This window comes from Colius striatus, chromosome 4, assembly GCF_028858725.1.
Source record: "Colius striatus isolate bColStr4 chromosome 4, bColStr4.1.hap1, whole genome shotgun sequence".
Lineage (NCBI taxonomy): Eukaryota > Metazoa > Chordata > Aves > Coliiformes > Coliidae > Colius > Colius striatus.
In genome coordinates this window covers 27,812,064-27,956,242 of record NC_084762.1, presented here as the reverse complement: position 1 = coordinate 27,956,242, position 144,179 = coordinate 27,812,064, and the positions used below count along the sequence as shown (strand labels likewise).

Sequence of the window (144,179 nt, the reverse complement as noted above, 5' to 3'; positions counted from 1 at the left end):
TGACTTAAATACCTACCTTGATATCGCTTAAAGTTAAGTGAGATGAATCCTGGTCTCTGTCCCTCTGGTTAGGTCTACATTGCAAAACCTTGCCAACTCAGCTACATCATCCAGGGGTGCTTTGCGGTATGATTTGTGATTGACGTAGCTCTGCCAGCAAAAACCTTGCACGTTAGGTGTAAATACACTCCCAGAAACACCTTGTTGTCAGCACAGCTTTTATCCACGATGGGGAGAACAGAGAGCTGGGATAACTTGCAGTGGCATAGGCACAAAGGTTTCGTTACAGTTGTGCCCATGGTTGGTGAATCCTCTTGCTATAGCCAGGCTGGCAAAGCCTCCCAGGTGTGACCCTGGCTTTTAACAGTGCCTCGAGTGATGCTCTGACCTGGTCAGCAGATCCCAGCTTTCCAGCATGAAGTCTCTAAGCTGTAGGATGCAATGTTTGTCATATTTGGGCGATTCCAGCAAAATTTATTGGCCATTTGAATAGCTATGCAAGGAGTTCAATATTTTCTCTTATTGCAGCATTTTATGGAAGCCAACAAATTGTGCTTTGTTTTTTTGTGGTTCAGCTGTTTTCACTGTTTTAAAAGGAATAACCGGGTTTTCTTTAGAAATGTTGTTTGAGATCACACACCTCTATCAGGTCCCATAGTGTGTGCAGACTTTTCACATTTCAAACATACTCAGACCCTGAAAGTGCAATGTTTGAATATTAACTCCTCTGAAGTTTCAGTTCATGGCTTCAAAACTCTCTTGCAACAGAATGCCTACGTGCCCATTTGAAACAGAGCTGACAACGCAGTGAAATGTTTCATTGGAGGCAGCATCATGTTTTGTTTGAACTGTTTACAAATATCCTTTGTTTTTCTTCCTTTTAATTTTTTTTCTGAATACATTTCTGATTCCTTGGCTACAAAAATCTACTCGTAATTATGCAATGGAATATTGTTTCTATCTTTTTTTTCGTTCTTTTTTAATGTCCCAATGTTCAAGGAGTTTGCAATAAATATACTGAGGCTGATCCATAATTGCATGTAAGATCAACCTCACAACTGTGTTTTGTAAAGTTAAGTGCCGTAAAAGAACCTGAAGATGACATGGGGAAAGAGGGAAGGGAGAGAGTGGAGGAGAAGGCTTCTTTGGCAGCTGCAGCTTAGACTGGTGGGTAGCAGCTTTAAAGTAAGATTGCTCGCACCTTTTTGTTTCATCTGAGTAGCAGCATGTATCATCAGACAGTGTGCGATGGCATTTTTGTTGAAAACATGCCTAGAGAGAAACTTTTACGGCTCAGCTGTTTACCTGTTCCTGTATTCATGCCTGCAATAAATGAGATGAAAAATAAATCACAGAGTCTGAGCAGTTTGTAGTCAAATCAGTCATTTAAGAGGCATGGGACAATATACCAATTAAAGGAAACATTTGGTTGCTAATAAAGTGGATCCACCTTCATAAAAAAAACAAAAGCATCCTAAGAAAAACCAGAGAGTTTATTCAAAAAGTCCAGAAGGTTTTCTCCAGCTTAAAGTTACAGACCATCATCGTAGGGTGCCAGTCATCATTAGTTGAAGCAGATTTTGCTGAACACCAAAGCTGGAAATAACACTGGCAGGTTCAAGGTGAAGAAACATGAAGCATAGCACATTGCTCGTCTTTCAGCTGGGGCTCAAAAAGTGGTGACAAGCATTACTGGAGAGAAGGGGTAGGGAGAAATCTTCCATTTCACAGAATCACAGAAGAGCAGACTTCTCTCCATGTTCCCTCTTCCTCACCCAAGTTTAATGCCCAAGCCTTGAGCTTGATTGTCTATTTCATGTTCAAAAAAAGTGCACAGAATCATAGGGGTTGGAAAGGCCCTCTAGAGATCATCTAGGCCAAACCCTTGCTAAAGCAGGTCCACCTAGCTCAGGTCACACAGAAATGTGTCCTGTGCAGGTGGGTTTGGAAGCCTTCAGAGAAGGAGACTCCACAACCTCCCCGGGCTCCCATACTCACAGTAAAGAGGTTTTCCCTTGTGTTTAAGTGGAACTTTTTGTATTCCAGCTTATATCCCTTATCCCTAGTCCTGTCACTGGATGCTACAGAAAAAAACAGTGTCACCTCATCCTCCTGACATCTACCATTTAGGTACTTACAAGTGTTGATGAAGTCTCTCCTCAGTCACCTCTGTTCTAGGCTAAACAGTCCCAGGTCTTGCAGCCTTTCCTCATAAGGGCTGATACCCCAAGTTAGTTTTTAAAAAAAACAGCCACAAACAACAAACAAAGCCTGTTCATTGTAAGTATTTTGTTTGTTTAACACAAATCACTTCATTGAGATTTTTCCCATTCTTTAAATGCCTAAATGAAAAATTGCTTCAGAGTGAAACTTTTCCATTTTCATTTGTTAAGATCTCTTTAAATTAGAACAATTTTGACATTAACTTTCCCACTGCAGTTACAAAATGAAATCCCAGTAACGTTCACCCCATTTTCTGAGGTTGCCAAAAACTCTATTTGGAAGAAATATGGTCCCATCCCAAATTCAACCGAGTATTCATCTATTTTTAATCTCTATGCAAGAAAAGCAGGAGGAGCAACAGATCAACGTTCTTCCATCAGTATTCAATTTATCCTTAGAAAATTTATTAGCTCATCAGCAAACCTAGTTAATTAATTCCCTTTAATACACATCTCTGCTAAAGAAAGAGTATTCTGGGGTATTAAGGGAATGAGAAGCCATGTGCTAAAAAGAAGTTGACAAAGACTCTCATGTAACTTGGCTGCAACTGAGAAGCATGAGGATTTTAAAGATGTAAATGTCAACATGTGTTTATTTATTCTGAGATGTCTGATCTGTGGGACTGAGTGCAAGGGTATTGGGATAAATTTTGTTTCTCGGAGGGCAGAACAGATGGACTTCGTGCAGGCAGTATGCACTTGACGGGGTGGGAGAGGTATGAGGGCTGGGGAAGATGGGGCAACAGATACAGGCTTATCCATGTTGCACAACTGCTGCTGCAGCAGTGGGGCAGGAGCAGGCTGTCAGAACAAACCCCAGCTCTCCCAAGAGGCAATAGCTACAGTGAAGACATCGGGGCTGGCTGGCACTAGCATCCCCATGCCCAAGTGCAGCTTGCCCTAAAGGGCAACTCTACAGCAAACTCTGTGCCAGGCTGGCTGTCACTAGACAGGGCTGAGGAGATTCCAGGGAATGAGAGAAATGAAAGATCAACCATTGCCCTCCCTGAGCCACGCCATGGCAGGTTCACGGGAGCATCCCCAGCTCCTGGTGTCAGCTGAGGAGAGTGGGCTTGCCCTTTTTGTGAGAAATTGTGCATGAGATCATCTTAGCAGTGGCAGCAGATGAGTTTGATGACCCTGATCGTTGCAGTTATGTCTGACATGCTGCCAGTAGCCCACGTGGTATGTGAGGTGTCTTCTCGCCAGACTTGAGGGTCTACAATGGTCAGGGGAGAAAGCAGAGAAAGAGAGCAGCAAACAGCGCACACCATCACCTGCAGGGCAACCCAATGGCAAAGTACTGCCTACAATAATGTTTCTCTTGTCAGTTTATTTTAAACCTACATACACAAAATGGCATCATTACATAGGTAATATACAATTGATACTAGTTACATGGTGTTTTAATGAATGTTTCTACCATATGTGTGTTATACAATGCTAGTGACCACACGGCCTTGCCATCAGAGTATCTGGCACAGCAGTGAGGCGTAAAAGCCACATGGATCTTTACTGTTTCATGCACTGATTATTCAGCTCTTCAAGCAAAGAGACACTTACCCTTCTGCATCATCTTCTTCTGCCTTTGGTTAGCAAATTATTTTGGAAATCCACAGAAAACACTGCACAGATTGTTTTCTTTAAAGCTACTTCGTGATGCTTAGCCTCACAAGGCTGCAATAATGTGAAGAACTCAAGTATTTTTTTTCTAACAATTATTTGCCTTACTGCTTTTCAAAACAACAATGATAGAAAATATGATTCCTGTGCTAACTGCCTCCTGCTCTGCTCTGGCTGCTTGCCCCCTTCAGCAGTGCCAGGCTTGGCAAGGGCACAGGGTGGCTTGGCAGGAAGGGGTGAGGGTTGTTTTTTCTGGGTGAGTGGTGGACTACCAACACCCCCAGCACTTCCTTTACCCCCTGCCGTGCGCTTCTTGATGCAGACAATACAACTGCAGTGCCCTCTGAGGTGGGACCCGTTCTTCCCTGCTGCGGGGTGAGGTGGGGAGATGTTTGCAGATCCAGGGTCACTCAGGGAGGGTTTAAGGCTAGTGGGGCTAGTAAGAGGCACATGTTCTGGACTCTGGAGATTTTGAATGCTACATCACTTCCAGATTGTGCATTTATGAGGTAAAGTATGAGGCTCTGGGGAAGAGAGGTCAATGTGAGATGCCCTCTACCTGAGTGTGTGAAATTAGGGACTTGATGGCAGAGGCAGCACTGTGAAACTGGTCCCTCCTCCCTCTTGCAAAGGACTTTAACACCTGTGCTCTCATCTGACTGGAACAGTGAAGGCTGCAGCAGGGCCTGCGATGGTACTCAACAATGCCTGCAACACCCCAGGCACACTGCCTCACAGCTCATCCCTCGTTAACACATGGATGACAGCCTCCAGGAAGAAACTCTGCCATGTATGAACACAGGAATGAGGAATGCTGGAGCCAACTTAGCTTTGCAGCCCAAGACTGCATTCCTGTTTTGTGTTTACAGCCTAACAAGCCAAAGCTCACAGCCTAACAAGCCAAGGCTCAGTGTGTATTTTGGCCAGCACAACAATATGCTCTGGTTATTGCAAGCCACCAGGAGCAGAAGGTATCTCCTCAAACCACCCACTCCTTAGCCCCTTCAGGTCTCTCCATGCCATCCTGTTAATCTTCCTCTTCTGCTCAGCACTCCCCTGCTGACTACTTCACAGACGATCACTTCCACAAGCATCCCTCCCCTTCCACACTAACAGCCTTGGCTTTGTTCACTTTCCAGATTAAAATTCTTTTGTATTTCTGAAGCCCCTTGCCAGCCCTTAGTTTCCCTGACCCTTTGCAGGTGCTCCTGCATCCACACTTCTGTGCTCCCCCTGCATCTCATCTCTTCATCCTCCATCTGCACCACCTCTGGCCAGCTCTGCCCACAGCACAGTTGCATCCCTCTCCCTGCATGGCTTGGCTCACTGCCTGCTCATGGCTGTCAGTCCTCCAGCCTTCCCTAAGGGCAGTGTCTGACACACCTTGCAGCACAACAGGGTCTCTGACTGACCAGAAAACCCCCATGAGATGACTTCTCATGAGGGAGCAGCTGCCTGAGGAGGGTCTGCGTCTGCCACCAGCCATGGCAGCCAGGCTGCCTAAATACCTGTGGATGCAGCCCCCGGCCTTGGTCGTGCTCTTACCTATTCTGAGAAGGGAGCAAGAAGGCAAGAAGGGAACAGAGGAGCATTTTTAAAGAGGGAGGATTGGCATTTGCTCTAACCTTAAAATGAGTGATTTTACTCTCACATTTTGGAGGTTTAGGCTCCATTTTAATAACAAGGCATTAGTGAATGGAGGCACCCTGAAGAAATATAACTAAAGATGCCCTTCCCTTCCTTCATTCCTTTCTTCTTCTTGCTTCAAGTAGCACATTCCAGAAACCTCCGCCTCCCCCAATACTCCTGTAAGGTAGCCATTGGCACCCCTTTTCCTTCCTATGGATAGATGTCATCTTCAGCTTGCTGCTCCATATTGTTTGTGCCAAACTTTGAACCACTGGAAAAAGGTGGAGGACAGGGTGGAGTCATAGAATCATTACAGTTGGAAAAGACCTTTAAGATCATCGAGTCCAACCATTAACCTCACACTGCCAAGCCCACCACTAAAACATATCCCTCAGCACCTCATGCATCTTTTGAATACCTCTGGGGATGGTGACTCCACCATCTCCCTGGGCAGCCCGTTACAATGCTTAATAATGTTCTTGGAGAAAAAGTTCTTCCCAATCTCCAAATCAAACCTCTCCTGGTGCAACTTGAACCCATTTCCTCTTGTCCTATCACTTGTTACTTGGGAGACCAGACCAACTCCCACCTCAGTACAATCCCCTTTCAAGTAGCTGTAGAGAGTGATCATTTCCTAAACAGGTGAAAGTCTATCCTCTGAAAATCTAAGGTAGCACTTCTGCTGATCCCCCTCCTTGCTTCTCTGAGGATCATTCAAAACCCACCTAGATGAGCTCCTATGTGACCTACTCTAAGTGGTCCTGGCAAGGGGGGTTTAACTGGATGATCTTTTGAGGTCCCTTCCAACCCTTAAGATTCTGTGACTCTGTGACCAAGAACTCAATCATTTCATGATCACTATGCCCAAAATGCCTTCCAACCATCACATCTCCCATAAGACCTTCTCTGTTCACAAACACCAGGTACAACAAGGTGCCTTCCCTTGCTGATTCTTTTACCACCTGCCTGAGAAAGTTTTCTTGCACACATTCCAGGAACCTCCTGGACTGTCTCCTCTATGCTGTGTTGTATTCCCAGCAGACATCTGGTAAGTTGAAGTCCCCCATGAGAACAAGAGCCAGCGATCTCAAAACCTTTCCTTGCTGCCTAAAGAACACTTCATCTACATCCTCATTTTGGTTGGGTGGTCTATAGCTGACTCCTACCATGACATCCCCCTTGTTCTCCTTCCCTCTGATCCTTACCCATAAACACTCGACCCCAACACTCTACATCCCTCCACCTCTCATGCCCTGCCTGTCTGTTCTGAGGAGTCTGTAGCCATCCAGTGCAGCACTACAGTTGTGTGACTCATCCCAACACATCTCCATAAGAGTGACAATGTCACACTTCCCTTGGTGCACAAAGGCTTCCAGCTCCTCTTGTTTGTTGCCCATTTTGAGGTCAGTGGTGTAGGTGCACTTCAGACGAGTTACCGATCCAGTCACCTCTCACAGGGGAAGAAGTGCTGAGCCCCTCACATGGAAGAGGTCTCATCTCTTAATAAAGCCAAACTGACAACTCATTAATCCCCTTCAGGTCCTCAAATATAAGTGCTTTCTTCCTGGAGCAACACAGCTGGAATTAATCTTTCTGCATATTATGTGGTAATAAATCATAAGAGCATACCGGCTTGAGAGTTAGGCAGAGAGGAACCTCATGAGGTTCAACAAGGACAAGTGCAGAGTCCTGCATCTGGGAAGGAACAACCCCACACACCAGTACAGGCTGGGGGTCAAACTGCTGGAGAGTAGCTCTGCAGAGAGAGACCTGGGAGTTCTGGTTGATAATGAACTGAACATGAGTCAGCAATGTGCCCTCGTGGCCAAGAAGGCCAATGACATCCTGGGATGCATCAAGAAGAGTGTGGCCAGCAGGTCAAGGGAGGTTCTTCTCCCCCTCTGCTCTGCCCTGGTGAGGCCTCATCTAGAGTCCTGTGTCCAGTTCTGGGCTCCTCAGCTCAAGAGGGACAGAGAATTTCTGGAGAGAGTCCAGCACAGGGCCACCAAGATGATCAGGGGGCTGGAACATCTTTCATATAAGGAAAGGCTGCGGGAACTGGGGCTGTTTAGTTTAGAAAAGAGGAGACTGAGGGGAGATCTTATGAACATTTGTAAATATCTAAAGGGTGAGTGTCAGGAGGTTGGGACATCCCTCTTTTCTGTTGTATCTAGCAACAGGACAAGGGGTAATGGGATGAAGCTGGAACACAAAAAGTTCCACTTAAATATAAGAAAAAACTATTTTACTGTGAGGGTGAGGGAGCCCTGACACATGCTGCCCAGAGGGGTTGTGAAGTCTTCTTCCTTGGAGGTATTCAAGACCCATCTAGACATGTTCCTGATCTAGGTTGACCTGGTTCTGCAGGGGGGTTGGACTAGATGATCTCTAAAGGTCCCTTCCAACCCCTATCATTATTCTGTGATACCACGCTGAGCACTTTTCTTCTTTCTTGTTTTTCCCACTTTCTTTTTTTAGGTCCACAACCTCTCACTTGTCAAATCCAAACTACTGCTCTGGCAAGGAAAACAATAACAAACTTCTGGGCTTGCCTACCTGGTCTCACAGGAGAAACATAACATTAAGTCTTACTGAAACTGTTGTAATTGAGGTGTTGGGTTTTTTTTTTTTCCTTTGTGTGTGTGTGCATGTTACGAAAAGCAAAACAAAAACCAGGCCTTGATAGAGCAGCATCTAACAAGCTAGAATTGTTCAATGCTTTCCTGAAGGGGGAAAACACCCTCCTGACAGTCAAAGGATGTTTTCAAGCAATTTGTACTCTCTCAACCTACAGGATTTCTGTCACTCATCCTTCTCCAGCAACATGGCCTTGGTAAAAGCTGCATTAGAGCAGTGACTTGAACCTCTGCACTGTCACTCCTGTGTCCCACCCATGGTGGCTTGAAACATCTCCCCATACAAGAGGTGTCCCCAAAGCTGCTGCTTCCTCACTTGCCCAGCTCAGCACACTCAGAAGCTGGAAGTGCTGATAAACTGCTGCCTTCACTGCATCTGATGGGTCCGAGAGCAACGCCCTGGGGAGCCTGGCAGAGTGTGTGCGCCTTGGTAGGTCTCAGCGGCCTCCTAGCTGTGTGCACTACTTATGAAGTGACTGGCAAAAGCTCCACACTCTACTTTCTAGGGACACCCTGCTCCTGAAAGAAATCTTTCTGCAACAATAAGATGGCTCATTTTATCTGCAAGGGGAACATCTGTGAGCCCCAAGCTACTGTCCCCTCCAGCCTGTTTACCCCTATTTGCAGAGTCCCGGGCTGCATGGCAGTCTCTGCTCAAACAAAGCTCTTGCAGGATACTTTTCTTGGTTGAAAACCCTTAACCCATGGGGGACACTGCACCCAAGCCCTAGAGAGTTGCTTTTGGACATGTGGACCAGCTCAGGATAATTGCCATCTCCCTGAGCGTCTCTCAGGCATCTCGTTCTGGTGCTGCTCTCTCTGGTGGGGAGCGTCTGGCACAGTTCTGAGTCTCCTTTGGTAGGTCTAGTCCTAAAGTCCAATTAGTGTTGTTTATGCTCATATTGTAACAGAAAAAAAAAAGTGATGCTTCAGTAGGTCAGAGAAGAGATAAATGTAATTAATATAAATGCAATATATTGAAAGATACTAGCATTTAATTAAAAGTGTATGAATTATGCATGTACCTCTTCCACAGCCTGTAATTGTGTGGGCTCGAGCACTAACTGAGTGCATTCAGCTCTAGCTACCCTGTGAAACACATGGCTGTTTGTTTTCTCTCACTTGCACACCTAATACCACCAGATGAATTTTTGCCAGGAGTAGACAAGAACATACATGGGACTTCTCTGGAGTTACCTTTGATTTTCCATGCTCTCAGGTACCTGACAAGGGGCATGAATCTCATCCTGCCAGTGTCCACCCCTAGGAGGCTGGAGATTGCCTTTCGGGCAAGTTGGACAATATCAGACTTCAAAATCACGCTGTGTAAGGGCACAGAGGTGCTGGGAAAGAAAGCGGTGGGGTGGGCTATCAACACCTGCCTGCCATGTGGCCACACAGGTGGTACTATCCTGTGTTTTTATGGCATAAAGCCTGATGTGGGGCCCATGTTCTCAGTTCTCTGTCTGAGAACTGCAGCAGCCCAGCAGCGATGGGACAGGAGGGCAGGGCTTTTGGTGCTGAAAAGGTCCCAGCACCTGCAGCTCCACAGATCATCCCAGGGCCTGCACAGCTGCCCACACCCCAAGGAGCCTAATGTCACTATCTGATGCCTGAGGCTCAGCTCAGCTGTTGGCAAAGTTACTGCAAGCTATTTCATTAACATGGGAGAGTGTCTTTTTATAGCCGTCCTTCAGAGTAAACAGAAAATCATCCCCTTGAGGCAGAGAGTTGCTCTTTGCCATGCTGCCGAGCCCATCCTCTGCTAAAGGCTGCTTCCTCCTCCTGTCTTAGTTTGCCAAATGCAGTGGAGCAAAAATCCCACGAGACAAAGCATATGCCATCAGGGTTTGTAGAAATCTCAAATTGTCCATTATGAAATTAAATCAGGAAACAAAGTGACTGGGAGGGAGAGAGATTCCTCTCTCTAATCACTTAATAGAGGCCCATACATCTCATTAGAGCTTGGAATAAATCATGCCTTGTTACCAGCCAGATGTGTAAGCTTATGAAATCTGTATCCAAGTGTTCATCTCTAGCTAATTTACTGTTGATTTGTTCTCCATTTCCACGCATTACAAAAAAGAGAATTGATAAGGACCCCTTTTTTTTCTTCTCCCCATGCCTTTTTCTTCTGAGGAAACTTTGGTCTGGGTTCAGCAAGGCATTTACCCATGCCCAGCTTTAGGGTGGGACTGCCCTCCCCAGCCTCCCTCCAAAATAGGTGGTATAATTCCAACAGCTGCAGTAAGAGTACTCACTTGTGCCAAGGCTTTCAACCATAAGATATTCTTACCAGGCACATTTGTTAAGTTATTTGCTAAGTTAGGTTGCTTTACTGCAATAGGGGAGTTATTTTCCTCTCTGTCCTCAGTGTGGTCAGCTTTGGATAAATCCTCAAGGCTGACACTCGCTTTTCAGCTTGCACTGACTCAGGATATGCATGGATCTTGTCCACTGCACAAGGGTGGATGTGAGGCAGAAGCCATGGGGAGGAGGGTTAGTCAGTCACCACAAGAAATGAAAGGAAAGGAGTCTGGTGCTTTGGACAGGCATACTCTCTGCATGTGAGTAAACACTCATGACAACACCTGAAAGAAACCTATAAAATACCAATGAGGAATAAATAACTGAGTGTATTTGCTTTAGTGGCTGGTCGAACTGCTGGAAAAGCCTTTATCTTAAAGGTAAATCTTTATTCTCTAATCTACGGACTTCCATTCTGCCCAGAAGTTTTACCGTCAGCCTGCTCTGCTGATGGTAAAAGGAAGCAGGGAATGGTTCACTGGAATTTATAAGAGTTTTCTGCACAATGTCTGTGTCTCACGTAGGGTAAATGTGCAAGAGAATAAAGCCCTTCTACAGGCAGAACTGTCTTCTCCATGGGAAAGCTGGCAAGGTGCAGCTGCTCACCAGTCCTGCTGAAGAGGGTTTACAGTTCGCTTTTCTCCAGAGATACCTTGGTAAAATGCAAAAGCCAAGGAAGGAACATAACAGAAGAAAAGGCAGCCAAGAGGCCGCAGGCACAAACAGTGATAACTTCTCCCCTGAGATCAGAAACAGGGAAAGAATTTGAGCCTTTGGGGACGGAAAAGGATTTAGATGAAACTGTCTTCTGTTTCACTTGTACTGTGACCATGGAGACCAGACTTTGCCTAGTGGGAGGGAGGGAGAGAGAAAAATCCTTGAGAATGTCTGCTACTGCTTAGCTTAGAGAAAAACCACAAAACCGTGATCTGTAACTATACCATGCTCCTGGAGTGGGTTGGACTTCAAGCTTTTCAAAAGATAGGTGTCATGGTTTGACATGACAGCCTTTTCTGGTATGGGGGAAGGGGCTGTAAAGATGGCTTCTGCAAGAAGTTGCTCACAACTCTCCCCAGCTCAGAAAAGGCTCACTTCTGGGGCTGAGCCAATTAGACGCCTCCACGATCACTTTTTTAAGAAGAAGCCGGAAGGGGAGGTGTCTTCCTCCATTTTCTTTTCCTTCTTCTGCCCCTTTTTCTCTTCTTCTGGCTGGTGGTGGTGCAAGGAGTAGGAACAGTGAGAGAAACAACCATGCGGACTCCAAGGTCAGTGATGAAAGGGAGGAGGTGTACTGTAGCAGAGACTCCCCTGCATTCTATGGAGAGAACTGGTGAAGCTGAGATTTATTTTCATTTCTTTAAAGACCCTGCATCAGCGGTACAGACTCATTTTGATAATGAGCCCGCATCAGGGGCAGAGACTCATTTTGCTAAAGCTGACCCCGGACCAGGGGCAGCGATTCACTTCATTAAAGGCCCCAAGCCAGGGACAGTGATTTTGGCCGGAGGAGGCCTTGTTCCGAAGGAGGGGCCCTTTATCACTATGGCCGGAGCAGGCCCTGTCCCGAGGAAGGGACCCAATATCCACAGCTGTAACTGTGGGGAGGAACCCACGACAAAGCAGCTCATTAAACTTAGGCCCAGAAGAGGCCTTGTCCCGAGAGAGGGACCTTGCAACTGCAGAAACTGCAACCGCGGTGAAGAATCCACGTCAGAGATATTCACCAAGGACTGTGTCCCGTGTGAGGGACCCTGTATCGGCAGAAGCCGCAGCTGCTGGGAACAACCCACACCAGAGAAGTTTGTTAAGGACTGTGTTCCGGGGGAGGAACCCCGTGTTGGAGCAGGGGAAGAATGCCAGGAGTCATCCTCATCTGAGAAGACAGAAGCGGCAGAGCCCATCTGTGAGAGACTGACCACATCCCCCACTCCCTACCCCCGAGTTGTTGCGGGGGGAGGAGGTAGAGATATCGGGAGCAGTGAGCTGGGCCCGGGAAGAAAGGAGGGATGGGGGAGGGAGATCTTAAAGTGCTGGTTGTAATTTTCTCATCATCCTACTCCCTTTTTGCTTTTATTCTGTTCTGTTTCTTGTAGAATAAACTTTCCTACTTTCCTCTCTAAGTCGAGTACTAGAGTCTGTTTTGCCCAGAACCATAATTGGCAGTGAGCCCTCCCTGCCCTTGTCTCAATCCACAACAATCTTGCTTATCTTTTTACTCCCATTTCGCTGGGTCCTCCGCCATCTTAACGAGGGTGGGGGTGAATGGGGGCATCGAGCAAGAAACTGTCGTGGTGCTGTTGTGCTAGCTGGGCCAAACCACGACAAGGTAAGACTCAAATATTCAGGCAAGTAAAAGTGCATTTTTTGGACTTAACTGTTGCACAAAAATATGGTGTAAGCACCAAGGCCAAGAACAGAGTTGATGAGAAGGCAGGAAGGTCTTGCTGTAGCTTGAGCAGGGTCCCCTCACTCTGTGAAGACTGCAGTGATGAGATTTTTTATCCTAAAATCCATTCCAATTTAAAAATGGGGATTTGAGCAAAGGTGTTTCCTAACGTTATTCGGGCTAGGTTACTAGGTTAGGGGAGAAGGACTGACTGAGAGCGAATCTCATTGCTCTATTGCTACAGCACATCTCACCACCTGCTTTAACAAAGAAATGGAGAAAAGTAAATCTGCTCTTTTTCAAATTGTAAAAAAAGCTACTTGTCCTGTTTTCTTATGTGAAAAAGAGTATGTTGTCCTGAAGTATCCAGTGTCTTTAAACCACATAGAGAAAAGCAAGAAATGTGCTAGTCAAATAGTAGTCCCACTACTAACCTGCGACAGTTTCAGGCAGCCTAGAGAATTGGTGAATTAAGCCAAAGGCATTCCACAGGCTGTCCTGACAAGCAGATGGAGAAACTGAGGCTGCTTCTTCATGATGGATGACCATTGTCTGCCTTTGCACGATCTAATTCAAGTAAGATTGAAAATATGGGCAATGGTAAGTTTAATGGCACTAGCATGAGACTGAAGGACAGAGCTACAGCTGGATGATAACCAGAGCCCACAGTAGGTGACTAAGAAGGATGAGGATCTTGGACACACAGACAGATGAGTTCTTACCACCAAGCAAGGTTTTTCTCATCTTCTCAATGCTCTTGGAAAGGACTGTAATAAAATGAAGATGGCACTAGGAAAGGAAAAAGGGAGGGTGGGAGGGCAGAAGGAAGGAAGGAAAGAAGGAAGGAAGGAAGGAAGGAAGGAAGGAAGGAAGGAAGGAAGGAAGGAAGGGAGAGTCACTTAGAAGAAATAATATTTTCTTAGGGCATTTAGACAGTGCCAAGCTATGCAAACCACCTGCACTCAAAGGATTTAATACTGCTTTTCTCGGCATCTGATGATCAGGTCACATGCTGTATTTCATTTCACACTAGTAAAAGAAATATAAATTCTAGCAAGCTCTTATTTAATTATCAAAACCAACAGCATAAGCAGCTCTGGGTTTCTGATGCTGGTCCTTTTGAGTCCATTATAAGCACAACAGCTGGGGGAATGCCATTCGTGTGCGGCTTGACAGGGGAGGGAGTGAGTCATGGCAATTATATGCCACAATACCATATCACAGCAACAAAATCTGATGAGCAATCTTGGAGCTTGCCTTCAGGCAGCTGTCTGGCTGATCTCACAGATCCCACTGCAACAAAATGTCAGTGTTCTAATACCTTTGACATTTCGTTAACTTCAAGAGGCAATAATGAAATCTTTCTTGGCTATGTACTAAGAGGTGATTATATCAGAAAAAGCAGCTAATTTGTCTTATCTGAAGAGACAATACTGGAAAGAATCTTTTTTTTTTTTTCATTGAATATAGGAGTAACCAGCATCAAATAAAAGTCTGGTTAATTAACTAAAGACATCGAACAATCCTCAAATGGATTTAGTTTCAAGTAGCAACTAAATAAATTTAATGCCTAGGAACCGTCCAACACCTCAGGAAGATCCTGCCTTTTCTGTTCCTCTAGAAACGTATGCTCAAGGAAAGGTTGTCTGGAACACACAAGGCAGAAAAAGGCAATGTTCAGGGCTTAGTAAGCAAGTCTTATTACGGCTCATAAGGGGATATGGGCCAGATTCCTGCTGCTGTAAGCTGGCACAGCTCTATTTCTCCTGTGGCCTGCACAAACATCTTCTAAGAAACAGGAACAGATAGAGCCTGTGGGAAATTAGCAGATTTCATCAAGTTTCTGAAGGGCTGAGACAGAGGTCTAAGCTGCCAAGTAAAGGAAGACGATGCCTGTGATTTAGAGTGGCTTGGAAAAGATCACATTAAGTTTGTAGATAGCTGTGATGATGCAGGTGCTCCTTGCCTGTCAAAAGGTAGATACTGCTCTGTACCCACACAGATCTATAGGACAAGATGTACACATATAATACTTACAGTGAGCTCCAGGGAGTAACCTTGGTCTTTGAAGAGCCCTGACAGGTAGCAACTACAGAATGTAGTTGCCATCCAGTGTATGTTCTCCTGCTCAAACAGGGAAGCTCCGCTGGGACAGTTAACTTGATTACTGCAAAGCTGAAATGTTTGCCATTTGAAGCTAGACTTGCATAGTGCGGTAGGGCTGAGGAGGGTGCAGAAGAACTGAGCTGTGTGGATGGGAGGTGGCATGGGGAGTTTGCACCTTACCAAGCAGGTGGTTATGCTGCTGCTCCAGTACTGCTCAGCTCAAGAAGGGGATGTTGGATCCTTTTGGGCACCACGAGAGGGCAAAATGCACTTTGCCATTGCACTGCTTAAGACATCATGGAGAACGTGGGGCATTTCCAAAGCTTTTTTAGGTTTCTTGTGATCTGAGAAAAGACTTTTTGCAGAAGGTGACCAACAAAGACTCAGGGTCAAAGAAACACAGCTGAGTTAGCACAGGGCTGTGCTATAAACCAGATGTAGCACTGTACCTATGTATCTGATAAATTGCCGTACATGCTGCTTCTTCTGGATCTGCCAGTTTAATTGGTATCAACATGAGAAGGAAGATGGATTCACAGTAAAAGTATTATCTAAAAGTCTGAGGAGTGCAAAGCACCAGGAGCTTGATGAGCAAATGACCCTGCAATCTCTTCAAGTCTAGTAAGATCAACAGGGTATGTCCTCAGCTTCTCCACACCTGTCCCACTTAACTGCCTCTCAGCTCATGGGAAATGCTTACACTGACAAAGCTCCATCAGATGGTGATAATTTCCCTGCCCAGGGTTAGGTTTTGTAGCTGGCAGACTCAGCACTGTGTGGGAGGTTCAGTGAGGTTTCACACGTCCCATATGCTACTTTTCCTCTGTAATCACACAGGTCTGCCAATCTGGCTGGAAATAAAGTGAACATCAACCCTTGTCCTGCTAAGGGCTGCCTATTTCCATTCAAATGCCATATTTGCATGTGCAGCATCCCTACTGCAACCGTTCTGGAAAGGCTTCTCTAGTCTATTAATGTTTCTCTTGTCTTTGTGGTTATGAGCTAAATAGTCGACAGCTGTTTTGGAGGGAAGAGGGAAGCCTGGTGGCAAGCAGGACTTTGAGGCCCTAATTGAGGAGAAAGGTACATTGGTAGTCCTCTAGCTCCTGAAGTATCTTCCCTTTTTGGTGCTCGAAGGCTTTGCTGAGTACAAATACATGGTAACATACATGCTGCTTTGCTTTTGCAGCATGGTTAGACTCCTTTTAATGTGGTTTACTTCCAAAAGCACAAAGAAAGAAAGTGTGCTTTATACTTGAGCTAGCATTGTTTTCCACAAGACCTTTTGAGATCCCAGGGAATTTGTAAGAAGAAAAAATTTCCTCTCAATTGGTCTCCCTTTTAGTTGCTTATGGACAGCATATTAAACATTTGGGAAGCCAAAAAGTAGGCTTTCTATCTTTTTCATTGAAATATGAGCACAATAGTTCACTCCAAGTTAAAATGTAAACAGTGGAATAGATTAAACTTATCTTCTCTCAAATGTAAGTTTCAATGATAATGAGATTCCCTGCAAGGAAAATAGTTCTTTCAAAAAGCCTTTTTGTTTTTTTCCCACTAATATCTACTGTAAATATTATCTCAACTCCACTTTCTACTTTCTTCTACCACATGCTGAAAGCAAAGTGGTGTGCAACTGGAGTCACTGTATAGAATCATAGAATCGTTATGGTTGGAAAAGATCTTTAAGATCATCAAGTCCAACCACTAACCTCACACTGCCAAGACCATCACAAAACCGTGTCCCTCAGCACTTCATCTATGTGTCTTTGAAATATTTCTAGGGATGGTGATTCCACTACCTCCCTGGGCAGCTCCTTCCAATGCTTAATGACCCTCTCACTGAAAAAGTTCTTTCTAATCTCCAATCTAAACCTTCCCTGGCACAACTTCAGCCCATTTCCTCTTGCTCTAACATTCATCACTGGAGAGAAGAGACCAACTCCCACCTCACTACAACTCCCTCCCAGGTAGCTGTAGAGGGTCATAAGGCCTCTCCTGAGCCTTCTCTCCTCCAGGTTAAACAGCCCCAGCTCTCTCAATCACTCCTTGTAAGACTTGTTCTGTTGTATACAATTGCATCTAAAAGCATCTTCCTTTTTGCTCACCTGCAGTACAGTTCAGGCATCTCATAATGTCAAGTTAGGTGAGCAGCTCACCTGAAGGATACACAGCTGTATAAACATGGGCCACAGGTACTTTAAAGTGTTAGCTGACCTGCTCACCCATGACAACAGAGAAAGCAATGAATATGGTCAGGACAAATGAACCGCACAGTGCTCTGTGACTGAACTGCTCCTTTACTGCCCAGTTGCAGAGGTTTGCGGGACTAATCCATAAACAGGGATTGATGTGACCAGATAGGAATTGTTATTCCAGAATGCATAAAGCCAAAGTTTCCCTTTCCTTGTGCCAGCCCCAAAGGGTCATCATGTTTGCTCCGCCTGGAATGTGGAGAAGTAAAAGCACTTGACAAATGGATCAAAACCTTAACTTCAGTATGGACTGGTCTTCCAAGCAGAGCTGGTCAGAAGCAGGAGTTTCTTGTGTTTTGAGAACTTCCTACAAACTGGCAATGAAAAGCAAAAATTTCCATGGATAAAACTAAACAAGGCATCCAAAGTCATTTTTTTGATGCTGCTGAATTCTTTGGATAATGACAAACAAAATAAATTTGAATATAAGAACAGTATGACATCACGAGTTTGTACAAAATGGTAGAATCAAGACCTCTGATTTCCTAAAGGAAATAAGAAAAAAATGCAACCTTGTTCTTCAGTTTCACTTTGAAAATATTACCAATATTGATACTTGGCTACAAATGAGAATTCTGATGAGTCTGAGGGGTTTTGCTTTGTGTTGTTTTAGTGAATGCTTCTAAAAATACTACAACTAAATGCTGAAACATTTCATGAGAAGAAGCATAGTTTACTATGGATGGAAAAAGTTATGCTGCTTCACAAGCATTGGTGACACACTTGCATTAACTCCCTCCTTGAGGAGCTACCTGAAGCTAGAACTATAGGTGAGACACAGATTCACAGAATCATAGAATGGTAGGGATTGAAAGACGCCTCTAGAGATCTTCTGGTCCAACTTCCTGCTAAAGCAGGTTCACCTTGATCAGGTTGCACAGGAACATGTGCAGGCAGGTTTGGAAAACCTCCAGTCACCGCTGTACAGTAACCATCTTTCCTGAGATCCCTTTCTACAGCACATGGCCAGGGTACAAAAGGGCTGAGGAACTGGGCAAACTAATCTCTCTTGGAGGTGTTCAGAAGAAAAGTCAGATGGTAGATTTGAAATGTCTACATCACACAGCAAGCAGCAGCTTAACTACTTGTTCTGTGTTCAGGTTCAGGCTTTGCGCACATCTACTTGTAGAAAAAGGACCTTGGTCCAGCATGGCCTGAGCTTGGTAAAGCTGCCAGGACAGTGACACTGTGGCTACCTGTGAGAAGTGGTGATGGAGCCTCAGCTTACTCAGTTTATTGCTTTTCTTCCTCTTTGCTGCTACATTTTGGGGACATTGACATATGTGAATATTTTACAATGACAGGGAAAGGGCTCTGTGCACACATGGGAGAACAGGCTGTCAGAACTGCAGGGTCTGGATTTCTTTTCAAGTACCAGACTGATATCTGGATTTTTCCCCCATTTTCTTTTCCCCCCATTAATGAGCACTGTTTTCAGTAAATGCTTAAAGACTGTTTTACCATCTCACATTGGCATGGCAACAGCATCACAACAAAACTCAAAAGCATCAACTTAACAACATACTGAAGTGGCTTCAGAATTCATATTATGCGCTTATTTATTTGAAGTGCAAGGGAATGGGTTATTGTACAGCATACACCTTAGGCAGTAGGTAACCTTTCTCCATGTACATGTTGACTGCCAAACAAAGATAAGCCAGTTAAATTATTGTTCTTTAATTAGGTTTCTCCTTGCAAACATCTGTATGAAAAACATTGAAGTAACCTTAGGACATATGACAGCAGCACAGTAGAAACAAGAAAACATAAATTTAGTATTATTTATTGCTCGTGTCACACAAAAGATCTTAACAGGAAAATCACAACAATTTATCAATGCCAGAAAGTTTTTGGTTGGTAGAAAGAAGAGACGTAACTGTGGTCAGAGATCTTATCTTGTGGAGGCAACTTCTCCTCTAACAATCCTCCAATACCACAGTTTTATCCCCATGTGATCCATTACAAGTGTTTTTAAATCTTGACCATTACAAAATGTTTTTTGTTCAATAGCACTGCATTTTATAAAACATTACTGTATTCTAGCATCTCTGAACAAATAAACCATCTTGAACTCCGACTTCATATTGTGAGAAGTAAATTCGACTTTGCTAATTTAAATGTTAGTAACAACTTAAATAAATGAAAACATTTAGAAGTTTTAAACTTAAATTAAATGTTAAAAATCAAACTTAGTTTACAAGCATGTCAAAGCAATATATCCAAGTTGACTGCTGTTATACCATTAGCAGATGTATGGGATCTCTTCTACAACACACTAAATTACTTCATGCAACCCCACATCCAAAGTTTAAAGACTCTTAGGCACCTCATGGATGTTAACAAAGCCTGCAGCGAGGCCTAACTCTTCTCCATTAGTGTACTTCTTTGGTACCCAAAGCCATAACTGACTTTGACTTGTTTTAAATGCAAACAAGATAAGTTTACCCTAAAGTCAATGAAGACACGGGTGCACCTAGCTCTCTCTGCCCTCCAAGTGATTGCAAGTAATGAATATGGACATGCCTTTAGATAATAACATGCAAAGAGGGAAACTTGAGACAAAAGCCAGAATCTGCACTGTAATTTCCCTTCAGTGCTGAGTACTCATCCTACTGCCCAAGGAGCCTTTACCTTGCTACTGAGAAGTCCACTCTTGCAGCCCCATCAATTTTTTCATTGTTTGCCTGTACACCTTGCTCAGCCTATTCCTCTAATGGCTGATAGCTCTCATGAACTAGTTTGTACATATTCTGTGGATGCACAGGGATGGCCCCAACTGCCTCAGGTTACCCTAGTCTGGCTGTAACGGATCACTGTGAGTCCTTAGTCAGCATCCCCTCAATTCCCACTCCTGCTGCCCTAGTACCTGTCCTGTAATGCCTTACTGCATTTTGTGGGACAAAGAGAGCACCTGTCTCAGGACGCAAGCTCAAGGAAGTGTGGAGGAGGATCTCCTGGAGCATGGGGGATGTCCTTTACTTGGGCTTCAATAGCCTCAGGAGAAAGAGAGATGTCCCCTAATCCAAGACTTTTTCCCTGGGCTGTTTGAAGCAAAGTACCCCTTCCCTCCATGCAGTTTTTGCCTGGGAGGGGGACAAGGGCAATGAAGCTGGTGAAGCATCTAAAGAACAAGTCTCATGAGAAACAGCTGAGGATGCTTAGCCTAGAGAAGAGGAGGCTGAGAGGACGTATGATCACACTGTGTACAGCTACCTGAAGGAGATTTGTAGTGAGGTGGAGGTCAATCTCTTCTCTCCAGTAATGGTTTGAGGACATGAGGAAATGGGCTCAAGTTGCACCAGGGGAGGTTTGGACTGGAGATGAAGAATAACTTTTTCACCAAAAGGGTTATTACTTCCCTGGAACAGGCTGCCCAGGGAAGTGGTGTGGAGCCACCACTCCTGAAGATATTTAAAAGATGCATATATGAGGTGCTGAGGGACATGGTTTAGTGATAGGCTTGGCAGTGTTAGGTTAGTGGTGGGACTCTGTGATCTTAAAGGTCTTTTCCAACTGTAATGATTCTATGATTTTATGATCCTATGATTCTAAGACGTCACCTACAGTGCCTCAGTTCCTTGGTAGCAGCTCTCTCAGTTAGGATGGATAAAAAGAAATGGCACTGCAGAGAAGAAAGCCAGAAGGAGCTTCTCTGCTGGTTTTACCTGCCTGCTTACATTCACATGGACAATATGGGCATCATCATCATTACTGTTTTTATTATTGTTGTTATTATTTTATTAAGACTCAGAGGTTAGGGCTAGGGAAAGGCTGGTTTAAACAACTGTTTTCCAACTGGCAAACTTACAGAACTTATATTAGATAGAGTCTCACAAGGGAACAGGGGTCTTTTTTTTTTTTCCTTATTTCCAAGTTCTTGACTAATTAGGATGAAATGACATTGTCACACATGGAATTAATTTGAATTCTGCCAGTACTGTTTAAACTCTAAAACATTCCTACCTAAATGAGCTCTTTGCTAATGTGAGCTGAATTTTTCATCTCCTCAGGCCAATTTTTTCACAGTAAGTAAAATATATTTATGCACAGGGAGGCCTCAATGTAATGCCCTCTATTGCAAGTTCTAATAAAAGATTGCTCTGTTTTGGCTCCTTATTATAATAACACCATAAATAACTTCTTTGTAACAAGGACTTTTAAAAAAATGTGAAAATTTTCACTCCAAAATCTCCTAGTGCACATTGTGCCACCATCTGGGAGATCTGCCTTTCAGGGTAGATTCACTTCTCAGTGCTGCATTCACGCTGGGGTAGCAAAGAGTGCCAGAGAGAAGACATAAGCTGCCTGATAGAAAGCAACAAACAAAAAAAGTTACATGGTGGATACACAGTGCTTAGTGAAGCAAAACTCGTGCTAATTTAGTGCCTGGACTTAGTCCTTAGATTGTTGCACATTATGCTTGTGGAAAAGAGCTTGGAGACTTTGTTTTTTTTCCTACCCAAGATTAATTGTATAGGAAGAGTGTTATGTGAACAGTACTGGCTGCAGAGGCATGATTGCCCTTGGAGCAATACCAGATATGTATCTCAGTGGCAGCAAAAAAATATTTACCAGTGCTAAGCAAAAGCTGATTTAAAGATCTAACAGAGTTTTCACTTGGATAGTAACATATTTAGTGTTTATATTTTCTTGCCTTTCTCCAGAAGACTGGGAACAGTATGATGTCTCCAAAAAGCTCACTCATCTCTTTGTTTAGCAGCTTTCAGAAATAGCATTTTTTTCTCGTTTGTAGTGTTTCGGTTTTTCTAGGAAATCACTTAGTTCTAACTTTTCCCATAGCAGACACTCTTAGGGAATTGGCATTTTTTTTTTCCTTTACCAAAGAGATTCACACATTGTGAAAAAGCTCTGCTTGTAAGAAATTCCTGGCATATTTTCTCCTGCATCTTAGTCTAAGCAACCAACACAGAAAGCACATTTCTGTAGTGTCACGGGTAGTTAACCACAGCACAGGATGAATGACTTACTAATGAAGTCAGAATGATTTCTCAGATTCTTAATTTTGTATTGTTGTTATTTATTATTGTTTAATTACTGGTAGAACAGATACATTCACCATATTGAACAAGATTGTGGTAAGGGTTTGGAAAAACTGCATACGAACTGGTTCAGGTTATTGCAAAATTATTGTAAAAAACCTGCTGTCTCAGGAGCCGTTTTCTTAGCACTGGTGGATACATGCTGATTTTTCAATACACATTGACTTCACAGAAATAATCAGGAGCACTAAACTTTAAGGACCTGTTCTTGAGGCACAGACATGCTGAGGAAGTAACTGGGAAGAGGTAGGGCAGTATGATCTTCACCAGCTTTCGCTTTTAGGGGTGAACCAGGAACAGCAATAACTTACCAAGAGCTGAGTAAGGAAGTTGACCCTCTTGTACGAGGACTATCAAATGGAGGAAACCCAACAGATGCACAGAAGCAGAAAAGCAATTGGATTGGGCACGATCCAGCCCCACTGGCCACAGCAGCAAAAAGGGGAAATTGTTTGATGTGAGAGGTCCCAAAGGAAGAGTGGGCACAAAGGATGCCGCATTAGGGGTTTCTGTACCTTTCCCCACTCCTTTCCTCATTAGCCAGGCCATGCTCTTATATGACCAGTAGGGCTTCAGCCTCTTCCCTCTCAGTATGGGAGCTGCTGCCACTCCTGAATAATGCAATTAGAGACTCTGAGACAGGATTTTTTTTTTCCTGTGTCTGTTACATAAACTATGACTTGTTCCTGAAGCTTTAATTTCTAGTCCAAATGCCCTAAAAAGCCTGAGCCTCCAAGGGAAGGAGGTACTCTGAGAGATAAACAGAGCCAAGAGAAAAAAGCAGAAAGGGCATCAAGAGATGGCTAGGGATAATCCTAGTCTCCAGTTCTGATAAGACATTGCTAGATGAGCGCTAGCACCAGAGAATTTCCCAAGCTAGGGCAATTAATCTTGCAAGGAATTTGACTGCTGGATTCCACTGAGGCAGGAGGTGATGGTGCAAGAAGAGGTGGAAATGACCACATCTCTAATTCACCAAAAGCAAGAGGACTCCAGCTGCCAGAGGACAATGATGCTTTCCAACCCATGCTTCACACACTGCACGCACATACATGTGTGTCCCATTTAAGAAAGGCGTTCCCAGCACATGCAAGCATTCAGGAAGTTTAGGTGTTCCAGGATTAAGGTTGCCCTTTGGACTCCTTCTGTTAATGCATTTTTTTGGATGGCAGCCTTAATTACTTGACCAGATGAGAATCTTCCCTGCAGAACTGCTTTCACAGAATGGGCAGCACTGTTAGTTGTAGCATAGACCTTTCTGTATGCTGAAAATGGACAGTACTCATTAGCGCTCCACCAGTCTCAACATGAGGTTGCTTCCTATAAGCAACCTGTTTTCATGATAGGAACAACCTTCTGGCAACCACAAGGGGTTCTACAACAAAAAAAACAAACCAAAACAAAAAAGTAGTATTTGAATTTTTCAAGATTTACTAGAAAGGAGGCACATGCAATGGGGTCAGTCTCTTAGTCACATCTTCACCTTAGAAAATCGGTGCAGCTCCACTGTCCGTTATCTTGGCTGTCAGATTTAAAACGATAGGTGTACCCGGGTACAAACACTGCGTGACAAACACAGCAAGTGTTTATGCTGTAAGTGCAAAGCATCACCCTCATTGCAGCTCGCTAAAGCCTGTTTCCAGTGAGGAGAAATCAGCATGCAGCTGACAGCTGCTTCCTTGCTGAGCGAATGCTTCTCACAGGCAGCACAACCCTTGGCTAGCTATTTCAAAAAGGAAGCGGGAGGCCTTCATCAGAGTTGATTATTGCCAGAAAGAATAAGCTGCACACTTATTTTCCTGTCAGCCTGATTTATAAAGGATTTTCTATTGCCATTTGTTTGCTTGTTTACCACTGGCCTGGCAAAGTTTGTAAAGCTCAGTGAGGTGGGAAGAAGGGACTCATGATTTTGCACTTGATGTTGCTCTCCCATCACTTTTTCCATATGCTAATATGAAACATGTTGAACTTGTATGCCACTGAAATTGCTTTGTGGATGTCCCTTTATTTGTAGTCAGAGGTAGCGTGCTACTCCACGGGACTAAAGCACAAAGACATGAATGAATGTCCTGCACTCCATGTAACCGAGCACACTCCACTATTACAAGCAGCTGCTCGTCCCAAGTGATCAAACTTATCCCTAACACAGGGATAAGGTCTCAGGCAGTCTCAGTGGCCCGTCAAAAAATAGCACAGTTCTGTCATCAGCACAAGAAAATATTTAAATTGAGGGTTATTTTAATTTTCAGATAATTGCTGCCCACTGTGTTTTCTTCTTTCCCCCTTCCCCTTGCTGTTTTGCTGAACTTTCTCTCAGACGAGGGAGTGTAAACATGCGTAATATTAAAAGCAATTACAGTTACATCCAGAAGACGGCAGTCCAAACCCAAGAGAAGAGCCACTTCGTCGAACACAGGTGATGAAAGGTCATTGTTCCTTCATCAACCCGTAGATACCAGGGCACAGCAAGAACACAAATGCATCCTTAACGCCTACCTGCAAGTACAGTATCAGTTACAAGAGTCCTAGCAAACTTTAGGGGCACAAGCTGAATTTTCTTTCAGTTCTGCCAGTTTTCCAGCATATTCATATCGCCGCAGTTACACTGCATAAAATACATGGTAAGAACATATAACCAGATAGTGGGTGCTCACCAGCGTGGAGTTTTACCTGAAACCAACAACACCTTGCGCTATACCTTCAGTCTCATCTCAGAAATCATTGAAAATAACAACCAAAAAAAAAAAAAAAAAAAAAAAGAGAAAGTATAAGTTCTCCCAGCAATTACCGAGCAGGATTTACAGGATTTATCACGTCCTCTGGAAGCCCGTGCTGAGAGGGTCTGGAGAACTGAGGACACGGGGGGAGGGCCTGGTGCTGCCCTCGAGAGCTGCGCATCCGGCCCCATGCAGAATGAGCCCGGGGGGCTGGGGCCGGGCGCCGCGGGAGGCTGGCGAGCGGGGACGGCCACTCAGCCCGTCTCGGGCGGCGGTGCCGGCGGCAGGGCTCGCGGGCAGAGGCGGTGACGGCGCTGGGGGCGACCCGCGCCGCCCACGGACACGGCGCATCCCCCCCCCCCCGCCCCAACCTCCCCGCGCATACACCGCCCCTTCATCTTTCCCCCGAAACCCCCTCCCTCCTGTACCGCCCCTCACCCACTCCCGCAGTTCCTCCGGCACCGCCCGCCCTCGGGGCCGGTTACCCCCCCGGCGGCGGCAGCGCAGGAGCCCGCGGGCGGCGGCGCAGGAGGCGCGCTCGGCCGCCGCCGCCGCCTCCCCGCCCCGCAGCCGCAGCCGCCGCCATGGCGGTGCGGAGCCGCGGTGCTTGGCGGCGGCTGCTGCTGCTGCTGCTCCTGGCCGGCTCAGCCGCCAGCCCGGCGGAGGAGGGCGGCGGCCGGCGGGAGGCAGGTGGCGGAGAGCACGGCGAGGAGGCAGCGCGGCCTCACCACGATTCTTCGTACGGCACCTTCGCCAGCGAATTCTACGACCTGCGCTACCTCTCCGAGGAGGGTGCGGCGGCCGCGGGCAGGCGGCGGGGCCGGGCGGGGCGCGGCGGCCGGCGGGCCGAGCGCCGCGTGGGAGATGGAGACAGGGAGGGAGGGAGGGAGGGAGGGAGAGAGGGAGGAGGGCCGGGCCGGGCCGGGCAGGCGGCAGCGGCGGCCCGGCGGCGTTCAGCACAAAGGCCAGCGCCCGCCGCCATCTTCCGCCCGGCGCCTCCCGAGCAGCCTCCTGCTCCGCTATCGGGATCCGGGCACGGAGCTGAGCGCCCAGAGCCATGCCCGACGGCCGGGCCCGCCGCGGGGCTGGCACCTCACTGCCCGCCGCGCACCTCTGGCCCCGCGCCTGCCCCGAGCAGGGGCTGAGGCTGCCCACGGCAGACGACAGAGCCGGGGGCTGCGGCAAGCCCCCTGAGCCTGGGCTGCGGGCTCCGTCCCGGGGTCTCGAACTCCGACGTGCAAGCCCCACCTCGTGTGAAGCTTTCTGGGCTGCTAACTGAGAAGGAGCCCTGGGTTTTTTGGGGGTTTTAGAAATGCCGTGCGATGTCCGGAGTGGTGAGAAACGTAGTAGTTGGGGATTTGGGGACTTTTTTTGAATTTACAGAGAACAGAATGTTAAAACTCCAGTTTCGTGGCTAGGCTGCATGGAAAAGCGGTGTTGGATGCATTTGAAAAAAAGAGGAAGAAGTGAGAAGGAAGGATGTACAGTCACCAGCCTTTCAGTGATGCTCTGCTACAGGCTGCTGTGATTTTTTGACAACTTAATGTGTTTATGCTGAGCAATTTACCCAGGCCTCTGATACAGTTAATGGTGACATACTTCCTCTCTCCGTTGGCATTGTTAGAAATCTAGGAAGAATGGCAGGGCACCCAAGTGCCTAAAGTTGTGTAGATTAGACTTTTGTTTGCAGATGGTGTAACTAACTGCAGTGTTTATTTCCTATTCAATGAAGCACTTCCAGGGGACTTTCTAGTTTCACTGCTAGGACTTTATCTTTCAATTGGCTCGATAAAAGAACATCCTATTAAATTATCTATGCTCATGTAACAGACACAAACTTCTACAAACCAAGACTGGAGAGATCTGTTTGCAAGCATTCGCTCTTTCTCTTTGGGATACTCATACAGCAGACAGGAGATTGCTTGGACTCATAACTCTTATTGTCCATCTCTTCTGGGTTTTCCTTCACAAGGGATTGCAAGTCATAACTGTAGGCAATTCCCTGTTTTGATACTCTCTTACTTACTATTTTGTGTTTTGTTTTGCTTCTTAATGGAGGACGCATTATAAGATCCTTTCAATATCCATTCCAATGGCTCCGAGTTTGGCGCCCTGCATTAATACTCTCATTTATGGCTAAGGAGTCAGATGTAGTTCCCTTCAGGATTTCACAAGGGGACTGAGTCTTCAAAGAGATAGCTGAGTGGCGATCCCTAGTTGACTACACTACTCTGTGTTCCTGCTGCCTTTGTTTTTGGTTATCAGTTTTACTTTGGTACCTGGATCCAGCACTGTCTGAGCAAGGGACTGTGTATGTGACAAAGTAAGTCCTTCTTCTGAACAACTCGGTTATCAGCAGACAAAGTAAATGCTATTGGAACCCTTTCTCTTTCATATTTTTGCATTTTATTCCTTGTGTTTCATTTAGTAATAATTTATTCTGACTATACAGGTTACCCTTTCCCTACTGCTCCTCCTGTGGATCCATTTGCAAAAATCAGAGTGGATGACTGTGGAAAAACCAAGGGATGCTTCAGGTCAGTGTGGGATAAGAGTGCAAATACCTTTGCCTTTGCAAATGCTGACTGGTTGCATTGGAAACTTTAGCAAATGTTCCATATTTGTTTAAATAAATGCTTATTATTTAAGAACATACGTTGTAGTTGTGGGCTACATCATTTGAGGAAACTAGATTATTTAAGGAAATTCATTGTAGTTACAGACATGCAGTTATTTGATGTTTCTTGTATTTTCATGAAGCACTTACAAAACCAGGGCTAGGAAAGTTAACAGAGAGATTGTGTGTAATTAGTTGCTTGCCATACATTTTAAATAGTACACATTCTTACACTAAAAGAGCAAAAATTGTAACCACTTGATTCATGTTACTTTGTGTATAGTGTAATATGTTTCACTGCTATTATACCAAAACTCTTCTAGTTTTTTTCTTGCAGAAACATAATTAAGTTCCATAGCAGGAGATTGCAAGGAAAAGCTATGTGTCTTTCCAATTCCACCTAGGTATGGGAAACCTGGATGCAATGCGGAGACTTGTGACTACTTTCTAAGTTACCGTAGAATAGGAGCTGATGTTGAATTTGAGCTGAGTGCCGATACTGATGGCTGGGTGGCCGTGGGGTTTTCCTCGGACAAGAAAATGGTAAGACATGTAGAGTTCTTCATGTTGACAGTCTGCACGTGTGTACATGCTAGGAGAGAAATAATTTATGCCTGATCTGTCAGAAAAAGCATATAAAGAAAAACTGACTTGCTGAAAACAAAGCACCATTCGGTAGCCACCTGGGTGCAGAAGCCAGGCCTGCTGTCTCATCCTTCCTAACATGTCTTTTCCCTTTGTCTCTGAGAATTACAACAGTATTTCATTTCAGCTCTGAATGTCTGAATGTTATTGGCTTTTTGCCTTTTTCTTAGAAAAGCCCACAGAAATAAGCCAATTCACATGGAAGCATCTTGTCATGCTTTCTGTCAGTGTTACTTGTACAAAAGGCACAGCAGAAACTGGATAGCAAATAATTTTATTCTTCAGTAAATCAGTTGACTTTCAGTGATAGAAATATGACTTTTGTCATTAAACTTTGGAATTCTTTTTGTTTCTTTCATAGAGTCATAGAATCGTTTAGGTTGGAAAAGAACTTTAAGATCATCAAATGCAACCACTAACCTTACACTGCCAAGCCCACCACTAAACCATGTTCCTCAACACCTCATCTACATAGGTTTTAAATATCCCTAGGGATGGTGACTCCACCACCTCCCTGTGCAGCCTCTTACATTATCTATCAATCCTTTGGTGAAGAAGCTTTTCCTCATCTCCAATCTAAACCTCCTTTGGCACAACTTGAACCCTTTTCCTCTTGTCCTGTCATTCATTACTGGAGAGAAGAGACTGACCCCCATGTCACTACAACCTCCTGTCAGGTAGTTCCCTCTGTGTTGTTCCAGGGAAGCCACAAATGTGTGAAAAAGTGACTCCTGATAATTTAAACCTACATACCCTAGGAAAGCAATCTACTTAAAATTTCTTCTTCTATCTCTTGTGGATTTGATTTAATTTGGTTTTATACTTATTCCTGTACTTCCTTTTTCATTCAAAAGCTTCACTTTTCATTGTGTTCCAGTGGGCAAAGCAAGAGCAGGTACTGTGGGAACTTTAGGAAACAGGAAGCAATAGAGGGCTGATGCAGAGATGTTTTATCTGTGATTTTTGGTAAAATTTTTAGGATGAAAATGCAATTTATAATGTAGATGTTTGTATACAGAAACACTCCTGAATACACAAACCAGTACTAAGCTAACATCCTAAATCCTGAGTCAGAAGACAGGACTGTTTCTTGTACAGTTTTAAGCAGTAGTCTGAAGAAATGCAGAATTTAGACATCATAGTCTGGGACCCACAAAAATGAGTGGGGACACTCGTACTGACTTAACAACATTTTTACCAGACTCAAAATGAGAAACAAAAAGAAAGTGTGAGGGCAGGTGCTTTTCAGTCATTACTATATATGTTTTAACATGACACTGTCAATAAACGTAATAAAGATAAAAGACTTTTATGTCATAAAGAACAGTTCATGTCACAAGAAAAGGTTTATATTTTTAATGTTGTGAGGAACAGTTTTAAAGCTAAATTATGGAAGAGTTTAGATGCCTGGAATGTAAGTACTCTACAGGGTTTTCAAAGCAGCTCAGCACCTTTAAGTATTTGACTCAAATCTATCAGAGATCTTGTTACCAGTTTGTAACTGATAGACCTGAAGTAGATCCCAGGGTCCCACTGCCTGCATCCCATCTGCACTCGGAAAGTGGAAGTGACCGTTCATCCTAGGCACATCAAGCAGCAGTCTCAGCTTCTGATAAGAGGAATAAAGTAAGAGTAAAGTAAAAGGTTTTGCTTCCACATTTACTGTGTACATGATCTAATGCCCATCAGTCGACTGGACTAAACCAGCTGGTATCTGTCTTCCTCTCTCATTCCCCTGCTAACTTCATCCTTTTTCATAACTTCCAAGATGTTTTGATGTCCTGAGATGGGCAGGCTCTAATAGTAAAATGACTCTGAGTCAAAAGAGCTTACCTGTGAGATGTGCTTTGGAGGCCCTAATCAAAATGGTGTGCCCTGGATAGCTATGGAAGTTCAGGAAAAAAACCCTACTTTGTGTCCTCAATAGATTTTTTTTTTAAGTACTGTGACCTATTTCTTTGTCTCAAATAACATTATATTTTTCCATTTGCAGGCTTTTATGCTTATGCAAGAATTTGTAATGTCATTCTGTAAATCGAGATGCAGAATGCTTTTTCTTTCCTTGTATTTTTTTTCTGTATGAAAAGATCTTTGTTTTTTCCTCTTTGTACTTAAGAATGAGAGAGTTGTGCTCAAATGTGTAAAATTTAAACTTGGAAAATAAGTTATGGAGAGAAAGAATAGTCTCAAGACAGAACTCAGAAAGGTTGTCTGCAGCAGCAACATGCAGAAACTGTTCAAGCATGTATTGTCCCCCAGCTGTCCCCTTTATCCTTCCCTTTTTGGCACATTTTTTACAAATCCACATGGCAATATTCACAGAGAGCCAAAATGGACCTTTTTTCTCTCCTTTCCCTGTAACAAGGAACTGAGAGATGATCACACTAGCAGGCATTGTGTCTGTCATCAGCATGACATACCAGAAAGCTTGGTAGCAGAGAGGTAAGACGTGTGTTCAATATGGCACCAGTACCTGTGCCAGTGGTGTTTGGAAAAATGCTGTACGGCTTGAACAGTATTTTAATGGTTCTTGATACTAAGGCTTCTGTGAGACAGTACTCTAAAATGAATGCTAATCCCTGAGTGATACAGTGCTCTATTCCTTTGACAATGACCTTGAGTAACTGTTCTAGCAACTGGTTCAATATTTCTGTGAATTACTTCCACAATCATCTCATGCTTCCTTCTGTCTGTTTTTTATTTGATTGATTGTAACGCTTAGTGGCTAGTTATGCTTCATGTAAAAGCACATAAAATTTTTCTTGTATCTTACAGTGTTTTGTATTCTGTTACTACATGCTGAACATTTTTATTTTTCTCTTAAGATGTATGAGAAGTGATGTTCCCTTAAGTGAATGTGAGAAGAGATTAGAAAAGACAGGCTGTAATTTATGCTATTATTTTCCCACATTTAGTAGATTAATCTCCTCTACTTTACTAAATTATATTGATTTCTGTCCATGATTTGATGTAGCAGATTTTATATGCATTAGGGATTCAAGATTGACAGTTTTTGTGAAGCAGGATTCCAGAATCTTCAAAAAGTACAAAAGAAAATGGCCTTTCACTGATCCATTAATTATGTGATGTCAGGATAATATAATACCTTACAAATATGTTGTATACGTTAGGTCAAAATAACTCTTAGAAAGATCCAAAGGAGAATTCAGACATAGTAAGGGTGAGTAGGTATTACTGTGTGCTTTGTGCTTTTCAGTTTGATTGATGACGAATGGTTAGGGAAACAAATATTTATGTATTTAGAAAGAAGGAATGAGAGCACCAGTTCTTGAATAGTTTTAAGTAATTATGATTATAAACGTAAATGAGGAAATGCTTTGTGACACTTTTGTTTTCCTTCTGCCAATATGTTTTTACTGTGTAGGGAGGAGATGATGTCATGGCTTGTGTTCATGACGATAACGGAAGAGTCAGAATACAGCACTTCTATAATGTCGGTCAGTGGGCTAAAGAAATCCAGAGAAACCCTGCTAGAGATGAGGAAGGGGTTTTTGAAAACAATCGTGTAACTTGCCGATTCAAGCGTCCTGTATATGTTCCCCGAGAGGAGACCATCGTAGATCTGCACTTGAGTTGGTACTATCTGTTTGCTTGGGGTCCAGCAATTCAGGGTGAGTTGAATTCTGTTACTGACAGAACCGAGGTACCGAATTTGATACATATTTTTCAGTTACGTTTTTCTTATTAGATCTCTATTATTTTATTTTTTTTAACAAGCTAAAATTCTGGCAATGTGATGCTTAAAAACAGATAAAAATGAAGACAAGATAAATAACAGAGTCCTATATGTCATGTGTTCTTGGCTATATGGTTATTACTCCCACTCCTCAAAGCTAAATTTAGAAGAACCTCATAAGTAGTAGTTCTGAGTTCCCTTGAATGCTTGAAATGCTTGAATCTCATTTATTTTATTCAGAAATTTGATTTTGGAGAGCAGAGAAATGACCCAGCTCTCTGATAGTGTAATATTGCATGCTTCTGTAGGTTTGAAAATGACTTGGCTGTCTACCTGTTTCTTTGGCAGTTACCCAAAAAAACCGCATCTGACATTATTTCTTTCTGCCCTTACCTGTTAAAGGTTCTATAACTCGTCATGATATAGACTCACCACCCGTATCAGAGCGCGTTGTCAGTATTTACAAGTATGAAGATATTTTCATGCCATCAGCTGCCTATCAGACCTTCTCTTCTCCATTCTGCTTGCTCCTCATTGTTGCACTGACCTTCTATTTATTGATGGGAACCCCATGACTGATGGCAAATAGCAAGAATCTGTCAATGGAAGTTTCTCAGGATGGACGGCCGTATGGATGGACGATGCATTTTTCTATGGGAATCTATATCACAGCACCATCCTCATCTAGCTGCTTCTGAACATAGTTAGCTTATCAGAAGAATGAAATAACCATCTCCTTTGAGCGGCAGAGTGGTGACAAATCATTTAAAAGTAATCAGTGGACACATAGAATATTTTCAGCATTGTGACTGCTTGCTTAAAGAAAAGGAGACCCTTTGTGAAATCAATGTGTGTGCGTGTGTATGTACATGCTTTTGGGAGGGGTGTCTCTATGTCTGTTCAGACGAATTTAGTAATGGACATCTTATCAAAAAACAAGAAAATGTAGTGATGGACATCTTATCAAACAACAAAATTGCCTTCCCAAAATTGCTCCCAAAAAGCAAATTTGGGAAAACATTATAAAGCTGTTTGGTACTTCTGGAGCAGACAGCACAACTCCAAATGCAGTTTCTGAACTTAAGATCAGGATACCAACACAGCAGTATAAATCCTGCCCTTGAGTAATGGACAATTCTCCCAATTGGTTTTTTTTTCTTGATATTTGTCAAGGTTTACTTTCTCTGGTACTTTCCAAAATTAAATGTGAATAATCAAGCATGAACATGACTTTTTTTTTTAGAATGGAAAGAGGTGACAAATGTCTTTATAATAATACTCTTTCAACAACCTCCTTGAAAGAAATGGCTACCTCTTTTCTGAATGATATATAAGGTTATTTCAGTAAGGGGGAGAATACAAGGTAATGTAAATTCTCCATACATAGGAAAAAACAGAATATAGAAGTTCCCAGCGAGCCATAGGACATTCTCCCAATAGATTACATATTTTTTTTCTCTTTTTATTTAAAAAACAGTGACATTGCAGACTTGTAAGTATGTTTTTAAGCAATTGTGTAGTAGCATAAAGTAATTCGTATTTGTGTATTGTATGCGTGTATATCCCATTCATGTTAAAGATGAATATGGGCAGCTGGTGTTAACTCACAAAGAAATGGAAATATAATTGAGATTATTTGTAAGGAAAGATAGGGATTAATAAGAAAAGCAGTATCTTTAGTTTCATCAAACTGTTGCTGAAATGTAGTTACTGTGGAAAAAGATCAGCTAAAGAGGAAATACATTAGATTTTTTAAATCACCAATAAATATTACAAAGGTGAGCCCTAAATATCACCAAAATGGAAAGTATCAAAATGTGTTTACAGGACACTGAATATTATTAGAAACTTTGATCTCTTGTGGAGAACTTCTGTTCTTCACATCATAGGAAGTGTATGATGTGTACGTGCCAGTCAGATGTGCTTACTTAAGGTTCCAAGTTTCATTCAAATTCTGTTTCAATAGGATTAAAATTTCAGTTGTGCCAAAGTTCTGTCTTAATGTGGTACGCGTGAAGACTCTGTAACATAGGATCTAGTGAAGTATGTGACTACATTTTAAGTTCTGCATTCTTCAAACCTATACTTAAAGTATATGAAATAGATTTGAAACCAAATTTATCTCCATCACAAACACTTTATCCCTATTTCAAAACGAAGATTTCTTAGTAATATACATTTTCATTGATGTCTTTAAGAATTTGTTCACTTAAAATTGCTGGAATGGAGTTCAACAGATGGGAGAGAAATTAAAAATGAAGTGAACTTTGAAAGTGCATATAGTAGCTTTATTTAGTATGGATTACCTCTCCCAAGTTGAATAACCTACTCATCATCTGATGAATATATAGTGGAGACCACCTAATAAGGAAGGTTGACTTTGATCTGTTATGACTGTAAAACTGAGCCTTAAGACTGGATGAAGCAGAGTGCTGAAGCTTTGGACAATGAGTTTTATATTCAGCAACCAGATGAAGTGAAGAAATCTTTAGGGCAAGTTCTTTTCCCCTTGTGCTAATTTGTAGGCAGCTGAGAGACCTGTACTGCAGTTCCTTATCTGGGATCACAGGTATTTAAAGTAGCCTTAAGGCTGCTTTAGTTGATGGCCTTGTATTTACTGTTTTAGTTTCAGGTCCTTACCTCATTATCCACTAAAGGGCTAATCTAATAGTTGAAAGGCACTGAAGTAGGATAGAAACCCATTTTGACTCCTCTTTTCTTATTTAATGCAGTGCAGGATTTAGAATAGCCTGTCTGGACCCCTGTACAGAGGTATGTTAATGATAACAATAATAACGCATAACCCCCATAGAACTGCTTTCCACTTTAATGTAATCAAATACATTTCAAGTTCAGGCTCTAAAGCAACAACAAATCCAGAGCAGAGGCAGAACTGCTTAAGGATATGTCTGCTGCAAAATGTAAACTGCTTCATTCTTCATCGGTACCTGTATTCTCTGGGTAAAATATACTTTTTTTCTTTTTCAGTTTACTTGTCACTGTGCTGTCTGATGTTTTTGTCACAGTATTAACAGAAATTAGCCCTACTTAAGTATTTCCAGTCAAATGGGAGGAAATAAAAGGCCACAACAATCAGCAAAATAATTGGTTCTTCAGCACTTCTACTGATGAGTTTAGCCCTGAGTTTGCCTGAGAGTTGCTCTCCAGAGAAGCAAACACAGGAATCTGAGATTCAAGTTGACAAAAAGATAGGCTTAGAAGTTACTACTTGGGAATAAATAGGAGAAGAAAAAAAAAAAGTAATAAAAGAAAATAAAAGGCTTTAACTCAGTGGGATTTAATTTTGTATGATACTTGGTATGTCTTAACTTTTGAGTGGGCATTGTATGCTTGTCATGGAAGGTATTTTGGTATTAATGCTTTTTTTTTCTTTTTTCTTTTTAATATCAAAAAGCAGGATTGATCCCTGTTAGAAAATGACTGCACAATAACTTTCTTAAAAGCAATTTTGAAGTGACTATGGCTTTTCAAATCGGTTTTTTTTTTATTTTTCTAATTGACGTTTCCTTCTCCAAATCAAACAATTTTTAGTTTATGGTAATTACTAGGAAGGAGCTGTTAAAGAGTGCATTTCCAAAGTGCTGTTATTTTGAGAAATGCTTGCTGCAGGGTGACCTAGCAGAGCTTAGAAAGTGCATGTTTGCATGATGTTCTTTGGAAATTTGATTATTAATTAGAAAGATAGGACTGGCAAAGACCATAAGGCATTAATTATCATCCTTGTATACATTCTTTCCATGCAGAACAAATTTCAATTGTGACCATTGCTTGTTACATTGACCATATTATGATGCTCTGCTCACTCTGTCACATCTACAATGTTTTATATTTATAGACTTTAAATTAGTTGGAAGAGAAATCAGCTGCTTATATTTGCGACAGTGCCTATCACAAAGGGACTTAGTTTTTTGACCATAGTGTCTGCCTGGTACCCTCCTACAAATAATAAGCTAGGCCTGAAAATATATTAAATAAATGGAGAGGACAGACTTTCATAAAGTCATTTTTTTTCCTTGCTGGAGTCAAAGAACTTTGTATATTTGTATAGGTCAGATACTCCTAAATACTAATTAATTCCCCCTCCAAAGCCTAGCAGATTTGATAGAGCCACTGGATCCGGGGTGATGCTCTGTGGTCTTTAAAAAGAACATATTGATGAGAAGTTTGAAATCACTCTGTGGCCTTTTTGTCCTTCTTGATTTGTTTTGCAATACTTGGATAACTAGAAAATAAATGCTTGTGGCCTGAGGACATCCCCAGATTGGGTTAAAAGTTGTTAAAGCTATGTTTGGCCCTGACTTTTCCAATCTTCTACACAGGGATTAGAGAATGACTGGAGTGTGAATCTGTGTCATGGATAAGTAAATGACTGCTATAAGTTTAAGGGAAGACATCTCCTCCTAATAGGTCTTCTTATTTTTAGTTTGTCTCCTCCTTACTTCCTGATCCCTCCAATGCACAAAACATCTACAAAGAATCAAATTCTTCTCCTTTTAGAGAAGGGAACCTGTGGCTAATCTTTCTGATCTCTTCTGTGTCCACTGGAAGTTTGCACCATGCTGTACTCCAGAGGCAGAATTAAAGCTCATATGCAAACTTCATAACTTTTAGCATTTAAATTGCAATTTGTGACTCTGTGGTTTTGTTGGTTTGCCACAGTGATGTGTAGAAGATGTGTTCGCTTCCCCCCCACTTTTTTTTTTTAGATCTTCAAATAGTTTCCACAAAGAAAGGTATTGGGTAATAACTTTAAGAGAAACAAATGTGTACTTCACAGAATTATTAAAGGTCTAATATCACTTATCTTCAGAGTTAACTATTGTGATAGTGCCAATATTTTATACAAAGCATAACTCTGTATAGAGCCTTATATTTATGATAACAAGTGGAAACATTAAATATTACATTTGTTTCAGTGTTTCATGGAGCTGTGTATGTGCATAACTTGCATGAAATGGCATCCTGCATTTTAACCCTGACTCCACATAGTGTAGGCGAAGCAGTCTGCTTACATGCTAAACTGTGAGGCATTAGTGACCTCAAATAGTTAGGGATAGAAGAGTGGAGAGACCGGTAGCAAAGTTGAGTGACAAGGAAAGGCTAATGGTTTTCGCATACTCCTGTTTTTGCATGAGTTTACATGTGGCAGAGTGTGTCTGGCACTCTTAATCACAAGCAAGTATTGTTGGGAATAGAAGGAAGAGTCTGACTTGCAGACCTTAGCAGTGAAAGGGCTGATGTGGGTCATCACAGGGTCAGACTGTGTGCCTCAGGATGTGTACTGCCATCAGACTCCAAACTAAGGGATAGAGGCTTGATCTTGCCCTTGGAGGTACTAAGATCTGTCAAGACCCAGTAGGCAGTAATGATAGTGGACTGCTGTGGGAACTACCTGCTCACTGCCTATTTTACAAACGACTTGTGGCAGTTTGATTATCAAAAGATGGGGGCTCTAAATATTTTCTTAAAGGCTTTCACTGTACATTACCTATTTCCTCTAATTAAAATGTCATTGTCATCATTTCTGTAGCAGAGTGTTAGCTCTCCCTCAACCTGTCCAGCATAGATATAGATTTCACTGGAAGATCTCAATTTCCCAAGTTCAAAAATTAATTAAACAAAAATAATTTCTTTTTTTAAACCATGTTAACTGTTCATGATATCTTTTGGGTTTTTTTTGTCAAATCTAGTAATTTCTAAATAGTTTATATGTTGAGGTATCTGATTTTTCCTGATACAGAGTAAGACTTAGGTAAACTTTCCTTTTCTAAGCCTATTTTATTAGTATGAAATAATCACTTTGTTAACTCCCATTTTATTTATTTTGACACTGAGTTTTGTTAAATTATATATGCTTGAACTTGGTTATTTAACTCGTCTAATTTGGGCTCATATAGTGAGGCAAAGCCAGTGTAATCTTGAAATGTCAAGGAGGATGTATACAGCTGGTGGAGATGATAGGTGTGAAAAAGAAGACTTAAAAGACATTATGTGCTTTGAAAATCTGTGATTTCACTTGGCAATAGCAATGAATCTGCTGTAAGTAAAGGGGAAGATTTATTTTTTTATTGGATTGCTAAGCAGTTTGAATTACACTCGTAGACTCATGGAATATCTCAACTTGGAAGGGACCCATAAGGATCAAGTCCAACTCTCTGCTCCATGCAGGACTACTTAGAACTAAACCATATGACTAAGAGCATCATTCAGATGCTTCTTGAACTCTGACAGGCTTGATGCTAAGACCACTTCCCTGGGGAGCCTGTTCCAGGGACCAACCCACATGCTTACTGATTCTCTTGCAGAATTGGGAATTTGATCATTAAAGGACTTCTTACTAATGTTCAATCTGAACTTCTATTGACACAGCTTTATAGTGGTTGACAACTGTTGCTTTTGTCCTACTTCTGTGTTTCTTATTTAAGTAAGAATGTTATTTCAAACCAGTGTGAGGCTGGAATACCTGCAGGGCTTCACAGCCCATATTTTAGAAGAGCTGCTTCTCAGTATAGGCTGATCTGCAGTTAGAGGCTATTTAGGATGTCATTTCAAGGTGAACTTCTATATGGCGCTCTTAAGAAACCTTCTGTAAAGGTATTATGTTCTTTATAGACTAGAGCATTACAGAATCACTTGGTAGCAGTAGTTTCTGAGATGTTTCTAAATGATACTTACTCAAATTAATGTGTTTACATTTTTAAAGAAGTAATGGGTTTTTTGAAAAGTGCCAAGTAGCTGCAAATCTTTTATGGCTCAAATGTCTACTCAGGGCAGCGAACATTTTATGGCAACTAGTGATTGCAAAGTGATGCCTAATTTAGTTTCACATCTTTCTGTCAAGCTTGACATAATTCTATTCAATTTCTTAAGACGGCATTAGTAGAAGAGTAAATAAAGGAACTTAGGGTTTGTCCCAAGGAATAAAAACATTCCTGCTGATTTTTCACAACAGTGATCTGCAAGTTTAGGTTAATGAAAAATATTTTTCCCAGAATTTAGGCAATGTGAATTTTCTAAAAGCATTTTTTTGTGTGTGTGTAAGTCTGAGAATTATACAAGAGAGATCTAAAACAAAAGGGACAATTCTTCTTGAGAGACAAAAGAAGACAAAACACAGAATCCTACATGTTCCCCGACTCCTAGCTGGGTTTTTTTGGGGTGGGGGAAGAGTGATCCAGAAGAATATATAGAAACATGATATATTACGTGCTAGGGTATTGTTTTTGTAATTTTTATATACTAATCTTTTAATACCTTTGATAAAAAAATTAGCCTATTATTAGTGTTTATACAGTATTATCTTTTTTTTTTTTTTTCTAAACAAGATGAAGTGAGGGCAATTCCAATAAGTCAAGAGAATATTGTTGTATAAGGTGTTAGGATAATAGGAAAGGAAGCAAAGATGCCATATTTAAACCTAGGAGGAAAAAAAATCTTATTATTTAAGTACAAAATGTACTTTCTGGTTCAGAAATATTGGATTGGTCACATATAAAGCAATGATTTATTTTTTAGGTTTTTACAGCTGGTGATATGAACTAATGACAAGAATAGAAAAACATACCATAACAGATTCCCTCTAAAGCTGGAAATGTCATTCAGATCTTGACATAGAGAGTCAATGATGAAATTCCAAACCTATTACCTAATTAGAAAAATGAAATGACGGGACACTGATATTTGTGTGATGTCTCCAGCCTGTATTTAGGCAGATATATTTTGTTACCATATTTGAAGCATCATGAGTTTTGTTTAGGTTAAAACTGATGCGTGGTATGCCTTGGTATTTCTGAATAATCTGTCCTGAGGTCTGGTTTGCTTTAACCTCTTTGCAAAGTAAGCAGGCTGTCGTATCTATGTCAACACTTGCCACTTGTTTCACATAACACACAGTGTTGAATAGTTGATACTGAAGTATCAGCTCTACTTTTTGACTTTGTTCAGCATTCTCAAGACTAATACATAAGAGAAACATACAAATAAGCATCTTGTAACTATAGTGTTAAATGGCGTTCTGCATTCTTTATTCTAGCTTCTGTTCTGTATGCCAATATCCAGCATCCATGTGAAGCCAATGCCCATTTGGTTGGATAGGAGTGCAGAACTGGTTTTGTGGTCCAGAAGTAGTGACAAAACTTTGTTGTATTTATGCACTAGTCTTTTCAGAAAAACAACACTGAATGAATACGTAATGAAATTACGGTGACCTATGGAACTATTTTACAATTGGTGCATGCCCTAAAATATTGTTTTGTAACATCTATTTTATACTAAGTGTTGGTGTTCAAGTGAGCCTTGTTAGCTATCTGACAGTGACAGACAATAATGTTTATAAACCTGATGTAATAAATGCTTTTTTAGTCTACGAAAATGTGTCATGTGGCATTTTCAAAAGCGGGGGGGTGGGGGGGGGAGGGAAGTGTTTGTGAGGTGAAAGGAGTCTCTGCTGCTGCCCTGTGTTAACAATTCCTTCCTGTACCATGGCTTGAATTTATTACCCTGAGTAATTCCATTTAAGTCAATGAGGCTGGTTATGTTAGCAAATTAACAGATGTGAGGGACTACCGTTTTTTTCCTTTTTCACCATCAGAATCACAGTGAAGCTGTAAATATACACAATCATCTGTATTTTAACAAAGTATTAACCCAATTACCACTTGCTCTAAGTAGAATGTAGAAGTTCCTGACCTCTGTGCTGTTTTTGTAACTTATTTGATGCAACTACAATCAAGTTGCTAATATTACAATATTAATCTGGGCTGTTCTGTATCTGCTATCACTGCTATCCTATTGCTTGGCCAGAGACAGCATCTTCTGAAGCAGTCAGAACAGGCTTTTGCAGAAAAGAAAATTGAATTATGTTAGAGATTGGCAACAGAGAAGAGGAAGTTCCATGATACTCAGCGAGCAAAAGCAGCTGTAGAAGTCTCTCAAACAGGGATGCTTCAATTTCTGAGATCTCTCAGGTTCAAGCAGGTATTTTAGCTCCTTGCCACTGGATTGAAAGTAAGAGTTGTTTCGAGGCACCAATAAATGCATTGTTTTTACACTCTGCGCTCTGTTTGTTGTGTTTGTAGTATCACTACCCTGTAGTTGAAGGCTGCAAAAAAGGATGGATCTTGTGTATATCAGCTACTTGCACACTATCCAAGCAATCATGATCAATAGAGGCCTAAAATGTACTCAGTAGAGGTCCTAAAATGATATTGCCTTATGCTACATAACATTTGATGGATCGATATGGCATTTTGTCACAAACTTGACAAGGCCAAAATACTCTTCTGTTATTCACATCTCTAGATATCCGACTCTTGTTCCATGCACGCAGCTACCATGTGGGCTAAGCCTGCAAGATTGTGCTCTGGATTTTCTTCATGCCAAGGTCTTATAGGTCTTGTATTTTATGTACTGGTCCACTGAATGGGTGAACACCTTTGTCCTGGTGCTACTGGCTTCTCTGCATTAGGACCATGCATTTCATTCCCCTTGTTAACTGAACAAGAGTCATAGTCTTCTAAGTGGATGATTCAAGTACAGCACTGCTGATAGCACTGTACACTTTAACTGAGGTAATGAACAAAGTTGTTTCTGCATAGTCACTGCTACAACCACTGGACGCAACCATAGCCTGTGTTCCTAAGATCTGCTTTTGGGGTTTTTTTAACCACTATTTTGTAAATGACATTTAATTTCATCTCATCTTAGCAGCTGATCTGCACAAAATATTAATTGTTTAGCCAAAAATATAAGTGTATGTGCCAATGATCTAAAGATACAAACTCGGTATCTTAATGATTAACTTTAAAGATTACACATTTTTTTCTTTGGTCCTGCTACTGATGAAACTATAGTAGTTTAGGCTGAGTATTTTTTCATTCATCTGAAGAGGATATTACTTCATCATTAAATGGAGGAGAATTAATGAAGTGAGATTAACCTCAACTGAACATTCTCAACTGTTTAGTAACACAGGTTAAAACAAACACTCTAAAGCAGGGATTTTTCTAAATACACAGGCCAGTGCTGACACCTTGTGGCTTTGTTACTGAGTTATTTCATAGTTTCATATGGTTATTGATTAATTTGCTGTTGCCAGAGTTGCCTGTCTCAGCTTCATAGCCACCTCAGTACCCAGTATTTTCGTATCAGGTATAAAACAACTTGTAACTTTGGGCCATGTTGGCTGCACACCAAGTGAATAAGAATGGCTGTCTGGAACGAGACTTGAAAACCTTCAGTTCATGTAGTGTATAAAATCGTGGGTGCTAGTGCAGGAGCAGACAGAAGTTACAAGCATCTCTCTTACTAGTTAATACATCATTTTATATTTCCCTCTACATAGGAGAGCACCAAGGACTATCGTGTATTTTTAGGCACATGCATATCTTCTATGGAGACACAAAAGCATTCCTTTGCTGCCCTTTACTTTGTCCTTTACTTTGTGAAGAATTCTTCACCCTTTAAGAATTATTCGTAGCAAAAAATACATCCAATGGAGAATTTCTGGTAGTGTAGGACCCTGAGGTGCACCACTTGCTTATGGCCATAAAAATCCCTGAACCACAATTTATCAGTGCAATTTATACCTAAATGGGCATGTAATCTAAAATAATATAACATTTCAAATCTTAAACAAAATCAGCTGTCAAGGCTGCAGTTGTTGTTTGAAAACTGTTGTGGAATTAAGTTTTCAGAGCTTGAGGAGTGGTTTGTGAAGATCATGCATCTGCCCTCAGCTGTTGCTTCCAAGATTTTTTTAGTCATTTCCCTGTTCTTAAGTGTTCATGTTGTGGTAATACAGGAGTTTGAAATTTTTATTGCATTGTGAGTTTTTTTATTTATATTTTTAATATTTCTGATATGTTTAGTTGTTTATAATGAATACTAAAACACAGAATTGGAAAGGCTTTCTACACTAGGTACCAAATTCTCAGTTTATGTAAATAAATATTTACCGCTTCATTCAAGCCAAAGAGCTGACATTAATTTCTATTCCTGAGGAACATGACTGCCTGAGTCTGTTGAGAAAAATCAAAGGAACAAAGCTGTGCCTACCAAGATTTGATTTGATGACATTTCTGTTTACCTAACATAAGAATTTGTACTCTCAGCTCCCCCTCATCCCCCCCTCATGTAGTTCTTGATTGATACTTGCTAATTTAACTTTAATGTAATAAATGTATTGTAATGTGCCATTAGACTCTCTTTTTGGCACCCTTCCTCCACTCCACAGGATCTGAAGATAAAAGGTTTGGATAGCAATGCACACTTACTACCTATTTCAACACCCTGCCAGGAGGCAGATCTATCTGATCAAAGAGCAGTGAGTGACAGTATCATTTTAGGGTTCAATAAAAGCTTCTCTTACGGACTGCTGCTTGTGACACCTTATCACCATGAGGATCAAATGATGAAACCATAGATCAGTAAATGCTTCCACTGCATGAAATTAAAGCACTTTGTTGAACCTATGCACGGTCTGTTTGGCAAAGGAAAACAAGGTTTTGCAGGAGCCAAGAGGGACCTTTATGAATACAAATGTGTGTATAACTGGCAGGAAAGGCTTTGTAGCAGGACTGTGGTCCAAAAGCTGTAGGAAAGGGGTTGGGCCCAGCCCCAATTATGGGTGTGGAATGCAACACGGTTGCAGAAAGTGTGTGGAAAAATCTCTACCTTTCCTCCTCAGGATGAAGATAGGGATAGGTTTTGGCTACAGTCTGTTTTCTTCGTATTGCTCTGCCTTTGAAATCTGGGCCAAGAATAGTTGCATTCCTACTTTACGTGAATGAAATTGTGTTTAACTTGTAATTTCAGATTTTGGACATCTGCATGGGGCAAGAAATGCTTCACCAAGGTCCTGATGGACACCAATCTACCATGAAGTTACAAAATTGTAAACTTAAATATAGGTCTGAAAAAGTAAGGAAAAAACCAAACAAAGCAGCTTTTAAAAAATGAGATTACCGTAACTGTGGACTTTTTACATGGTCAGAGGTATGCAACCTCTGTAATATATTGAGTAGAATATGCTGCACCTTGCATTCAGAAACAAGAGGAAGATCCCTCAGGGGGTTTTATGGTAGAATTACCAATAGCTTTAGTACCTGCTAAAGGGTTGTGTTAAGCTGTGGAAGGAAAACTGATGCACTATTTCAAATGTTATAGATTCCAGCCCTCATAAAAGTTGCTCAGACCAAGCATAATTATTTTAAGAGCATTTAGACCACCTGTAAAATGTTAACTGTCACCTTTATGCGTGGCACAGAGGTCTGGTGTATGCCAGATGCAGCAAAGTAGCTTCTCACTAGATTATTTGCAAAAACAAAACCCCAATGTTTGATGCAACATAATGTCACAAACGTCAGGTTTAAAAAACTGGCAGAACAACTACTTTTTCAGTGGGTCTAATGCCCAGTAAAAGCACAGCTGTTTCCTTGTGAAAATATGTGAAACCAGAACATGTTCAGACAAGACAAAATTCTCCAGCTGGTCTAACCAGTCGTGCTCTCTACATTGTCATGACACTGCAAATTTGGGAATGTTTCCTCCTTCTAGAGACTAAAGCAGCAGTGTGTGGGGGGAGCATTTAACGAAGCAGCGACAGGGCCGTGCTGCTCGGGATGGGGGCGAGGATGTGAAGGTAGCTGCTGGGCGCTTCCAAGCTCCAGCCGATGGCAAGCTTCTTCAGCAAAGTACCGAAGGCGCAGGGAAGGCTCGGCCCGCAGCCGGCGGTAACCAAAGTGGGAACGGCGGGCTAAGGACCCGCAGAACACTCCGCTCCAGCAGGCCCTGCCGCGGGGGGGAGCGCCGGCGCTCCTGCAGCAGAACTACATTTCCCAGCACCCTTCCCTTCCAGGCCGGCAACTCCCCTTCCCTGCCGGGCTGGGCGCTCGCCCGTGCCCGGATTCGCGCGGCGGCACTACCTACCCACAGTCCCCGCCGCCTCTCCGCGCCCTCGGCAGCGGCACCCGGAGCGGCGGCCGTGCCCGGCGCTGCGCGGAAGGGGGCGGGCGCCATGGCTGACAGCGGAGAGCCCCCGGCGGCGGCCCCTCCGGGCTCGCCGGCGCAGCAGAGGCGGCCGGAGGGCTCTCCCAGCGCGGGCGCCGCCGGGGCGGAGGGCGCGGCGGCCATGCCGCGGCTGGGGCTGGGCAGCCCGGGCGGGCCGGCGGGGATGTCGCTGCCGCGGCTGGAGAAGCCGATCAAGCAGGCCTTTTACAACACCGGGGCGCTGCTGTTCGCCGGGCTGTGCTGCGGCGCCGCCGTCTTGGTCTACTTCATCTTGGAGGCCTTCCTGCGGCCGCTGCTCTGGGCTGTGCTCTGCGGCACCTTCCTGCACCCCTTCAAGAGCTCCTTGACGGCGCTGGGCCGCCGCTGGCTCGGGCGCCTGCAGCGGTCCCGCACACCCGTCCTGCTGGCCGCCCTCCTGCTGCCCATCTGCTTCGCCAACTACGGGGTGGAGGCGCTGGGCGAGCAAGTGGTGCGGCGGCGGCGGCTGCTGCTGTTGCTGGGCGCCGGCGGGCCGCTGCTCTACGGGCTCTACTGCCTGGGCAGCTCCCTGGGTGTGCAGGTGCTGCTGGCCCAAGCCGCCCGCCTCATCTGCCAGGGGCTGGACTACTTTAGCAGCCAGTGGGTGAGTGCCTGCCTCGGTCGGGAAGGGGCTTCGGGGGAGGTCGAGCTTCCCGGTGAGGGGAGGGGTGAGGCGGCGCGGCGGGCTCCAGCTTCTCTTTCGCCTCCCGGGGGATGCACGGCGGGGGAGGGTGGGCTGTGGCTTGAGGTGGGCCGCGCCACCGGCCGCCATCTCACTTGTTGCGCGGCGGCGGTCGGGGGCTAGCGGGGCGGGGGGCACTGCGGACCCGAGCGCCACAGCCTTTATTTTGCTTGGTTTTCACGCGAAAAAACGCAGAAACTCTCCTGTCGGCACGTGGCCTTTGGCGGTGGCTTTGCGGGGCGTCGGGTATTGCTCGGGGCAAGCCGGCCTGCGCCGTGACAGCCCGCTTCCAGGGAATTCTGCAGAAACGCTCCCAAGGTACTTATAACCCGCGGCGCGGAGAGAAGGTGTGTGGCATCATGTGGGTACAGCAGAAGCAGATAGGTTCTCCCCGCCGATGTTTCGTGTCCGTAGTTTAGTCACGCCTCGGTTTTGAGATGCTGTTAGGTCAAAGGGAATTCAAGGCAGGTGTTGAGCAAACATCGACTCCTGTAGGATGTGTCTTAAGTGTTGTAAAATAACAGCTCATCTCTGCCAATGAGTTGGTAGGGGGAAGGCACTGTAAAGCTTGTCTTTCAATTTACTTTTTTTTTCCCATTTTTTCTTCTTCCAAGTGTCAGACAGTGCAAGCTCAATTTCAACGTTAAAAAGTAAAGCTATTAAGTAGCATTTGTTAGTTAATTTTTAAAAAGACTGTGGGAGACTACTTGTGTTTTTGACAGGCAGGCTAGTTAAAAACTCTGGCAGAACTCACTTCCACTTTGTTAGTTATACCTGAAAACGTGAAAACTAGTACATGTCTGAAGTAAGTGGGCATGTGAAAGCACAGGAGATCAGTAAGTAATATTTTTATTAAATACAAAAGTACAGTTAGCAGATTGCTTGGTGTTCAAGACTCTTTTCAAGCTACTCTATTTTTTTAAACAAAAAGACAAGCTACACTCCTCCCCTCCTCCACCCCTCCCAACTTTTGGAAAAATGGCATACACAGTGGATTTAATGGGCTATATGTGGAGATAAAACTGAATAACTACCTAAAAACTGATATGTGGGGAAGAAAGAGAAACTACTAAGGAAAAAACACAAAACTCTTGAAAAGCTTGTCAAACACAGCTTTGGTGGTGTATACCAGAAACAAAAAAGTAATGACAAAGGATGTTTTGAGCTTTTTTTGAGTTTGTATGGGATGGAGAATGTACTTTGCCTCTTGAAGGTAGACACTGGAAGACGAGATTTCTTGGCTTTCTATCCCGAAGTGTTGTAATATGCTGCATAATGTCAGGGGAGATGTAGTTTGTTCTGTTGTGTCCTCAAGAGTATAATTAAAGACTGAATAGGTAAATTAAGACTCTCTATTTTCATAAAACAAAGAAGCAAGATACAGCCTTCTTTACCATCAGCTGAGTGGTAGAAAAATGTAAGCATGGCTTGGTACCAATGGGAAGTTTTTATTAGTTGCCACACAGTTTACTTGGTAACCTTATGACTTTCCTTTACATTGGCCTACCCATTGTGTTTTTAACAAATAGTGATATTGCTTCACTTAACTTACTTGGCTGAATCCAGTCCTTTATTCAGACTTGGTTAATGAAGCTTTACCTAAAGACTGGGTAAGTATGAGAGTTCTAAAGGAAGTTGCACTGATTTAGTCCCATCACTATGGTTGTAATGCTCTGCTGCATGCCTCTGTGCGCAGTGTGGTTTTGTTTATCAGTGTCTGTACTTCTGTTTAACACCAGTGTTTCTGATATGACACCCATGTTCATTGAAGGGGTGTTTCAAATGGGCAAAAGATAGTAAGCTCCCAGAACTCTTCTAACTAGAGTTCCTTGGGAAGATTTTTGATTCATGTCAGAATAACTGATTGTGGACTATCTTAAGCAAACCAGTTGCTGTAGCTTTCTAAGCAAGCTACATGTGTCTCTTTGGGGCCCTATCTGGGAAACTGTGGGCTTCCCTCTGTAAATAACCTCAACTCAGCCTGGCATCATCTTTATGCTTTATGGTGTTTTTCCTATTCTGTCTTTTAAAATCGTGCTGTTCCCTAGTTTGTATTATCTCAGAGCTGTGGCAGGATAACTTAATTTTATCCATGCTGCTGAGGAGCCCTGAACTAGATCACTTAATAGTATCTGTTTTAATTTCAGTTGAGCATTTTAAATCTGTTTACTTGCCATGTTATATTGCAGGACTCTGTTCATATGTGTACAGTCTTCTTGTTAACAGGAATTTTGAATACTATGAGTCCATTTGCTCCATTGTACTGTTCTCTGGGATCTGAATCCTCCACAATTCCTTCTGTATGTTATCTTGCATGAAGACTGCAAGCATTTTTGTTTGTAGGTACTCTGTGTGATAAGCAAAAGTAACAGTAATTGAATTTCTTGCACTGCTTCTTTTAGCAGCCCACTAAGCAAAACTAGGCTTCTGTGTTATGAAATATTTTGATATAGAATAACTTAATTAATATAAAATAACAAATTTTTTCCCTTAGACAGCAAGGAATGTGATATATAAATTGCTTAGTAAAAGAGATGGTCAAGCATGGCTGTTTTAAGTGTGAGACCAGTACCTGACTAACATAGTACGTTTGTTCATGAGAATTTTCATCTTGTAAACTGAGGATCTCTGTGCTGCAGCCACTGATGAGTCTGCCTTGGGCTGCAAAGGTATACAGTGTATTTATTCTTATTCCTTGTATTTATTCTTCCCTGCTGCTTACAGAGAGGAAGAACGTGCAAGATTGTCTTCTCCCTTTCTGATTCTCTCTGTTTTACTAGAGAAGTGAGAGGATGTGTGCCATTAGAATTTGAGAACAATAACGGGTTTTTGGGATACCAACTTAGTGTTCTCAAGCTAAAGATATTTTAATGGTGTCTACTAGGCTGTGATACAGAGCCAGAAAATTCTCTTCAGTGACAGAAAAAAATGTTCTCCAAATACAGCAATTGCATGTGATAATGACATAGTAAACTGTGTCTTGGCACAAGTATCTTCCAGAGCTTTCTTGTACTGTTGCACTCAAATCTGGGAAAGCCATTTGCGCTATTCATGCGTGGAGATTTGAAAATGGCTATATTCCTGTCTGTGGTTCTTAAGTCACGCCTCTAGTTAAGAAATTGGGAATCCTAGATACCTGCATGACAGGACCTTTTGGTAGGTGATCGCAAAGCACTGAACTTGAAGAACAAGTCCAAGATCTTAGTCTAGTCTAAAAGCATTTTGTTCCTACCATCTCCTTTTCTTTGTGCTTTACAGTTCATCCATCATTTTTGAAGAAACTTGCTTAAGAGATGTAGTAGGCTGCTGGGCCTTGAAGATAGGAGCTGGTTATAAATTCCAGATGAGTTCCTTGCTTTGGCTCCAGGTTGTTTGTAGAAGTCTTGTGTAAAGAATGTGCACTCCATGTGAGCTTTAGGTACATCTAATAAGGAAGGGAAATGTTTTCTGTATCTTTCTTTTCTTGAAAAGGAGGGGAGTTTGTCCCATAACAAACTGAATATACCCATACACGTTTATATGCTATAGCAATTTCAATGTGGTTACCCTTGCAGTTAGCATACCTTCTGAAAGGCTAATCATGGACTGCCTTGGTGTCCTAGTTTTGTTAAAAGTATGTTTGCATCCAGCAGTGTATCTAAGGTACAGGGAATTCTTCTGCTCTGTGGCAAGTGTTCGAACTATTTTAGCCTGATGTTTTAAAGTAGAGAAAATGCCAGCTGTTGGCTGTATTTTTTTTTCATCAGCAGAGTTCACACACATTTATTTAGAGAAAAAGTGTGTAGATCCTGGCAGATGAAGTGAATTATACAGCTGCTCTGCATTGATTCTAAAGTTCATCTTAGTAAATTAAATCTGATATAATCATAATTGGCAGAATCCTCTGGGGCAAACTTAATGACAAGCCTGTCAAAATCTTTCTCCCATGTCCAGTCTTTCTTCCTTGGTTTGTCACAAGTTATTGGTCAGGGTCAAAACCGTGTGCTTATATATGTGTGTGTCAGTTTATTTTTATATCTCTGACTTGAAGTAGGTAAACTCTTTTTGTTGTAGTAGTTTGCATGCAGTTAGAGTATGTAATCAATCCTTTCCTCACTACACTACTGGGGAAATCTGGAAACATCATTTGCCATGACCACTACATTGGAATATTGTCAAAGTAGACGTCTGTTTTGTCCAGTCCTGTCAGGGAGGCCATCAAACACATTCACCAGGGAAACCTCCGCTTCTTCTGTTGGCACTAAGTATCAGCAGCCCCTAAAGTAACCCTTGCAGGCTGAAGTTCTCAAGCATGCTTCTTGGCAAAGATTTTGGGTCACAGGTTCCAAGATGCTTGGCTTCCACAACACTACTGAATGTCACCTGTGGAGGCAAAAAAGTTTCTACATTGTGTCAGGTTTACCTGATGGGGCAATTTTGTCTTCTAGCAAAGGAAAGGGCAAAGTTTGACTATAATGTTGGAATAATTACAAATGAGAATTACACAATCTGGTTTTTGTGTTACATATAATTGTTGGGGTTTTTGAGTGTTTCAGATGGAGTTTGGATTTTTTGGATTTGTGGAGTTTTTTGTGTTTTGTTTTTCCTTTCCATTTCTAATTTGGACAGGCTTGCAAGTTTCTAAAACTTGCACAGAATAAAAAACATCCCACACCTGAAAAAAACCCTTTTGTATTCATTCTGCTGTTTATAATAATCCTTTCATTATTTGGTATCGTGACTTACAAATCATAAAGCCAGGTACTGACTGTAAACGCATTTTGCCCAAAACACAGATTTTGGTTTGTTTTCACAACTTGGTAGAGATCAACTGCCCGAGACCACATGTGGCTTATTTAAAAACAGGATGAGGAGGGGCAGGGAAAGACTGAGATGTTGATAGTGCTTTCTTTTCCACATTTGTTTTTCCTTTCCACGTTCACCTTAGTTTTGCAGGAAGCTACTGTGAGATACCTCTCTTGAAAAGTCTTATGAACTTGTTTAGTTTTATACATGTGAACTACAGCCCCAGGCACTGAGCTGATGCTAGCCTTGAGCTTAATGATATATGCTGTATGAAGTTACTTTTTTTTGGTAATTCATAACTTTTATTTGAACATCGTGATTTTTCTTTTTGTACTTCCTGTGAAAGGAATACTTGTTATGGAACTGTCCAGCAAAATTTTGACTGTGGTCTGCAGAATAAAGCAAGAAAGTGAAGAAATTGCATATGTTGAAGAGCAGTCTCATGTGAAAGCGTCATCATGAAGCGTGTCAGTGGAGTGGTACTCTGTCTGCAGTGATCTGATGTGCTCTGAAAAACCTCTTTTGAGTGAATCTTGAAAAGTTGCATCTCTGAACAGTGCTTTTATTTAATGGATTTCCTTAAACTCACGGTGTAGGAAAAGTTGCAACACTCATTGATAGCACTTGTAACTCATGTTTGACAGTATTGATTTTGATGGTCAGTTCCTCTCTACACCAGGATTCTAGTTACAAGTTAATAATGTCCCTTTGAAAAGGGATGTTCTCGCTGAACACCAGGCTTCTATTGCACATAGTTTAGCAGTCTGTGTGTGCTAATGCCAAATATATCTACATGGATATATGTCACAGGGATTCTAGAAGAAACAGAACTGAACAAGGAATAATTCGGTCTGTCACGTTTATGCTTACTTGTATTCACTTGGGGGAAAAAAAAATCAGGATATCTAGGCAGGTAAATGATGGCTTCCTTAGTGGAGGGAAGAGCTGATTGAGAATTGGGCAATAGGATTGTATGTGTGATTAGTTGCTTCAGGATTTTTTTGTTGTTGTTTTATATCTGTTTGAAAAAGACTGTCTCCATGCTAAATGCAATTATCTTTTCTTTGTTCAGCTAAATTGCACATTGCGGAGTATTTCTTCTTGTGTCCTGTGGAGTATACAGTAATGCCACATGGAATTAACTTTTGTTCTGAAAACTAGAGTCCAACTGTCACTGTCATAATTCCTTACCTGCTTCCTTATTATCTTTTTTATTGTTTAGAAAGCCATTTTCAAATGAACAGATAAATAAAGAAAACATTGTGGTGTCCATGGTGGCAAACACTGTTGCCTTTTAGTGATTAGTTTCATGCCTCATGTTGCGTAATTTTTCAAGTCCAACATTATTCTGCTCAGCTTTTTGTGGTATTTCAATTTTCTTTCACTAGACTCTGTCACCACTGAGGAAGAAGAGGTAGAAATAATTAACTTCTGGTAAAAAAAAAAAATCAGTTCAACCACCTCCACTCAGTGCAGCACTGTTTTACAAGTTTGCAGAAAGTGCCATCTGAATGTTTGGTCAATGTTTTAAAGACTTTCCTATTTTAGGAAAAAAAAAAGAAAATATCTATTTCCAAATGAAAACTTTAACTTCAAATGTTAAATGATGGGATAGTTAGGACTTTTTCTTGTTGTTTTTGTTGTAATGCCAAAACAAAGTGGAAAGTAGGAAACTGTTGGGGTTGGATCCATGTTTTCACCAAATTATATGAATTATCTCAAGTGAAAAACTCCAAAACAAACCCTGAAATGATTTCCAAGTAGAAAAAAGCAACATGAACAAAAAAGCAAGACTTTGAAATGGGAAAGGGAGAGGGTAAAATTACAACTAGAAAATTAAGAGCCAAAACTCACCATTTGGTAGATCCTGACTTGTTAAAAAAATGAAAACTTTTTTATATATTCCCTCTCAGCCTTCCAAAATAAGTAACTGTTGGTTATTCTACTCTGTCTTCACTGATGGGTTTACCACTGGGTGGTTTACATGAAGCAGGGGGGAAATGTGTTCACTGCTGGATGTTGAGTTGTTGGGGCAACATTCCAGGGAAGGCTGAGTCTTTCTGACAGTTTGGCTACTAGGGGGAAGCTGTTCTTTCTGATCCCACTCCTGACATATTCTTCAGTTGCCCTGTTATTGGTGCCTGTCTTATCTCTGTGAACCTGTTTAGCTGTAACTGAATTAGAAGACAACCTTGTTTGTTTTTCCAAATAGTTTTAGGGAGCTTTTGCTGTCTGGATGGATGTTGAAGCCAGAGTGCAGAAGAGGTGGAACTGCTTGACTGGCAGTGGGAGAAGATGAAGTGCTGTTTTCAGTAGCAGTGAGCTATTAAATGAGCTCATCTCTCTCCTTAAAGATGAGCACCTCTCCCTTAGAAATTAACTTTCTGATAGGAAAAAAAGGGAGTGAACTGTGTAAATGAAGAATTTTGCTCTTCAGTGGAAATCAATATGAATGTTGTCAAGAGTTAAATAGTAATCACAGAACAGTAGGGGTTGGAAGGGACCTTTAGAGATCATCTAGTCCAACTCCCCTGCCAAAGCAGGTTCACCTAGATCAGGTCACACAGGACCGTGTCCAGGTGGGTTATGAGAACATCCAGGGAAGGAGACTCTACAACCTCCCTGGGCAACCTGTGCTCGCTCCCTCACCCTTAGTTTTTCCAAAAGTTTAAGTGGAACATTTTGTGTTCCTGCTTTTGTCCATTACCCTTTGTACTGTAAAGGATTCATTCTCAAAAAATAGGTCTAAAGCCAAAAGAATGTCTCAGTTTTTCAAATTCTCTCAACTGTAACTGGAGCTGGAAACAGACTTTCAGTAACATAGATGATACAGTCATACTGATAATTCCTAGACTTTCCAACACTGAAATTTAAAAGAAAAATCAAAATACCGAAGGAGATGCTTGAGCGTACCATAAAAGCTACATCTTACTGTGGTGTAATTTTACCTTCAATTGGCAATTTAAAGACAAGAAATCACTTGAGTTTATTCTGAGAATAAGCAGCTTTGCTTTATATGTCTAAAGCAAAACAATGTTTTATTCAATCTGTGAGGGGTGCTACAAAATGCAAAGGAAGTTTGAGAAATGAGGTCTTGACTGTCTGTTCAGACAATGCATACTAGTTAGGAAAGGAAGAAGGAAAGATTACAGGATTAAACCATTCTGAAATTGTGATACATGGGAGTCATGCATGTCTAAGTAATAGTTGTGGTTGAATAGGCATTTAAATTTCTGAGAGCATTTGGTGAAAGTTAGGCATCTGCAACTGACCTCATCTTGATAAATAAGTAGTTTATAGTTGGTAATGCGTTCTACAATAATTGAAGTGTGTGTATTAGTTGCCTGGCTAGCTGTATAGTCTTGCAAATGAAATATATAGACACTTTGATTTAGCACGAAATTTATATCCATTCTTGTTTCAGTGCAGTAATAAAAGTATCTTAATTTTAATGAAAGTAGCCAATATCTTTTAATCTTCATTTCCATTTTGTCAGTTGTTGAGATGGACATGTAATAGTAAAGAGGCTGTTAATATTCTTATGCTCTTGTAGCCAAATACCTTTGAGACTGTTCAGAAGAACAGTGCAACAAGTTATACAACATGCTTTTAAAGGGTTAAGGGCGGCGGGGAGGGCAGGAAGTTTGTATGGGATGAAATCCTAGTCCCTGTCAGTTTAAGTTAATTTGCTTTGTCAGTTGCTTTCAGCTATGAATTGTTGGAAGTAGGCTCCCCTAGTTCCTCTGCAGTTTATTTCTTGCAGCGTAGGGAAGTACTTGACCATAACTGTAACTAGTAAAGAACTGATTAATCCATGTTGTTACTGAAATTAAACCTTTTGCACCAGTCAGTTGACTATATAGGGGTTTTTTACAGGGTTTCAGGACTGTACTGTTTCATCTCTGAAACAAAATGACTGACTTGTTTTAAAATAAGCTATTTCTCTCTTCTGAATAGAAATAAATACTCGAGCCATTTGCTAAGCTTTTAGAAATGAGAATAAATGAACTATTGTAACTTAACAATGCAAAAACTTTGCAAGACCTAAACCCTATTATTTAGCTTTTCATTCAACTACATGCATGTCTGAAAGCAGTGCGTGGAACATGTTTTGCTTTGTTGTCTGTTAAACATCGGCTTCTGCCCTGTTAGCCTCCTACTTGTGTCAAATTTTTGATCAGAAAGTCTAATTCATTGAACTTACTGAATCTCCTATTTGTAATTTGTCCTTAAGTTTAAAAGCTAAAGAGAAAAATTAGCTTGATACTGGAACATTTATCATACAAAGATGCTGCATGGCTGATATTAGGGAGTAGGATAGCATCTTCATACTGATTTATCTCTTGCAATTACAGTTATGCAGTAATATGCCTTATGAATGATTTTGTTATGAACCTATGATATTAAAGGAGTGCTGTCATGCATTTCAGATCAGTATTTTATTTATGACTAGTCTAAATATCTAAGCGTTGTGTTAGTTTTAGACACATATCTTGAGTTCACATTTGGCCATAATCATTACTCAGCTCTATTGATACAAGACTAGATAGAAAGCAGTGAAAAATTGGGCTGATCATCTTTGATGAGAAAGAGTAATATGAAAAGGGTATATACATTTGCCCACATTTCTTAAGTGATTTTAAATAACCTTGTATATGTGAACATTGCCTCTGAAGTCTAGAGGTCCGTCACTACTTGTCTGCTGAATTCAATACAATTAAGATTTCCTCCACACCAATTAGGTACATGGGAGTAGTGACATAAACCTGCTTTTCACAGGGACTTTTGCCTTTCCAGCATGAATTATATAGTGTGGAGTAAAGAGGTGAAAGTTCTTTTGCTTTGTTCTAATTGCTGCTTCTGTGTTTTTGCCAGTGGATTCTTACTTCTTATAGTGGCTTCTGATTCAGCAAGTGCTGTTAATAGAAGTTCTGTTTTAACTTTGTTGGGGTTTTTGGATTTACAAGTGTAAATTTAAAGGTGTCATTAACTGATTACAGCTAGGTGATACTTGTTGAATTCGGACCAGAAATGTCTGTTTTTTTTTTTTTTTTTTTTTAAGAATGCAACACAGAGGTTTATTTTTCCCAGTTTTCGTACCTTTTATTTCATATCTTCAGTATTTTCAAGCTCAAATTCTTCATCTCAATGTTCTTAATTAGAATTCTGTATTGGGATTTATATGATGAGAAGAGTTGTACAAGGCAGTCAAAGGTAGCAAAACTAAAATGACCGCATCTGCCCCTTGGTGTAGTCACGGACATTTCTCTCTATCTAATGTTTTTAGTGTAATGTTTGATAAAATTACAAGTCATTTAAATGTGAGACTGTTTTGTGGAACAGCAGTTGCTGTGCTTCCTGATGGCTGTCTTTGGCTTAAACCCTGCTTTGTCTCTTTGGACTGGCAAGCTGCTCTGTGCTCCACTGGCTCTGTCTCTCTGTGGCCCCACTGGTGCCACATTGAGGTTTTCACCTTTCAGTAGTAAGTTCCTGAGTAACTGCTTGGTTTTTGGGTACAAAACTGTATGTATATTTGCTCTCACATTGGAACCATACTGAAAGCCGATCAAAGGCATGTCTAGCCTGCCCTTACACTTAGCACAAACTTTACCTTTCTCTTAAGTAGAGCTAAAACTCTTGCAATTAATTGACAGTTTTGAAATGCAGGCTTCTTAAAGAATTAGAACCTGACATCAATCCTCTTGGTGTTGCAGTCAGAGTGTGTAGATGTGTGTGTATACACGTGTCAAAATAGAGCTCTATTGTACTTGAGTATATACATACCTGTGTGTATCTTTTTCTTGAAGATATGGACATTGGTAGTTGGTTACCTGCTGATGGTTTCATTCAAGTGGAATATAAGCACTGAACGTTACTTAAAAGCAGTCTCTGTCCCTGTCTGGATTATGCTGCTCTTTCACTTAGGTGAGTAACAAGAAGTTGTTATTCTAATGTCTCAGCTGGTACTCCGTTGTCTCAAAAACAAAGGTGCTCATTTGCTCTTGCTAAATCTTGATAATGGAACTAAAATGCACACCATTTTCTCTGCTTAGTAATTCTGTCTGCGTGGCCAGCAGGGAGACCTGGGATGAGGAAAGGGAAGATACCAAGATGTTGAGCAACACGTCTTCCACTCTTTCCATTGCCCAGTTTATTTATACTTTGTGTGATTCGCCTTCATTTGGCACACAGACCTGGTATTTACTTCCTGGCAGTAGTGAAGTCCTGTGGTCACATGTGGGTGGATTTAGACTTTCATTTGTGATGATTTTTAATGTTGTTCTTTTATTGAGAGCCTGCCACTAACCAAAACAGAAACTGCAAAATGCATTTAGTAGTAGTAATAGAAGAAAAAAAAAAATCAGTAGTCAACAAGCATGTTGATATGATATCAGCAATGTCAAATAAATTTGCCAATAATCTATATAATCTGTTAATACAAATACAAGATTACAGTAATCTGTTAGTATTCAGTTTATTTTACATATTTAATATTATAGATTATCAGATTATATTATCGTATCAGAGTTTGTGGTGGAAGTATCATGTAAATAATAGAAGACTATCATGATAGAAGGTTTCAGAATGTACTTTGTGATTTACTTTGCTTTAGCAGCATGTTTCAAGGGTTTTTCTGACCATGTGGGGACACTTCCCTGCGTTTTAAAACTACACATAATGGCTTTGCATTTGCTTGGTTTTTGACAGTCTTGTATTTGCTGGAAGTACTAACTGAAAAACAAAACCCAAGAAGGCACTGCTTGATTCCACTCTGTGATGATCTAACATGGGGGAAAAATATTATTTGCCTCATATCTAAAATGTATTTATTTTGTGTGTACTTTCATGTAATTCACTTGTTAGTTTCTGCCCAGATTATTCTTGGTTGATGTGATGCCTTTCTTGGTAGAGTTTATTAATTTAATTTATTTATTAATTTTTTTTTTTTTTTCCTTGTTAAAAAACCTTTGTATCTTTCAGCTTCTGTGGCAGGTTCCTGGAAAATTCCTGTGTTTTTGGTTATAGTTGTTCTAATGACTGTAGGCATGTTGCATGAACAGCAGAATGGAAAGGAATCTTCTGGTAAGGAATGAATCACTGCTTGTTTTATTACTGGAAGCAAAAGTTCTGTAAAGTCAAGTGCAGGAATCTGGACCATGTTGCTATAAATTCAATATCATAGAGATTACAAGAATTTCCTATAAGATTTTTAGTATTTTTTCTTAGAAGTGGTTGATATGTGTTGAAGTGAGTCTTTGGCTCTTTAGAGAAAATCATTGCAGTGGAATGATGTTTCTTTTTGATAGCAAAGTAACGAATCTGATTGTCAAGCCTAATTACTTAAGTTTTCAGAATCCTGTGTGTAGTTTCCAGCATAAAGCAAGCCCAGGAAATTTGATACTGGAGTCTAATTTTGAAAGAAATGAACAATATGGTTTTCATAGCTCCTATAATACTTGAGTATGAGAGAAACTGAGAGAAGTCCACAGGGGTTTCTTTTATCCAATAATTATTTTTTAAAATACCAATTTTTTAAAACTGTGGTTTGTGTTTAAACTTAGAGAAAAGTAGTTTTTGCCAGTTGTGAGTCAATTTTGTATAAAAGAGAATGTCAGATGTTTCTGATACTAGCTGGATGATTATTTTGAGATTTTTTTTCCTATCTTGAAAGTGATCAGAATCTTGATTAGTGAAGTTTATTATCTGTTATAAAGATTTTTAGATTAATCAGACTATGGGCAACTGTGAACTACTTGGTTGGTAGCAGTTCATTAGGCATAAAAGTGCTAAGTAATGAACTGGTTTTGTGTTTTGTCTCCAGGTGCATTGTAATACTAAAGCTAATAACACCCCTTAGTACATATTGAAAACTAGCAGTCTCTATTTGTATAATTTCTGTTTTTTGATGTCTTTTGTGAGTACCAAGCAACAAACAAACCTTTTTAAGAATCAAGTTTTTTTCTTTTTCACATAGACATGGGTATTTTACAGGGGCAGAGCTTCCTGGGCAGATGATTTCCATTGCTGCTTCAACAATTGCCATGGCAATTTCAATGACAGAAGATGAGTCCAATAATGAACGTTCCCCACAACCCTCAGGTGACTGAATACTCTGTAAGAAACATTTGTATTTCCTCTAAAGGCATGACATTGGAGGAACTTAAGAAATTTAAAAATAGTCCTTATCATTTTCATCCTGTCCTGTTTTTATTCTTGATTTATTGTTTTTTTGTTTTGTTTTTTCCCATAGCCTTCTTTTGAAGGCTCTCAGTGTAACTGGATTTCTGGACCAGATACAGATAGACTGGAATAATTCTTGTATACATCACGGTGGTGAAAATAGTATTTGTTCTCTGTTTAACTTTAACTATGGCATGCTTAAAGTCTTTTGTGTAGTGGGTGTACTTGTAGCTCAATTCATGTTACTTTCTAGAAATCTGTAAGAAGTAGCTCATAAGAGTTGCAAAGAAGGTGTTTAGATATCCATCACTGGTTTTGAATCTTACTATCGTTTTTTCAGGTAGAGCTTTGATGCAATGTGATACTAGAAAAACAAGCTATTATGGAAATCTCTGGAAATTGAAAAGTTTTGTGCATTTCTTGCAAGTAGATAAAACAGGTTATTTGACTTGACAGAACATGAACTTCCAAAACTTCAATTTGAAATTGTTGTGTCTGAATTGTTTCAAGATAGTATGTTCTAAATATTGTCTGTAATATGTAAATCATACTCCAGAGAGGGAAACGTAGTGATTGTGCAGAAGAGAATGCTTTGAGCATGTAGACTTAAAGTTTCCGTGTAAAGATTACCATTCGTGAAAAAACAAATTACTTCAGACACCAGGTAGAATAGTGCAGAACAAGCTCTCCAGAAGCCTTGCCGTGAAATATAAACAGTTCCTGATTTTAAATATGTCAATGTAAGATGTATTTAAAAATATGCTTCATTTTTTAAATATAAAAAGGGTAGCTTTTGACAACTTACTCTTTTCTTATATTTGTTTCTACATTTTACATGATATCATTAAAATAGATGTAAACCCCTGTGGACATATGTCCTGACATTTGAGAAGGGTGCACCATGGTGACAGTTCTCTTATATTGCTGTCTTTAACCTTTAGTTTTGTGAGATCTTCTTTGTACATGGGTTTTGAACATATGGTTACTCTCACAAATGCACCGTGTCAGTGGTAATGTTCTTATTTGTGGTGCATTTTTTTGAGTTGCACACCAGGTTTTTTTCTCTTATTTAAGACAGGTTTTTTTTGTTATTTTCAAGTTGTAACCTCTCTTGGCTAAAAGAAAACCACAGAGTTTTTTCAAAGATTTTTCATAGTGAATGTTTTTTTACATCTTTTTCTTCAGACAAGTAACTGGATGGGGTTTTTTTTCCCTGAAAATTCTGTTGTTTTCTTTCACAGGAGGAAAATGACAAATAAGGAGTTTCTTGTTTACTCCTAACAGTAGCTCAAGTATTTTTCCAAGAGTCTGTTGGGGATTAGCATTCTATTCTGCAATATGCATCCTTTAGGTCATCTTTGGTTTGGATCTTCTGTGTGTATGGTGCTTGTACAGCAAAATATTTTACCGGCAGAGTTAAGAAATTACAACTCTTTTGATTTTCCTCTGTAGTGATTTTTTTTATGTTTTGTTGTCTTGCTTTGAAACTTGTAATGTAACACACATCTATTTTATGAGAAGTGTAAGATTTTGAAAGTTTCCACATCCTGGGTTTCTCTGAACACTCAGATTTTCCCTTATTTTGTTGTGTAATACTGATATTTAGTGTTGGGATTGAGGAGTTTAATGATACCAGTTCAGGTGGTCTAACTTGTTCTGTCTAGTGTCCCAAGAATACCAGAGTATACAGCAAGTGACAAGTCCACAACTTAAGATGCAGATTCTACTGCAGTATTTTGTCAGGTGCCTTGGAAGCAAGATTCTATTGTCTTACTGGATTTGAATATGTCAGATAGTGAAATCATTAAATGTAGTCATCATACTCATCCTCTCTTTCCCCCTGTTTCTTTATTTTCTTAAAAAAATAAAATAATGAAATTAAAGCAATATGTGGTTATTCATGAATGAGTATCTTGATCCTGATGTTCTAAAAGATTTTTCTATAATAGTAATAGTAATAATAATAATAATAAAATAAAACATTTAACTTTATTCTGATACCTTACTCTATAGAGATACTGACATTTGCTTTCCTGTTTACGCTTCTATTCCTTTTCCTTCTATTTAAGGAAGGAGAGGAGAATAGTTCAAACTGCTATGGCAGCAAGAAGTTGACTTGAAGTTGATGGAGAGCACAGTGTAAAGAAAAGAATGTGTCTTAAGACAGCCTCTTGTTGTTTTAAGTACATTCAAATAAGTACCATACATGCAGACTTCACTAGAGTTCTTTACTTCTTGTTATATTGGCTGTTTGGTAAAGACTGTTATACTTTCATTACCTGGAAGATAGAAAGGAGATTTTCAGGTTTTGCCTCTAAAAATATCAGGAAGCAAATTAAATGGGTTTTTATAGAACCTGAAATTACTATAAATCCATATTTTGATAAGTCTTTTTTTCTGTTTATTTTGACAAGGCATTCATGCCTTGGCTTGCAGAGCATATGTTGCCAACAAAATGTGACTTGTTTGATTTGCAAAGCTTGGTGGTTTTTTTGGATGAATCAACATTGTGAACTGACTTACAATGCAGTTGTCTGAATGGCAGTTTGGATGCTAAGGAGTGAATACTGAATCATTGGCAGTGCCAGTTTAGTTTTGCTTAAAGTGCTGTGGAACTGCATTCTGGAAAAGTTTTCGTAGGCTTGGGACCCCCTAGGAAGTTTTAGTCTTTTTTTATCTCTTTAAATTCTTTATTTTTTTCCCTGTCAGCTTTTTCCTATCTGTGTTTTGCATTCTGGGTACAGCCTGCTTAAGTGAATAGGGAAACTAAGAGAAAGAGCAAGTTGTTAACATTACTGTTACTTAATTAAGATTTTCTTCTTTGCAAAAGTATGTTGATTAAATTTTTAATTACCAGAAGAGAGACTGTTCTTTTTTTCTTTTTCTTTCAAGCGACATTGTTATGGACTTTTGGGGCAAGAAGTGTTGGATAACTTTAGTCTTGAGGCATGGACTTCAGCATATTACATTAATTTGTTTTTTTCTATTTTGGCTTTTACCACCTCCTCTCTTTTACAAATATTTGAGTTTCTGCTTGTTGTCATGTTACTTCTTACATTTGTTATATTAATCTTGGAGAAAAAAAGTAAGAAATGTGTTGAGTAAGTTGAGTTGGTAGGCAAGAATTGTTAACTATGGATATACTGCTTTAAAATTTGTGTTTCTTGAGTTCAACATTAACTGGATCCATTTGTTTCTATTAGTACTTTTCTGCTTTGCCAAAAATTAGAGTGAGAAGTACAGGAGAACGATAGATCCTCTATTTCTTATCATAAAAGCACTTTCTCTTTTTAGGAAAAATTCTTTTTACAGGTAACTTTCTCTTCCTTTATGAAGAAAGAGCTCATGTCCTTTCCTCCAAAGTGTAGTTTGTGTGATAGGACTGGCCCTCATCCCTTTGAGACATGAGCTGATTTGCCAAGAAACACTCCATCTGCAGCTTAAGCTGTGTTTAGATGCTTGTAGAGTTCCTTATTTCAGATAGTATACTGTAATACCTTTGGGAATATTCTGTAGTTCTAGCAAATATGTTTAACGACAACCAGCTGATGTTTCTGACATCATCCCAATGTCTATCAGTTGGGTGAATCAGTAGAGCTGTGTTACTGTATTAGTGTGGTGGACAAGTATTTAAAAGCTCTAAAAATAGTTCCCCTTACTTGTAGAACACGAGTGCAGATCTCTGCAACAAAAGAAGAGTGTTCATCCAGTGTGTGAGGCTACAGAATTTGTCCCTTACCACCATTGTACACGTATGACAGATCTGTCTTGCCTTATTGTGCGTTGTAGCTGTTGGGCTTTTAGACTAGGAGTGGCCTTATTGACACGTTGCAGCTAAAACTGCATGTGTAGAACAAGAGTTGTTTGGTTGATATGCATGTAGTATATTGCAATACAGTCTTTGCAGCGATTTTTCTTTGTGTCAGGAAAGTGGCTGCTGTTGACTTGACAAAAGTCCACTGAAAGGCTTGTGTTCATTGCTTAACTGCTGCAGTATGTGCCAACATAACAAATGCTTTTTATTCTTCAGCACAGAGTAACTTTTCAGGTTTTTTTGTATGTTCTTCCACTATGGCTGCAAATTTTTCTCAAGTAAAGGTGGGTGGAAAATGTGTACATTTCGCCACCAGCATGAGTCCTCAGTGAAGGTTAATACCGGTGTTCTTCTACATACATCAACTAAAGATGACTGTGGTGTCACCCAAACTATAGTCAGATTTACTACTGAAAAAGTTAAATAAGTAAATTCCTATGTTCTCCATACAACAGTTTTAATTTGGAGGTAGTATTTTTGCCTGAAATGACTTTTTACTGTTTAAGTGCCTTTAACACATCAGATTGCATTTTTTAAATTTAATTTCATATTTAGTGACTTACAAATGAATGACATTTATTAGCCATTAATTTATACTTTATGTTGTTACTAAAATATGTTATATGAGCAAGTAATTTAGAATCACAGTGTGAGTGCTGTGTTTGTCATGTGAATGTTCAGGAAAAGAAAAACTGTAGTATGAATTTGTAAGTTACAAGATTTCTCTTTAATGTGTGCTGTATTTTGTGGGGGCTATTTTTTTAAATGAGCTTTTGAGTAAATCTTAGATTACTTTTTGAGCACTTGAAGTAAAGAGAAATCAAAGATTTCTTTCAAGACTTTATTTTTCTTTTAGAAGTGAAGTATGCTTTGTGGTTTTGAGGTTTTTGCAGTTCTTTGATAAAATGTATTTGGCTTGTAATTTACCTGCAATGACAGAAGGCTTCTTAGAGGTTGTAGCATCTTTTCTTCCTCACAGCACTGCTTGGCGTGTTGTTGCATGATGTGAGAGAGCTTACACAGCCTTGTTCTAGCTTTTCAAAATTCAAATCAGTGCCAAGGGTTTCTCCGTACTTTAGAGCAATTAGAAAAAAAAAAAAACCCAAAACAACAAAAAACAAATGCAAACCACAACAAAGCCCAAACAAACAAAAGGGTAAATTTGGGACCAAGATGCCTGTTCCTTTCTGTGATGAACATTAATACAATAATTTTAATTTCTTTCTTTGCATTTGTTTGTTTTAGGAGCAACAGAATGTGATCAGCCCCCACTTGCTTCATCATCTTTCTCCTCATCTTCTTCTGGGAGCAGACAAAGACCTGAGATTGGATCTTTCCTTAGAAAAAAGAAAACTAGTGATATTTACTTTGTTACACTTGTGTGGGCCATTGTCATTGTTCAGATCTGGCTAAATTTCTGGATTGTGCAACTATTGCCGGTGCCTTTTGCAGGTAATAATCCAGTTATTAGAAATATTTGTTACATGGTGACTTTGGATAGCTGGAGGCTTTATGTTCAATAAAATTGAAGAAAATGCTTGTAGACTTGCATGAGTTTTAATTTTAATTTTTTTCAACATGCTTTGTTAAGATGCATTGTAGCATTGAATAGAAAGATTGATGTGCACCGTCTGTTACTGTTTTACTCTGTAAAATTGTTTTGTCTGTTGATTATTGTAGTTACCTGGAATAATTTAGGACCATACCTTACATTGTAAGACTATTTCTCTTTTATAGGATTCTTCCTCTTGATGTCATGTCTGTCATGTTTTTGCACATATAGATAAAGAATATTTTGGCTATTACTCAGTAGTGAACTACAGTTCATCCTGACTTTGAATTTCCATTGAAAGAGGTTGCTAGGCTCTGTGTACAAGTCACAAGATAAATCTGATTCTAATTCTAACCCAGAGGTTAATTAGGTTTGTTGCTTCACATCTATGTGCATCCATTATACATCAAGCAAGAAAGGAGTAGTTCTGGTGGCTATCTGAACAATTATTTTAAAACTGAATGCCACTTTTTGCAATACTCTTTGGGGGTTAATAGGGAAGATAGAAACTCTGGAAATGCACGTGAGCTGCTATGAATCTGAAGGCATTTCCTCCCATCCCTCTCCTATAAACAAAGTGAGTTTCCTGATTTGCTTAGATTTTCTCTCAACTTCAGTTAAAATGTTAGTTTTCAGCATTTTAAAATGTATTTAACAGTTAAATGTAGCTGTTTCCCCTTTTAACAAGTGTGGTGAGTTGGTCCCAGCTAGCAGCTGTGTACCCAGAGTGAATCAATTCCTTTTCCATCTTTCAGTGTGGACTTATCCATAAGCTGCAGTCCTTTTGAGGAGGTACCAGCTCAGGTGTGTTCTCGTCTCTAGGCCACAGTCCCTTTGAGTGGTGTACTGACTCTACTACGGAGCACTTCTACTCCCCTGACCTTTTTGTCTGCTCTGTTCGTCCCTCTGTTCCTTCCTCCTCTGTATTTATTTGTTCTTTATTTCCTCCTCTTTTTGCTCTCTAGTATTTTATGCCCTTTCTTAAATATATTTTCCCAGAGGCACCTGTGCCTGATGGGCTCAGCTTTGACCTGTGACAGGTCCATTGGAGAGCCACCTGGAACTGACTGTGTCTGGCACAAGTCAGAGCCTAGTCTCTTCCCACAGAAATCACCCCAGCATCCACCTTGCTACTCAAACCTTGGGATTTACACACAATACATGAAGCCATTATAAACTGTCTAGCTGTGCATCTGGAAATCATGACTATCAGACCATGCATACCAAAGGTTCAAGGGGCTGTGAGCTCAGAGAAGCCTGGTGAGTGAGAGGCATATTGAAAGGAACAGCTACTACGCCTCTGGCTGTGGCACTGTAGTGCCAATAAAGGGTAGTGTGGTGGTTAGGCATGTAAATAGCTGAATACAGGGTAAGAAGAGAGAAGGGCTGGGTCTTTGTTATGTTCCAATGTAGACACTACAGAAGAAACTGCCCAGTTTTAGTGTCTAGGCATCATGGCAGACAGTGATGGCAGACTGAATGTAGCACATAAATAAATCATTAAAATGGTAAAGGGATTAGCAAATTAAATTTTAGACTTACTAGAAGCAGAGCTTAATGTGTCTTAATTTATTGAAAAGTCACTTAACCACTCTTTAGAAATACCTGCTTGGATGCAATAGTTTTGAAGGTAGACAGAGAACAATGAATGATTTTAAGCTTGAGCCAGATTGACGGGCAACAGTTGAAATTCATGCAGTGGTGATGTGTACATGTGCAGCAAGTCCTGCGGTGCAAAACTCTTGGCCAGCCCAAATGACGGCCAACCAGAATACTTAGACATATGTGATACATAGACTGCCTATCCTTGGGCCCTTCATCCACAACCCTCCGGAATCCATTGGTCAGGCCCAACTGAGCAGCATGCTCCTTGCCAACAATCATTAAATGCCCAAGAAGAGATTCACCAGAATCTTCTGCTTCAGGCCACCTGATAATTGGCTCCTTAGGCATGCCTAGGAAACGCATCAGAGCTTTGGGCAGAGAGGAACCACATGAGCTTCAACAAGTGCAGAGTCCTGCATCTGGGAAGGAACAACCCCATGCCCCAGTACAGGCTGGGAGTTGAACTGGTGGAGAGTAGCTCTGCAGAGAGAGACCTGGGAGTCCTGGTTGACAATAAACTAACCATGAGCCAGCAATGTGCCCTCGTGGCCAAGAAGGCCAGTGGCATCCTGCGATGCATCAAGAAGAGTGTGGCCAGCAGGTCCAGAGAGATCCTCCTCTCCCTCTGCTCTGCCCTGGTGAGGCCTCATCTGGAGTCCTATGTTCAGTTCTGGACTCCTCAGCTCAAGAGGGACAGAGAAATTCTGGAGAGAATCCAGCACAGGGCCACCAAGATGATGAGGGGACTGGACCATCTTTCATGTGAGGAAAGGCTGCGCGAACTGGGGCTGTTTATTTTAGAAAAGAGAAGACTGAGGGGGAATCTTAGCAATATTTACAAATATCTAAGGGTTGGGATATCCCTTTTATTCTAGTGTAGCTCGCAGCGGGACAAGGGGTAATAGGATGAAGCTGGAACACAAAAAGTTCCACTTAAACATAAGAAAAAACTATTTCACTGTGGGGGTGAGGGAGCAGTGGCCCAGGCTGCCCAGAGGGGTTGTGGAGTCTCCTTCCTTGGAGGTCTTCAAGACCTGCCTGGACGTGTTCCTATATGACCTGATCTAGGTGGACCTGCTTCAGCAGGAGGATTGGACTAGATGACCTCTAAAGGTTCCTTCCAACCCTACCATTCTATGATTCTGTGATTCTATGATTAAACCAGACAAATCTAAATTCAAGTACACATCTATAGCAAATGGATAAATGCTCCTGCTGCCAGTCATTAGGTCTAAAATACCTACACTGAACAGTAAACTCCTCCCAAAATAGAAATTAATTTTAAGAATATTTGTGACTTGTTGACTTAGCAGTCACACTGGACCATTAAGTGCTTTTTCTTGACATGTAACTGAATATAACTAGATCACCACAAAAATACTATGAAAAGGCTGTATAATGATAAACAGAGCCAAATGTAGAACTGTGGATCATATCAAGTGTCAGAAGGTGAATGATGGCAACCTGGATTGTTAAGAGAGATGGTATTAAAAATATTGAGTTGTGGAAAGTAGGAAAGCTTATAAAGCAAATTTCTGCAGCTGATCAGGTTTAAACAGGCTGTCTTAAGAACCTCTGATATCTTAAGGAGAATGCTTCTAGTATGTAAAAAAAATAAATCAACCTTCTAAAACCTTAAGTGGAAAGGTGTTAATTTTACTGGAGTTCCTTGGATTGGTAGACAAGATTTACAAACAGTAGCATTTAGATTACTAGAAATGTCTTGACACTATTAATGTTTTTCTTTGAATGCATTTGTACTTAAGTAAAATGAGATACTCCTTTAAAATTATATGATGTTGAGGGCAGAAATATTAAACCATAGTCATGGAATCATAGAGTCATAAAATGATAGGGGTTGGAAGGGACCTCTAAAGATCACCTAGTCCAATCTCCATGCTAAAACAGGTCTGCCTACATCAGATTTTGAAAACCTCCTAAGAAGGAGACTCCACACCCTCCCTGGGCAACCTGTGCCAGGGCTCCATCACCCTTACAGTAAAAAGTTTTTCCTTAAGTGGAACTTTTTGTGTTCCAGCTTTTGTCCATTGTCCTATCACTGCGTAGTACAGAAAAAAAGTGTTGACCCATTCTCTTGACATCCACTTTTCAAATACTTGTATTTATTAGTGAAGTTCCCCTCCTCAGTTTCCTCCAGGCTGAGCAGTCCCGGTTCCCACAGCCTTTTGTCATAAGGAAGTTGTTCAGTCCCCTCATCATCTTGGTGGCCTTGTGTTGGATTCTCTCCAGAAGTTGCCTGTCCCTCTTGAACTGGGGAGCTCAAAACTGGACACAGGACTCCAGATTAGATCTCACCAGGGCAGAGTAGAGGGAGAGGAGGACCTCCCTGGACCTGCTGGCCACACTCTTCTTGATACATCCCAGGATGCCACTGACCTTCTTGGCCACGAGGGCATATTGCTGGCTCATGGTTAGTTTATTATCAACCAGGACTCCCAGGTCTCTCTCTGCAGAGCTGCTCTCCAGCAGGTCAATCCCCAGCCTGTACTGGTGCATGGGGTTGTTCCTTCCCAGATGCAGGACTCTGCACTTATCCTTGTTAAAGTTCATGAGGTTCCTCTCTGCCCAACTCTCAAGCCGGTCAAGATCCCGCTGAATGGCAGCACAGCCTTCTGGGGAGTCAGTCAGTCCTCCCAGTTTGGTGTCATCAGCAAACTTGTTGAGGGTACATTCTGTCCCCTCATCCAGGTCATTGATGAAAATGTTGAACAAGACTGGCCTTGTGGAACTCCACTGGCCACAGGCCTCCAACTTGATTCCATACCATTGATCACTGTCCTCTGGGCTCTGTCATTCAGCCAGTTCTCAATCTTCCTCACCATCCACTCATCCGGCCCTCATGCCTGAGTTTTTCAATGAGAATGTAATGGGAGATGGTGTCAAAAGCCTTGCTGAAGTCAAGGGAGATGGCATCCTCTGCTCTTCCCTCATCCACCCAGCCAGTTGCACTCTCATAGAAGGCTGTCAGTTTGGTCAATCAGGATCTCACTTATAATGCAATTTTAACAAAAGTTATATAATGTAATTATATCGTTAATGAAAAGGTGAAAAAAAAGACTTTTGAATTCAAAAGCGAAAACACTAAACCAGGCCAAGGAATACTTGTAGCATTTTGTTCAGTGATGTGATCTTGGGATTACTGGTATTGTCTCTTTCTGAGATCTCTTGCTTAATTCCTTACTTGTTGTGTTGCATCCTTTTTTAAAATACTGGTTTTGTGTTCAGTCTTTTTGATTCTTGGAATTGTTTGGAATTTCTTGTTGCATAGCCTGTCTTTTCTTTTGCTCGTAACTTTTTAATAACAGCTCTCCTTTAGCTTTTTCTCTCTTCTTTCTTTTTAACCTTAATACAATTACAGCTGTATGATTGACTGTAGCACCTCGTGACATCACCTTTGCCTAAGTGTACATTCAGTTCTTTTAGAAGATATTATCTAAGCACTTAAATAATAGCAGATGGTTAGAATATCATTTCAGCTACGTTGTTTATCTTGTAAAATGCAAGTTTGTCTTATCTTGTTGTATGTAATTACCATGAGTTACATCGTACAGAACTTCAACGTGTAAGTTATGTGTGGGGAGTTGCACTGTCTTCTGCTTTTTCATGTTTGCCAACTGGTATGTAGTACAGCTACCTAGTAGAAAGACTGTTATTTCTTCAAGAGAATAAGTCTGATATTTGCCACATGGTGGTGCTAGAGGGTAAGTAAACGAAATGTCAGCAAATTGCTGAATGAACTCTATGAACAAGAGAGTGAACTGTAACACCAGTGGCTTACAGATAGTAGGCTCTTCTGGAACTTTGATAAATGCCCTGTGGATATTAGAACTTAACCTTTTCAGCTGTGTATGTCATTTTACACATGTCCAAATAGAAGCATGATGTGAATTTCTGGGAAACAAGGGAATTATAGTGATATTGATGTATGTCAGTAAGTAGCAAATCTAGTTGGAGAATAGTCTTCCGTAATAAAAAAAGCTTTGTTAAAAGCACACTTGAATTTAATAGAGAGTTTAGTATCAAATGTTGCTATAAATATGATATAATTGGAGAAGTACCTCTAATGTTTTCACAGAAAGTTAATTTACTGTGTAAGTTAAAATTTTGAACACTGGCTGTAATTTTTGATTTATGTGTGACATTCACTGTTAAAAATCCTGGTTTTAAAAAGAGAAGAGTTGGGAGAGTTATCTAATTCTGTTGTTAATAGTTTCACCTTGTTTCCTTTTAGAACCATGGTTTTCAATATTTGGGGGTGCAGCATAATTTTGTTTAGAGATTGTTGTTTCAGTAATTCATAGCAGGACTGGGTTGTGAAATCTTTCAGTCTATTACTGCTAAATGTGATAATTATGGTCCTTTAAGTTGATGTATCATGTTTTCATCAATACGCTAGTAAAATCTATGTTTATAATGTAAATTAGTATAAATACCTGTTTATAATGCAAATTAATGAACTCCTCTGGTATTAAATTTGCTAGTAGCTTTGGAAGATTACTTGCTTTTCTTCATTACAGTGATGAGAAGATAAATAATTGGAGTGGTGTAACATTCTGTTGCATAAAAAAAACCAATGTAGCCAATATTTTATGACTACTGAATGTATATTAGCTTCCAAGGAAAGCTTCATGCTTTTTTTACTTTTACATTATTGATTTTGATGGTTCACAAGTTTTGCACTCGTGTTTGCTAAGTGAAGGAGAGCAGTAGCATTACAGAACTGGAACCATAAGCCTTATGCAAAAGTCTGTGGTCTTTATTTCAAGGCAAATCTCTGTAGCGCTAAACATTTTTAGTGTTGTTGAGAAACTCTTTATTTTATAGTGGACATATGTTAGGAGTGTTGGAGAAAAAGTATGGCAGCAAAATGCTTCCCTTTGGGAAAAACTGGTTGGAAATATTATTCTGTTGTCTGGGTTTGAGGAGCAGTATGGATTTTTCTGAAGCTTTATGTGGTCAAAGTGAAAATGTGATCTCAATGCTTTTGACATTTAAAAGCAAAATTAATCAATAGTTACATTTCAGTTGAAAGTGTAAATGAACACTGCTTCACTGTGAAATTCCACTTGGTCTGCTGCTAGTTCTTAAAGGAAAGAAATAGCTTTTAAGATTATAAAAGGCCTAAAACTTATGCATTGAGGCTGAAAATGTTCTTTTATGTGTAACATTCTTTTAAGCTGTGAACATGATGTTTTATGTGTTGTCATGTGGTGTGTTGTATGTGTGAAGATGTGATAAACTCACTGTACTGGGATCGTGGAATGGCACCTGCTTATCCCAGGCATTGCCAAAGTCTGTTAGCTGCATAGTTGGGTAGTGTGCTGACATATTTCTTCTGCTACTATCTAAATTCCATGTGGACAAGCGCAGCTGTAAAGCGGGTGAAGAGGATAGTATAAAACCACTTTGAAAATTCAGAAAGTGATTTTTAATGGAAAATAAAACTGAATCATTTTTTCCTCTGTTTTTTATAGGTCTGTCAGAATGGAATAGATGCCTTGTCTTGTGGTGCTCCTCTGAAATCTCTAATACTTAATTTCCTTTTTTTGTTTACAGTTTGGGCTCTGAAAAAACTTGTGGTTCATTTTGGAGTTGTGAATTTCATGACAAACCATTTCAAAAGTTGGTGGCAACTTGTCGAAAATTTCATGAAAGAACGTCAGGAAGCTCTTGCACCACGGCCCATCAGAGGACTTGGAAGAGTCATGCTAAAGCTTGACAGTAAGGTATTTCTTCTTAATTCCTTAAGGAACCTGAAACTTTGTTTTATTCTCCGTTCGCTGTATGCTGAAACGCTTTATTTCTAAAATAAATGTCTGTCACTAATGGACGTGTCTCATGTAAAACTGTATCTGTTTTATGGTGTATTTTAAACTGTGTCTTTGCTGTCACTATTCACACTTAAGTACATACTTAAACTTTGTTAAATGATTACATACAAAGCTTGACAGAAGTAACTTTTAAAATGTTGAGATAGCTTTACAAGATTGCTTGTCTGAATAGGGCAAACTTCTCATAGTTCAGTTACCCTACCTGATTACAAAGATTTTTGAAATTAAACGTAATGAGCTTTACTCTGAAGGATGAACATTCCTTCTTCTGTTGTGAAAACTTGATTAAAAAGCAATCCATTTTGTTCTCAAAGTAGAGCCTGAGCTACTTTGAACACATTTGTTTATACTGTGTGGAAGTATAGTTACTGAACACAGTGGCATGGTGGTACAGAAGGGAAGCTTCCCTCTGTAAGAGAGAAGAAATATGTGGGGTGAGGTATTTGGGATGTGCCATAGAATAAAGCTTCTGTGCTCTTCTCCCTTCTCCCTCACTCAAAGTGTGCCCACATTTGCATTGCAAATTGCAGAGATGGAAAGTTCCATAAAATTCATGAAGGCTTCTCCATTCATAGCATCACAGAATGGTGGGGGTTGGAAGGGACCTCTAAAGATCATCTCGTCCAAACTCCCTGCTAAAGCAGGTCCAACTAGATCAGGTCACACAGCACGTATCCACATGGGTTTTGAAGACCTCCAGAGGAGGAGACTCCACACCTGCCCTGGGCAGCCTGTGCCAGGGCTCCCTCACCCTCACAGTGAAATAGTTTTTCCTTATGTTTAAATTGAACTTTTTGTATTCCAGCGTCTTTCTACTACCCTTTGTCCTATTGCTAGATACAATAGAAAAAAGGTATCTCCTGACCTGCTGACATCCACCATTTAGATATTTGTAAATATGAATGAGATCCCCCCTCAGTCTCCAATTCTCTAGACTAAACAGCCCCAGTTCCCGAGCCTTTCTTCATAAGGAAATGCTCCAGTCCCCTGCACATCTTGGTGGCCCTGTGCTCTCCAGAAGTTCCCTGTCCCTCTTGAGCTAGGGAGCCAAGAACTTGACACGGTACTCCAGATGAGGCCTCACCAGGGCACAGAAGAGAGGGAGGAGAATCTCCCTCAACCTGCCTGACCCACTCTTCTTGATGCATTCAGAAATGTAAATTTTGACTTAACCTGATAGATTATTTTTAGCTATGTTAGTGTGGATGAATGTGCTTTCTGTAACTGTGATGAAGTATTCTCTGATTTAGAAAAATCAATTACCTCAGAGGTTCTGTAACAGAAGAGCTGAACCCTGTAAGTATGTTTGTCAGAGCATCTGTACTTCAGCAGATCTGTCTGTAGTTTATAGCTCTGAATTTCTACAGGAAAAGGAAGAGCTTAAGCCCAGATCTAATGGGTAAACAGATGTGAAAACAAGAGCATTTAACGGTTGTAGGAAATAAGTAATGATTTTACAGAGTTCATTGAGGAAGAATTTGAAATAGGAAAAGCCTTTCAGAATACAGCCATGGACAAGAAAAAGGGGTTTTTTTCCGAAAGGTAGTGGAAAGTGTTAACATGTTAAGATAAAAGGTTACATTATACCAAGCTTTTAATGAAAAACTTTTTGTTCTGTAAGAAAGAAGATTCTCTAGGCACAATACTGCGAGTGTTGTATTTCATGAGTTGTAGAGTATCTTTCTGTTGCCTAACTAGCTTATAGTAGCCTTCCTAATTCCACTAAGTTTTTTCTCCTCTTTGAAGGCAGGGCTTTTTTCATAATGTGCAGCAGAACCTCTCACTCTTCAGCTTAAATGTATTTAAGGTCAGTTTCTGTTCATGTTGTTCTTGTCTAAGCAAAAGAACAAGGTTGGCACAACTCGTTTCTCCATCTCCCCTCTCCCCTCCATTTTTTAGATGACAGTCCTATTCCTCCTAAGTCTGTGCTCTGTGCATGAAACCAATTTGAGCTCTTTAGCTATTAGATGAACAGCACTGGATACTCTGTGTGATTTTGTTGTTCTTGTTTGTACCTAATCAGAGTTCACCTGGCTTTTATCATGGCTGGAACTATATGTGATCTTCCAATGTCACACGAATGCTTTCCTATCTATTAAGTTCTATTGGATATACTTATTCTGTGCATTGTAGGATCATGGATGCATCTTGTCTTTGAGAATTTGGGAGGCAACACCATAGGATATTGGCAAATATGGGTTTTGTGAGGACAGCAAAAGGAGAGAAATGAAAATTAAATCCTTTCACATTTTATTAGAAAGGGTGAATGAACTATATTTAACTGGAATTACCAGACATTTTGGCTTCAGTAGGCACTGTTGAAGAGGAAGTAAAAATATGCAAAGAAAAAATAGAAATTAATGGAGTAAATTTTTACAGCTTAACTTTTACGTGTCTATGAGAGAGAGAAACCCATTCCTTTGCAATTAGATGTTTAATTTTTTAGTATTTTATTTGTACTTTCTTTTCCTGGGAGGTAAAGCTGCTTGATGACTAATTTTTGGTTTGGTTTGGTTTAGGTGTTTTTATACTGAGTTAATTGGAGGCTGAATCTCAGCATCAGGACATATTGGGGCTTAACTAAGTACAGCAAGGCATTGACAAGCCTTGTTTCACACAAATATCCAGTGCCACTACTTATTCTTTCTGAAGTGGTATGCCTGATTAGGAAATAGTTCCAACTGTGAGTTAAAGGTACTGAGGACAAGTGAGACATCTTACAATGGCATGTCTTTTTCTCACAAATGAAGTTGAGCAGCCTAGTGTAGATGATCCGGAAAATAACCCATTGTGAGAAATTATAGGAGAGTACTGCTCATGCATGCAAATCTTTGAGCTGTAGTGATTATGTCAATTTCTTAAATAAAAACAGTAAGAAAAGAACTATTCTTTCCCACTCCTCGTTGACCTCTTGTCTTGGAAATGCAGACAAATTTGAATTGAAGTTCTGATCAAGAGTACAGAAAGTAGGGCATGGATTTGTATGTGCAGACCTGCTGTAAATATGGATAACACTAATAGGATGTCCTCATTGTATTATTAGTCCTTGGTTGTGTGTTTGTTCTGGGGAGACGACAGATGCAGCAATTCAGATATGAGAGACTTCTTGGGGATAAAGTAGGGAGGCTTTTGTTGTCATCCATCAAATCATCTTAAAACTTAATAGAATATGATATCGTGCATGTTCTTATCAGCAGTCAAGAACTAATAATTTGCTTCACTGATAACTTTTTTTAGAAAAGGTATCTTTTAATATGATCACTAGTTTTATTTTTATTAGGGTTTATGAGGAATTTCATCTGTGTAGTCAGTTGCTGGACTGTATGTGCTAGAATTTCATTAGTTAGAATGTGCTAGCATTTTGCATGCATTCTTTCTGGTAAACTTAGTGAGTCACGTAGTTGTTACATGTTTTTTTTCTAATACTAGAATTTCATTTGTGGAATGCTCTAGTAGATTGATTGGACTTGAGGTAAGTCCAGGTAGTTCTTCTGGTACCAAGTTTAGCAAGGGCAGAATCTCTACCACTGCATAGATTATTCTAGTTAATACTTCCATGGACATGTAAAGTCCCGTATAAGTAGTTTTCCAGTAGGATACTGGAAAAGTGGCTGTAGCTTTATTAATTTTTGATTACTTGAAGATTAGAATTGAGCTGTAGTCTATTTTTAAATTGTTTACATTTGTAATAAATTATTTGGATTGATTACATTTGTAAAACTACTTAAACATAGATTTTGGTGAGATAGTGATCAGGTAGATATTCTCAGATATTGTGTTAAAAGTTAACAAAAAGTGATTGTTATTTTTGACATATAATATTATCTCCTAGTAACTGTATTTATCATCCAATTACAGGAGGCTGAGATTATAGAAAAATAGCAAAGACTTCCTTTCATAATTCTGCTAAAATCTCAGGCTACCAATATTGCTCTAGCTTTTGTTGTATTGGAAAGTAGAGAAATACAGCCATGAGATTTATGATTTTTTTTCCAAGATGAGCCTAATGTATAGTGGATTTTAATATGTAAAAGTTAAAGGCCAAAGTATGTTGTTAAATTGGTAAACACTTTTTTTCACTTTTGATAAATTATTCCATTGCTGAAGAGCTAAAATAGGAACAAACTCTACTATGTCAATTTGAGGCTTGTGAAGCTCTGTCATTGCTTTCCATTAATGTGATTCTTTCCATAAGCAGTAAAAACTAGTAAAAGTGGATGCTTTGTGACATAGTTTATTTTCATATTTCCTGATGTTCATGTTTCCTTCTAAATCTGCTTCTTTATTCTAATATAACTTAATAACCATTCTGAGGGTTTTCTTAATTTAAAATATTCTTACATTTAGTTTTCACTTGGAGGCAGTATCATTTCTGGCAACCAATCAAACCCTAGATTTACTGAGCATTCAATATTCTTGTTTTCTGTGAAAGGCAAACATCACTTACTTGACCTTAACCTCAACACAGATGAAAAACAACATTAAAGCTTTTCACTGTTGTGGTTATGCTGCTAACTGATTAATAATGGCTAGAATTAAGAGTATAAGGCCTATATAAAGTAGTTCTTGAAGTGAATGTATGTGAACAATATGGATGAGAATTACTAAGGAAAAATAACTAATGCCGAAGGAGAAATTGACGTGTTGAGAAGTGCAAAGAGCCTTCTGTACAATGAATACAATTATATGAAAACCATATGTTTGATCGATTAGCTGTTGTATGTGTATCAGATTTAATGACATATTTGATGTTGTGCTATTAAATGTGAATGTTGTAATATTAATATGGTACTAAAAAAAAACATATAAAATTTTTTTAACAGGAGTTGACATAGTGAGAGTGTTTTGAAATACGTAGGAAACTACCTGATTGGCAGTATTAATGCAATACATAAATATCTCATCTTAGATTTTGGTGTTTCAGTAAAATGCCCTTCTCAGTACTTTTACAAGTTCTGCTCTGAAATGTTAACTCTCAGTATAATTAAACTGGAATTTCCAAGATTATGCTGATAGCTCTGTTAATACTGTTAAAGTTGTTCTTAATTGTTATATCCTTCTTTGTTTCAAAAAGTGCATGCTAATAGTAAAATGTAGGTACTCGGATTAGAAGTTATGATCTTTTCTACCTATTGAAATTTACCTTTGTATCTGGAACAATTTTATTTTCGTTCTGTGAATGACTCTGCCTGCCTCTCATTTCTTTTTTTTCTCTTTTCTATTACTGCATTTTCAATAATTTTCCACTGTATTCTTGTCTTTTTTTCCCCTTTTCTTCCATCTACCCCTGCCACTGACAAGCTGTGGCACTGGCTTAATAAGAAGGTAAATAAACAGAAGAATTGTGCTTCCAACTAATGGATTTTGTGGTTTTGGGAAGTTGTTGGTGTGGTGGTGGTCTTTTTTCAGCATGAACACGCCTTAACATGCTTTGCTTCTTAGTTCTCACAATTGTCTCTTTTCCAGCTCTTGATATAAGCTACTGAAAGTCATATAATTCTATGTGATCTATTGTCTTCTACTAAAATGGATGCATGTAGTTAAATGTTTTGTACAGCAGAATATTGTACTAGCCTTTCAAGTGGTAGTTTGATTTAGTTTGATTTAGTGGCATTTCTGTTTAAGAACACTTGATCTCCCTCCACCTGGTCCCTGTTCTCTGCTCAGAGACTGACATAACATGGGAGTGGTGAGACTAAAGCACACTTGTAAAGTTCTGAACGTAAGGACTTACAAATAGTGCATTGACTGGCTTCAGTCAGTGCTGTTAATCTTTTACTTCAAGTGTCACACTGGCCTGTACACTTAGTGCTACTTAGTGTAGCAGGAGTGAGGTGACAATACTCATGGCCTTGGAACTGTGAATCTAACAGCAGTTTTAGGGGAAGTGAGGGCTAGGAAAAAAAAAAAAAAGAGCAAAAAAACCCCAGCATAATTAAAACAATTGGTGTAGCCAAATTTTTTTTCTTATATGTGGCTCTTCAAAATGTGTGATGTTTTATAAGAAGTTAAAACTGATTCAGTCTATGTTTGGCTTCATATGTGACTAAAATCTGGACAACTCAGTGCAGTGATACCTCTTTGAGACTTGGGCAGTGTTGTCATTGCTTCAGAGAGCTGGAGAGGGATGCCTGTAGCATGTGTACGTCTGCAGGACCTCAGAATTTTAAAGGTGAAAATCTGATATGTGATAAAATGTGTGAAAACTAAATAATTAAGTGGAAGATAAAAAAATAAAATACCATATCTGAAATGGGATATGCTTCCATCAGCAACTCTTATCCTCACCTGCCACTTAAGTATTAGTGAGAGAATTAGTATAGTTTCTATGGTTTTATAAACAACTACCTCTCCTTTCCATTCAGTAGCTATTGCAATAGAAACTGTAGATCTGCCTTGCACGTTGTGAAAGATGCCTGAAATACTGTCATTCAGAAAGCAAAACAGAGTAGAGCATAGAGACTGTGGGAACACTGGCACACCTCTCTCGAGGGTTCTTGGAATCAATGAAATGGGGCTACACAGCTGATATCTACCATGGGTGATAGATGGCAATAACACTACATGTTGTGTCCAAACTGAGCAGCTATAAGGAATTTATGAAGTTTGATCTTCAGTATTTGATCAGTGAACACAGGGGTATATGATGGGAGGCTTTCTGTGTTTCCGAACAAGAGGGTAGAGTTACTTGCTTTATGATTCAGTTAGAATTGTTCACTAAGTGTGGAAATTTTCAATGTTCTTTTGCCCTTGAATATAATTTGGTTGTGTTAAAATTACATTTTTCTTTCCTGACTTACAAATGTTTATGTTATGTGAGTGACTTACCATTTCTAAGTTTGTGGAACCATAACCCTTCATAAAAATTTTGTGATTAGGTATTGGTTTGTTAGAACATTTTAAGTGAAGGGCTGAGGTCAGTGGGTCACAGGTAAAATTTTAGTCTCAATTTGTTTTACCATCTCTGAGTTCATCATTTGCTTGTATGAAGATTCATGTATGTAAATAATTCTTTTTTCCATAATATTGATAAGTTGCAAAAATAATTTCACTATAATTGAACTTGAAAATGTCTGGGTTTTACTTTTAGGTTAGAGATTTGCATTATTGGGCAAAACCTGGATATAGTTTCTTAACAGAGAGGTTTTTTAGTAGCTCTTTTTGAAAACAACTCTTGTTTTACAGTTTTGTAGGAAAAGATCCTAAAAATCCTATAGTGTTACACACAGTACTGACTCCTGGGCATGTAGTAATATTACAAGATGGGGGGAAAAAAAAGGCAAAAAAATACTGTGCAATCTGTAGCAGATTCTTGCGAGTTTGTTCTGTTGGATGCATTTGCTTTTAAAAAATAATAATAATAATTAATAGAATCATATTCTACCAGAGACAAAAGAAGGAGGAAATATAGATTACAGAACACTGCAGTTAAAAGGTTGCTTCCTTTGCACCTTTCTTCTTTTTGTCTGTCTTTGAAGGGAAGTACTTGTGAGAACACCAAGATAAATTTCTGGCAATCTACCAAGAAACTAAAAATACACCACCTAGATACATCAGCATTTGAAATGATGATTAATTATGGCTGCTAGTGATAAACATTTTTTTTCTTCCTATTCTAAGAGCTTCTGTTAAAGAGCTGCTTGAAACTTTTATGGGGTTTTTTGGCAAGCAGGAATAGTATATAATCACATAGTTTAACATGGTATATGTAGCCCAAAATATAGAATAAGTTCAATTGGGCTAGGATGATTTATTCTCTATAACATTGTCTGTAGCAGGAGTCTTTAGAAAATATTTGGCAATTGCTGTTGGAGAGACATTGGTATAAGTATACTTGAGACCTCATGTAGTCTGTTCTCTACTTTTTCTGACTTAAGTACTCACTTGACTCACTTTAACATAATCCTGAGATGTGTCCTGATTACAGGCTTCCCCTTATTCTCATCAGATGATATTTGTAACATAATAGCCTTGAATAGTAACTGACCGAAAGGGAAATGTCAAGAAGTCTAAGAAATGTCTTATAAAAAATCCTTGTACATAGTGAAACTGTTCAAAGAGAAAAAAAAAATAGTCCTTTTGGGTAATTTTATATAGATCTAATTGAAAATTAAATAGTAGATGTCCAGATACGCTTCACTATGTAGGTAGTTCAGAAATAAAACATGTTAGAAGAACTAGTATTCTGATGGCTCTACAGTATGGAACATGAAAATATGAAATCATAGATGATTTCATAGCGATGATAGATATGAAATGATAGTGATGATCACACTGTATAACATGGAGAGCCTGTCAAGATAGTAGGATTCCTGATGGTTAAGCATGAATTGTAGTCCTTTGTAGCTTGGTTTACTACTGTTTGTGGCATCACCCAAAATTCGGAAGCAGAGAGTACTTGCAAATTATTGACAAGCATTTTAACAGAATGCAAATTATCTTAAAACTTTTATTTTTTAGAATGAGCTAAACTTTAAAAAATAAATAAATTAGAAATTGATATCTTTCTCTTAAAAATTGTGACTTCTAAGGCTATTTTTTTTTTGGACAGTCTATTACAAATCAGTAACGTTTCAGTTTGGTTTTAAAAGTGTGACCTTCTGTAGTTTAGGAGCCTGGCTTTCCTTTACCATTGCATAATTCTGGATGCTTTGGCAACATCAACTTCCTGCTGTTGACTAACCTTTAGATTAGAAGCTTGCAAGTGGATTTAAAATACAGTGATCTCTGGCTAATGACTGACTGTTTAGTCAGTATATGTTTGTGTTTGTGTGCATGGCTGTGGTTTACAGGAAGGATATAAAGGGAGGTCTGAGAGGGCTGGGGTCAGAACGAAGTCTGTACTTGATTCAGCGGTAAGTTACAAGCACACACAGATTGGACAGTCCAACTTACCTGCAGTAACAGACATTATTGAGCATGAGCGTGCAAGGGCCAGTGCTTCCTAAGGAAGTATTGTGGCTAATGTTAGAGACAGGAAGGGAAGCTTAATAGCAAGCAGATTAATGGAGGAAGTGTAAATAAAGCCCTAAATGAATCTCATGCATCTGTTTTTACTTCACAACACTCAATTCAATTCAGTCTGCCACTGTTATATGTCTGTATCGGTTGTATAACTTGGATCTCCTTAAGACTGTGGTGAGAGATGTAGTTACAATACCTGAGATGTGAGATGTAGTTACAATACTGTGGTGAGAGATGTAGGCATACCAGAGCTGGCTTTCATCTAGCTTGCTGGGCCACCTGCCCAAGCAAATAACCACAAGGTGCGCTTGCAAGGCTCAGGCTGATGCCTGTACTGATGGTACAACACAAGTGCTACCATTACTTTATTTAACTAGATTGAAGGTAACTCAGGCTTTACATGTTCTGCCAGCCACACTTCAATGGCAACATAAGCATATTGCAACCCGCAGTAAGTAGTGTCAAGACAAGATCCCATTTGTCATGTTCCACTTCAGAGAGAATCCTCATCCTGATCTTCTGGACCTTAATCCATAGTTGCTGCTGTGGTGAAAGTTTCAGCTGCACTGAGATTTCATCAGTTGGATACCATTTGCATAATCATTGAAGTGTTTTTTGAAATTTCTGACAGTACCTCTAATTTGTTTCTTCAGTGAGTCTGATTAAGATGCAATATGTAAGACTAGCTAGAAGATTTCTTTTATGTCAAACTTGGAAAGTATATAGTAATTATTTTGAACATCATTAACTAAGAAATAGCAAGGACAGCTTTAATTCTTAATAGCTTCATTTTGGAGCTGATACTGTAAGATTTTCATCCCCTGACCATCCAGTTATTTTTGGTGATATTTTTGATTTCTGACCTTTAAAACAGTGGCTTTTATTTCCTGCTTCTCTTGCATAACTTTACATGTATATGAGGCTTGGAATGGCACAACAAATTGTTTTCAGTCTTATTCCAAAGAGGTAACAGTCCCATGTAGATGCTGCTCAGAGTTTTTCAGAAAGCTATAGAACTGCTGCTAGGCAGGTAACTTCCATCTAGTACTGACAAGGCATTTCTGATGGCTGAAACATTTTAGCAATACTGAGAAATTTTAAAAATATATAAGACAAAAGATTTTTGCAGATTCTTTCAAGTTCTCTGAATTCCTTTCTGCAGGTCGTAGTGCAGATTTTGTTACAAAACTTGCCAGCTCAACATCTTTCTTTTAAAAGAATTTTGCTTTCTTCCAGTTTTCTTCTTCATGTTGAGCAACAATTCTGAAATGCTGGATATAGTCCTTTTGTTAATTTAGCTCAAACAAGGAACTGTTTTTGTAAGAAACTGAAATTGAAAAAGAATTGCTTAATGTGCTTATCCTGTTGCACCTGAGCAGTTAGAGTACCCAAAAAAATCCTTACCTTTTTTCAAATAAGAGATAGACTTTCAGCATTACCAGATCAATTGTCCCACAGCAGTTAGTTGTTTCAAGGTCTGTTTCATGTGTAGGGATAGAGTAAATAATGAAGAAGGAACTAATGTAAACCATTACCAAGCATAGTGGCAGTTTTGATAGTTTTCTAACTAAAAAGTTACCAGCCTAATCACTGAATATGTAACTTGTACTCCTTGGAAGGACTTTCATCTGCTGCGCATTGACTTTGACCTCAGTTATCTTAAAGCACAAATTTTGCAGCTATCCTCCTGCTGCTGCTTTTTCCTGCAGTAGTGCCAGATGGGGTAGAAATAGGCTTGGTATTTGAACCATGGAAGCTAGGAAAATGTATTTGGTCATACTTGCATGGACATTCACAGCTTTTTATGTAAACAGTCAATTTGTGTCTGAGACAAAGCTCAGCTTGCACTGTTCTAGAGTTTTATCATCAGAATTCCTCTAGTCTTAAGTGGTATCACAATTTGTTTGTGGACATGTTTATAACGGGCCTTTCTGTAAACTGACAGAACAATGTACATGCCTGTTTCCTGTATCAGTAGGTTTAGCTAAATTATGTTTAATGCTAAGCATAATAATAATAAAAAAAATAGTCAGTGTTGATTGATTAGACTGATGTTCAGTAATGTAGAAAACTTCCAGCTCCATTTAGTTCAGAAGGTGATAAGCAGCTTTCAAAACTTGGTTACTTGCAGAAATACCTCATTTGTTGATTAGATGGCTGTTAACTATTGATATTTGAAAGTCATGCTCATACTTTACAGTTTATCTTGATAACTTCCAAGTCCTGGGCAGATAGGATCTATAAGCTTCTAAGTTTCTGAAGGAGAAGAGACAAATTTCTAGCTTCACAGCTGACATGAATGCTAGCTTCTAGTAAGGTCTAGGTCTAGTAAGTAAGTGTTGAATTATTGCTTGCTTTGCAGAGAGCTTGCTGTGTCTTGTAACGTGTAAATGTCGTTTGCGAAATCACATGTCATACCATGACCTTAATCATGCTAACATCGCTTGTTAATTGTTCATCTCTAAGCTTGGGCATAAATGCTGTTTGATTTTAGCCTGAGTTTTTTTACTATGATTGCAAAGAAAACAATACTGTGATACAGCATAGAGCATTGCTCTCATTAAAGATTGATTGATTTGTTTTCTCTTTTTTTTTCTCCACAGATGATCGTGTGGTTGGAGAAAATGCTAGATAAAATAATCAGCATTTTCATAATATTTTTGCTAGTGATAGGAACCCTTCTGTTAGCCCTGCTCCTTACTGCAAAGGTATAGTGTGCTAAAGAATGTAATCATAGAGCTTGGTGTAAACATTGAAAGTAAGTTACTGATATTTATGCAAAATTGTGTAGCTTAAAGAATTTTTTAAAAATCAGCAGCTAAATGCTCTGTAGTTGAAATTATTACCATACCAAAACTTCTTATATGTAAAAATTTTTTATATTTATTTGTATTTATATGTTTATTTACAAACTAACATATAGACATTTGGAAATACATTACTTGTTCTAGTAAAATAATTACTGGATTAGGTATTACATGATCAGATTTGTTTTGCATCGTGTCACACTTTGCTTGTTGATGGTAAAGCCACTGAGAATTTTTTCTTTTTAATTTACCTTGCATCAGAAACATACTTTCAAAATGCTTCAGATGTATTTGTCAATTTGTTTGTGTAATTACCTGTAATAGTCTCCTGATATCCTGTTCTGCATTTAAATATACTGAGGTTCATGATCAGATGTTCTCTGAAATGAATTTTTTATGTGTGGTTGGGTTTTTTTTTGCTCACCAGAAGAGGTCAGTCATGGATATTTTTTTTCACTCCACCTGCACCCCCTCCTTATTTTTTTTTTCCACAAGTGGAGCTGAGTTCATACTTGAAACCGTCAATAGAGATTGAATGTTTGACTTGAATACAGTTACAGAACAAAAATCAAGGAGTTTTTAAGTCAATCTCCTTTTTTCAAAATGTAGTTTTATATAATTTTGAGTGCTTAAGATTGAAAGCTTTAAAAGTTGTGTAAACATTGCTGCCTAAAGCTTTCTTATAAAAAGAACATTAAAGTCTTTATGAAAGGTGTCTTATCATTCTTATTGAGGAATTAATTTGGTGAGGCACTTCATAGCATGGTTGCTCATGTTAGAGCTGAGCATTCATTAATTTTTACACTTCTTTGATCCATAACTTAAAAAGGGATATCTGTGCTTTGTATTTTAGTACTTCCTTTGACAGTACTGGTGTATTGGTTTTTTTTTCCACTAATAACAACATAAGATTGAGGTTTCCATTTGCTAAATCTAGTTGCACTGTGCATGGCCAAAAACGTCATTTTGGGGGAGTTAGTGACACTTAATGGGTTGCCTGTGTTATTTTTTAATTGTACTAATTGGTGTCCCCCCACCCACCCCCCCCCCAAAAAAAAGAAGAAAATAAGTATCTCTGAATGTAGAGAGAGTTCTAGTCTGCATTACATAACCTTTATTCTCTCTGTATTTATTTTAGGTACATCAAGAGAGTGTTCACATGATCCACGTCACAAGCAGCTTGATCAATGAGACAGTAGCGAGTCACCCAGAATGGGCAAAGTAAGAATGCTGAAGTTAAGCGAATATTATAGGGTGGATGAACAAGCTTCCAGGTGCTCTTATGCGTAGTTCTTAATTTAAAAAAATCCCCTAGGTGAACAGAAGTGGGGGTGACTTACAGGCAGATGTAACTGCTGAGCTATGAGGCAGCGGTAGTGTTTATACGTTACTCTGGAGGACTATGAATGTGGTATCTCATTTGAGGGCTAGTTGGATTTGGTGGAGAAAGACAACTGAACAAACTTCTCTAGTTACAGTGTTGGAGGAAAATCTTGCAAAGTGCAGAGAATAAGGAAGGTACAGATTCTTCCGTGAAAGAAAAGTAGTGGCAAAGAATGCTCTCTCTGGAAGGTTGCAAGATGAGAGCCAAATTATTTTTTTCAGTGTGGAGAGCTGGGTACAGAATGCCTTTGAGGGAATAAGAGTTGAGAAAAAATGGTTTTGGAGTGAAATGAACAAGAGTTTGAGGGTGGAAAGAATGGTGACTGGGGAGAGTTCGGTATGAACCAGTTGGGAAGGACTTTTTTTTTTAAGAGTGGATGTGTATACTGTATGCAGTGGGAAAGTTTTGAAATCTGGTCTGTGCAATTATTAAAGAAAACACCAAGGGAGAGAGAAGATTTTGAGAAATGCATGTAGAGAAGAACAAGGGCACACTGTTAAGCAAAGAAATGATTGCACAAACAGCAGAAGGGGAATAAGTGAGACTGAAGTCTGTGGGAGGATGTGCCAATGTGCTTTCATTCTGCTTCAGCTAATCAGACATTGAGTAAAGGTGAGTCCAGACACTTACTGGGAAAAATGACTTGCCTCCTGGACAAGAATGGTTTGCTTTTTTCAATGGCATTTTCTAAACAAAAGTGATGATGGTTTAACAGGATTGAAAGAAAATGTGTGCTGTTTTACAAGAACAAGAAATTTTCAAAACCAGAACTGAGGTGATACAGTTAATAAAGGTTATAGTAATATGAGCTTTAGCAATACTTAAGTAGACACAATCAAAAGAACAGAAAACACTTAAAAACGTAGGGGCCTATATTCCTTCATGGCATCTCTTGTGTTGTTTGGCTTTTCCATTTTGCCAAAAATTGGAAAATAGTAAGGCTAGTGTAAATGAAAATTTGACTGTCAGAAGCTTATTTATGTAATGAAAATAGTGGAGACTAATTGAGTAATTAGTAGGATTTTAGCTAAAAATTTTACATCCAATGTTTGCATCAAAGTTTGGAGCTTCCTCATGAAGCTTTCCAAACTTGATGCTCACATTACATTTAGAGGTGAGTGACTGAAATGTCTTGGAATTCCAATGCAGAGCATTTCTGAATGGTTATACAGACAGAAAAGCTTCCACATTGATCACCTTCTCTTGGGTGAACAAATGTGGCAGTTTTATTTCTAGAATGTTTGCTTGTTTTAGAAGGGCTCCAACATGTGCCGTTGAATCAAGATGTAAAGAGAAACTTAAAGCAGAGAATGTGTGCCCTGTATTCACAAGTGTTGAAATGGTGGCAACTCAGTGGGTTCATTGCTTCCCTGAAGAAATTAATAAGCAGATAGTTTGGTGGGATGTAGAAGTAACTGGTGCCCAAAGCTGTTGCTTCATTTTGTTGTTTTTTTAAGGAAACTACCTTAACAATTTGCACTCAGGTCAACTCAGACAATAGTCTTTGCAGCTAGATGAGACTGCTTCATATAGTATTTTCAGAAAATTAGAACAATGACTAAACTTAGATGAATGTAATGTGAATAGCATGCAAAAAGATTAAAAGCAGATCTCTTGTAAAAGTTAAGATACCAATTTAGCTAAAGTTTCAGGAATCTGGGAGAATTCCAAATACAATTACATATGCTAGGTTTGTTTTGCTTGTAAGGAAATCTCGATATGTAGGAGATATTTTAGGTGTAGTAAGTTTATATGTATGTAACCTTAACTGTTTGTTGTTCTTTCAAAATGTGAATTTGTAATGTGTTTTGGGTATAATGAAATGGGAAAAATAAGTAGCAGTTACCTTTGGTTTTCCTTCTTTAAAAAAAAACTAGCTGGCTCCCAGAAGCCCAGGTTATTCAGAAGGCACTCAATTCAGCAGCCAATAATGTATACCAATATGGCCGAGAATGGATTACACATAAGGTAAGAGTGAGGTCCCTCACGTTTTCTAATGTTTTAATTTTTTGTATTTCATAATAGGAAAAAGAAAGAATGTTTTTGTCAGTGATTCTTTTCTGTATGGTTAACTCCTTCCACTCTAGTTTGGGAGTTGAAGGAAGGATGTGAGTGATTTCAGTAGCCTTTTCTGCTCAGAGGAATAGTTAAGAGTTGAAAAATCTGTCGTCATTTTAGAAAGATTGCCAGTGAGGGTGCATCAATAAAGATGAGTAATTTCCTTTATCTGGCTTTAGCTGTCCAGATGTAGGCAATGTAGACTAACTTTCTTTTTTTTTCCTGCCAATATTCCAGTTTCTATGTGGGCTGGGTGTGGTAGACCAGATTGTTTAAAAATGATTATTTATTTAGTTAACTTTCTTCGGGAGAATTTACCAAGATTCTTACTTATACGTTTTGATATCTAGCACACATCTTAAATTATTTTAAATATTTACTCTAAAGATAATCAAGGATTTGGGATTAAGTATTTTAGAGATGACACTGGTTTTTCAGTGCAGGAAGAAGTCCTCAGCTTAGTACAGCAGAATGCTTTTTTACAGACGAAATGTTCATGTTGGGAACTGTGTTGTCTGAAGTGTGTATTCCATACCAATACTCAACTTTTCTGATGATTTGGGTTTTAGCCATTGCCTTTTCTGACAGTTGTACATGACTCATCAACATTGGAGTTTGTCAGTAGATTGCAACTTCATTTTGTCCTGTGTAATGGAAGATTTCTATATATTTCAGCTCCATAAGATTTTAGGGGAAAAAGTGAATAACACCACTGTGATTGAAAAACAAGTGCTAGAGCTCTGGGACAGGCTTTATCACTCTTGGTTTGTGAAGGTGGGTAACTTTTTATGTGATATTTATATTAGTGTCACTTAGTGCTTTGAGATAATTATACTAAGTATGCATTTCTGACAGATCAGCAAAAACTGGAATGCTGAATAAAGGGCATTATAATAAAAAGTTGGAAAAAATTTCAAGTATATAAGATCATTTTACAGTCATAGTTTGAGTACAGCCAGAGCTATATCCTTCACTTGAACTGCGTGTTTTTATATATGCCAATTAATTTACATTTTGCTCACTTTTTATATTTAGTTTTTCATCGTTTAGAGATCTCTGTTGAATTTTCGTGATCTTGAGGTGTTACAAAAAGGAATCTGATGTTATGTATGATTTGTGTAAATCTTTTATTAATTTGAAATTTGGAGAAATGTGAATTTTCCTTTCACTAAATGTCTTACAATGCCTACTTAATTCTACCACTTAATGGTGAGAACTGTCTTAAAAAATAGAACTGGAGGAACAGAAAATAGGTTCTTGATATGGTTTACAAATATGGAAGGCCTGATGGAGGGAGATTTTTTGAATACTCATATGTTTCTGCTCTAAATAAACTGCTAGCTCAGAAAAAAGATTTCTCTGTTGCTGTGACTTGTTAAAAGAATGTTACTAATTTTGTGTTGTAAAGTGTAAAAATGCATCTAAGGCTAATTGGTAATAAGCAGAAAATTTAATGCTCTTAGATAAATTAGTACAGACACTTTGTTTGGAACGCTCCTTGCTCTGTTTGCCAAAAAAGATACTGTCATTTTGGATGAAGGCTGGTAAGGTTAAAAGTTTTCGGAACACTCTATCTTATGTAAACATTGGAGTCAAGAACTTGAGGAGTGTCTTGTCAGGATGAGATCGGTTGTAGGCAATGGGTTTGCTTAGACTTGCTCACGCTAGAATTTTAGCATCCTTCTGTGAAACACTTGTCATGGTCCCAGAGTCACATTGTCTCATGCTACACAGTTGTCATGTGTATTCAGCTGGACAATAGGCAACTTCGTAATTAGGATGAAGCCACTTACAGAATTAGCTGTTGTTATGGGCATTTCATGTCGTCTTCATATGTTACAGTTAAAAGCTATGTAGTCAGAAGAAATCCTCCATGTTTCCAGTTTAGCTTTTGGCTTTTGCATGACTGGACATTGCCAGTGGAGTAGACAGTAACTGTGAAAAAACTACTTGTTTTGGCATCTGGTTGTACTGGGAAAAGTTGTATGTTGCAAACAGTAAATTATGTAGGCAGTAACTGAAATCATTGTCTCTTTCTTATATGCTTTCATAAATAGCAAGATAGATACCATTCTGACATTCAAGCAGTAAAGCTGATGTTTAACTGAGGTGAATCAGTACAATATACAGAACTGTAATTATATGGGATAATTAACTATGGTTTCTGTCAGGTTTTAGTTTTTCCATTATACAGAGTACTTCCAGGTATGTTTGAGGATGCAAATTAAAGCAGCTCTAAGTATTTAGATGCATGTTGGATCTGTTCCTCATTAAGAAAACATTAGCCTTTGGCTTTCTCAAATCTGTTAAGTTACTCAAATGTCTGTTTTCTTTGTTTTTGTCTCCTTTTAAGAATGTAACACATTCTGGAAGACACAAAGGACACAAGTGGCACATAAACCGTCAAAACAGTTGGGTTGGTGATATTCTGGACTGGCAAGATGTGGCATCGTTTGTTCATGATAACATTGAAACATTTCTTTCGGTATGTGTTTTTTTGCCCTTATTACTAAATTGGTCTCATTTTTTACTGATAACAAGTCCTCCTTAGACTACCACTGAGGTTGTGGATTCAAATACATGGAAATTATGGGAACACTGTTAGTATTACTTACAGTTAAATAAGCAATTATTGTAAGCCTACTTAGGATATTACCATACTGCAAACAGAGCTGGTTGTGATGAAGAAGCTCTCCTGATTTCAGCATCTTCATTAACACTAGCTTCCCAGACTTCTTCCTAAGCAAGATTGTTAATGTAGGATTACCTGTGTCACCTGCAAGCTGCTTTAAAACACTTCATATTATTTAGGCTTTTTTAAAAAGAGACCAGTTCTCTGGGTTATAATTGAAGAAACCATTCATAGAGTCATAGAATCATAGAATGGTAGGAGTTGGAAGGGACCTCTAAAGATCATCTAGTCCAACCTCCCTGCAGAAGCAGGTCCACCTAGATCAGGTCACACAGGAACACATCCAGGTGGGTTTTGAAGACCTCCAGAGAAGGAGACTCCACACCCTCCCTGGGCAGCCTGTGCCAGGGCTCCCTCACCCTCACAGTGAAATAGTTTTTTCTTACATTTAAATGGAACTTTTTATGTTCCAGCTTCATCCCATTACCCCTTGTCCTGTTGCTAGCTACAATAGAAAAACGTGATGCCCCAACCTTCTGACATCCACCATTTAGATATTTGTAAATATTAATGTGATCCATTCCCCTCAATCTCCTCTTCTCTAGACCAAACAGCCCCAGTTCCCGTAGCCTTTCCTCATACGGAATATGCTCCACTAGAGGTTGTGAAAAACCAAGAGGTTATGAAAACAAAAACCATTTTTGTAGCCTTTTGGTTTTTTTCTCAGATGATTATTCATTCAGTTGAAACTGCTTATTTCTCTCTTCTTATATGAAAATTCTGTGGAGAATGTGATTAATATTTTATACTGTGTGAATTCCTGAGTTAATGCACTGGACCTTTCACCTCATGAGGAGAAAAGAAAAAGCATTGAAAGCAATCCAAACTGAAGCAACTACGTTTCTATCGAAAATTAAGTCTGAAATACTTAATATACAGAGTCAATCCCTGATACAGCTCATCTTTGACTTGAACTGTTATAAACTAGAAGTTTTAGAAGAACATTGTTTATACCAAACTTGCAACATAATGTTTCTGTGGATGCAATTAAAGCTAGAATTTGCCTCCAGGCAGTTCTTGGTTTAGTGTCACAGGCACCTGTGCTTTTTCTATTTTCCCTCATTTGCTGCTTAAATGGCTACATAGAAGATGTTGAGAGAAAGTTTTATTGCAGTGAGTGGTGTTTTTAGATTATAAGGAAATTTGCTTCATACTGTCTCAAAGCTGACCATACATACTTGAGGCAGTGTTAAAAAAATGCATGTTGTCATCATTTAAATTCAATATGGAGTTTCGTTCCAGGCAAGAGGGAGAGAAGGAGGAGGAATTACAAGATATGTACTAGCTATGTAATTTCCAGCATTGCTGCACAGTGCTCAGAAACCATGATGAAAAGTATGCTTCAGTAATCTAAATAGGCTACCATAGTGGAGGAAATAGTGTGTAAGAGAGAGTAAATATTTAAGATTGAAATACATTAATATTAAAATTTTAATCTGCTGGCATGCTTTGCTTTGCTTCTAAAATCTGGTTTAGAAGTTCAGGGAAAAAATGTGCTAGCAGTTGACTTGCTTTCCTGTTTATTTCCATGAACATATTACTCATCAGCTGTGAGGAAACACCTGTCCTTTTTCTCCGTACACTCATGTCCTTAATGATAGACTGTGAACCAGTCAGTATAGTATATAGCTCTAAATCCTGATTTCACATCCTTACCGGGCAGCATTTTCTTTGCTGGTTTGGTCATACACAGTGCATTGCAAAAACATTACTCAGAATGATATTTCAAATTAAAATTAATGGGTTTTTTTCCTGTTTGTTGTTTATGTCATTACAACTTGGAGATGATAAAAATAACTTTGACTTAAGTCTGGTGTTTTTAAGCAAGTTGCTTACTTACCCTAGGGTACAATGGAAGCTTAGGGTGTTTAAGATTCACGTTTTAGACAGAGCATGAAAATCCATCTCTTAGTATTTTGACGAGGAACAAAAAGTTATTGGAATGGCATACTGAGTTGTGAAGGTTCAATATTTAAACTATCTGGGTGCTTTTGAGGGGGACTGATTGTAGGAGATTAGTTTTTGATGGATTTTCTTTGTGTTTTAGGTTCAGTTGGGTTTTATTGCCTCTTATTTGCTTTTTTGTGTTTTGTGGGACTTAAGATGGGGTTTTTGGTTTTTTTTTTTTGATTGAACGTGTTGTGTATGGTAGGGGTTGTGAAGGAGTTTAAATAGATTAGCTGAAATTCAAACTGTAGGATGTTTCTGCCTTTGGACAATTGAAATCAATGCTAATATGCAGTTCTTAAGCAAGACACGCTACAGTGCCAAAATTGCTCTGAAAGTTTTTTAAAACAGAAACCATTTAAAGAAGATGGGATAACTGTAAAGAAGTGTGTGTGGATATGCATTAGTAATATTATTAGTAATTAGTAATATTTCTTCCACCTTTGGAAAATAATAAACTAAGATTATAGTAGTTGCACATAGTAAATACTTATGCATAGATTTGAGGCCAGAGTTTTCTATGGATTTGCCAGTGTCATACTGCAAACAAACAGATAAGCTCTTTTCCATTGACAGACATCATGGAAAGTGTTCATCCTCCTCAATAAGAAAAGACAAATGCAAGTATTTCACTTCAGGCTTTTCCCAGAGTGGAAGAAACTTTCATAGTAGAGCTGAAAGCATATAATTAAATCTCTGGTGTATCTGTGCTGGGGAATTACTGACATTCATTTATTTTTTAACATATTCATCAATTCAGTCTGTATGAGGATAAGATGAAGCATAGAAGACTTCTGTACCCTCCTCAAAATGTACTGTTCGTTATAGTGGTTATACTTAACACTAGTTCGATGTAGACAGACATTAATTATTTTTAAGTAATTCATTATGTAAGCCGAATTATGTAAATTGCCGAAAAATGTAATATGAAGATAAGCTTTTCCAAATAATTGATTTGCTTTTTTCTAAGAGCTTTGGTGTTAGCAGCACTTCTGCCTTTCAGCTTCAGGTTTTTATCAGTATTCTTTAGAAACAGTACTGTTATAAACCAGTTTATCCAATGATATGTTTCTGAAGTGGGATTTCTTTCATCCTATTCTTCGTTTGGAGAGATAACTAGAGTGAATCCTCACTTATGCCTCAAATTTTGCATCCCATGCTCTTTTATAAGGTAGTTTTTCAGGTGAATGGAAAATGCAGTACATAGCTGGACTATGATTTAATTTCTGAAAAATAAAAAAGGTAATTCCTTACCCACTCACCTGCTTTTCCATTCATACCTTTTCTTCCATTCCTTGAGGGCTTGAAACCTTGAAAAAATAAATTACTGCTAGTTGATGCAGTGAATGATGACTCAGATCTCCCTTGATGGTGTATGAGTCATTGCTAATATCTCCTTAAACTGATCTTGCTTCTTACATGAGAATATTCATCATTCCACCACCAGCCACTATCTCATTCAGAGATTTCCCAGACAGGAAGACAGAAGACCTTCTGTTAAGACAAACACAGCCAGCTTAAGCACAGTGAAGTTTACTGTCCATGCCTTAAGCATGACTGTGTCCAAAGCAATCCAGTTTCAAAAATATATTAAGTTACCATCGTAATTTTTTCTGGCCATGAGAATTTCTTCAAGTAATCTCCTAGGTTAATACCTCATACAATCTATCCTTCACTATCAACTGCCATGCTTTTTTTCTAGTAAGAAAAGCATTCAGAGGTTTGGTGTCCTTGTCTTCCTAATGGCTGTTGTAGTTTTCAGGGTAGGTGAAAATGAACCTGTCGTGGTTTGGCCCAGCTAGCACAGCAGCACCACAACAGTCTCTCACTCGGTGCCCCCATTCACCCCCATCCTCGTTAGGATGGCAGGGGCCCCAGCGAAATGGGAGTAAAAAGATAAGCAAGGTTGTTGTGGATTAAGACAAGGGCAGGGAGGGCTCACTGCCAATTATGGTTCTGGACAAAACAGACTCCAGTACTCGACTTAGAGAGGAAAGTAGGAAAGTTTATTCTACAAGAAATGGAACAGAGTAAAAGCGAAAAGGGAGTAGGATAAGAGAAAATTACAACCAGCACATTTAAGATCTCCCTCCCTCAGCCCTCCCTTCTTCCCGGGCCCAGCTCACTGCTCCCGATATCTCTACCTCCTCCCCCCTCAACGGCTCATTGGGGCAGGGAGTGGGGGATGTGGTCAGTCTCTCACAGATGGGCTCTGCTGCTTCTGTCTTCTCAGATCAGGACGACTCCTGGCATTCTTCCTCTGCTCCAACACAAGGTTCCTCCCCCAGGACACAGTCCTTAACGAACTTCTCTGGTGTGGGTTGTTCCCAAGAGCTGCGGCTTCTGCAGATACAGGGTCCCTCACATGGGACACAGTCCTTGGTGAATATCTCTGGCATGGATTCTTTGCCACGGTTGCAGTTTCTGCAGTTACAAGGTCCCTCCCTTGGGACAAGGCCTCTTCTGGGCATAAGTTTAATGAGCTGCTTTGTTGTGGGTTCCTTCCCACAGTTACAGCTGTGGATTTTGGGTCCCTTCCTTGGGACACGGCCTCTTCCGGCCGTAGTTTAAAGAAGAAAATCACTGCCCATGGTTCGGGGTCTGTAGTGAAGTGATTGGGTCCCTCCCATGGACACGGTCTCCTCTGGCCATAGTCACTGTCCCTGGCTCAGAGCCTTTAATGAAGTGAATCGCTGCCCCTGGTTCACTGTCAACTTTATCAAAATGAGTCTCTACCGCTGATGCGGGGTCTTTAAAGAAATGAAAAGAAATCTCAGCTTCACCAGTTCTCTCCATACAATGCAGGGGAGTCTGTGCTCCAGCACACCTCCTCCTCTCTTTCATCACTGACCTTGGAGTCCGCATGGTTGTTTCACTGTTCCTACTCCTTGCACCACCACCAGCCAGAAGAAGAAGGGACAGAAGAAGGAAGAAACAAGAAAAAGGAGGAAGAAGCCTCCTCTTCCGGCTTCTTCTTAAAAAGTGATCGTGGAGGCATCTAATTGGCTCAGCCCCAGAAGTGGGTCTGGCTCAGAGCTGGGGAGGGTTGTGAGCAACTTCTTAGAGGGGCCATCTTTACATCCCCTTCCCCCTTACCAGAAATGACTGTCATGTCAAACCATGACAAAACCTCATGCATATTTTTAAAGAAGTTAATTTCTTTACAATCATGAAATCAAAACATGATGCTGGAGGACAGTCTTTTTTCTGTTGCTGTTTTGTCCCAATTTCATGTAAAGATCAAGCAAAGATGTTGTTTTCAAAAATAAGCTGTTGAGCCCTGAAGCACTTACCCAGAGCTTTATCGGTAAAAATTTGTTTGGAAATTGGCTTTTAGTTAGAGCAGGAAGCCTTTGATCTTGTGCACACTATTATTCTTGACAAAGTCCATTGCTTTCCTTTTACATTAAATGTTTACTGACTTGTTCTGTTGCTGTCCTTTTTGACTTGTCAGGACAATTTGTCTTTCTGAACAGAGAGCAAATTAAAACTATACAAAAGGACAAGTTTTTTTTTTTTCATAATATCTCTTTATATCCAGTTTTATTCCCTTTGTAATTCTGTTAATGATCTCTATAATCAAATTAGGTATCTGAATTTACGTGGTCTCTAGAAGTTTGTTAGCTTGGAGTTCTCAGCAAGTAACTTGTTTTGGTGAACTGTTTTTTAAACCTTAATTTCAGGTATTGACCAGTTTAAATGGCCAGTAGAACACCTTAGATGTCTAAGAATATTAAGTGCAGTTTTCATTTCTTGCCTGTTACAGGTTAGAGAGGTACAGGAAGGGAGTCTTGAATTCTGTAGAGCTTTGTAACTCTTTTAAACACTAATATCTTAAGGCTACATATTATGCAGTTTTGAGGAAAGAGGTGTATTTTTAAGTTACCTAATAACAATAATATTAAAAGTATCATTATTGCATAAATATTCATACTTAGTTGTATTTTCGAAAACTTATCTCAATTGGCAATGTGTTAGAAATTATTTATCCATAGTAACTGACCTCATTAACTCAGCCACAGTATGCTCTGAGAGTCAAACGATTATGAACTTAGGTACAGGTACAAGTATTTTGATTTTTTTTATGTGTTAGTGAAGTATTTAAGCACTTTCTGGTACAGTGTTCGGTAATGATTAATGTCTGCTGTATCTATCTTCTCATCCCAGTGATAAGACACTTGTGTCTTGAGATTTTAATGCTTACATATGTATAAAGACAAACTTACTCTATAGTTCAAGATGAGTTCTAACAGCTGCACTTGCCTTCTTAAGGCATACCAAAGCTGAGTGAAAAACACTGTTCATGCTTACTCCAAAGCAAATGCTAGTGATAACTAGTTCAATGGTTCCAGTCAATGACTCTGCTTAACAAGGATGTTGTTCTAGGAGAACCATTCTTGGATATGGATTGAACCAACTGATACCTACACTTAAACTATCTGCAGTTGTATACTCTTGATTGTCATCCCGTTAGGCTAAAGCTTCCAGAAAAGTGTTAAACAATTACAACCTATACAGGAGGAACATACCATTTCAAAGGAAACTTTCCCAGCCCTCTCAGATGTACACTGTTTTGTAGGCAGGTGGAACAAGCATCTCCCCTTGTGAACTGCACACCAGTATCAGCTCAGCTTACATGTCACAAGCGACAGTGTGCGAGGGAGGGAATTAATGACTGCTGTAATTGCTGTTTACAAGATTCATAAATCAGACTAGTTTTAATATTTAAAACTTTCCTAGACCATCTTTCATTAACAATGCACTTCATGCTAATTTTTATTGTTATGTAGTCAAAGTGGTCAGTCCTTAGCAGTCATATTCTACATGAGCTATGAGGATAGAATACCATCGTGGTAACACCATAGTTGAGACCAATAGCTGCTATCTTTGGTGGTGTGAGTCACAGAAGTAAAAGTGAAAAAGCTCAAGGGCTCTTAAATAAGAAAGACGGAACCAAACTGGACTTTACATCTTTCCTCGGATTTAGGAATTTGTCTTTGTATAAGGTGTTTTTATTCCTGGACAATTCCCACTCCTGATCTCTGCTCTGGACTATATGCTGAGTGATATTTTGTGGCATTATCTACATCTAGTAGCTGAGAGACCCAGGAGTCCTGATGTATAATGGAACGTGAGCCAGCAATGTGCCCTCGTGGCCAAGAAGGCCAATAGCATCCTGGGGTGCATCAAGAAGAGTATGGTCAGCAGGTTGAGGGAGGTTCTTCTCCCCCTCTACTCTGCCCTGTTGAGGCCTCATATGGAGTCCCGTGTCTGGTTCTGGGCTCCCCATCCAAGAGGGACAGAGAACTTCTGGAGAGAGTCTAGCACAGGGCCACCTGTTCCAGGGGACTGGAACATCCTTCTTGTGAGGAGAGGCTGCAGGAACTGGGACTGTTTAGTCTAGAAAAGAGGAGACTGAGGGGAGATCTTGTTAATATTTACAAATATCTAAATGGTGGATTCCAGAAGGTTGAGGCATCCCTTTTTTCAGTGTTATCTAGTGACAGGACAAGGGGTAATGGAAAGAAGCTGGAATACAAAAAGTTTCATTTAAATGTAAGAAAAAAACTATTTTACTGTGAGCGTGACAGAGCCCTGGCACAGGCTGCCCAGGGAGGGTGTGGAGTTTCCTTCCTTGGCAGTCTTCAAGACCCGCCTGGACATGTTCCTATGTGACCTGATCTAGGTGAACCTGCTTCAACAGGGGGTTTGGACTAGGTGATCTCTAGAGGTCCTTTCCAACCCCCACGATTCTATGATTCTATGGTTATTTTTCCAGGCCATGGCAGGTGCTTTGCTTTGTTGCTTGCCTGTCTATGGGGTTTTTTTGGTAGTTTTTTTTTTTTCTTTACCATTCCTTAATTGATGTTGCATTTTCCTAAAGCAAAAGCAGCCTTTGTTTTCAATATCTTCTTCCTCAATGAATTGCTTTTGTTTCAGGACTCTTTGTTTTCAACCTCTGTCCTTTCAAGGCCTTTACTTCTGTTCTGTGATTTAAACTCAACACCGTAATAGGAGACCTGGGGCACCAAGCGATCATTTACACACCAGGTTCTAGTAGCAGATTTAAACATTTGGGACTGGAGCCTTGCACAGTTAGCATACAAATTACAACCTGTTATTTGCAATAGGAGTATTATTTTTACTGAATGCCAAATGGCCTCTACTTCACCTACAGACATTTCCCACAAAAATCACTGTCCTCTGTGTTTACAGTCCTCATACTGTAATGTATATTTAATAAAGTTACTTGGCAACCACATGAACTTAAACCATCACTGCATGCCCGGAATGAATTCCTAATCCATAGAAGACAAAAGAGGACAGGTACCAATGGGAGAACATTTTTCAGCAGAACATTTTCTTCTAACCTCACTTGGATTCTCAAGAGAGACTAATAAAATGGTTTTCAAAGATGAGCCTTAAAATTCATGACTAAGTAGATGTTTCTGCTTTTACTATGTGTTGTCATTCCCTATCACTTCTTGCAGCATTTATTCCCCCCCCCCAAGTTTATGCTTAATAAATTATCTTCTACCTATTTCACTCAGTTCCAAATGAGAGGTGATTATGTGGCTTACACTCCTTTGCCTGCTCTGCAAATGCCAGCTACTGGAGTGGTTTGGGGATTTCGGGTTTTGGAGCTTTTTTTGTTTTATTTCAGTCTAATTGATTAAGATATTAATTAAACTAGGAGTAAGTGTTGCTAGTTTTGAGGTCTCCACTTAGAGCTTTGAACCTAGAAAAGGGGTTTTGTGTCAAAGCTTTCACAATTTTTCAGTTATATTAGTCTGAAAGAAAGCTTGGCTTTTTGTTTGTAACATTGCTTCAGTTATATCTTTGAATCACTTTGATTAATACAGTCTTACTCTTTCCCTTCTGAATGAAATATTTGTTATGAAACTAGAGTGCATTGTATTTAGGATGCCTCCATGTGCTGTGCTGTGCCATGCCATCCGTACCTTTGTCCTTAATGTCTCATCAAGTTGCTGCCATATTCAGATTGATATGTCTTTTGCATACATAAACTATTTTGACTCTGGGAGATATTCTGTGTTTAAAGACATGTCCCAAAACTACTCTTTACTGTCTGTAACTAATAAGTAGTCAGTTTTGCAAGCCAGTACAAAATGTAATTATTGTCTAGTATTGTTTGACTTATTTTCCATAATTTCTTGACTAACCGATGCATCTCTACTCAAAACCACAATTTGTGTAGTTGTCTACAGATACAATAAATATTATACATCTCATTACCATTAAACCTTTAAAAATATACATATTAAAACAGTAATTCTGTTATTTGATTTTTGTGATGTTATTCCTTGTTCTTGATGTTTTCGCATTTTTGCTTTAGCAAAGGTGAGCTTTTCTCTCCCAAGAGCTGCTTTCAATTGGTGGTGATGTTATCCACAATAAACAACTGTCACCACATGTAGATTCTTTGCAATTGTGCATAATGAAATAATTTTGAGCATTGGGAGAAAAATTCTAAGACCCTGTAACTATCTGCCTAAAAACTTGCCTTTGCTAAAGTAGATGTTTTGACTTGGTACTACCTACTGTAATTTAGGAGCGAGGGAGGATGGTTTTTTTTAAAATGTCTTCTTTATATAGCTTGATGGAGATGAATCACTCTGTAAGGAGTTCTCTGTCTTGACTAATACCATCTGGTGCCTGACTGTCTTTGCTTCCCCCTCCTTTTCCAGATCCTGGAGTCTCTGTGGATAGTGATGAGTCGCAATGTGAGCCTCTTGTTTACTACAGTTACAACATTAGTGACAATCGTCTTCCATAGTGGGACAGCTCTTCTCAATTTTGTTCTTTCGGTGGTAAGTAGTGTCGTTAGTTTACGTGGTCCATTTTACTAGAGGAACCTAATTGCACATGTTATAATAATGAAAAATCAAACCTAAAGCATTGACAACATCCTCTAACCTTATCTAATACTAAAATTCTTTAAGATTTTGCAAATTAAATGTTTTCAAGCGATCTATGTGAGCAGATTGTTGTCTTGTTTTTATGTAACCTCTGTGAGCTCTTACTTGTAGAATACTTCCTACACAAAGTTAGTTCTTATTAATGTTATTGCCCACACTGAGAAGTAGTCTCTGAAACCTTTCTTTTGAAGGTGTTTTCTTTAAAAGATTCAGTTCAGGATTCTAACACATTTATTAGGAAACAAAGTGTTCTGCCAGTGTAACTTCATTGCCTTTTATGATGCTTGCTCAAGAGGAAGGTATCTGCAGACAAGGATGTAAAACTGAAATAACATTTAGCAGTATTTGAACTGCATGAAGTCTCTTCAATACTGAAGAAAGAATAGATCACAGTATGACTTAATGCAGTGGCTGTCTTGAACTGAAGAAAATCACTGCTACTTAATTTTTTTTTCTCTAGTTATCTTTCAATTAGTAAAGAAAAGGTTGCATGGGACCGTTTCATTTTTTTTCCTTCCAAGTCCACAGCTTCATCTGTGATGGCACAAAGAGAACAGTGTCTGGGAAGTCAGCATACTTAAAAATGACAAGTTTGATTAATAATTGCAGGCAATTTCAGTGCATTTGTTGCTCAGAAATGAAGTTTAGCAATAGGTGCCTAATACCAAGTTCATTACATTCTAGATAGGCAGCATTTGAGCACATTTTGGTTGTTACTGTCGTCTGGCGAGCAGTGTCAGATGAAAAAAGCTAACTCTTTTGAAAATGTCATCTCCGTGACAAAAGATATATTTAATGAGTTACCAAGGAAAGGGTTTTTTGCTAAAAATGGAACAGAAGTAATTATTTTGTTAGTCTAGATAGAGCTGTGTTTAAAAGAAAACATTACTCCAGCTTTAACTGTAGTCTTTATTTTTTCATTTTGCAGGTTTCTTAGTTGCTGCAGAAGTGTTTTTTCTAGATTGAAGTGGCATAAACTACTTTTAGTTTTCCAACAAGTTAATTCCTTAAGTGGTTAACTTTTCAACAGATTACATTTCAATCCAGTAAAAAAAACAGTGCTTTAAAACATAGTAATAATGGACACTTTGTTCAGGACTTCCATTTTGAAAAATTCATCTTCCATCAAAACATTCAGTAGGCAGTAATCTGTGTAGTGTATGTTTCCATGACCCAGTAAGACTGTATTCAGATCCTTCATATGTTTAAAAATTATCATTAGTTACAAGGGTCCTGCTTCTATTTAACTTCTGAATGCAAGTTCCTGTCCATACACACAAGCACATGGGTTTGTATATATGTCTTTGTGTGTATGAATATGTATGCACACATGTAGACTCAAACATGCAGTGCACACACAAACACACACATTCTGCTCATATTCTGTTACAAGGATTGAAAGAGAAATGCTCCATCTGGCTGATGGTCATCTACAGTCCTGTGAGGCATATGCAAGTTCTTGACAGTTTAAAAAAAAAAAAAAAGCCAAGAACAAAGCTTTTGGGCAGAGAATGGTGTGTGAAAGACGGGTACAGAAATATTTTCCAAGTCTATGCACCTGATGCACAAGCCACCAAGATGATCAGGGGATTGGAACATCTTTCATATAAGGAAAGGCTGCAGGAACTGGGGCTGTTCAGCCTGGAGAAGAGGAGACTGAGGGGACATCTTACTAACATTTACAAATATCTAAAGGGTGGGTGTCAGGAGGTTGGGACATCCCTTTTTTCTGTGGTGGCTAGCAACAGGACAAGGATTAATGGGATGAAGCTGGAACACAAAAAGTTCCACTTAAATATAAGGAAAACTATATTACTGTGGGGGTGATGGAGCAGTGGAACAGACTGCCCGGAGGGGTTGTGGAGTGTCCTTCTCTGGAGGTCTTCAAGACTCACCTGGACATATTCCTATGTGACCTGATCTAGGTGAACCTGCTTCTGCAGGGGGGTTGGACTAGATGATCTTTAGAGGTCCCTTCCAACCTTAACATTCTATGATTCTATGTGTTTCTTGATATATGTGGAAATGCTGAATTACCATTTTAGGTGTAATGTTTACCTGTAGCTTTCTCCTTCACTTCAGTCTTTCTCCTCTTAAACTGAAATATTTAACATTTTGGGCTACAGAACAGAATCTGTAACAAGAAGTAGTAATCCATCAATTGTTTAACAACAGAAAGACCTTATTATTTTATCTTTGGCAAATTCTTTCTTGTAGCCATCATCAGAACCTTGAATTGCTGCTTAGGAAACAATTTAGGAAATGCCTGAAATCTCAGATATCCTGTAAAAGAGATATGAAATCTTTCAGTCTCTGGTTGATAAAGGGTAGGACGTGACTTTTTTGCTCCTGAATGTACTGTTGAGGCTATTCTACTTGCTCTAAGAGTCAACAAGGCACTTGATAGTATCTTACTGTACTCTGTGGGTACTGCTTCTTTTTACGTTTCTGTACCTATTGAGCTAATGCAAGTATATTAATTTCCCCAAATGCAGAAAATCTAAAATTCAGATGATTTTGTATGGTACTGTGGTTACATGAATGTTGTCTTAACAGAAATTTAATTGTTTGTATCATTTCCTAGCTTGTAGTTCAGTTTAACACCATTTTATTCCATTGCTATTTATCCTCAGCTCTCACTTTGGCTTTTACAATTGAGGTGGGTATGTGTATGTTGGTGTCGTGGTTTAGGCCCATCAGGGAACAAAGGCCACGATTAGCCTCGAGTACCGAAGAGGCTGAGGATTGCTCGAGGGCAGGGAGGGCTTAATTGCCGCTTAAGGTTCAGGACAAAACAGACCAGGCTACTCGGTTTGGGGAAGAAAACAGAAAAATAATTTAATGCAAAATCAACCAAAACATAACCAAAATGAAACAACCCAGAGTAATACATCAATGGAGAGTCCAACCAGCCTTTTTAAGAACACCTTCTTGCCACCCCTCCCCTCTTCCCGGGTTCAGAGCCCTGATCCCGGTGTTTTTACCTTGCCCCCCCCGAACGGTTCGGGGGGGCAGGCAGTGGGGGGTTCAGTTAGTCGGTTTCCGAGAGCTTCTGCCGTTTGTCCCCCCTCAGGACGGGTGAACTCCACGCCAGTCCTCCCTGCAAGTCCGTGGGGTAACTCACAAGCATGGCAGACTTGCACGGGCTGCTCTGCGGCGCGCAGGCTCTCCAGCACGGCCTGGGCCATGGCCATCTCCCCACACAGTCCCCCGCCCGTCCGGGCTCACCCACACGGAGCTGTTGGTGGCTCTCAGTCTTGCCACGAATCTCCATAGGTTTCAGGGGCACAGCTTGTATTCTCGCCACGGCTTGCAGAAGGGTCTCCGGTCTACTGCTTCTCGTTCCTTCCTCCCTCTCTGGCTGAAGGGTCCGCGTGGTGGCCTCCATCTTTTATCACTCTCCACCTCCCGACTCGCATTTCAAATTCCCGTCCCCTAAATAGTGATCGCAGAGGCGCCAGATTGGCCCAGCCGGGCCGGAGGTGGGTCTGAACCTAGGAGCCGGGGGAGGGTCTTCACTGCAACCCGCTCCCCCTGTTATCAAGCCAAAAGCTGCTCCTTGCTAAACCACGACAGTTGGTGTGCTGTTCCTCTTTAAGAAAGCAAGTTTCTTCTGCAAACACTGGGGGGAACAGCTTTTCCAGTCAGTATAGGTGCTGCGTGTGTGCTACTTGAACTAACCCCCAGCTGTTACTCTTAGCCTAACTTAAGTCAGCTCTGGATGTTTCTCCTGTACAGAGAATCAATCTTTGCCTATTTGCTGCAGTTAATTTGGTTATTTCCTGGCCACTGTATTGCTTTCAAAAGATAACAAACTCAGAAGTTAACTGAGAATGTCCTAATAAAACAATGGAGCTGTTCTTCAGTTTGCTTTCTGAGTGTCAGAAATGGATATTGTATTTAGAGCAATATACTGCCTTCTGTCCTGAAAACTGCACTGCAAGAAGGATGTGTGGACAGATTCCAGTGGAAGAGAAACAAAACATCACCTGGATGCCTGTTCTTTGGGAGTTTCATAGTGAAATAAGGAAGTATTACAGTAGCTTAGGAGAAGTGGCATACTTGCAGCGTCACAGAGGATGCTAAAATCAGGTTCAAGTTTTACGATTGACTCATTTGAAATTGTAACAAAACAGCTAATATTGCTCTTGGCACTGCATTATTTTCCGTTAAACCGAGACCTAGTTCAAGTTTTGGGTTCTGTTTTTTTTTGTTTGTTTGTTTTGTTTTGATCTCACAATGACAACAGTCAACAGACAACAGACAACAGTCTTCTGTTTAACTGTACTGACATAATTACTTGGTTTAGTAGATTTCAGTTTATCACCCAAGGCAGAAGTCACACACTAGGGAATACGGAATACAGCCTAAACCTATACATGACATTTTGGAAAGGGGATGTAGTAGGTGAACAGCTGAGTGTGACTTCCGAGATAAAGGCTAGAAGGGCGAGAACAAGTATTAGTAACATTTCACTGAGTGGAAAGGAATTAGCAGTAGAAGCAAATGGATAGCATTATTGAGACTCATAATGGAATACTTCATGTTCTGCTATCTGCATTTTTTTTTTCTGAGCATGTTCAGAGAAAATGTAGGAAAAGGGCATGAGATGTCTGCAGGCTGGATAAAATGCTTGAAAGCAAGACAATTATGCAAGTCAGGCTGTTTGACTTATCAGAAGACGAAGATGTGGTTTATTCTAGCATATGAATAGGTTGGAAAAAAAGGAAAGTGAAAGGATTCCTTTTAATGTTATGAAGAAAGAAGAAAACATCTAAGGCTTTCAGATGAAGCAAATATAATCCATTATTTACTTTTTTGGTATATAGAATGAATTTTCCTTGTTCAAGGTATTCTGCTTCAAGCTGGACACGTTTCTGTGGTGTGTGCTTAGCTCACTAGCAGGAAAATAAGGAAAACATAGTAGACTGCAACGTACAGGAAACTAATACAATCTGATTGTATTTTGTTGGTCTTTAAGCTGATAAGTGGAACTGCCGTCACTTCTGCTGAGACTCATTTTCAAACTCATAGGAGTATTGAGGCAGGATTGCCAGCCTAATAAGTAATTTCCATCTGATTTTCATTTTTGTTTAATTTCTCTTTGGTATCCAGCTACATAATGAATCTTGAGACAACTCAGATTTCTTTGGGCTTGGATTTTTTTTTAGTTTTCTCTGTTTTCCTATGGACAGATGTTACTATTCAGCAATTCTTTGATTGCTAAACATGCTGGAAAAAAAACAAAAAACAATTATCCAACTAGAATGTTAATCTAGATCTTGAACTAGGTTGTTCTAGTTATTTTGACCTAGATGTGACTTTGGAAAGAGGCTGAAGAGGGATCAGAGTTTTATAGCAATTAGCTATAACTGTGTCGTGTTTTCTTCTGGGACAGAGCTAATTTTATCCCTGGTAGCTGGTACAGTTCTGTGGTTTAGATTCGGTGTGAGAATAAAGTTACTAACACATGGATGTTTTAGTTGTTGCTAAGTAGCACTTATCCTAAGTGAAGGATTTTTCAGTTTCTTGTGCTCTGACAATGAGGAGGTGAGCACAAGAAGCTGGGAAGTGAGTATGGCAAGGAGTGCTGACCCCAGTTAGCCAAAAGGCTATTCTATACCATAGCACGTCATGCCAATTATATAAATTGAGGGCAGTCAGCCAGGGGTGCTGATTGCTGCTTGGGCATCGGCCAGCAGGTGATGAGCAACTGCATTGTGCAGCGCTTGGTTTCATTTGGGGTTTGTTACTTTTTTTTTTTTAAAGAAGTTATTTTCCTTTTCATTACTATTATTGTTGTTATATTTTATTGTTACCATTTTTATTTTAGTTTTTATGCTGTTCTTATCTCAACCCACAGTTTTGTTATTTGTTTTTTGTTGAGGAGGTTGGTTGGTTTTTTCCTTTTCATCCCTGATTCTCCTCTCTCTCCCAGTGGGGATGAGTGAGCGGCTGTGTGGTGCTTAGTTGCTGATTGGTTTTAAACCATGAGAAACTGTTAAGTCCTTTGTGGAGAAGAGGAGAAAATGATTCTTCTGACTCTGTGTGTTTCTTTAAATCCAAGCTTGTGGAATAGTATTTTTTGCCTTTCAAATGAAGTTCAATTTCTGAAGCATAGTTGCATGCTGTATGTCTGGAAAAAAATATTGCATTTTAATTTAAAACTCCAATTTGTTCTGCAGGTGATTTTTCTGACCACATTATTCTACCTGTTGAGCTCCAGTGATGAGTATTACAAGCCAGTAAAGTGGGTGATAAGCCTGACACCTTTGTCTCAGCCAGGTCCCTCCTCAAATATAGTTGGTCAATCTGTGGAGGAAGCAATAAGGTACGTTGTTGATTTCTTACCCTTTCTGGAAAATTCTTTTTTTATGATATCCAGTTACAAATACTTAGCAATTGCAACAGCTCATGTTTCAAAGACAAGTCGCAAACCTCAAAGATTTTCAAGAACCTAGCATTGATGATTTTCCTCCCTTGATTGTTAAAAGAGCAATTTGATTAGTTTTGACTAAAAAAATTTTCAGAGGTCTGTACTGTAGTGAATGCTAGTATTTTATAAAGCTGATACACGTGACATCCCTAATACAGCTGTGTTTGCAGCTGTGCTGACATTAACAGCTACTGCAGCTGAGTAGGAGCACATTAACACAATAAAACAGCTGAAATGGAGAACCTGACATCTGCGGTGTACACATTTCAGAGTTACTTAGTTTGAACTATTTTTAGTGCAGTCTTGGGGACAATGTGCAGCTTACAGCTGAAGTGTATAAGATAGGCTTCTGGAGTGCATCTTCAAGTTCACTTTCATTTGAGAAAAAGTCTAATTCGTGATTTCTGTGAACCAAATTGCACCAAAGGGAGCAACAGGGGAATGCTGTCCTTATCCCACCAAAAACACTACTGTACTGAATGCAGACTGCATCCACAGTGTGCTTCATGCTTAGTTACCGTTCTTATGTTTTGCTTCTAAACTACTATAGTAACTTAAGGAGATTTTTTTTTTGGTGTTTTAAAATACAGTTCACTGAGATTTCACAACAAAGCAATTTTTGAAGTGGTAATGTATTTGATTCATCACAGATGAACTGAAAGTGTCAACTTTCACCAGTTAGCAGCTTGAAACACTAACATGTTGGTAATGTTATAAATGGATTTTAAATAAGATGTCAAAAAAGTCATAACTCACTTATTAAGAAAAAAACTTGATAAACTGGGCAAAGTCAACAGACTCCATGCTAAGTTCTATGCAGCCATTGTCTCATACACCACTCTTTGCTGTGCCATCTTCCCCATACATAGAAAACATGAATACACATCAGACCCATGATCTAGTAAAACTGCTTTCCAAACTCACTGCCAAATGTTTACCATTGTTGTGTACTATACAAGTGAGCATTGTTATCTGTTACTGGAATTATGCCATTTCTGGGTATATTTGAACAATTTTACACATAGCACTGTGTAAAGTCTGGAACAACAACAGCTGCTGGAGTTGTTTGAAATGGACAATCCAGGTAGAAAGCAAGAAATCTGGAATTCTACCAAAAGTTAATAGCCTTCTCTTGAGTGACTGCTATTGAGTTTTCATTGATAATGTGGTTAGTACCTCAGTTCTGTCTCTTCAGAAGAACGTGAACTGATTTATAAACTGAATTTTTTTTCGTGAATTGTACTCTTTAGCCCTTGGTAGAGGGGAACAGTGTAAAAAAATAGAATATGGCTTCCTGAGCTTGGATACTGTTCGAAGAGGATGGTATTAAGTACAATTTTAAGTTTATAGGTTTGTGAAACAGGTGACCCAAGATATTTATTAGAGTTTAGAATGGTGGAAAGAAAGAAAATAATGTTAGAGAAGCCACAGGAAAATTAGTAGGAAAGAGCTAGCATGCATCAGTAACTGCAAGTATGATGAGAAAAAGCCAGTGTCTGGAGAATGGGAAATGTAAAGCTGCTTTTCTTAGACAAGGAAACTCAGTCTGTGCATTCACTAAAGTACCCTGAGTCAGTGATTCATGTTTGTTTGGAGTAGCCTGTGCTTGATGCAGGACTTAAATTCTTTGAAATGCATCTTCGGAGATTTTCAGAAGTTCCACACTCTTGTTCAGTTGTACCTAAGGATTTATAATGATGCTTCTAGATCAGCTTGCTTCCCACTGAATACTTGTGATATTCGGTATATAGATATGAAGAGTGTAGTAACAAATTCCCATGAGTTTGCATGCCCTGTGAGCTGTTTCTTTTGTCACAAAGTAGCAGCTATATTTTGTTTTTGAAGATGAGTTGTAAAGGAACCTAAAAATAGTTTATTCACCTCGCGTCTAAAAAGCACGCAAAATGAATGTTACTGCTTGGTAGTAGGATGGGAGGACTTTGCAACAGCATGAGACAATGTGAATTCAACCTCAAAATACTCACACAAATTGACCAAAGGTTCAGGTTATGATCAGGTTATAAATCTTGAAAATCACCAGCTATGTCTCAGCTCCCATCACTCTTCAGCAGAACATACACATATACAAAGCTAAGACTGCATCTAACGAGTCCTGGCCAGAGGGCAGGGATCCTCCTGGCAGGAGAGGTAGTTACATCTCTTGCTCGTAGACCAAATTATGTCAAAATACTTTCTTCACTATTGTCAGTCGCTTTCATTGCTCTTTTAAAATTTTAAAATGTGTTCATAAAAATCACTAGGCAACTTGGATACAATAACAGAAGTCTCTTCATTTGTGTCCTTTGCCATTTATTTGAGAGGGAAAGACCAAGAGAGAAGGGCAATCAGCAAATGATTTCTTTAGCTAAAGAAATCCTTAACTTGAAGTTGTTATCCAGCAAGCACCTAATCAAACCGAGACCTTTTCCCATTGCAGCTTCTCTCATCAGAGCTATGTTGTGATTTTTGTTGTGTATAATACAAGTAACTAGAGATTTTACAATTTTTTTTTTAAATTCCTTTACTGATGAGTGTACAAAGACAGTGTCAGGTCTCTACTCACATGGATTGATTTATGAGCTTCACTGGGGTAAGAACAGCTTTCCATACACTTTTGAGCCAAGTATTGAATCTGACTTTCTGTCATAATACCTCAGATGTTAAATTTGCACTTGAGTAGTGGGAGACAAAAAAGATGCAGTTGTAGTGACACTGCAGGAGTTTTAAAGGAGTTGGAAGGAATCCAAGAGTTACTTGCTGCAAGCCATGGGACAAAATAATAGAATCATAGAACTGTAGGGGTTGGAAGGGGCCTCTAAAAATCACCTAGTCCAATCCCCCTGCTAAAGCAGGTCTGCCTAGATCAGGTCACACAGGAACACATCCAGGTGGGTTTTGAAGACCTCCAGAGAAGGAGACTCTACACCCTCCCTGGGCAGCCTGTGCTAGGGCTCCCTCACCCTCACAGTGAAATAGTTTTTTCTTACATTTAAATGGAACTTTCTGTGTTCCAGCTTCTTTCCATTACCCATGGTCCTATCACTGGATAGAACAGAAAAAAAGTATTAATAAGGTCCTTCCTCAGTCTCTTCTTCTTCAGAGTGAATAGCCCCAGTTCCTGCAGCCTTTCTGCATAAGAAAGTTGCTCCAGGCCCTTGATCATCTTGATGTCCCAGTGCTGGACTTGCTCTAGAAATTCTCTGTCCCTCTTGAGCTGGGGAGCCCAGAACTGGACACAAGATCCCAGATGACACCTTACCAGGGCAGAGTAGAGAGATGCTTTCCAGACATTTGATTGGATTGATTTTCGTCCAGGTCAGAAGGGAGACAAAGTGCCAGCAACATGTATTGGGTAGTGGGAACCAGCAGGGATTTGCTAAGAGTAAATGCAGTTTTGTAAACTGTTCATAAATCAATTTTCCCAATTTTGAACAACTTTCATTATTAAAATGCTCCTGTTATTTTAGAGTAAGCACTTGTATGTGCTTTGTTGCTTTATATTGCTTTTTGCTTCCTGTGATCTGCAGGGGGAGAGGGCAGGTCAATATTTGCGTGATGACAGGAAGATCATTTCCAAAGGCATGTGTGAACACAGGGTTTTCTGACAGAAGAGTGAAGTAGTCATGCTACTTCACGTAAAGCAAGTAACTCAAAATTCACAATGTCAAATTAGATACTGGAGTTTTGTGTGCTGTTGCCTACAAATGAAGTGAGAAATAAAAATTTATGAAAAAGGTAATAAATTCTGAACACTGCTGTTGCCTCAGCAGCAAAAAAAAGCTTCTGTTCTCTAATAGTTTTGGTCTTTCATGCTCAGCTAGTTTATCTGTTTCTCTTTTATCTTTGGTTTGCAATCAATCTTATATCTTTGTTACTCCAGTTTCAACTTTCTTGGTGTGGCCACACTTCATTACTGTTTCTTCTTCTCGATAATCATTTGCCCTTTGCCTTTTATCCCTCCTGGTCTTTTGGCCTCTTTTTTTCTTTTTAAAATTTTTCTTTTTTCCTGTTTTCTGTAAGTGGATATTAGCACAAAGATATGCTGAATTCTGAAGGTACTGTGCAAGAGTCTTCCTTGACTAGCAGTGGTGTTTAGTAGCCTATGAATATACTAAATAGATTATTTTCTTTCAATGAAACTGCTAAAAGTCATGTACAGGAACCAATGGAGAAAAGGGAATAGGGAGAAGACTGATGGCTGTGGCAGAAGGGTTATGCCAGAGTAGGTTGAGCTGCAGGAATTCTTTCAGCGGTGCTTTCAGTTTTTGGAAGATGTCTAGCTTTAGAAATGTGAGGACCATTTGGACCAGTTTACTGTATCTAGATAATTTTTAGTTGTCAATACTAGTTAGTGACATTTTTCATTGTAAATAAAATTATGTTAATAAGGTGGTGTTTTGAGAGTTGGGAGGAAATCATTAACTGCACGTATCAGTGTGAGATTTGTTTTGTTCGGAAAGGTTCTATAAAATGAAGTTAGTTCAGAAGTCATCTATGTAACTGCACAAGTACAAAAATTAAGTCCTTTACCCTGAAACAGAGAGGTGGTGCTCTTGCCTGGATTTTTTGTTTGTTTGTTTTCCCCCTGAATGGATGAATCAGTAATTCTCCAATTCACAGGTCTCCAAAGTAGTAGCATGCACACCTTTGCCTGAACCATTTTCCTTTCCCTGAGCAGCATGCTGTTCTCTTCCTGAATGCACCATACCCTTCTTCCCTGAAGCTCCCATTCTGCTTGCTCTGGTGGAGATATTGCACATTACTAAGTTGCATGTTGTCACGGCCTCAGTGCAATTTAGTGTGTGCGATACTTTCACATGAGTGCATGCACACGGGTATGGCTGTGGCTTAAAGTTACTGCAGCTTTCAATTTTGGTGGGGCCTAATTACATTGTGAAATGATCTTAAATGCGGATCAGTATTTTAAGTGGTGCCTTGAAGAATGTGTTAGTGGAAGTTTGTTCTGTAATGCCAGGAAGATGAGCTCTATTTGTTTTCAGTTCGAGAAGGGTTATCATTATTAGCATCATTTTCTTCATTTGCCATGTACACCTCAAATTTGATCAGATTTTTCATTGGTTATATAAAAGTTACTTAAAATACTAGGTGTTTCTGAAGAGGAAATAGTAATCATGTCCTTAACTGAAACTTGCCAGAAAGTTAAAGAGAGATTTGATATTAAGAAAACCTATAGTGCCTTGGAGGCTAAAATAGGTTCTTACTGCTTTTTCAGCTTTTATTTATTAACATTTAAAGAGAGCTGAAATGAGCTACTGTGCAAACAAACCAACCCAGCTGTTTAAGCATGTAGCTGGTTTGCTGTGGCATCCTGGCAGTAATGATGGAGAAAATGAGATGGTGATACAATTCCCACAGAAAACAATAATCTTCCAGCATGTTAAGCTAATGCTTAAAAAAAGCAAAATGTGTGATCTTGTTTGTTTTACTGCAACGTTAATTATATCTTTCAGATTAATTTTTCAAAGACAACTGTTAACTGATTATGTTTTGACTGAATTTTTGCATGCAGTGTATGTTCCTTAGAACCAGGAGTATCTTTTGCAGAAGTCTCTTTTGTCACAAGAATGCATTTAACAGGATCTTACTGAAATTTTCTAAGCTCTACTTATGATGCATGTTATGAAATGGGAATAGAATTGAAAATGAGTCTGTCTTAATGAAATAATTTCCTAGTCTAAAAATGGGAATAACATATGCTTTGTTTTCATTAATGGGAGAGAGAAAAGCTTCAGTTCAGTTACTGAAACAAAAGCAGAATGTGGTCTGTAAATCTAGAAGAGATACTGCAATGTTTCAGTATGTTTGCAGGACCAAATTGCAGTAACTCTAACCTGATTATCGTAGACTAGAATTTATTGGCTTATTGTTTTAGTTGCAACAACCAACATGACTCACTTGCCCACAACATTGTTTTATCCTTAAACAGTCTACCAAATGGAAAAAAAAAAGATTTGTCTTTACCTATATTTCCTTTTTCTATAAAAAATATTTGTTCTTGTTAAGTGCAGCTATCTCTATATTGCTGTACGTACACATGATTTTAAAATAAGTTATCCGAAGAATAATTTGAAGAAAGACCTATTCTAAGAACATTTCAGAAAATAACAGATTTGCTCGTGCTTAATCTATACTCTCTTTCTAAATTTACCTGAAACGATGAAAAAATGTTCCTTATTGTACACACGTAATTTGGGTCAAGTGTCTCACAAAGTCTGTAGGAATTTTACGTTTTACTACTCCTAATTCACAAGATTATGTAAGTGCATTATCTGATGCTGCAACAAACAGTTCCATTCTCTATGCTATGCAGACTGCTGTAGTGTATTTTCAAACACATTGGCAAGTTATTGAGGGCTTCCTTGTTTTAAAACAGGCAGTGCCAATATTCTGCCATTTGCTTCTTTTGTATTCCAGATGGCACATTCTGTGTGTTCTAACAGCAATTTGCCGTAGTACATTTTTGCAGTTTGTAATTCTATGACTGTCCAGTTTGAGACAGAAGGTATCTGTAAACACATAGAGGATATGGGAGGGGGCGGGGGGGTGCGCACACATTAAACCACAAGCAGATTTACAGTTTTTGAGAATAATGTAACAACATTGCATCTTAGGTATTAGTCCTTTAAATATGTTTTGGACTTATACAACTATGTATATACACTGCTTTTTTTTCTACAAGAGTAACTTGTTTTAACAAATATTTGTATGTCAGAACTTACACTCTTTATTTTAAGGGAAGTGTTGATATGTGACATAAACTGTGACACTTGCATGTGGAATTTGGTGGAGCTCGTTAGTTTTCCTCTTTGCTTCTAAGGCAGGCCTAGTAACTAATTGGGAGAGATGGAAAGACAAATGTTGCTGAAAGAGTTATTAAATATACTGGGAAGAGATCTTCTATCAGGCATTCTTAAGAATAAAAGGATATACTATGGGAATGATTTTTAGTGTAACATTGAGGATTCTATGCTTGCATAGCTATTAAGTCTTTATATGTGTGCTTAAGGTTGCAATATGTATTATTGTAAATTGGTTAGATTTCTGCTATTTAAAATACAAATTTATTGTAATGTAAGAGGACAGCCTGATGCAAGATTTCCTGACATTTTAAAGATTTAACGCCACAGCTTTAACTTTTTACTTTTTTGTTATTTGTCAAATTTGTTACATTGTAATTTGTTTAGTTATAATGTCAATCTGTTATTTATTCTCTCTGCTCACATAAGCTGTCAAAATGCCCTCTTCTCTATGGTTATTATTCAGAATTTTATAATAGTAATAATCTGGATAGACTGGGAGTTTCCTAATATAAGACTGTAATAGATCTTGAGCTTTATTCAGTCCAGCAAGCTGTTGCTCTCTCTAACTGATACAAGGGTCTAAAAGAATTACATCCATACAAGTGGTGTAGAGAATTATAAATGTTCACTGTGCAGTATCAGCATATGCTAACATCTAAGAAAGTCTTGAGTATGGCTAAAAGGAAGATTGACTGCAGAGCTGAACAGTGAAGTAAGGAAGGCCAAGGAGAGGAACTACTATCCTTTAAAAAGCTGATATTTTAGCTAAATGAAGAAAGCAAAAGGATCATCAACTTTAGCAGATAGTATTAAGCCTAAAGGAGCAGGGAAGAGAGAGTTTTATTCCTTTGCTCAAAGCTCCACAAGATGCTATTAAACCGAAATAGCATTTTTCCATTGCATGAGCATGAAGCACTGTGGGGGAATGAGGGATAGCAAGGAGTACCGAGCAACAAGGCTGCTACAGGCTGGGGGTGGGAGGCTGGTGGGTAAATGAATGCTGTGTTGTTTGTTACTGTGAAGGTAAGAGGAGAGAGTCACATTCTAAACCCCTTTTTATGGGTGAGCTGCAGCAGAATGTCAGAAATTATAATGTCCACAGGCAAGGATGTAGGAGAAACAGACAAAATAAGCAGTAGCACGTTACTGAGAGTGGATGATTTTAACTCACCAAATTAAAATCAAGGGGGGGGGATATAATGTTCCAGGGAGCTTAGGAAGTACAGACATGTAAGCTGAACATCAGGTACTGTGCAGCTTAGTAAGAACTGAAGTTAAAGACATGCCACACCTGGTGAATATGATATGGTTGCAAAGAATCAAGAGAGTTTTCCCAGAGAGAAGTTCTGCCTTACTGTTCATGTTTTTTTGAAGCTGTCGTCAAGCAAGACTGTTAATAAGTTGATCTGGTTTCCATGTTCTAGTGAAGTTTCATAAAGTCTTTTTACAGCATCTCTTTCCAAAGACTTTCAGGGAAAGTAAGTAGTGGTGAGGTAATAGAGAAAGTTTCTGCATGGTTAATTAATTGGTTAAAAATATAAGAACAAGAGATCAGGACTAAATCATGGTGTTGAGGTAGGACCTGTACTATCCCATCTATTCATAACTGTTACGGGAGAGTAGTAGAGAGTAGAGTAGAGAGGAACACCTCACTGATGCTGCAAAACTATTTGAACTAGTAAGGATGAGGTGGAATTGCAGCAGGATTAAGGACAAACTAAGACAGTGGCAATGTCTGAGGAATAAAATGACTGATTAAATGTAGTGCAGATGAAAATTATGCATGTGGGTGAAAACCAGTCCTAAATTAACCATGAAGTGATGGCCTCTGTGCTGTTACTGCTTGGGAGCTCTATTATCAGGTAAGCATGCTAGCTCAATGCTTGGTGATACTTAAAGACATCTGCCAGGCATATCAAACATTAAGGTTTGTTACAACAGGCATAGACAGCAGAAACAGAGCATATTACTTCCATTGTATGAATTGTATGATTTGCCTATACCCTGAATTGCTCTGTGCCACGCTGGTTCCTGCATCTCAGAAAGCTTGGAGGGCAACAAGGCTGATTTGAAGAACAAAGGCACATGTCATTTTCTGCACGAGAAATGACTGGTCTGGGTGGGACTCTTCAGCCTGGAAAAAGGGTGATTGAGATTTGCAAAATCAGAACCAGTGTGAAAAGAGTGGCTTGGGTTTGGGCTGCTCATGATTGCTTCCAACATAAAGTGTTTGGGATCATCAAAAAAAGAAGCTGACAGTTTAAGAAAGGTGTGTTGGTTCATGTGACAGACCGTAGACATGGGGAAGTTCTTGCCAAAGATTGTTGGAGTTGCAGCAGCTTGCAGCATTGGACAGGGCTAAGAATAGACATTAATTTGAGGAATTAGTACGTAGACAGGGTCATGATAACCTCTTAGGAGGAAATGGAGACTGGAAGAATGTTTAGAGTGATTATTAAATATATTTGTCCTATTTCTTTTGTTCCCTTAGCATCATCTTCTGGCCTCTACTGGAGATGGGATGCTGGCTGGATAGATGTTTGGTCTGAACTAGTTTGGCTTTTTACATCTTACATTCCAAGAACCATTTTAAGAATTGTTAGGTGTTGCATTTAGTAAGCACCATGGTCCTAACATGATAAAAATCTGGAAGTGTTAGAAATAGTTGATTCAGAAATAACTAATGCTTTCAAAAGTGCTTCTCAGAAGAACAATTATAAGTTTGTGGTATACATGACTAAAACAGGCCAAAATAGTCATTAAAAATTGTTACGAATACAAAAGCATTGTAAAAAAGTACTCGGATGTAGAAGTCCTTACTCGTTGCGGTACATATTAATTGGTCTTTTTCAGAGAACATAGATATTTCTATGCTAGAGAAGAAAGTCTATTTGCTGCTGTGTCCTTCCAAGTAGTTGCCACTGTTTACAAGTCTGGAGTTTTAATACAATCACTGGAGCCCTGCCGTGCCTTGAGGAGTGTAATGTTTGCATCAGTTACACCATCCTCAAGGACCTACATTTTGTTAAGACTGTATCACTTCATCTGATTAGTGTCATTACTAGCTCTAGATGTTGGAGCTATTCCCTCTCTCTGTTAACTTGTATCATTCCTAACGAGAAATTCTTTTCAGCAGCAAAATTGTTGAAATCTTGTCATGGAGTCACCTCTGAAAGTCATTTGCATATTTATATTGCTCCCAAGATTGTCTTTTACTCTGTCGAGAAACACTTGCTGCCACTTCTCCTTTATTCATAGCTGGAATATATCTTAGTGCTCTTTGCTTATTTTCATGTTTAATTTGAATAAGGGTTGTTTTTATTCTTAAAAGACCAGAAACCTTAAAAGGAGTCAAAGAGCAGCCTAAGAGGATTTTTTTTTTTTTTTTTTTTTTTTTGCAAAATGAGTTTTTTGAGTCATTTCATCCTTTAGTGTTCTGCCAGTGATCACTTGAAATTTGGGGGATCATTGTAGAAGAAGAATACTTCAGGCCTTTTAAAGATAATAGCTGTCATTTGGTTGTCACTGGTAGCTTAGCTTGTCTTTTACAGTGGATCTTGGTGATGTCTGAAGTGAAAAAATTAATTACTTACTTTGTAGTTACGGTGACAACGGCTGTTAGTTTCAGCTGGGTAAGACTGTACTGTTCATGCCCTCCAGCTACAAGCGTGCTGGCTGCTTTCCTGGAGGGAACACAGCTAGCTAGTTAGTTAAAACTAACGCAGCAAAAAAATAATTACTCTCTGAAATTCATTGTCTCACATAAAAGACACTATGCTGGGCAGGTAGACAGAGGAAGGGTAGACAAATGCTTGAGAACAGGGGAACAGGAGAGCTCTTTTTCTTCTGACAGTTCTGAGGTAACCTGATTTGAAATAAATTGTGAAACTCTGCTGTGAAGTTTGAAATGCATTGCTTTTGCTTTTATGCCTTTAACCCTCGGCTTTTAAGGTATGAAGGTTGTAGCGTCATAAGAAATTGAATAGCTGGAGTAATGGTCATTAAAGCAGCATTTTGAATTAGGCAGGTCTGTGTACAGGAAGATTTTTTGCAACAAAGATACAATACACTGTTGTAATGTCTATTTAGGGAATACGGGAAAATACTGAACGTCAGTGGTGTAAAGACGATGATGAAAGAGTTAAATTGTCTTTTTTTCTAATAGCATTTTTAGCTTAGTGTGTTCCTATTATTGAAATTATGTTTTGTTTGAATTGTCAACCGCTGTGTAAAGTGTAAAACCGACTTGTAAAGTGTTTTGTAAAGTGCTTAGGGAAATGGTAATTCTTGCAAATATTTCTGAACACAAATATCATTTTAGACTAGTTTTTACTCTATGCCCTTTCAGTGGCCAGGGTCAATGTATCTTCATTGTCAATTGAGTATAGTGTCAACTAAACCTCTCTTCTGACCTTACTGTATGCTTACTCTAATCTTTCTGTAAACTCCAGTTCTCATCATTTTAGCCTGTGTGCTCTTCTTTCCTCTAGTGCTCTGGGAACAGAGATCTCTAGAAAATAAAATAAACTCTGAGGTCAAAAAATGAATGCTCAGAGTTGAAGCTCTGTTCTGCATCCCAGGAGTCTTCACTTTTCTGCTTCTTTCCTTTCCACTGAAGTTGCTACAGCATTAAGATCAAATTTTTAAATTTCACCATCTTGCCAATGGTGAACCTGCAGGCTCTGTGAAGTGAACCTCAATTTCGGTGTACATACATTTAATGTAAACTTAAGTAGAAACAAAGATAGAAGCCATAGACTTTTTATGGCAAATAAGTAAAATTAAAAAAAAATCCACTGAAACCCACAGAACTTATAAAATTAAGAGGTGGCACTTGCCCTTGTGAAATCTACAAGCAAATTCTCTAATTTTTCAGTGAAGTAGAAAGAACTGTAACAAAATATTTAGGCCAGCTATTGAGAAACATTAGACAATTTGACAAAAGTTTCTTCATTTTGAATCTGAATACTATGATTTTTTTTTAAAATTTTACACACTTCAAAGGTCAGTAAAAAGAAATATGTATGCCTTAAGTATACCTTACACGAGATTGCCATGAAGTGCTCATAAATTACACATTTGCAGATGACAACTTTCGCAGGTAAAGTGGCTCATCCAGATACAGTGCCAAAGTGAGACAGGAACAGCAGCTGGATTTTCTGGTTTCTGAAACATACAGTTATTCTTCTGTATAAAAGGAAGCTGTATGTATGCCAATAACATATTAAGAAATGAAATTAACTTACTGTCATAATTTCACCAGGAAGGTCTGCATTTTACAGATAGCAATAAACTCGTTTAGCGTTTGCACTAGCACAGCATTCATCTTTAAGATCTGGTATCACAGATGCAGAACAGCTGAAGCATACTGTTAATGAAGATTGTAGTTAGTGTTTTCAGCATGATTTTTTTTAACTGCCTTAACCATGCAGCCAAATAGATGTGAATTTCTGAAGACTTTAAGATATGATTCTTAGTTTGTCTGACAGAAGTAACACACACGAGTCTCCAGAGTTCTCTTAGGCCATACTTGCCACAAAATAGGATTCCCAGTGCTTTTTTCTGCCTGGTTTAGGGAAACACAATGAAAGGTGAAGGAGAGGTGGAAGATGAAATTAAGTATAGCCTGACTATAGTATAGTGTGGCACTGACTGCTGGCATCTCACAGCTTCTCAGCACTGTGTAATGCCTTCTCCTTCCAGCTTACTATTTGTATGTGCTAGGTGCAAGGAGCTAGAGAGATGCGGTACTGTTGTACAGTCTTTTAGAATCATACAGTATTTTGCTATTGAAATATATTATCCATCAACTTGCAAAATTACATCAGACCAGGACATACCTGTTGGTCCGTGATTAACTTTTCTATGATTTCTACTAGTGCGTCTGTAATGAATGGTAGACTTAACAGTGTAAAATTTTCTTGTAAACTGTTTGACTGCAGCAGCAAAATACATGGCAGAACTTGAATTTAAATAAAATTACTCAGAGCATAAAAATTACACTTGTCTGAACTGAAATGTGAAAACTGCACAAATTAGAATGACAGTTTTGGACATTTTCCTATGAGTGAGAAATACCTACAGTTTGCAGTCAAACCCTAACATAGTTAAATTCACAATTAATTAATTCTGGCTGTTGGAATAATAATAATTATTTATTTTAATTAATTATTAATGGAACAATATTCTTAATAATTCTGGGTTGTTATCTTTCTTTTGATTACCATAGTAAGACTGTCTTCCCTTCTTATGTAGTCTCTGTGGGAAAATCTGAAATGATTGCTTGTTTAAAAAGTAAGTCTTTCCTGTGGTTGTAGATGGATATTTTAATTTCAAGTGAAAGTGATACTTCAGCTACCTGCCTCGAGCCAGAGGCCTGCCTCTCCTCCTGTGAAATGAAATGCAGTTTTGGGGTGTACTTAGAGAAGTTGCTAAGACATTGTTAAACAGAAAACATCGTTATGGGAAAAATAAGGGTGCTTCAAGGACAGTTTTAAAGTATTTTTGGCAACTGAGATGTATTTTTGCCACAGTTCCTGCTTGATTGATAGTAAAAAGATTTACTCCAGTACTTAATTATAGCATTTTGAAATCTGGATTCTCTTGTTTGCTATTAAGTATTTAGATTTAATGGTTCCTTCTCACAAATTCTTCTGGATATGTTGGGGATTTTTTCTTTGTGGTTTTTTTTTTTTTTTAAAGGATCTGGCAAATGGAATTAAAAGAAGTTGAAAACTCTGTGTCACCAATAAGAATTCCAGCAATTGTGTGCAAATTATGTGTGCAAACTGTGTACAGCAATTATAGTACAAATGCATTTCTATGGGAAAGATCTAAGATTTAAGAAACAAGCAGGGATGAGGAAGGTAGCTTGACAAAAGCATAAGGATTTATAAGGGGTTTTTTGTTGCATCTTCATGATTATTGCAATACAAATAGCACCTCATCTGTTTTGTAAGGTATCCTTAAATAAAAAGATGATAGATAATTTCCCTCCCCTTTTATATGTTATTTATACTTGATGGTTAGCAGAGTCAGTTTCAATTAATTAACAGGTTCTTGTTACAAAAATGTAACGCTCCTTTGATGTCCTCAGAAAGAGCAGACATTAATTAAATGTCCTAGAAAATGCAGAAAATTAAGAGTTTTGAGTAGCTAAAGTATGAAAACATCTTGAATTTTTAATACAAACTCACATTTAGCATTCTTAACTGTGGCTTTGATTTTTTCGGTCATCTCTCTTTGCCAAATTTTTTTATGCCAAAAGCTCACTTTTCTAATAACTAAAATGCAGGTGAGTATTTCACTCTTCAAAATATGTAAATTCTATACATTTTTTTGTCTGTGGTTTCCCATTTTAATATTGCAGAAGTTTATCTAAACTGCAAAGTATTGAGGCTCTCTTCAGTGAGAATGCTCTTGTAAATACTCTTTTCCCTTCACACGCTACATAGTATTTTTCAACTGTTGGATTTGTTATTTCAAGTCAATCTTTAAAGCTTGCTTTTTTTTTCCTGTGTTTTCCTTTTCCTCTTTTTGGGGGTAAGATGGCTGACAACACCTGCTCCCAGTTAATCTGTAAAGAGAATCTCACATTTTGAACACCAGTTCTGATGTGTGAGGCTTATTATACACTCAAGAGTTCCAGGAGATGAATTTTAAATAAGATAATTTCGATTCAGCAGTCAGTTGAGAGTCTATGTATGGCTTTAGGTGGGAAAGCAGGGCAAAAATATGCAAACTGCCCACGGGTATATAATGAGGCTAGTACCCAAAAAAGTAAAAATCTGTGAATCTTTGCAAGTTTTTCTGGTAATTCAGAAGAAAAGATTCCACCTAGCAGTTTAATAGCAGAGGAGGGACTGGAATATCTTTCATACGAGGAAAGACTGTGGGAACTGGGGCTGTTTAGAAAAGAGGAGACTGAGGGGAGATCTTATTCACATTTACAAATATCTAAAGGGTGGATGTCAGGAGGTTGGGGCACCCCTTTTTTCTTTTGTAGATAGCAGCAGGACAAGGGGAAATGGGATGAAGCTGGAACACAAAAAGTTCCACTTAAATATAAGAAAAAACTATTTCACTATGAGGGTGATGGAGCAGTGGAACAGGCTGCCCAGAGGGGTTGTGGAGTCTCCTTCCTTGGACATCTTCAAGACCCTGCCTGGACATGTTCCTATGCGACCTGGTCTAGGTGAACCTGCTTCTTCAGGGGGATTGAACTAGATGATCTCTGGAGGTCCCTTCCAACACTACCATTCTATGATGGAAGGCTTTACAGAGAAGACTCAACAGAGGAAAGAAATTGCGCTCTTAGAGTCTTTAGTTCCAGAAAGGACCATGTTCTATGCTGACTGTGTTCCTCTTCAGAGTGGAATGAAAAACCTTTCCCTTAATCTGGGATGTTTTGCATGTTTTTCTGTTCTCACTACCCTCCTGCTAGAGTTCCCAAAACCGCAAAGACTCGAGCAGTGTAGCTAAAACCGTGGCACATAAAATGGGAAGTTAACATCAGCAAACTTTGCATCTAAGAGGGTGTGTGTGCCACTGCTTCTGCAATGATGTGCCTGTTAGAGCTGTTCAGAGGAGAGGAGCCCAGGGGTAGTTTGGTTACTTTGATCCAAGCTAAAATAGCGGTTTCAGGAAACTTCATGCCTTTCACAAATGAGGATGGCAAAGTGACATAGAACAATGGTGAGATATATCAGTATTGGAGTGTGATTTTTGTGACTGTAGACCAAAGGCATGGGTTTTCAGTTCAGTTCTAGGATACTTCACACATTTAAGTGTACTAGTGCTAGGAAAATTAAGAGCTCTTGATTCCTTGTTTGCTCTCTTATGAAGCTGTGGTCACACATAAGAGAGAACTGTTTTGTGGTCAGCGTGTTGGATGTAGACTCAGCAGGACTGAATTTAATTACTAGACTTTCTGTTTGTCTTTTTGTAATGTAACCTAGTAAGCAACCCAAAAGCTAGTAATGTAAAGATATTGAGGCTAAAATCCAGTAATGAATGTGAGGTGAGTAATTATTTTCATCCAGAAAGCCACGTAAGTATGTAGGAAAATAAGAGTTTAAGCAGCCTATTTCACTTCACAGTCCAGTGATTTTAATCCAATAGAGTGAGCAGGTATAGAAATGTAAGCAGATAAAGAAAATGAATGAACATGCGGAAGTGGAAAAGGGGCAAATAAAAAGTAGTTTGTATGTAAAATGATATTGCTTCTCATACATAAAATGTTATTTTTGATAGAGGATGTGATCTGATGTTTGAGCACCTTTTTTCAAGGAGTTTATCCCTGGAACCCACTGTACAGTAAAGAACAGTCTAAGTTTTTTGTGCCTAAATGCCTTAAATGACAGATGTGATAGATGCTTATTCTTTTCATAGGGAACAAATACATAAAGGGTTCAGTGTTATGTTTTGAGTTCTGTTATTTGTGGTACCAATGGCTCTACAATTTTCAAAGCAGTTTGTTTATATCTTTATAGTTCCCAGAATATTATTACAAATCTAACAGCGTTTCTGTGATTATTTTAGAGGTGTGTTTGATGCCTCCCTCAAAATGGCTGGGTTCTATGGACTCTACACTTGGCTGACTCACACTATATTTGGAATTAACATAGTCTTCATACCTTCCGGTAAGAATTTGAACAATTATAAACTATTTATAGATAATAGTACATAATTGTTTATTGTACAAGATGAGTAGGATTAAATGAGAATCGACATGGGGGTATGGTGAAGTCCCTGATTGCCGTCTTACCCCTGCACTTTTTCTGTTTTCAGAACACGTCCTCCACCAGCTATTTTACTTCTCCTTTCTGTTTCTTTTGATGGATGTAATTCTTTCTCCCCTAATGTTCAGTCCAAGTCATTCCAGGTTTTAACTTCATTCTGCCTGCCTTGGCTTTAGCTTTTTCCCTAGTTGACAGGTGCTGATTTTTCAGGATACCTAAATGCAGGAAGATATGGTATCATGAAGATGTAGAGTAGAGGCATACTTATTCGTTCCCAGTACTGTTGCCTGACTGTATTACCAGCCTCTGGTTTTCTGGTGTTCTTTAACCATAGCTTTGGAAGTTGCTGAACATTTTTCACCGAAAAATATTCTCTCTGGTTCCTATTTTGCCTCTCTTCTTCTAAAAATACTAATAGTAATTTAAAAAATCTTGTACTTTCATGTACAAGGGAACAAAAGAAGAAGCTATAAAGCAACAAAACCCAATGTAATAGGAAATGGCCATATTGTGAAGTGCAGCTACCTTAAAGGAAGGCATTGGTTGTGATTAGACTTAATTAGAAAGTTATCATTCTTTTTCTTTCACCTACATGCAAAATATTAAGATTTTTTCTTTCTAGTTCATGAGACCAAGAAAAGAGGAAAAAAAATTTTTTTTTTAATTGTGTTCATTTCTGTTACATTGAATTAGAATGACAGCAGTACTACATCAATTCATATTGCAAAGAGTATTTGTATAATTAGAAGGGTGTATGCCTCTGTATACACGTGTGCAAATACATAAGTCATGGATTTTATGTTGGCCTGGTTTCTCATGGTTCTACTTAGGTTATTAGCATTGACTCTGGGAGATCCAGTAAATTACAGTGAGACTTCTGCCTGTATACCTTCTTGCACACAGTTACTAATTTGTAGTTATGAAAAAGTCTGAAACATGTATGATTGGTATAACTTTACATTTTTCTGAATTGTGCCTCTTTTGGGAGTAACTCCTTATGACTGACACTTAGTGAAACTTTCCCGTATAAGGAATAGTGTAATTTTTTTTTACCTAAACCACAGCTGCAAAACACCAAGAGCCCTATGTGGCACTTCTTCAGTGTCTTATTTACGACAGCTGATAGAAGTGGAACTACCTGTAAATATATTTGTGAAATACGTTCCTCACCTCTGCTTCTTTATGCTTCAGCATTAGCAGCCATCCTCGGAGCAGTGCCATTTCTGGGGACCTACTGGGCAGCCATCCCTGCAGTCCTAGATTTGTGGCTTGTACAAGGACAGGGATGCAAAGCCATTTTGCTCTTGATTTTTCACCTCTTGCCAACCTATTTTGTAGATACAGCAATTTATTCAGATATATCAGGGTAAGTATATTGAAGACTTTTAAAGTTAGTATTGTAAAAATGCTGGATGATCATTGATGCCTTTAATTAAACTTACTTTTCTGAAGCATGGAGACCAGTATCTTCAAGCATAGGAATAGGTGTATGTCATGACATGATCTTATAGTAAGACTTACTGGCCTAAGTGCATTTACTTTCCCAGACTTCTTTATATGAATTTTGTCTCTTCAGAGGTCTTGAACTCATTCTCAGAGCCAGCAAGGTCAAATGTTTCACATGATAAAGTAATGCTAAAAATACCTTTACTGTTTATCTAATTGTTGACTAAAGATATATAGCATTTTCACTTATGTCACCTAGTGCCAGATGATGCTGCAGAACAAACAAGAAATCCACGAGCTACTTAGAAATGTGAAAAAGATACTTTAATTTTTCAGAATGTGTTGTGAAAATGTTAAAGAATTTTTTTTTTTGAGACAGCCTTTATGTTCTTCAACATACCTCAGTGTAAAAATCTGTTGATTATGATTTGATCTTTAAATGCATTGCGACAAATGAAATTGAAAACTGGAGATAGGCTTTTACAGAGACAGTAGCCAATGCTGTTTTCCTTGCATGGATTTCTTGAAAAATCTTACTAGGTTTTAATAGGCTATGGATGCCTCTATTGGCTTGAATGTCTTCTTGTTTCTACTTTGAGTTTGTATACAGAGAAACAAATTCTCAACTATGGAGACCAAGTCAACATTTGCAATTGTATATGGAGTGCATCTGAAATGTCCACAAAGATTGCTGCTGCTGAAAATCTAGTGAATCCCTTTATGTGGTTCAGACTAGAAGATAAAGCATCTCTGTTTAACAGAGCTGGCAAAAATATGAACTGTCAAGTTTTGTATTTGCAAGACATATTCACAACCTTGTACAATATAGATATAAAGTTGTACTCTAGTTACTGTTTCAGTCTTGATCATCAGAAACAGTTCTAGTAAACTGTTTAAACTGAGGACTTCATGGTCCAGACTCAGCTATATACACAAAGAATCACAGAATCTTAAGGACTGGAAGGGACTTATTTGTGATGATTTTTATTATAGTACAGTTAATGTAGAATAAGGGCATTAAGTGTTTGAGTTCCATGTTAAGTTAGAAATTGGGGTTTTTTTTCCACCAAATACAATTACACTGAACAGAGAGAACCTAATGTTAATATGCACAATATTAATAATAATTTTCAGAGACTGTGACACTAGTTATTTTACATGAATTAAAACTAACAGGCGAAGTATAATCAAATTATGTTTTTTTCCAAGAATAAAATGAGGATAAATTTGAGACTACTAGCTATTTAACCAGCAATAATTCTCCTATTTATTAGAATACATTTTTCAACTGTAGGCTATATAGGCACTGTTTACTGTCCAGTAAATGTGGCTGGAATGGATTTTCTGACAGTGGAGCAAAATTACATTCTTCCGATTAAACAGAACAATAAACATCATGCTGTCTTGAAGATTAGATTAAATCTATTTGAAATAGCTGTAATTACGTTATGTAGCGTTTTCCAAATGCCTTAATTTTATGCTGTAGTCCTGTTTCATCAGATGATCTGTTGTTTAATTTAGCAAAATAGCCAAAATAACATTCAAAGTTGATGCAAATGCTGGAAATTAATTACTTGAAGTTTTTAGAGGTTTAGAAATTAATCATTTGTCCACTGTTGGAGAAGCATCAAACTTTAAGGTCAAGTCTGTTCCCTCAGAAAAACAACCTGACCCTACTAGTAGGTTAAATTTGATCTAGGTAAGACATGACTGGGATATGTATGTTGTAATAGGTCGTGTTTCATGGTTTCATTCCACACAGAGTTGTGATGAAGGCAAAGACTGCCAGTGTGGAAACTGGGTAGAAGTCAGGACCATAGCAGAAACCTGTCAGAAATTGCCAGACCTCTCATCTGTCTAGCTGGTATTTGCACCCTGTTACACTCAAAATTGAGAGTAACTTCCTGGAAATTGGGTTTTAAATTTCAACTGTTGCTTTTATTATACAGTTCTGTATTACCATTATTGTTTTAGCTATAAAGATGAAGCAGAATGGAGCAGGTTTTGTGTAAATGCTGTTGGTCGGGTTTGTGTCATGAACTGAAACTGAAACATGGAGAAGAAAAACAGCATGACTGACTTGCTGCTGTAATAGTTTTTATCAAAAGGTCCATTGACCTCAACTATCCAGTAAATATTAATATGTTCATAAAAATCAGATTTTGTTTTTCATCTGAAACCATTGAAAAGTAATGATAACAAACACTCAATCTGAGATGATCTAACAAAATGAGAAGACACGAATATTTTCTTCAAAGAATGTATGCTAGCTATTCCTTGAAAGATGCAATACAAGCTGCTATCATCGTCTAAATTATTGTCTTCACTCAGGGGCACTCATAGTACATGTTGCTAGTTGTCTTAAAACATGACAGTGTTTGACCATAAAACATGAACAGTCAGTGTAATCAGTCATCTTTCCATTTACAAATTGGAAGTGTTTTTGCTATCCAGTCCTCCAGACATTCTTCAGCAGATGTCTATAAAGCAGCTCCTCCACTATGGATATTACCAGTGTTGTATGCTATCGTACACTGTTTGGTCTGTTGTGCAAATACAACTCAGATGATTTGTGCAGTCAGTCAGAGAGCAACGCACAATTTTTACTCAATAGCGTAAATATGGGTATCTACAAGTAGCCTTTTCGTTTTCTAAGCTTAATAAAACTTGGTGATTAGTTCACAATTCATAATTGATTATGTTGTTATATGTTGTTCATAATTTAATTGTACTCTGCTTGTGCTGTAATCCCAGAGGTGGTCATCCTTACCTGACAGGTCTTGCAGTAGCTGGTGGAGCGTATTACCTGGGACTGGAAGGAGCCATCATAGGACCAATTCTACTCTGTATACTTGTGGTTGCCTCCAACATATATAGTGCCATGTTGGTGAGTCCAACAAACTCAGTGCCCACTCCGTCACAAGCAGCGTGGCCGTTACAGATTTACCGGTAGGTTACAAATGTCTTATGTCTAGGTGTTATGTTTTGACGTGGATCAGTGTAGGCACAAACAGGTATAGAAAGTGTGTGTGTGTGAATGTTATATAAGAGTGTGCATACACATCTACACACAGAACAAAGTATTTGGAGAGGTTTCAGCTGTCCCATGTTCTAGAAATAAAAATTACAGTAAAATCACTCACTGGAACTTGTAAACTTGAACTGTTTGTTTAATGTCTCTCAGCTTCTTAGAGACAGCTCTTTTCAGAAAATTCACTGATAATACCTTTGCATCCTGTATGTTGCCATTGTGCTAGGAGATGGTTTAACATCCTTTTTTCTGTGTAAAAGTATTATTCAGGGATATCTAATAGTGTTCATTGTCCTTAATAAGAAGCCTGTCAGCAAATATTTCATTTTTATGTCTTACAGTACAATACTGAAAAAAAACCCAACAAACAAAACACTAGAATTTTAAAAAGGAGATAACATTATATGCCATTATTCCATTAAAGCTACGATTTTGATTAATCTCTTTGTCAAAGTTACATTTCTGTATTCCATGTTTGGTATATTTAAACTGTATAGTTAAAGAATGGGATGAATAAGCTCCTCGTTGGATACTTGATTAGAGTTGGAAATAATACTGTGAAGTTATTAATGATAGTAGCCATTTTAACGTCTTGCTCAGTTGCATAGTTTAGCTCATTATTACATCATCTTAAAGAGGATTCTGTGCTTGTCAGAAATAATCCTTAGCTTCATACACATGAATAATTTTGTCATCTTTCACATGGATAGCTTGGAGAATTTGACCTGTCTGTAGTCTCTGCCTTATTGAAGTTATGTACATAAATTCTTGGAACATGCCATAGGCAGAGCTTGCCACAGCATGCATGGAAATCCACATGTATTTGTTTCCTGTTTAGTTTGTAGGAAAATAGATATTTGTAGTCATTCAACAGATTTAAGTGTGGGTTTTGTTTTTTTTTTCCCCTCCCCTGTTTCCCAGGTCATCTAGAGAGAGTCCCGAGGAGATGAAAATGGCTGCAGAGTGATTAAGGTGCTGTGCTGCACCTAATCGACATGAGAGAATCAATGTCTTCTGTCATGAGTTCACAACAGCCATGGCCTTCCGTCCCTTTCCTACTGTGCCTAGAGGCAGCTCACAGGAAAGCATAGCTTGGATTTTAGGACAAACCACTGGTCATGGTTTAACCCCTTCTGCTGGCCTTAGATTGTTGTTCACTTTGCCTCTTCCAGAGAGAATGTCAGCTTCCCATGGCTTTGCATACTAACACACGGTTCAGCTGCCTTGCTGAAGATCTTGAAAACCTTCTGTCTTCATTAAGAGAATAGTTAGGAGGACAGATATATCCACTGGAGCCATTATCTGCTGAAATTAATAACTTAGATTTTATTTATTAGTGTTATTAAGTTGTAGTACCTTGAAAGAAAGCTAATTCCAAAATATTTATTCTCAGGTAAAATCTGGGAGGGAAAAAAAAATGGTATAAACCACTCATTGTTAAATGAAAGAGTATAGTTATTTGCTGCTCCTCAAAGTATTTCTCTAGAGGCTTTTACCATCATCTGTAACTCATAATAACAAATATTACCCTCTTACACTCACTGAAATTTTTAATATTGGAGACTGATATTTCTAATATCATCCTGAAATTACTAGACATGCAAATTGCTAAATGTGGATTTTCTTCATGTTGAAACAGAAGGACTTGTTTAAATAGTTTAAACCTTGCCCTCATTTGCAGTGAAATCTGCTAGTATTTTGCTGTTTACTTGCAATCCTGATGGAGAGTTCTGTTGGCAACTAAATTTAATCAAAGGCCTTATGTGTTTCAGACAGAAGTAACATTTTGTCACATCTACTTCCACTACTAGGAAGAAGCTGAATGGGGGTTGTTCAGTGTTGGTTTTCAAATGCTGTGAACAAATTCAGTTAACTTTTCAAACAAATCCAAGTTTATTTCAAAAGAGGAAACAGAGAGAGCATGGATTTTGGTTTAGTTTAGAGGGTCTTTTCTCCTATAAGCCTCTGGTCAAATATCTTAATAGTATATATCTTACATATTAAGATATATTGTAATAATAAACAGAGATCTTAAATTAATGAAATGGCATGTTGCCTAGGTCACAGCATCTAGTGCTTATCTTCCATATGGAATTTTCCTTAAATTGCAGTTTTGGTGACATTTAAGGCCTTTTTTATTGTTGAAATACTTTGGCGCAATGGATCGTTATAAATAGACCCTTTCTGTAAATAGTAAGTGAGTTTTTTGGTAGAAATTTCATATTTGAACAGCTTTTCCACAAATACAATGAGGCCCTGCATAAAAAGTAGCAGATGCACATGCTTAACCAAAGAAATACCTTTTGATTTCTAGTAAGTTCTCTTGAATTTATTTCAGAGCTTAATAATGAGTTGGACAAAATACAGGCATGCCTTGCATTTATTGTTGACAGTAATGCAACAAAAATCTTTTCTTATCTAGGGATAAGGAAAGCTAAGATTTGTATACAGTCAGCTCTGGGTAAGGGACATGTTTGTTTTACTGAAGTTGCAAATGTGCTGATAGATTGTGAAGGCTCTTATTTTCATGATATTGCATGTATTTTTACAGTGTTTCTAAAAATACATTGCTGTAGAAAGTGATTGGAAAGTACTCTGACACTGGGTTTGCAATAAACAGGCTGCCTATTAAGACACAAATAGCCTACTCCTCAGATTCTTAGAAAATTAGCTGCTGCAGTGTTGCTGATGAAATTTTACGGTTAAATAAGAGAGTGTTTTGAGTGTGCTGGTTTTACACATGCAAATTTGCAGGTATGTGTCAGGAGGACATACTCAAGCTTAATGTAGTGGTTTGGCTCAAGTTCATTGAAATTCAGAAATATGCCATTTAATATTTTAAATTCTGAGAGACCTCTGCTTTAGTTCCAACTAACTGAATAGGAAGGATATGTTGCTTGAGTTAAGCAACTGTCCTGTGTTTTTTATTTCCTTGGTTTTGTGACTCATGTAAAATCTTTAATGAAACACATTTTTAGCATTGTTGCTGGCTAGGGTGGAGTATGAGGAAGAACACAAGTCTTCCAGCAACATTACAGCCAGCTTGAATGAGAACACCGTGATACTTGGGAAACTTCTTGACTATTTTACATTTTTGTTACAGGTTTTTCACTGAAATATTGGGTTCTTGTTATAGCTTCTTGTAGGCAGCATTTCAAGATCACTAGCAAGAAATACGTCTCTCTCTTGTATTTTTGGTTTCCCATTGCTGCCCTTTGCTCACCAATTGTCCACATTTGCTGTCCCAGTTATTTCTGAGACAATCTCTCAGTTTCCTATGTACTCAACACTGTCATTTTAAAGAGTCATTATAAACCATTCTTTTGTTTGTGTTTAAGTTTTCCTCTTCTCCCTTGCCCTTTACCGAGCCTCCTTAGATCAAAGAAGGGTCTCTGCTGTGAAGATGAAAATAGTATTTCAAGATACAATTCTCTTCAGTAATGGCAAATCAGTAAAATAAGCTGAGAAGATAACGGTGCTCTATTGAAATACTCCTTTCCCAATGTGAAAACATTTCATATAGAGCATTTGTACCTGATGTAGTCTTGTTACTTTGCCCTTCTTTCAAATAAGGCTTCGTATCGATGCTTCCTTTCAAATTCAGCTAAGACGTGCCATGAAGAACCATCTGTAGTGTCTTTCTCAGTAACTATAGCTCAAGGAGCTCAGGCTATGTTCCATGGCCGATTAAGGAACCAATTGTGTGGATCAGTGGTGGTACGGTAACAGTATACTGCGAAAAAGGAATTAAAAAGAAGAAAAAAACCCTCCAATAATACCTTCTCAGAATATAAAATAATCAATGAATTTTGCCACGTTGAAAAAAAACCCAAAACACCACAACAAACCACCACCTTATGAAAAAGCTTACTTTGATTGTATAAGGTTTGTCTTTAAGTATTGAGTTACCAGTAGAAACAGAATAATTTGTCTTTGCACATTTAACAATCTGTATTCTTTTTGGAAAAAAACTCAACCTTTGTAAGAACAGTTTAGCTTAGACCAGTCTCACATGAATGTGAAAACAGTGGTCGTTTTGACTTCTGGTCATTGCAACATACCAGCTCCTGGTTGTATTGCCTCATCTGCAAAAGCAAGCAGCAGCTACATGAGATGACTTGGTAGATAGATTGTAGGTTTAAAAAAAACGAAAAAGGGCTGGGGTAAGGGGGACTGGGGCAAAACTCCCCACACACCCTTTTCTGTAGTGGCATTAAACAACAGTTTTCTTGGAGAAGACCATCTTTTTTGTAGGGCTTATAGGCAAGAAGATGAGGACCTTCAGCTTTCCTGTAAACACTCATTCCAGGAGCAGATATTTACTTACATTTAGTACATTTACTATTCAGTTTGAACAAAACCAATTTAGAATTCGGAAGGGAATGCTTGTACTAAACCAAGACAAAATGATCTATTGTAAAATGCAACTCTTCTGGTTTTTGTCATTCTCTTCTAACAGATCAGACTTGTTGGAAACTAGTGTAGTGCCAAAGGGCTAGTAGTAACTGTTTCTTGCTGTGAGTGTAAGTTAGCCCTTTGTCCTCTTTTGGTACCTTAGCTATGCGTTACTGTACTGTAGCAGAGCTGGCAGAAGTGAAGATGTGCCAATTTGGAGCCCAGCATATGATACACATTTCATAGAAATTAACTTGATATCCATGTATCTAATAATGGATGAAGCATTTGAGTATTTCCATGTGCAGTGGTATATATTTGAAGCTCATCTAGGGTGCATTTGAGTTTATCTGGTTTCAAGGATTATGTGTCTTCTCTTCAAGACTTTGGGGAGGAAGATACACTTCAGTATATTTCATTGGTGATTGCTGGATTAGGAAATCCATAATATGTTGAAAGAAAATAAGAAAGGAGCATTGTGTTGGGAAAATTGGGTGCTGTCTCCAGTGTTACACGTTGTGGGTATCAGTTTAACTTCTGAAATGGGGAAAATATGGGAATACTTTTATTCTACTGAGACTCTATAGTTTTATATCAGTGGTGGAAGGTGCTCCCACAATTGCTTTTGTTCAAGTGTTGTCTTTATATTACATTGACTTAAGTTTGTCACTGCAGATGGTGCCACCTTTATGGATACTACCTCTTTCCCTCAGAAGGTGCTTAAAGCTGTTGGGATTGGAGTTAGTATTCTTTTTTAAGAATGGAGGTAGCATTCTGCTTCTAGAGATGCAGCTGTTTGCCTTGAAGTTTGCAATTTTACAAGAAAAATTTAATTTCCCAACTGAATCATCTTTATTGAGTGACAGCTGGCATCCCTGAAATCCATGGGTGCATTATCTTTATAAGCTCTAACTTGGTTTGTATTTCAAAGGATTTGTTATTATTATTATTTCTTACACTTTTTGGAGGAGTATACTTTGTCAATTCCATTCTTCTACAAAACCAGAATTGCTTAAAGCTCTTAATAAATGTTAACCTGATACTATTTATCTGTCACTTTTAGTAAAATACCTTAGTACTTTATGGTAAAAATCTTAAGGTTACTTTTAAGTGACAAAATTGGAAATTAAAAAAAAAAAAAAAAATTGCAGCATGGAAAAGGAGCTTGGTATTTTGAAACCAAAAGCAATGCCAGAAGTGGTGAACATATTCAGGGATTCTACGTTTGGTTTGTAAATGTGTATATTGATATGCAGCGCTGTATAAATATGAGTAGTGTATGTCCTAGTCAGACTTTATCTGAAGTTTTGTCCTTTTTTTTTAAGATAGCTGAGAACAAAATAGTGCCTGTATACAGTGAAAACAAGCAACACTTTTTAGAATTAATGTTTACTTGATAGGTGTTGGGGAAGAGCCAAGCAGATGCTAGTAGGGTGACTAGAACTGTCTTGTTGCACTTAACGTAAAGTTGGAAAAAGCTGTTCTTCCATCTAGTAATCCACTACTAAGAAATTGCTGTTCCTGAAAGTGTTTGCACATATCTACTAAAGAGTTGCCAAAATGAATCGGTCATGAGGTATGTCTTCAGTTCCCCAGTCTCATCCAGACCTCACCTGATAACCTTGTTTTGAATCTGGTTTAGTATATGAGAGTATTGCTTCATCCTCTTTTAGGACCAACTCCAGGTCCACCTGCTTCCAATGTCCGTACTGAAACGATGTGTGCAATTCAGGAAGGAACTGCTTTTTGGCAATTTGGTGCATCCTTGATAGGATCTGCATATGGATAGGCTTGGACAAACATAATTGACACTACATTGGATTTGAGATTATTCTTTGAATATAGCACCCTGTGGTGATACCAAAACTAGGTTTGAGTTAGAAGCAGTGCATATTTGCTTGAAGCAGGATGCATGCACAAGCTATTAAAGGCAGAGTGAGTGCTTCAGCATCTGTGCATACATCTGAAGAATTTTCATCCTGATGATTTTAAAGTAGAAATGCTGATTTCTTTCCAAGCCTCACTTTTTGCCACCTGACTATTGTACACGATGATCCAATGAGGACCTAAAAATCAAAGTAACTTTTTGTTGTATTGGTGTAGATTAAATGTAAGAGGCATCACAAACCTAAAATTAGCCACAGAACAAGAGTATTAAGCTGAAGAACTGACATCCAGGCCATAAGGTAAGAAAAACAAAAGCCAAAGTTTTGCCTCTCTCTCTGCCAGTCTTAGCACAAAACTGAAGCTTTCAAGAGCTTTATCAGTAAAAATATTTTTGTTGTTTGTAAGTTACTGGCTGTGTAGATCAGTGTTTTCAAGTTTCCAGTGTCATCACTTGTATATTCTGCAAGCATACAATTCGTTCAGATTGTTATCTTTAAAAACTAATTTTCTATGCTTCAGTGATGGTTGGAAACCAACTTTTTATACTGTTAGGTGTTTACCTATGTGTGTGTGTATATATATATATATGTTAATAGTGCGTGATGGTTGGAAGACTAGGGAAGGTTGCTTTTTTCCCTTTTGGTACACTTTACCAATCCAGATCCAAAGAAATTTTTTACATTGGGTCCTAAGACTGGCTAGTCCCTTCTCCAGCCTAACCGCAGATCTTGCGTGTTACAGAGCTTGGATTGTACTAAAGCCTGCGTTCCTACCCAGCACCTGTGGGGGTTTGGAGCAACTTCTATTGTCTATTAACACCAGTTTTGTCTGTAAGTGTACGTGTGATACATCTTCAGAGTGGAACTATGTTCAAAACTAATGTTGCCATAATTTGTTTTGGTACAGTACCTGAGTTTGCGTGTATAATATTAAAAATATAAGCCCTGTGTCCATCTGGGGCAGAACAAAATGTGAGTTGAGTTTGAGAAGTACTCCTGAGGACTGCAGAGGTATTTAAAGTAAATAATTCTGATTGTATGCACCAGTCCTCTTCCTAACAAGAAAACGGTTTTTTTGTAGCAGGTTTAAGAAGCTTTTAACTTAATATTGTACTCACTGCGGTCCTTTGTAAGCACAGAATGGTTAATATATTTTGAAATAAAGGCTGTTAATGTAAAGAAAACTGAGTTTGTTTTGAATGACGGGATCTTTGGAATAAGCCACAAAAGTGGCAGTTATTCTGCTGAAATAACAGGTTTGCTGGTAACGAAGTACAAAGTGAATTTGAAGGCCCTGAGCATAACTTAATTTCCTGAGAGAAGCTGTACTCCCTTTCCTCACATTTTCAGAGAGGTAAGGGAGGTCACTTGTCTCAATAGTAACTGCAGTTCAGCTGATATCTGGCAAATTGCTACACCACCTGCAGACACACCACTGTTCCTCCAGACCCTACAAAAGCTTACGTGTACCAGCTGTAGGTAATTTAAGTTACTTCCATTATGGCTTTACTCTGAAATGGAAATGGTTGTTTAGTATCTGAGCATAATTCTGTTGACTGTAAAGCAAAAGGGATCAAATCCTCCCTGCATGACTGTTCACACCTTTTAAAAAGAGATGTGGCTGATGTTCTACTTTTCATCCCTCTCACCATTCTGTGACAGCCTCATTGCCTTGAAGTAATTCATATACCACAGTCAGTTTCAGCTACTGTCTCTTTAGTTCTCTGAAGACATCCTTGTTTAGTTCAGTGCATAGGTAGAGGGTTTTTAGTAATTGATGCTAATAACATAATAATGACTTTTTTTTTAATTGAGGCAAGTCTTCCAAGATGCTTAGAATTTTCAGTTTGAACAAGTCAAAAGAATCATAGAATCATTTTGTTTGCAAAAGAACTCGTAAGATCATCTAGTCCAATCACTAAAGGCATCTGTAACAGGCAGCCCAAAGCACGTGCATTGCGGTAAGAACTCATTACCTCTTATTTGGATTTGTTTTTTAAAGAGGTTTTAATGTGCAGATACAGTGTTTGTTTTTATTAAGAGAAATTAAGTAGTTCTGTTCAGCACCCATACCAGATAAAGCTTCATAACGATGTAGCACTGGTAAAGCAGCCTGTTTGCTGACTCTCAACTGTTCCTTCACTGTAGTTCATTAATATTTTAAGGTAGAAGAGTAGAGAATATAACAGTTACCAGACAGATACATAAGCAAAAAAATGTACTGAGGGAAGTATGTTACCAATGTACTTTGAGCTAGACCAGTGATAAAGTTGAAAAGATTATTGTTCCATTGAAAGAACTCACCATCACTTCCAAGCTACAAATGTATTCTTTGGAGAATTCAATTGGCTTGTTAATCCAAGCAAATATTTTCTAGTACAGTAATTTATACTCTAACAGACTTCCTTGCAGAGTAATTTCTGTCTCATACTGATGGCCTTTTTTTTCCTTTAATTAAAAACAAAACCCTTGTCTTTTAACCTCAAAACATAATCAGCTTTGCCCACTAAGGGCCACAGCGTTTCTTACACCACCTCTGTTGCTTTTGAGAAGGACATGTACTGAATGTATGCAAGACTCTGAAGACCTTACACCTTCATTTTCTTCCTTAGTTCTGCTTGTTGCGATTTTGTTAGCATTAAAAACAATAGCTGGAGGAGGAGTGGTAAAAGGCCCTCTGTCAGATAGTTCCAGCTGTTAATATTTAATTAAATTATGAGAAGAAATTTGAAGCAAATAATGTTGCTACTTGCAAGATAGATCTGTTGGTTTGGGGGAACTGAGGGGAAATAAAATTGCAAGAAGAATAGCATTTACCATGTATTGCATTTTTTTCATCCTTTCATAAATAATTATTGATTGTATGTGTTATAAATTGGAACTCATGAGGAGTAATGTGTCCAGTTCTATTGAAAGATGTTGCCCTCACTGTCCCACATCCAAAACTCTGTTTGTGGCCCCATCAGTACAGCTGATGGTCTGTCTGGCAGGAGTACTCACTGCATCAGTCCCCTGTGCAATACACGACCAAAATGAAGAGTGCTAGAGGAATGTTCTTCTGCTGTTTCTACACCATTCTTTGTGTTGCAGTAATAGCTATGAAAATCTCCAACCATTCCCTCAGCTGGTTCCTTCTCCTTTCAGTTTAACTCAGTTTTAAACACTGCAATGCATGCAGATGAAATCTGAGGTCCAGGTATGTACCAACAGCTGTATGGGGTAGATTTTGTGGGTTTTGTCCATTGTGGTTTTTTGTAGACTTAGAACAGTGCACACACTTGCATTCTTGGTTCACAGGTGGAATTGATTTCCTGTGCCTTAGATAAATAAACCAGTCTCTTTGCTTTGATTTTGCCTTTCTTAACAGAAATCTTTTGTTATTAATAAAAACTGAAAACAAAATTAGCTCAGGCAAACACCTGCTTTTGTTTGCTTTAAGAAGATGAACATTAGAGAAAAGACTGTTGTGATAAAGCTTTTAAGAACCTTTGGTGTTTTCGTAATTTTTTGTTAAGTGTCTTTCAGCTGAAATTGTCTGACAAGTTTTGGGGAAACTTGCCCAAGATCTTGTCTGTCCTGACTTGAGAGCTTCTTTTATAGAAGAAAAAAGTTTAAAACATTTCATGACCCAACTGAGCGCATCCTTTTAAAAGTACTGCCTACGTGCTGTGGTTGCTCTGAGAACTGGAGAGAGGTTAGGTTGCAAGTTTTGCATTTTAGTCTGTGTTTCTCAGTTTTCAGAAGAAAAATTAATTATCAGGGCTGTGAATGTAATTGAGCTTGTTTAGAAAAGGCACACTTTGCCAAGTTTGGCTTGTTTGAACTTCGTCAGTTTTTTGGGGTGTTCATCCTTACGGCGGTAAATTAAATTTTCTATTCCCAGGCTGGGATTATGGATTGAAAGGCTAAGAGCATTTGACATGGAGATTTAGTAATTAATGAGTAACTAAAACTAATAGAACAAACAGGTTAACGATCACCAGATTAACAAGAAGCACCTTGGCAAAGAAAATATTCCATGTAATTCTCTTTTACCTCTCTTTAACCTACAGAGGTAACTGACCCTTTAACAGTTTAATCTTTCCAAAGATGCTACAGTCAATGAGTTGGAATGATGCATATGTTTATAATTGCTATGTAAGAGAGACTCGGTATCCAGGTAGACTTGTAAAGCTAGGGAGATTTTCAAGAAAAGACGTGCCCTCAGTAGCTTCAGAACTCAAAGGAATGATGGCAAAGTTAGGAGATGGCAGCGCTGCCAGCCAGAACCATCCCAGGGATTTTGGCATTGGGCTGATGACAGGAATTCTTTATAGGCTAAATGGTAAAAACACACATGTCCAGTGGGTATCAAGGCATAGCAGTTGCTGAATGGTGTTCACATAGAGGTTACAACTCTCTGGATCTCCAAAAGTAGTTGAACTAAGGGGTAACTTCATTATTTTATGTTTGCTGGAGTATTTTGTGACAGTGGGGATGTTTGTGTTGCAGTGTGATGCTCCCAGAGGACTATGTGGTATGAGCCTCTTAAGATTTTGTTTAAATGTGATACATTGCAAAAAGCAGTTTGTACAATTCAGAAAGAGAATCTAGATCTGATTTTTATCAAAGGAAGTGATTGCTTACATCTCTGTCCAGGAAAAGTCCTGTAAAAATATATCTTACCTAGATGGCCCTGCTTTGGCAGGGGAGTTGGACTAGATGATCTCTAAAAGTCCCTTCCAAGCCCTACTATTCTATGATTCTATGATCTTTCCCTGAGGTGTTCCAGAACGTTTTCTTGGTCAAGACAGTTCAGTTCTACTTCATTTCAATTGAACCAGATAAAAATCACAGCTTCCTGTTTAGATATCTGTGTATAAGCATATAACCAGTATATATCCACATCAGGAAGCAGCAATGTCAGATTTTCTTTAGATAGTTTGGGGGGATTTTTTGGGATTTTTTTTTTTTTAGCAATCTACAGAATTTTTCAAAGAGATCCTGTTCTATGAACAGCAAAGCTGCTTTCAAATGCATTTTTTTGCTGTAGAATTTCAAGAACTGATAGGGACAAGGGAAGTCAGAAGCTTGCACACTAGAAATGTCAAATATTTTCCTGTATGCTTCTCAGAGGTCTGTAACTGACATGTAGTAAGTTATTTGTTTGCTTTATGAGACACAGCAGATATTTGTAGCTAGGTCGTCATTGCTCTATGATTGCAGTCATAGTCTACTATCGTTCTTGGATACATCCTGATAAGCCATAAGCTGCCTGTACACTGTAAAGGCAATTTCTCTTTGGAGATTTAAACTAAAGATTTTCCTTTTCTCAAAGATTAAATAAATTTGATTTTTCTCTTTGGAATATTGACGCCTATTGCAAAATGATGGAAGTCCTATATGTTTTCATAGTCATCTCAGAAAACGTCAGCCTACGTGTTCCTAATAAAACTACCAAGATGACAATTAATTTTCATTTTCTGCTTGCTGTCACTGCTGATTTACAAACATTAATAAGCTTACTTTAAGCACTTCTGCTCTCTTATGAGAGTAAATTAGTGTCCTATGATAATAAAAACTTCCAGTATGTTTGATTTTGTGGTGAGAACAAACTACCTTGCACTGACAGTTACTAAGTAGCTAAGCAGAAAATTCTCAGTACTTGTATGAGAACGGCACATTTGCCTGTGTACCTTCAAATGTTGTTACTCTCTTTGTGTCTTTGGAATAAATATTTGAATAAAATTATTCTGAGGTTAAGTTCTTCCAACTGGAAAAAATCCACCATATGCATGGCTGCAGAGCAAAGACGTTCTCTTCTTAAATACAACAGCTTATTTTTACAGTTACATCTTACCTTTCAAAGTAGAAGACTTCTGAATGTCATATTAATTAACTGTGAAATATTTGAATTATAAACTAGTCAAGTGACTGTAGAAAGCATAAATGAGAATACTTGTTCTAGAAAATATTGCAGTAGGTTCCTGTGAAAAACTTCTTGATCTGTCATAATATTGTTGACACATATCAAGATCAGAAGAAAAAGTGTAATTATTTGAAGGTTAAATGCAGTAACTCTCAATATATGCAGCAGCAGGTAGAAATTTCTTCAGAGAAATTAGTTGGTTGTCAAACTAGTCTTGTTTTAGCAATGTAAACGTTAATAGAGCCAAAAGCAAGGTGATACTTTCAAAATTATACATCCATTATGATAATTACAGTTTGGAAGCCGATGCCTGTTTTGTTTATGCTTCAGCTTAGATATCTGACAGGATGAAAATTCCCAGTGCTGAAAGATGGTTAAAACAAACACGATCCTTAGATATGTAGAAAAGATAGCAGCAGGTATATGTCTATAACATTAATAATTGGGCTAATCCTAAGGATTATACATTGGAAAGGATGTTGAGTAACAGAAAATGTTCTGAAACAAGAGAAGAGGGTGATTCAGCCCTTAAAAATGTTCTTTTTAATGAGAGATTAAAGAAACTCTGTCTTTGGATTTTAGCCAAGAAAGTTGTTATTGATGATGGATTGACCACACTCTAAGGAAGACCAAATTTAAAAATCAAAGGCTCCTTCTTTCAAGTAAGAAAAAATGTCAATATCAAATCGCTGGAAGTTGTTTCTAAACAAATTTGGACTACAGTTAAGGCCCCTCTTTTAACACTAATTAGCCAGTGGAAGAATCTTGATGTTGAGGGTGTTCAACATCCTTGGGGATTTGAAATATTTCATTACACTGTCTGAATGAAAAAATCCTATGGCCTCTCTTGCCATGGGATGTATCTGTAGTTGTCTGCAAAGATAAACAAGACCTGTTGTGGCAGCTGCCAGATCAGCACAATAAATTGCATGACAGTTCCTTGCATTCTTCTGATCTTTTATATATCTTGTTATTACAACACAAAAATGGTTGCAAAGAGCCATTTTATTGCACATTCAGGAGCGCAAATGGATTCATGAGTCATGCTGAAGTCAGATAAACTTTTTGTCTTTGTATGGCTTTACTTTGATGTTGACTTGTTGACTTTTATGTTTACCAAATAATAATCTGTGATGTTTGGTGAAAAAACAGTTTGCTCTTTTTTTGGTTGAGTTGGGTTGGGTTTTTTGGTCACATTTTTAAAGGAACGGTGCCTTGTCTTGATCTCTCGCAACAGTAATGTTTGTTGCTTGTGGTGCTGGAAAATGCTGTCAAGTTTTCTGACTTGTTTAGGTGTTTCTTCATTTCCTTCCAGAGTCAGCACATTTTCCGGAATGACATGTAGTGTCCACCTGTCCTCTAAGTATTAATTGTTCTTTAGTGAAGGAGCAACTTAATCTGTAATTTTTTAAGGTCTACAAAAATGACCTTGTAGCTTTACCGGGTTGATAAAAGTGTAGGGAAGTCCTGCTGGCACTGACTGCTTTTTTGTTAGCTTTGGTTTTTCTCTCCCTGTGAAATCCAGTTCAGTGGAGGAACTAACTATTGCCAATTGCAGCCTCTTTATCACAGTTAAATGATACTGAGGCACTGGTGCTATTTTTGTAAAGAGATTGACCCTTTTCACATACTGTTTACTCACAACTAATTTCTGTCTTTAAAACATTTTTTTTGCCTCATAAGCCAAGTACATGATAAGAAAAAACATTGTAATGTTTTTATTGATGCATGGAACTCATTGATAATTATTGATAATTGATAATTCTTATTCACAGATAAGATGAAGTAGTGGGAAATTCTGGGTGGAATAAACAATTTTAATGTAACTGTACTTTCAATACAAACAGTGGGAGTTTAATTGAGTGTTTCAGTGGCAGAGTCAAACCAATGTACTAAGCAATTTTGAACAATCCACCCTGCATAGTTTGCTTTGAAGGTGGAGGAAGACAGTGAGTTAGTAGGGATTGGGGATTTATATTCCTTATGTCCTCTGTCTGTATACAAGATATATTTTGCATCCACTACATCTATACATACCTGCTACCATCAGCCTTTGAGACATTGCCGCTCCAGCAGATAAGGTGGATTTGGGTATAGATGGGTGATATGGTAGACGTATTAGAGGAGGTGAAGGAGACCTTTAGGGTTAAAAAACTGGAGGCCCAGGTGTCATGCCCAGCCACCTCCAGGTGCCCAAATGGTGTGTGCTGTGGCCCTGAGAAGTGTGGCAGGAGACACGTTTCTCCTCACTTCCATGAGCCCTGTGTCTGGCGTTGACAGTGGCTGGCCTTCCTGAGGTGGGACAGAGCCCCTGGCCCCATAAAGCCATTTCAGGCCTGTGTCATGCACACACCCCTCCCTACACACCTCACCATCTCACTCCCACCTACCTTTTTAAATCACTAGGGGCAGCTGGAACCCTGAAGGATTTTGTGAGACATGGCAACAGGCAGAGGTAGGAAGGGAGAGAGGGAGGGGAGGAGTCCTGAAGGCGTGAGCTGGGTTTGGGCTGTCGGTCCCACAGACAACTGACTGCTATGGTATTGTAGAGCGTGACCAAGATCAGCATTATAAATGGGATTTTTTCTTTCCCCTTGTTAGTGAGCCTGGTGACTTAAATACTCATCAGGGATGGAAGTTCAGCTTACTCTTCTTTCAGAGAGCAGCTGGTGTGGAAGAAGATCTTAAACTTCATACAAAGTAAGCCAACTGATTTTTGTACCTAGGCTGGAGGCTGCGGCTAATTGATTTAGTTTTATTTAAGTACTATGGAGTGAACAAAACAGCTTCATCTGAGGATGGAAACTGCTTTCTCAGCCTGAGATGGACAAAGCAGTGATGAGGAAACAGTAATGTTTTGGCAGAAAAGAGTATGGAACCCCTTTGAGAAGGTATTCAAACACTTGACATTTGGGTAGACCTTCTTTTTTGCAACTCTCTTTGTTTTGGCTGCTGTATAAGAAAAGAGTTATTCCCTGACGGTCTCCATCAGAAATATGTTTTTAAGAGAAGGTTCCAAGCTTTTAGTCCTATAGACAAAGAATGGTGCCCCAATGGTGCCAAGCAAGGTTGCTCACGCACCAGTGAAAATGGATATAAAACAGATCCTTGCCACAAACGTCCAGTAGGTAGTGCTCAGACTATGTCTGTCTTTCTGTGTTGGAAGAGACTGAAGGAAAAAAAAAGCCTCGAGGGTATGATTCTGAATTCTGTAGGAGCTGTCCGTTTTACTTGTCCTTTGCAGAACACCTGCTTAGTCTGTTCCTGAACAGGTTGAACTTCTTGAAAAGCAGACATTGCACTTCAAATATTAACCATTTGTCTCTCCAGAAGGTAGCATTGGCTGTGTGGCATACCCCATTTTCAGCAGTAGATCTCTTTTCATGGAAGAGTAAATCGTCTCACAGTGGGTGATTTAAAAATTAAATCTACTTGGCAGTTTGTATACAGAAACTTGTCAAGAGCTTCATGTTTAGCAGGTTCTGATGTTGCTGTTTGCAGCTGTGCTGATGACCATGTTCCTTCTAGGAGCTGCAGTTCTTTACAAAAGGCTATAGTCCTGCAAAGAATGACGATGTCTCAAAAAGAAGTTTCAATTAAAAGAGGAAGAGAAACCATAGGAAAAGAGAGGAAAGAAAAGAAAATACAAAAGCTTCCCGGCAGAAATAGCAAACTAAAAATGTGTTTTTCCTGAAAACTAAATTTAGAGTTGCTTTCATCTTTCAATGACCAAGTTCCAGAATATTTTTATTTTTTCCCAAACTGAGTATTGAGGCAATATTTATGTTAAACCCATAATTATCGCTTGAATATTCCTCACCAGTTATCTGAAATGTTCATTGGGAGTTGTCACATTTCTGTGAGGAAGACAATAAAATCAGTTAAGAAGCTTCTGAGAGGTGGATTGCTTACGCAACATTTTTGGTTGCCCCAAGTTCAGAGGATATGAGAGAATAACTAAGGACATACAAAACAGAAAAATGTACTGCTGACATGCTCTGGGGCACACCAGATTGAAATATAAACTTTGTATTGCATTCAACAACAGAAGAAAGTTGTAGAAGGATGTTTCATAGTGGGGTGCTTGTGTCATGAAGCAGAAAGTCAAAACTCTCATTGATTCTGCTCTGACAAGTCCTTTCTGATAAGATCCTAGGGATTATTCTGCGTCTCTTGAGTTTCAGAGTGCTTTGTGTGTCTTTAGGATGACTCCGTAGGGGAATGTTCCTGTAAGCCCAGAGAACAGAGGCTATGCCAGACCCTGATAGTCTCACCATGTATTGCTATAGCATTAGTGGACCATGGGAAAGATGCTCTGTGTACCACTTCATACTTAAATGTTGGTCTAAAGAAGTCTCTGAAGAGAGATGAGCATTTCAAGTCTCTCCACTCGCTTTTCTCCACCTTGGTGATTTTCACCTAGACTAATACTGTGTGCTTAAGTACAGAGTGTTAAAATGTACTAGTCCAGAATGTGGTGAGCAGTAAGGACGAATCATAGAATGGTACAGTTGGAAGGGAACTTTAGAGATCATCTAGTCCAACCCTCTGCAGAAGCAGGTTCACCTAGATCAGGTCATATAGGAACATGTCCAGGCAGGTCTCCAATGAAGGAGACTCCACAACCCCTCTGGGCAGCCTGTTCCACTGCTCCATCATCCTCACAGTTAAATAGTTTTTTCTTATATTTAAGTGGAACTTTTTGTGTTCCAGCTTCATCTCATTACCCCTTGTCCTGTTGCTCGCTACTATAGAAAAAAGGGATGTCCGTACCTCCTGACACCCACCCTTTAGATATTTGTAAATGTGAATAAACCTTTCACTGGACTCTCTCCAGCACTTCCCTGTCCCTCTTGAGCTGAGGAGCCCAGAACTGGACACAGGACTCCAGACGAGGCCTCACCAGGTCAGAGTAGATGGGGAGAAGAACCTCCCTTGACCTGCTGGCCACATTCTTCTTGATGCATCCCAGGATGCCATTGGCCTTCTTGGCCATGAGGGCACATTGCTGGCTCATATTTATCTTATTATCAATCAGGACTCCCAGGTCTCTCTCTGCAGAGCTGCTCTTCATCAGTTCGACCCCCAACCTGTACTGGTGCATGGGGTTGTTCCCCCTACCTTTTACCTGCTGCTCCAAGGATTTAAAATCCATCTGGATCCTGGACATGTCATGCATCATGACATCATTCATACCAACATGGAACACAAGTAAGGGGTAGTAGCCTGTATCCCTGATGAGCTGTGGCACTCTCTCGGCCACATCCCTGATCTTGGCCCCAGGCAGGCAGCACACCTCTCTTGAC

General features: G+C 39.1%; 2 protein-coding genes across 2 annotated transcripts; both read left to right on the top strand.

Moving 5' to 3' along the window:
- The first annotated feature begins 25,525 nt into the window (after positions 1–25,525).
- On the top strand, positions 25,526–32,521 carry FRRS1L (ferric chelate reductase 1 like). Its single transcript, XM_061995864.1, has 5 exons — positions 25,526–25,733; positions 27,394–27,478; positions 27,963–28,101; positions 31,589–31,835; positions 32,303–32,521. The coding sequence occupies exons 1-5, from the start codon at positions 25,526–25,528 to the stop codon at positions 32,473–32,475; spliced, it is 852 nt and encodes a 283-aa protein (XP_061851848.1). The 3' UTR covers positions 32,476–32,521.
- Positions 32,522–44,844: 12,323 nt separating this feature from the next.
- Positions 44,845–134,149, top strand: TMEM245 (transmembrane protein 245). Its single transcript, XM_061995605.1, has 17 exons — positions 44,845–45,551; positions 56,222–56,339; positions 57,396–57,497; positions 58,407–58,514; positions 63,655–63,861; positions 71,144–71,313; positions 82,986–83,090; positions 84,328–84,410; positions 86,451–86,541; positions 87,307–87,405; positions 88,985–89,116; positions 98,980–99,102; positions 105,396–105,541; positions 122,008–122,108; positions 123,399–123,573; positions 126,408–126,602; positions 127,606–134,149. Exons 1-17 carry the CDS (start codon positions 44,937–44,939, stop codon positions 127,649–127,651), a joined length of 2,616 nt encoding a protein of 871 aa, XP_061851589.1. The 5' UTR covers positions 44,845–44,936; the 3' UTR covers positions 127,652–134,149.
- The last annotated feature ends 10,030 nt before the right edge of the window (positions 134,150–144,179 follow it).

Excerpts from the sequence above, each read along its gene's own strand:
- FRRS1L (XM_061995864.1), top strand. The coding sequence starts at position 25,526 with ATGGCGGTGCGGAGCCGCGGTGCTTGGCGGCGGCTGCTGCTGCTGCTG. Across the intron at positions 27,479-27,962 it reads AAAACCAAGGGATGCTTCAG|GTATGGGAAACCTGGATGCA; the intron begins GTCAGTGTGGGA and ends AATTCCACCTAG. Across the intron at positions 31,836-32,302 it reads TTGGGGTCCAGCAATTCAGG|GTTCTATAACTCGTCATGAT; the intron begins GTGAGTTGAATT and ends TACCTGTTAAAG.
- TMEM245 (XM_061995605.1), top strand. The coding sequence starts at position 44,937 with ATGGCTGACAGCGGAGAGCCCCCGGCGGCGGCCCCTCCGGGCTCGCCG. Across the intron at positions 57,498-58,406 it reads GAATGGAAAGGAATCTTCTG|GGGCAGAGCTTCCTGGGCAG; the intron begins GTAAGGAATGAA and ends GGTATTTTACAG. Across the intron at positions 86,542-87,306 it reads GAGAATGGATTACACATAAG|CTCCATAAGATTTTAGGGGA; the intron begins GTAAGAGTGAGG and ends TATATATTTCAG.